The 137568-nt window shown below is 52.1% G+C and overlaps 2 protein-coding genes across 5 annotated transcripts; both read left to right on the top strand.

The window, feature by feature from the left end:
- The first annotated feature begins 12500 nt into the window (after positions 1 to 12500).
- Positions 12501 to 85938, top strand: LOC116957568 (medium-chain acyl-CoA ligase ACSF2, mitochondrial-like). 3 transcript variants are annotated; one of them, XR_012930940.1, is made up of 17 exons: positions 12501 to 12878; positions 42446 to 42683; positions 46669 to 46797; positions 49239 to 49292; positions 49854 to 49972; positions 51026 to 51194; positions 57494 to 57589; positions 60345 to 60493; positions 64655 to 64746; positions 65350 to 65426; positions 72521 to 72628; positions 74859 to 75010; positions 77981 to 78122; positions 82011 to 82124; positions 83388 to 83456; positions 83745 to 85280; positions 85336 to 85938. XR_012930940.1 is itself a non-coding variant. In XM_076056706.1 (16 exons), the coding sequence occupies exons 1-16, from the start codon at positions 12760 to 12762 to the stop codon at positions 83796 to 83798; spliced, it is 1881 nt and encodes a 626-aa protein (XP_075912821.1). In that variant the 5' UTR covers positions 12501 to 12759; the 3' UTR covers positions 83799 to 85938. The 3 variants fall into 3 exon arrangements, 1 of the variants encoding a protein (XP_075912821.1); XR_012930941.1 differs by having other exon boundaries at positions 85504 to 85938; XM_076056706.1 differs by having other exon boundaries at positions 83745 to 85938.
- Positions 85939 to 90279: 4341 nt separating this feature from the next.
- On the top strand, positions 90280 to 121631 carry RNF185 (ring finger protein 185). 2 transcript variants are annotated; one of them, XM_032979807.2, is made up of 7 exons: positions 90280 to 90617; positions 92832 to 92850; positions 95509 to 95621; positions 97420 to 97474; positions 99829 to 99946; positions 109953 to 110050; positions 116875 to 121631. In XM_032979807.2, the coding sequence occupies exons 1-6, from the start codon at positions 90415 to 90417 to the stop codon at positions 110048 to 110050; spliced, it is 606 nt and encodes a 201-aa protein (XP_032835698.2). In that variant the 5' UTR covers positions 90280 to 90414; the 3' UTR covers positions 116875 to 121631. The 2 variants fall into 2 exon arrangements, with proteins under 2 accessions (XP_032835698.2, XP_032835699.2); XM_032979808.2 differs by lacking the exon at positions 109953 to 110050.
- The last annotated feature ends 15937 nt before the right edge of the window (positions 121632 to 137568 follow it).

The following is a 137568-nucleotide window of genomic DNA, read 5'->3' on the forward strand; positions in this document are numbered from 1 at the left end:
TTGCGATAAGAGCCTAGCCGACTGCTGCCTCAGTGACCAGTCACTCACACGTCCTACCACGTGCCTCGAAGCTGTACTCACGGCGTCGCCTGGACGCAGTGAGAGTCGGAGGGAGAAGGACGAGAGAAAACTTTACCTATCACTGTCTCGTAGCAGCACTCGCTGGCATCACACGGATGCTGCGAACGGCTCGAGGAGGCAGGATGGCAGGGAGTGGGTCTTGGCGGCCCAGAGGTTGAAGAAAAGAGACCCTAAAATCGTCCCATGCTACTCTTTTTATTCCCTAAACTTCAAAAGGCTCAGGGTGGCATTTGTACCGCGCGACCAATCGTGTGCCTACCTGTGGTTACCCCCCCCCCCGTCACCATGTCCTCCGTTGATTGCCGCGGTGGCGGCGCCGGCCATCCATTGCCCCTTGTTGCCCGGTATCTGGAAGGGTGCCCGGCTGGCGAACACACACCCTGTGAGTGTGTATTCGGGATGAGGGCCGAGATGGGGGTGGCAGTGGCGCTGCGATTCTCCTGACTTCATGCTCTTGTTGCTTTATATTCCACCCTCAGTCCCCCCCCCCCCCCCAATGTCTTAAATAACTTATTGCGGTTGGCCCCGTGAACCTTTGCTTTCTGCGCTCATACAATTTTAAGCAAACTCAGGGGCACCGCAATGTGATCTGTCCTGCCGGGGTCGGCCAATCTCCTGGCATCAGGAAACCGTGGGACTTTCCTCCTAGAGGCCCGTCGGATGAAAACCCGTTGCGCTAGGCGATCCCCCGCCAGGACACTACGTGTGAGCACTGCATGTGGGTGCTCGGTGTGTGTGCTCAGCATGGGGCCAGGGGAGAGTCACGGCGCTGGCAGAGTTGCTCCACGGCCGTGGCACCACACCTAGCGCCTACAAGAACCTTAATCCGGCTCTGGTGAGAAGGCATCTGGGTGTTGTGTGTGTGTTTCCAGGGAGGAAGATACTATATGTGATTCACGCTAGTGGCGTTTGCCATCTGCGTAATGTGCCACAGTGGCTAGGAGATGTTAACTACCCCGTCTGGTATACAGGAGGTCGTGGGTTTGATCCCGACCCTGACGCCTGCTGTATAGTTCGAGTTTGCATGTATCGCGCTCTCCCCGTAGTCACGTGGATTTTTATCAAGGTCCTCCGGTTTTTCCTCTCCACATTTAGAATCAACATCACGCGTTTAGAGCATTTTCCTGCTGCTATAAATGTCCACGCGATGATGAGCCACTTTGTTGAGCTGCTATCGTTTGTGGTAGCCAGGTCGCTTCTGAAAAAGAGCTGTAACATAGCAGCTCAGTGAGGCGTTACTCCTGGCAAAAAAAATAGATCGCGCCCAGAACCCCACGGAATTGGAGATGACTCCAGGGGGCAGGCGACGATGTACCACGCACGACTGAGGCTGATATTCACCACCACCACTACCATGGCCTTGGCCTGCACTCAGCATGGTGGAGAGTGCAGGTTGTAGGGTCGCCTGGCGGTGCCACGTAGGGACCGCTACACCCCGGGAGGTTTGCGCCTCATAACGATGATGATATGAAAGTGTGGCAAGACAGTGCTTGTGTTGGATGCACAGCACTTGCATTAATGCTTTAAGATGATGCCCCAAAGTGTAACATTGATGCTTCTGTGTTATAAATGATTTGAGAAGTGACCTGGCTATCACAAATGTTAGCTCAACCAAGCGTTTTTTGTGGAAATTTACGTGAAGGGAAAACCCAGAGGACCCAGAGAAAAATCCACGCGACCACAGGGAAAGCGAGAGACACGCAACCTCCAAATATACAGTAGGCGTCAGGGTTGGGATGGATCCCACGACCTCTTGTATGCCAGGCGAGTAATATTAACATCTTGAATAGGGCTTATTCACCTAATCTCCTGTCGAGAGCAGCACAGATCACAATGCGTGGATGCGGGCGATGGAATGAATCGTGGAAAAAGTATGCGTGAATTACGGAGGGATGCATGCCTGGAATGAGCCTAAGACAGCGCCTGAGAGGACGACCCCACGTCGGAGACAAAGTGAGGACCACGTGCAGGTGCTGAGGATCCACCGTGCCAGCGGCAGTAGCAGTGGCAGCAGCGACAACGGTGCAGGGTGGAAACGGCGTGGGAAGGGCATTCATCCGACAGTGGACATACCACGGTTGATAATGACGATTTAATACGTAGTAGTGGCAGTAGGGCTTTCGCGACCAATATTATTCATTATAAAGATAGTTTTTTTTGGGTTAGCTCACGTAAATATAAATGTGCCGTTAACCGGCCGCCACCACCACCACCTGATGCAGGCAATCACTTTCTCACACTCACCGACACCCTCACGCACAACAACCGCCATTTGCCAGTGAATGACAGTGACGTCAATACAGCGCTTGTGCCAGGCTACGTTAAGACCACGTGAAGTGTCGAACGCCCACTGGCAGGAGGTCACGGGACATTCCCAAGTGCCATGGTTTGACTGACTGGCGAATTTCCCCATGATGCTGGATGTAACTACCAGCGAAACATCGTACTCAAACTGTAAATGTTGTGGATTCACTCTTCAACACACCGGTGGGCTAAAGTAGTGAACTATTTGTCTTTTCGATTTAAAGCTTTCGTGACTGCAAGGATTCATCTTCTTTGGTTCTTTCGGTAAAGTCACGTAGAATGAGAATAAAATAATAAATTGATAAAATAAAATAACACAATAATATTCTCACTCCAGCGCTGTCCTCCAGACAGTCTCGTCCCCTTCACCTGATGAAGGCTGCTTGTGTTGTGGCCGAAACGTCGTATGAAAATTATTGTGTTATTTTATTTTATCAATTTATTATTTTATTCTCATTCTATTTGTCTTTTGTCAACGTGACACTTTTTTGCTGATTGGCTGTGTCGAGTGGTCGAGGGATACGACACATTTATAAATAGCGCGATCTAACCCAAAAAACCTTTATTATGAATAATATTGGTCGCGAAAGCCTACGTGTTAAACTGACTGAGATGACTGGCTGATGCACCACCTGTGCCCCCTGCGGGCCAACTTGCTGTGCTTTAGCCATCCAGCACTGCGCTCGTTGTTGTGAGCGTCGCTCCTCCTCCCTCAGTTGTTGCTGGAGTGCAACTGCCTCCGTCTGCCCAGTAGCGTCCTTCAAGAGCCTCCTCCACAGAGTCAAATCTTGACACCATTTGTACCAGTCATCGGCAAGTCCACTCAGCTCCACATCCTCTTACACCACATTTCTAGCCCGTGTCACGCCCGTTTAGCCCCATCTATCCAGCTGAACAAAAGCTGTTTAGGCATGCGGTGGCTGGTTAGGCGGGCTACATGACACAGCCAACGCAGCCTTGCCTGCAGGAGGAGTTCACCAATGGAACTTTGTCCAGATCTTTCAAGTATTTGTGAGTTCCTCACAATACCACCTGGTTAAACCCAGGATGTATCGTAGGGAGGTCAACCTAAATGTTTCTAAACGGCGAAGATGTTCCATTAGGGGGGTCCACGTTTCACAAGCATAGAGAAGGGAGGGAATGACTGTGGCCGAGAAGACCTGAAGCTTCGTGTGGCGTGACAGACCAGGTAGCTTCCACACAGCTGATTTGAAGTGAGACTTCTGCTGTCAAACCGGAGCCGGTCATGAGCACACTGCCCAGATATGGAAATCTCTCCACTCTCTCCACAACTGCCCCATCACCAATTGGGAGTTGTTAGGGCGGAGGGTTTGAGGGCACAAAATACCCAGGCAGGTGCTTTGTTTTGGAGGGGCTGATGGTCAGGCCCCACTCCTTAGTGGCACACTCCAGGTTCAGCAGCAGCGCCTCCAACTCCTCCTCTGAGTGGGCTGCAATTACCAGATTATCGTTATACATAACATGGTTGACCAATAGGGAGCCATCCCTCAACCGCACCCGGGCATCGATCAGCCTCCCATTGTATCTGTAACAAATGGAAATTCCTCCGGTACAGCTATTGAAGGCTTCACGAACTACATGGTCAAAATATATGTTAAATAATGTTGTAGCCAGACGACATCCCTCTTGCAGTCTAAGGTGCACAGGGAATGGCTCCAACTCCCGGCCACGTAGTTTTACCCGGGCCTGCCCACCATCATGAAGGTCCTTAATGATCGTGAGCAGAGGGTCAGGGACGAAGAACAACCCAGAGCCCAGGCCTTCTGATTGTATATTAGGCCTTGACCAGGTCAATAAAGCAGAGATATAGGTCCTGTTGGAATTCCCTACACCTCTGCTGAAAATATGGCATCTGTGCAGGACCGCCCTGGCCTGAAACCACATTGGGGCTTAGCGTGCCTGGTCAGGCAATATTGAACAACCCTTGCTAGGACCTTTCCAGCACACTGAGGAAGGAGATACCCCTGTATGGAGGGGGACCACCAGGGCATCCTTCCAATCCTGTGGAACTCGTCCAGTGGTCCAGATTGTGATTATGATGTCATATAGGACAGTCTTCACACATATACCACCCTCCCTCTGCATTTTGCTTGGGAGATCATTTCTGCCCGGCGCTTTCCCTGGTCTAAGACCGATGGCACCTCAGCCAGCCACTCACAGGGGGTGACTACTTCTTACAGTATTTGAGGCACGGCCACCTGAGCAGGTTCACCCCCAGTTTGCCCCATGATGTTTTCCAGGCTGAGGGAGTTCCCCTCCCCCAGTACCTCAGAAACGCTCAGCAAATCTTCAAACCCGTTCTTGGGGGTCGGAGATCGGATCACCTTTCTTTCCCTTAATAATGGTGATAGGTGTGGTGCTGCAAGACATTCACACAATAAATCACTCTTACATAATCTCTCACACTCACTTTCACACTCACTCAGTCTGACACACTTGCACTCACTCTCACACACAACAACAACAACCGCCATTCGCCACTAAATGGCGGTGACGTCACCACGACCCTTGTGCCAGGCTATGTGCACTTTCAGGCCACGTGAAGTGTCGAACGCCCGCTGGCAGGAGGTCACGGGGCAGACCCAGGTGCCACGGGTCGACTGACTAAGATGACTGAGATGACTGGCTGATGCACCACCTGTGCCCCCTACTGTACCAACTTGCTATGCTTTAGCCACCCGGTGCTCCGCTCGTTGTGAGCGTCGCTCCTCCGCCCTCCATTGTTGTTGGAGGGCGACTGCCTCCAACAGCCCAGCAGCGTCCTTCACGAGCCTCCTCCACTGAGGCCGATCTTGACACTGCTGGTACCGGTCATCGGCAAGTCCACTCAGCTCCACGTCCTCCTGTACCACGTCACTCCATCTCTTCTCTAGCCCGTGCCGCGCCCGTTTAACCCCCTCTGTCCGGAATAACAAAAACTTATTTGGTTCTTTCGGTAAGGTCACGTAGAATGAGAATAAAATAATAAAATAACACAATAAAATTCTCACGACGTTTCGGCCACAACGCAAGCGTCCCGACAGGTCTGTACCTTTCACCTGAAGACGGCCGCTTGCGTTGTGGCCGAAACGTCGTGAGAATGTTATTGTGTTATTTTATTATTTTATTCTCATTCTACGTGACCTTACCGAAAGAACCAAAGAAGATGAATCCTTGCAGTCACGAAAGCTTTAAATCGAAATATAACAAAAGCTGTTTAGGCATGCGGAGGCTGGGCATGCGGGATACATGACCCAGCCAACGCAGCTTTGCCTGCTGGAGGAGCTCACCGATGGGACTTTGCCCAGATCTTTCAAGGATTTGTGAGCTCACACTCTCTCACACTCATTCACATACACTAACTCATACTCACTCATACTCACTCACACTCTCAGACTCATTCACACACATTCACACTTTCACTCGCACTCACTCACACTCTCACACACACTCACTTATACTCACTCACACTCTCTTACTCACTCATGCTCTCACACTCACTCATACTCACACTCCCTCACACTCTGTCACTCACTCATACTCACACACTCTCTCACACTCTGTCACTCACTCATACTCACTCATACTCACCCATACACACTCACTCACACTCACTCATACTCACTCATACTCACACACTCCCTCACACTCTGTCACTCACTCATACTCACTCATACTCACTCTCACACTCACTCACACTCTGTCACTCACTCATACTCACTCAAACTCACTCACACACTCCCTCACACTCTGTCACTCATTCATACTCACTCATACTCACTCACACACTCCCTCACACTCTGTCACTCACTCATACTCACTCAAACTCACTCACACACTCCCTCACACTCTGTCACTCACTCATACTCACTCATACTCACTCACACACTCACTCACACACTGTCACTCACTCATACTCACTCATACTGACTCACACACTCACGCACACTCTGTCACTCACTCATACTCACTCGTACTCACTCACACACTCCCTCACACTCTGTCACTCACTCATACTCACTCATACTCGCTCACACACTCCCTCACACTCTGTCACTCACTCATACTCACTCATAATCACTCACACACTCACTCACTCACACTCTGTCAATCACTCATACTCACACACTCACTCACACTCTGTCACTCACTCATACTCACTCAAACTCACTCACACACTCACTCACACTCTGTCACTCATACTCACTCATACTCACTCACACACTCACTCACTCACACTCTGTCACTCACTCATACTCACTCATACTCACTCACACACTCACTCACACTCTGTCACTCACTCAAACTCACTTAAACTCACTCACACACTCCCTCACACTCTGTCACTCACTCATACTACTCAAACTCACTCACACACTCCCTCACACTCTGTCACTCACTCATACTCACACACTCCCTCACACTCTGTCACTCACTCATACTCACTCAAACTCACTCACACACTCCCTCACACTCTGTCACTCACTCATACTCACTCACACTCTGTCACTCACTCATACTCACTCATACTCGCTCACACTCTCCCTCACACTCTGTCACTCACTCATACTCACTCATACTCACACACGCACGCACACTCTGTCACTTACTCATACTCACTCATACTCACTCACACACGCACGCACACTCTGTCACTCACTCATACTCACTCATACTCACTCACACACTCACTCACACGCTGTTACTCACTCATACTCACTCAAACTCACTCACACATTCACTTACACTCTGTCACTCACTCATACTCACTCATTCTCACTCACACACTCCCTCACACTCTGTCACTCACTCATACTCACTCACACACTCACTCACACACTAACTCATACTCTGTCACTCACTCATACTCACTCACACTCACTCACACTCTGTCACTCACTCATACTCGCACTCCCTCACACTCTGTCACTCACTCATACTCACTCATACTCACTCACACACTCACTCACACTGTCACTCACTCATACTCACTCATACTCACTCACACACTCACTCACACTCTGTCACTCACTCATACTCACTCAAACTCACTCACACACTCCCTCACACTCTGTCACTCACTCATACTCACGCATACTCACTCACACACTCACTCACACTCCTACACTCACTCATACTCACACTATGACACTCACTCACACTCTCACACACTCTCACACACTCTCAAACACACTTATACTCACTCACACTCTGTCACTCACGCATACTCACTCACACACTCACTCACACTCTCACACTCACTCATACTCACACTATGAAACTCACTCACACTCTCACACACTCTCACACACTCTCAAACACACTTATACTCACTCACACTCTGTCACTCACGCATACTCACTCACACACTCACTCACACTCTCACACTCACTCATACTCACACTATGACACTCACTCACACTCTCACACACTCTCACACACTCTCAAACACACTTATACTCACTCACACTCTGTCACTCACGCATACTCACTCACACACTCACTCACACTCTCACACTAACTCATACTCACACTATGACACTCTCTAACACTCTCACACACTCCCACCACCGGACACAGCCAATCAGCAAGGGTTTACCGCGTAAACAAAACGTGGTGCAAATTCGTAACTAGTTCAGCACTAACCGGTTGTGTGGTGGAGAGTAAACCCACAACATAGTTTGGTTAACGACACATTTATATTTACGCGACCTAACCCAGAAGAAAACCGTTCTTGTGGATGATGACGATGACTTTCTTCATCAGTGGGCTTCAGGATTAGTTTACACTGCTCAGCACAAACTCGGCGATAGACTAGACACTGCAATGACAGTTAACCTTCCCAAAATTCTAAAAACTGCAGTCACCCATCCTTACACGATTCATTCATTATTTGGCTTCCACTCATTCCCCATTCATTCGATCCATGCATCATCATTTACTGCCAAAGCATTAAATTATTCTCATAATATGCCTATCACTCATTAAACCCTACTCATTCCATCCATGCATCATCATTTACTGTCAGAATAATAATTATTCTCCTATGGATATCACTCATTAAACACCATTCATTCAATACATTTATCATCATCGTTTAATGTATCAACAATTTTAGTTTCGCCGAATGCACGCATCATGACACATGCGCCCCATTGATTCCTCTCATCTATTGTCTTCGCCTCATCACCACCGTCACGTTAATTTGTACCGTTGTTGATTACGTTTAGTTAATTACGTTAAGATAAGATTCAAACCATTTCTTTAGTTGGTTTCCCCCTTTCTTCCTGGCGCTAAAGCAGAACATTAAGGCAGCGTGATATGATCGCCTCCACTCCGAACGACGTTTAAACATTTACTGCACGAACCCTGATCTCTCTGAAAGCCACGGACGCCAGGATAAAATAAATTTCGAGTTCCAGGCATTGAGTTGCTTTGTGGCTCTGTGGGGGTTAACCGCTTGGCTTCTAAGAGTGAAGCTCCCGGGGGTTCATATCCAGGTTAACCCAAGTTGATCATTTTTTTCGAGCGTTTTATCTCATAAACCGAATGGAAAACTTTCTCGATGTCGCCAATGCCAACCTTTAAGAAGGCATCGCGGAGGGCGGTTCTGTAATGCCCTCTTCCACGGCGGCTGTGGCACCGCTCTGCGAGATTTGCACGACCGGTGCCACCGTCTCGTCAAGGCCGACATCGCAGATCACGGGCCAAGCACCCCTGCGGCGCAGGCGAAGGAGGCCACCCGGCACCTCACGTGACCTGGCGCTGACCCTCCTTGTCCATTGAGGATTGCGCAACACAGACCACGTTCTGGGCAATGCTGCTAGCTCGGAGCCGGCTGTGATTACACAACTCCCCTCTGATGGAAGACAACAAGCAGGAGCCGCCATTCACCACTACGTGGCGATGATGGCACCATGGTGTTTTTGTGCCAGGCTAGGTGAAATCTTGAGCGCGTCACGTGAAGTGTGGAAGGCTCTCTTGCTGGCAGGAGGTCACGGGAGAGTCACCGGGTGCTACGGGTTGACTGACTGAGATCACCGGCTTATGCACCGCCCGTGATACCGGGCGTTTTATCCACCTGGCACTCCGCTCGTTGTTGTGAGCATCACTCCTCTGCTCTCCATTGTTGTGGGAGGGCGACTGCCTCCAACTGCCCAGTAGCGTCCTTCACGAGTCTCCTCCTCCACTGAGGCTAATCCTGACACCGCTAGTACCAGACTTTGGCAAGTCCAATCAGCTCCACGTCCTCCTGTACCACATCACTCCATCTCTTCTCTAGCCCGTGCCACGCCCGTTTAGCCCCCTCTATCCGGCCGAACAGAAGCTGCTTGGGAATGCCGTGGCTGGGCACGTGGGATACACGACCCAGCCAACGCAGCCTTACCTGCCACAAGAGCTCACCGATGATGGGGACTGTCGAAATCTCTCAAGGATCTGTGAGCTCATCACACAATCCAGTCTGCTTAAAACCAGGACGACTGTTTCAAAATCGGCGCAGATGATCCTTCAAGGAGGTCCACATTTCGTATGCATTAACTATAGACAACACGTTCTACTTAATTAAAATAGACTTTTTGATAAATGTTTTCTCTTACAACATCAGAGTGCAGCGTAACATTAAATACGCACTACAATGACAATAGTTTAAAGCGATTTGAAGCATGTTTTATTTTATTTTATTTTGGGGGGGGAGGGGGCAGAGTTTTGTGACGTCATATTTGAGGGGGGGTCTGACTTTTTGTGACGCCGTGTGACTGGGGGGGGGTCAAAAATCGTCCAAAATCACGTGACGTCATTTATGGACGGCCCCTTTGCCGAAGTGACGACGCAACGATTAAAACGGGGGAGCACCGGCCTGGGCATTCTGTGTGCCGTCGGCCACTCCGCCACCCTCAACTCCCAATTGGTGACGGAGCGGCTGTTGGAGAGGGTGGAGAGGTTTCCCATTCCAGGGGGCGGTGTGTGCTCGTGACCGGCTCCGGTTTGACAGTAGAGGACTCACTCCGAATCAGCCGTGCACCATTATCTTTTTCACCGGCCGTGTAATGCTGCTGTGTGGAAGCTACCTGGCCTGTTGCTCTGACCTCTCTTCGCTACGCTTGTGAAACGTGGACCCTCCCTCTAATGGAACATCTGCGCCGGTTAGAAACATTAATGTTGTTTTCACTCGTGAGCAGTCGCGGGGACATTTGAAGTTTCATCACTCGCCAGATGAACACCCAATTACGTTGCGTCTATGCATGCGGCACCCAACCATTTTTTGTGCCATTATTTGGGGCACAGCGGTGGCTATGAGATGTTAACTGCCTCTCCTGGTATACAGGAGGTCGTGAGTTTGATCGCGACCCTGACACCTGCTGCTGTATATTTGGAGTTTGTGTGTCTCTTTCTCCCCGTGGTCGTGCGGATTCTTCTCCACATTTAGAAATAACGTGCGTTTAGAGTATGCGGCTGCTGCTATACATTTCCACGTGATAAGCCACTTAAGTTGGGCTATCATTTGTGATAGCCAGGCCGCTTCTGAAAAAGAGCTACTACATTGGACCTTATATTGTAGTATTTAAATCGTTCATATCGTTTTTATTGGGTTACTAATTATGCAATCCAGAGTTGAAGCTTTTGTGACTGCAGGAACCCATACTCTTTGGTTCTTTCGGTAAAGTCACGTGGGTATAAAATAAATAAATACATCTCGACGTTTCGATTGCAACACAAGCAATCATCATCAGGTGGGAAAATCACAACGTCCCTCTCCTAGCGTCCACGCACCCCCCCCCCTCTCTCTCCCCCTTTGCCCCTCCCCCCTCTCTTACCGATATAACCTCTTGCTATGGCATTTCTCTCCCACTTCAGCAAAACAAATGACTTGCTGTGGTTTTCCCACCTGATGATGATTGCTTGTGTTGCAATCGACACGTCGTGATTTATTTTATACCTACGTGACTTTACCGAAAGAACCAAAGAGTACACAAATTATGCAATTCAACAAAAATATCAACCGAACAGAGACTCAGACCCTGAATCAGAGACATAGGAGCGACTCAACACTCAGACATAGATTGAGATTAGAGACTTGGAGTCTCTATGAATCTCTCCGAGTCTCTAATTTCAGACTCAGAGAGAGCATCGGACATAGAGAGAGACTCAGAGAGACTCAGACTCAGAGAGACTCAGAGAGACTCATAGAGAAACTCATAGAGAGACTCAGACTCAAAGAGACTCAGACTCAGAGAGACTCAGAGAGAATCAGACTCAGAGAGACTAAGAGAGAGACTCAGAGAGAGACTCAGAGAGAGACTCAGAGAGACTCATCGAGAGACTCAGACTCAGACTCAGAGAGACTCAGATTTAGAAAGACAGAGAGAGACTCAGACTCAGAGAAAGACTCAGACTCAGAGAGAGAGAGACTCAGAGAGAGACTCAGACTCAGAGAGAGACTCAGATTTAGAGAGACTCAGAGAGACTCATAGAGAGAGACTCGGAGAGAGACTCAGACTCAGAAAGACTCAGACTCAGAGAGACTAAGAGAGACTCATAGAGACTCATAGAGAGAGACTCGGAGAGAGACTCAGACTCAGAAAGACTCAGACTCAGAGAGACTAAGAGAGACTCATAGAGACTCATAGAGACTCATAGAGAGAGACTCGGAGAGAGACTCAGACTCAGAGAGAGACTCATCGAGAGACTCAGACTCAGAGAGAGACTCAGGCTCACCCCGAGTTTTGGCCCCACGCCACCGCAGTTGAAACTGCCCCGCCTCACACAGCCACCCCACCCCCACCCTCACCCCCACCGTCACATTCTCTCTGTCTCACTTTCTCTCACTCTCCCTGCCTCATTCACTCTCTCTGACTCTCACTTTCTCTCACTCTCCCTGCCTCATTCACTCTCTCTGTCTCTCACTTTCTCTCACTCTCCCTGCCTCATTCACTCTCTCTGTCTCTCACTTTCTCTCACTCTCCCTGCCTCATTCACTCTCTCTGTGTCTCACTTTCTCTCACTCTCCCTGCCTCATTCACTCTCTCTGTCTCTCACTTTCTCTCACTCTCCCTGCCTCATTCACTCTCTCTCTGTCTCACTTTCTCTCACTCTCCCTGCCTCCTTCACTCTCTCTCTGTGTCTCACTCTCCCTGCCTCATTCACTCTCTCTCTCCGTGTCTCACTCTCCCTGCCTCATTCACTCTCTCTCCGTGTCTCACTCTCCCTGCCTCATTCACTCTCTCTCCGCCTCTACGCGCGCACTGAGATCGCACGGCCCCTGAAGGAACGTAGATTGGACGGGAGAGAAACTCAGAAACTCAGACTCAGAGAGACTCGAATTCGAGACTCGGAGATCGTGCCAGAGCCGTGAGCCCGGATTGCTGCCCCGCAATGCTGCCCCTGCTGAGGCCACCCCTGTTGAGGCTGCCCTACCGAGGGCTTCCCCGTGCTGCTGCCCGGTCGACCCTTCACCGTGCACTCCACGCAAGCCGGGGTCTCTGCTCAACTGGGTGAGTTCACGCTGCACACAGACCCAGTGAGTTCACGCTCCACTCAGTGAGTCCACACTGCACTCAGTGAGTCCACACTGCACTCAGTGAGATCACACTGCACTCAGTGAGTCCACGCTGCACTCAGTGAGTCCACGCTCCACTCAGTGAGATCACACTGCACTCAGTGAGTCCACACTGCACTCAGTGAGTCCACACTGCACACTATAAATTCTGATTCCCATTCTGACTTGGGTTCGAGGGGTACTGGATGGTGGGGGGTTGGGTGGGAGCCTATTCGGTAACCGATTTACAAAGATGGATTACCGGTTGCGAATGTCATGAACCGGTAGCCGTCTGTGTTAGTCTATGCGTCTCTGTGTGATGAGTCGTTGGGTGTCTGTATGAGTCGGTGGGTCTCTGTGTGGTGAATCTATGGGTCTCTGTCTGATGTGTCTATGGGTTTCTGTGTGTGAGGTTATGGGTCTCTATGTGAGTCCGTGGGTCTCTGTGTGGTGAGTCTACAGATCTCCGTGTTAGTCCATGGGTCTCTGTAGACTGCTCTCCCTTCCGATATTCGGAAGTCACTGCAGATATGCACTTTCAAATCATCATCTAGAGCGACAAACTCATTTCTTTAGAGCTCCTTGCTATTGTCGTCTGTAGTTTGTTGTCTTCCCGCATCCTGGATGAGTGCGGTTGGCTAAGTACGCTGCCTAAGAAGTTAAAAGACAAATATCCCCCGTCTAGCCCTCAACAGACTGTTGGGGCAAGTGCTGTTAGCGAGCAGCAACTACTGTATGAGAGCCGGCACTGCGTCACTCGAATGGTTCGATGGCCAGCACCACGCCCGGCCGCCTTTGTCTCCCCGGTGGCGATGTTTACTGCACACCGCGACACCAGATAACTCATTTGAGGCTGAGTCTACCTAGGGGAGACCCCAGGACCGGCTCTGATCACCGCTAAGCACCGGTGGTGTGAAAGAAGTCCGACGTACGTGCAATATGTAGGCCACCGACCATTGCATTCGAGTAAGGATTGGCGCGTGACCCATTCTCAGATTCTGATGCTGGCAAGGGAGGTCCCACAATGCATCGCGTTCACGCTTCGTACGGACTGACGGCGGCGGGTGAAAGATGTCAGCGTAGAATTGTTGCTACCCGCTCCGTTGTCCGTTTCGGGAGCAGAGCCTTCTTTAAAGGAGCGAAGGCAGCGGCGATGGCGGTGGCGGCGATGGTTTGTGAACGGCGCCACATTGTGCATCAGGTGGCACGTGTCGGCCCGGTCCTCATTCGGGGGGAGGGAGTGGGGGGAAGTATGGTAAAACAATCGGAGACATCCTTCACCCCGCGCCCTATCCCCACATGGCGGGGTGGGGTCAGGGGGGGGTCACTGAGCAGGGTGGAGTGGGGCTTAGCGAGGGGGGTACCACCACGCCCACCAGCCACCCTCTAAGCGTTACGCAACGGGGACCTTTGCCTGCGAGTCTGACTCCCACGAAGCGAGACCCTGGGAGTCAGGCGAGGTGACAGGGGACGGGTGGGAGGGGGTGGGAGGGGAGGGGTGGGAGGGGGTGAGAGGGGAGGGGTGGGAGATTAGTCCACACACGGTGTAGAAGAGAGTGAGATGGAACGGATGGAGATTTGGCCACACACACGGTTTAGAAGGGAGTGAGATGGAACAAATTGAAATAAGTCCACCACGGGTAGAAGGGAGTGAGATTGGACAGATGGAGATTAGTCCACCCACAGGTCTAAGGGAGTGAGATGGAACAGATGGAAATTAGTCCACTACGGGTAGAAGGGAGTGAGATTGGTCAGATGGAGATTAGTCCACACACGGGGTAGAAGCGAGTGAGGTGGAACAGATGGATATTAGTCCACCCACGGGTCTAAGGGAGTGAGATGGAACAGATGGAAATTAGTCCACCACGGGTAGAAGGGAGTGAGATTGGACAGATGTAGATTAGTCCACACACGGGGTAGAAGCGAATGAGGTGGAACAGATGGAGATTAGTCCACATACACGGTGCAGAAGGGAGTGAGATGGAACAGATGGAGATTAGTCCACACACACGGTGCAGAAGCGAGTGAGATGGAACCGATGGAGATTAGTCCACACACACGGTGTAGAAGGGAGTGAGATGGAACAGATGCAGATTAGTCCACACACGGGTAGAAGGGAGTGAGATGGAACAGATGGAGATTAGTCCACCCATGGATAGAAGGGAATGAGATGGAACAGAAGGAAATTAGTCCACACACGGGTTGAGGGGATTGAGATGGAACAGATGGAGATTAGTCCACACACGGTTCGAAGGGAGTGAGATGGAACAGATGGAGATTACTCCATCACGTGTAGAAGGGAGTGAGATTGGACAGATGGAGATTAGTCCACACAGGGGTAGTAGGGAGTGAGATGGAACAGATGGAGATTGGTCTATACACACGGTGTAGAAGGGAGTGAGATGGAACAGATGGAGATTAGTCCACCCATGGGTAGGAGGGAGTGAGATGGAACAGATGGAGATTAGTCCACCCACGGGTAGGAGGGAGTGAGATGGAAGAGATGGAGATTACTCCCCCACGTGTAGAAGGGAGTGAGATGAAACAGATGGAGATTAGTCTACACACGGTATAGAAGGGAGTGAGATGGACCAGATGGATATTAGTCCACACACGGTGTAGAAGGGAGTGAGATGGAACAGATGGAGATTAGTCCACCCACGGGTAGAAGGGAGTGAGATGGAACAGATGGAGATTAGTCCACACACGGGATAGAAGGGAGTGAGATGGAACAGATGGAGATTAGTCCACACACGGGGTAGAAGGGAGTGAGATTGAACAGATGGAGATTAGTCCACAAACGGTTAATAGGGAGTGAGATTGAACAGATGGAGATTAGTCCCCACACTGTATAGAAGGGAGTGAGATGGAATAAATGGAGATTAGTCCACACACGGCTAGTAAGGATTGAGATGGAACAGATGGAGATTAGTCCACACACGGGTAGAAGGGAGTGAGGTGGAACTTATGGAGATTAGTCGACACACGGGGTAGAAGGGAGTGAAATAGAACAGATGGAGATTAGTCCACACACACGGTGCAGAAGCGAGTGAGATGGAACCGATGGAGATTAGTCCACACACGGGTAGAAGCAAGTGAGATGGAAGAGATGCAGATTAGTCCACCCATGGGTAGAAGGGAATGAGATGGAACAGAAGGAAACTAGTCCACACACAGGTCGAAGGGATTGAGATGGAACAGATGGAGATTAGTCCACACACGGTTCGAAGGGAGTGAGATGGAACAGATGGAAATTAGTCCACCCACGGGTAGAAGGGAGTGAGATGGAACAGATGAAGATTACTGCATCACGTGTAGAAGGGAGTGAGATGGAACATATGGAGATTAGTCCATACACACCGTGTAGAAGTGAGTGAGATTGGACAGATGGAGATTAGTCCACCCACGGGTAGTAGGGAGTGAGGTGGAACAGATGGAGATTGGTCTACACACACGGTGTAGAAGGGAGTGAGATGGAACAGATGGAGATTAGTCCACCCACGGGTAGGAGGGAGTGAGATGGAACAGATGGAGATTAGTCCACCCACGGGTAGGAGGGAGTGAGATGGAACAGATGGAGATTAGTCCACATACGGTGTAGAAGGGACTGAGATTGGACAGATGGAGATTAGGCCACCCACGGGTAGTAGGGAGTGAGGTGGAACAGATGGAGATTGGTCTACACACACGGTGTAGAAGCGAGTGAGATGGAACAGATGGAGATTAGTCCACCCACAAGTAGAAGGAAGTGAGATGGAACAGATGGAGATTACTCCCCCACGTGTAGAAGGGAGTGAGATGGAACAGATGGAGATTAGTCTACACACGGTGTAGAAGGGAGTGAGATGGACCAGATGGATATTAGTCCGCACACGGTGCAGAAGGGAGTGAGATGGAACAGATGGAGATTAGTCCACCCACGGGTAGAAGGGAGTGAGATGGAACAGATGGAGATTAGTCCACACACGGGATAGAAGGGAGTGAGGTGGAACAGATGGAGATTAGTCCACACACACGGTGTAGAAGGCAGTGAGATGGAACAGATGGAGATTAGTCCACCCACAGGTAGGAGGGAGTGAGATGGAACAGATGGAAATTAGTCCACCCACGGGTAGAAGGGAGGGAGATGGAACAGATGGAGATTAGTCCACACACGGGGTATAAGGGAGTGAGATTGAACAGATGGAGATTAGTCCACAAACGGTTAGTAGGGAGTGAGATTGAACAGATGGAGATTAGTCCCCACACTGTATAGAAGGGAGTGAGATGGAACAAATGGAGATTAGTCCACACACGGCTAGTAAGGATTGAGATGGAACAGATGGAGATTAGTCCACACACGGGTAGAAGGGAGTGAGGTTGAACATATGGAGATTAGTCGACACACGGGGTAGAAGGGAGTTAAATGGAACAGATGGAGATTAGTCCACCACGGGTAGAAGGGAGTGAGATGGAACAGATGGAGATTAGTCCACACACGGTGTATAAGGGAGTGAGATGGAACAGATGGAGATTAGTCCACACACGGGCAGAAGGGAGTGAGATTGACCAGATGGAGATTAGTCCACACACATGGTGTAGAAGGGAGTGAGATGGAACAGATGGAGATTTGTCCACACACGGGGTAGAAGGGAGTGAGATGGAACAGATGGAGATTTGTCCACACACGGGGTAGAAGGGAGTGAGACGGAATTAATGGAGATTAGTCCACACACGGGTAGAAGGGAGTGAGATGGAACAGATGGAGATTAGTCCACACACGGGGTAGAAGCGAGTGAGGTGGAACAGATGGATATTAGTCCACCCACGGGTCTAAGGGAGTGAGATGGAACAGATGTAAATTAGTCCACCACGGGTAGAAGGGAGTGAGATTGGACAGATGGAGATTAGTCCACACACACGGTGTAGAAGGGAGTGAGATGGAACAGATGGAGATTAGTCCACCGACGGGTAGAATGGAGTGAGATGGAACAGATGGAGATTAGTCCACACACGGGATAGAAGGGAGTGAGATGGAACAGATGAAGATTAGTCCACACACACGGTGTAGAAGGCAGTGAGATGGCACAGATGGAGATTAGTCCACCCACGGGTAGGATGGAGTGAGATGGAACAGATGGAGATTAGTCCACCCACGGGTAGAAGGGAGGGAGATGGAACAGATGGAGATTAGTCCACACACGGGGTAAAAGGGAGTGAGATGGAACAGATGGAGATTTGTCCACACACGGGGTAGAAGGGAGTGAGACGGAATAAATGGAGATTAGTCCACACACGGGTAGAAGGTAGTGAGATGGAATAGATGGATATTAGTCCACCCACGGGTCTAAGGGAGTGAGATGGAACAGATGGAAATTAGTCCACCACGGGTAGAAGGGAGTGAGATTGGACAGATGGAGATTAGTCCACACACACGGTGTAGAAGGGAGTGAGATGGAACAGATGGAGCTTAGTCCACACACACGGTGCAGAAGGGAGTGAGATGGAACAGATGGAGATTAGTCCACACACACGGTGCAGAAGCGAGGAGATGGAACCGATGGAGATTAGTCCACACACGGGTCAAGGGATTGAAATGGAACACATGGAGATTAGTCCACACACACGGTGTAGAAGGGAGGAGATGGAACAGATGGAGATTAGTCCACACATACACCGTGTAGAAGGGAGTGAGATGGAACAGATGGAGATTAGTCCACACACGGGATAGAAGGGAGTGAGATGGAACAGATGGAGATTAGTCCACACACGGTGTAGAAGGCAGTGAGATGGAACAGATGGAGATTAGTCCACCCACGGATAGAATGGAGTGAGATGGAACAGATGGGGATTAGTCCACACACGGGGTAGAAGGGAGTGAGATTGAACAGATGGAGATTAGTCCACAAACGGTTAGTAGGGAGTGAGATTGAACAGATGGAGATTAGTCCTCACACTGTATAGAAGGGAGTGAGATGGAACAAATGGAGATTAGTCCACACACGGCTAGTAAGGATTGAGATGGAACAGATGGAGATTAGTCGACACACGGGGTAGAAGGGAGTGAAATGGAACAGATGGACATTAGTCCACCACGGGAAGAAGGGAGTGAGATGGAACAGATGGAGATTTGTCCACACACGGTGTATAAGGGAGTGAGTTGGAGCAGATGGAGATTAGTCCACACACGGGCAGAAGGGAGTGAGATTGAACAGATGGAGATTAGTCCACACACATGGTGTAGAAGGGAGTGAGATGGAACAGATGGAGATTCGTCCACACACGGGGTAGAAGGGAGTGAGATGGAACAGATGGGGACTAGTTCACACACGAGTATGAAGGGAGTTCCACAGCTCATCCCTGTGCGATCCATCAACCATTAACCACCACCACCATCTGGCCACATGGCTGGGCTGCGGCCACGCGAAACCTGGCACCGGGTCAGAGACCCGAGGAGCATGGAGTGGTGGAGCAGTAAACGGGGTGACCCCAGAGTGACCCCTGTGTGGTTATCAGCTCGGGTCACTCATTGACTCACTGTGGTCATTAACACGAGGGGAGGGGAGGGGAGTTGGGGGGTGTTGTATATGCCCCCCTTTCCATCTTAATATTAACAAGTATTTTTTCAATACATATAGATACATATTTCTATTGTTTCTTTTAATTTTAATAATGAATAAGAACACCAAACCAGGCCTCAGCATGGCATGTGGAGGTCATATTTACCTTGACCCACTAACACGATTTTGACGTTCAGAGCCCTCCCAGGGTCAGAGGGAGCAGATAGAGAGCAGAGCGCAGCGGATTGAAAAGGGCTGACGTAAACACACCAAGCCAGGGTCACTGGGAGGTTGCGTTAGCCTAGATATAGTTAAGTCAAAAACCTAATTGGTTCTGCATTACTATTAAAGTAACTTAAAGTCGGAATTTAACGACAGGGTAGGCTAAAGTTATTGATCTTCACACCCACTTCAATTGAACCCTGCCACAAGCTACGTCAATGTAACCATCACCCGTCTATTGTTAAACCCAGGGTCGGAGAGAAAGGAAGATCCCGGCCGTCTTTGTATCCCCGCCGCGCGGGGTAGGAGTGTGTATACGCTCGGGGAAACACGAGTCAAACACCACAACGGGAAGCTGACCCAGACCTTGGGTTAATACAGAATCATAACTGTGGAACTCTGATTAAATGAAATGTTAACTTAAAACTTTTTAACCATTTCTTTGTGCGTCGGTGAAAGTCGGAGGGAATATCGCCCCTCCCACCAGGTTGTGCACCCAGACAGAGAGGCACCTTCGAGACAATTTATAACATTTGATTGTTTTACTTGTGGGTTTTATGGTAGGAGTATGACAACGGAATATACCGTGGGTGATGCACACAATGACACACACTGACACATGTACGGACACACACACGGACGCAGATACATACGGACAAATCCTGACACAGCAAAAATCGAAGGAAACCCGGCCTTGTGGGCAGGATCCGAGTGAAGGGATTTTGGGCATAAAAAGAGGATCCTGAGCATTGAAACCTCAGTTCGACCGAGGGGGTCGGCTCACCAGAGTTCGACCGGGGGGTCGACTCTCGGGAGACAGTTCGACTCGGAGGAGGTCGGAACTCGGGGAGTTCGACTCGGAGGAGTTCAACTCGAGGGAGTTCGACCAGGGGGGTCGGAACTCGGGGAGTTCGACCAGGGGGTCGGAACTCGGGGAGTTCGACTCGGAGGAGGTCGGAACTCGGGGAGTTCGACTCGGAGGAGTTCAACTCGAGGGATTCGACCAGGGGGGTCGGAACTCGGGGAGTTCGACCAGGGGGGTCGGAACTCGGGGAGTTCGACTCGGAGGAGGTCGGAACTCGGGGAGTTCGACTCAGAGGAGTTCAACTCGAGGGAGTTCGACCAGGGGGGTCGGAACTCGGGGAGTTCGACTCGGAGGGGTCGGAACGCGGGGAGTTCGACCAGTGAGTCGGCTCAGGAGCAGTTCAAATCGGGAACGAGAGCAACAGGTCGCCAGCCGGCGAGCTGCAGAGGAGGGCGCGGCGAACAGAGGCCAAAGTGGCCCGTCGCTACCCACTGACGTTGGCAAGACTCGCAGGGTAGTGAGGCGTCACCTAGTGTGATTTCCAAGAGAGAACTCCACGATACGATGATGCGCTATGCCCCACTACACGACCAATCTGACGTTCGCTGGACCTAAAGACTCAACTCCAAACAATGACTACTCCACACAATTCATGACACACAAACACACTCAAGTCCGTGAACCATCTGGCCGTGGAAGCATCGATCGTGTGATAACAGTCCGTCGTTTATAAGTATAGTCGTAATTTTGCTGTTTAATATTTTGTTTTGGACTGTACTTCTAATCGCATAAGTTACCAACCGATCCATCAATACGAATTAGCCCTTGGCACCTTCGCCACGGAGCTACGCTCCCGGGGAGGAATCGTGCTAAACCGATTTTCTGATCATACAATCGTATTCACGAATTAATTAATCTCCCGTGAGATAACACGTTCCGCCGCATACCCTCACACTAAGCCATTTCGGTAATATTATATTCTGTCCGGTGGATCTGTTGTTACATTCATGCCTTTGGAAATAATAACTGTTTGATTGTCTTTTTATGTGAATACCGTTGCATGTTAATCAATCGCATGTGATAACGTGCTGACCATTTCAAGCATAATGATCGTTCATATTATAATGTATAAGCTTTTGTGTAACATAGCATTGGCATGTTCTGGCTCTCTCTCACTAACAGCAATCGCTTTATGCGGGGTCCATGTGTTATCAAAGTGAAATCGTACAGTCGTTGATGATACTGTTTTTATACCGTGTGGATACCGTGTTGAAGTTCCGAGATTGAGAGTCACATACATATTATAGTTAAGGTTTAATTTGAAATACATTGATTAATACAGAAGTGGTCGTGTGATTCTTTCCTGAAAATTTTGCATAAGATCTGTATCCTGCGATGAGATATGAACTCGGGAACCTAAACTATAAACACACCAATCCACACTCATTAAACTTTAAAGCGAATGATATGAACCTGGGACCTAAAATATGAACACTTGGGGAGTGTTAAAGCGAGAATCCTTGTATTATGCTGATCAATAATACGAAGTTAGACAACGAGGCCGAATTGACACTAGCGTAACTGCACACGATTGATTGCGTTATCCTGATTGATAACCCCACCTCGTCAAAGAGGCGGGGCCTGATTATCATAAAGGCTATCATTAACACAACCACACCCACTCGTATAAATTAATACGATTACCTCTCTAATTAGCATAGTTATACGCATAATTACACGAATTAACATAATTTTGGATTAATTATGCAAATTTCGAATTTCATTTAATTTTCATTACTTTTCATCAATTTTCACACACCCACATATACAACAGGGGTGACCTCAGTGGCCCCAGGAAAAAGTTTGATTTTTTTTTCAAATATCACCGAACTCTCGGTCATTCTCACTCGCAAGCTCTCAGTTAATGTGTGTGGGTGAGAGAGCGTGCGTGTGGGTGAGTGTGTGGGAGGGTAAGGGAGTGAGTGGGTGGGTGAGTGTGTGGGTGGGTCGGTGAAATAGTGAGTGCATGTGTGGGTGGGTAGGCGAGGGAGTTAGTGTGTGGGTGGTTGAGTGAGTGAATGAATGTGCAGATGAGTGCGTGCTTCAGCTCTTGATTATGTGGGTGTGTGAGGCAGTGAGTGAGTGTGGATGAGTTAGTGAGTGTGTGCGTGGGTGGCTGAGAGAGTGAGTGTGTGAGTGGGTGGGTGGAGGAGAGAGTGAGTGGTGGGTGGGTGGATGAGTGAGTGAGTGGTGGGTGAGGGAGTGAGCGTGTGGGAATTTGGGTGAGTGATTCAAGGTGTGATTTACTGTGTGGGTGAGTGAGTGGTCGGTGAGGGTGGAGGGTGAGTGAGTGATCAGTGGGTGAGTGAATGAGTGAGTGAGTGGTGAGTGTGAGTGAGTGATAATGTGAGTAAATAAGTGTGTGAGTGGGTGGATGAGTGAGTGGGTGGGTGAATGTGTGTGTGTGAGTGTGTGAGTGAGTGAGTGATTGTGTAGGTAGGTGAATGGGTGAGTGTTTGTGTGGGAAAGTAGGTGGGTGGGTGAGTTAGTGGGTGAGTGAGTGGGTGAGTGTAGGTGAATGTGAGTACGTTAGTGAGTGGTTGAGTGAGTGGATGACTGAGTGAGTGTGAGAGTGTGGAGAAGGGAGTGTATACAGTGAGGGAAAAAAAGTATTTGATCCCCTGCTGATTTTGTACCTTTGCCCACTGACCAAGAAATGATCAGTCTATAAATTTAATGGTAGGTTTATTTGAACAGTGAGAGACAGAATAACAACAACAACAACAATCTAGAAAAACGCATGTCAAAACGTTATAAATTGATTTGCATTTTAATGAGGGAAATAAGTAGTTGACCCATACTTTTTGGTTCTATTGGGTAAAGTCACGTAGGTGAAAATAAAATAACAAAAAATCACGACGTTTCGGCCACAACACAAGCGGCCTTCATCAGGTGAAGGGACGAGACTGTCTGGAGGACAGCGCTGGAGTGGAAGAAGCCACGCTTAGATCACGACCTTTAAGCTGTGTGAGAAGAAAAAGACCACGTGCCTTGACAAAGGAATTAGCATATAATTTACCATTGGAATGGCTCATTGAAATAGCTAAGTTAAAGTATACACATCCGCAGAGGTACCCCTTGACAAAGGAATTAGCGCTGCTTGACAAAGGAATTAGCATATAATTTAGCATTGAAATGGCTCATTGAAATAGCTAAGTTAAAGTATACACATCCGCAGAGGTACCCCTTGACAAAGGAATTAGCATCGACATGCTAAATTATATGATAATTCCTTTGTCAAGGCACTTGGCCTTTTCTTCTCACACAGCTTAAAGGTCGTGATCTAAGCGTGGCTTCTTCCACTCCAGCGCTAATTCCTTTGTCAAGGGGTACCTCTGCGGATGTGTATACCTTAACTTAGCTATTTCAATGAGCCATTTCAATGCTAAATTATATGCTAATTCCTTTGTCAAGCAGCGCTAATTCCTTTGTCAAGGGGTACCTCTGCGGATGTGTATACTTTAACTTAGCTATTTCAATGAGCCATTCCAATGCTAAATTATATGCTAATTCCTTTGTCAAGGCGCGTGGTCTTTTTCTTCTCACACAGCTTAAAGGTCGTGATCTAAGCGTGGCTTCTTCCACTCCAGCGCTGTCCTCCAGACAGTCTCGTCCCTTCACCTGATGAAGGCCGCTTGTGTTGTGGCCGAAACGTCGTGATTTTTTGTTATTTAATTTTCACCTACGTGACTTTACCCAATAGAACCAAAGAGTATGGATCCTAGCAGTCACGAAAGCTTTAAATCTAGAATTAAGTATTTGACCCCTCTGCAAAACATGACTTAGTACTTGGTGGCAAAACCCTTGTTGGCAATCACAGAGGTCAGACGTTTCTTGTAGTTGGCCACCAAGTTTGCACACATCTCAGAAGGGATTTTGTCCCACTCCTCTTTGCAGATCTTCTCCAAGTCATTAAGGTTTCGAGGCTGACGTTTGGCAACTCGAACCTTCAGCTCCCTCCACAGATTTGCTATGGGATTAATGTCTGGAGACTGGCTAGGCCACTCCAGGACCTTAATGTGCTTCTTCTTGAGCCACTCCTTTGTTGCCTTGGCCGTGTGTTTTGGGTCATTGTCATGCTGGAATACCCATCCACGACCCATTTTCAATGCCCTGGCTGAGGGAAGGAGGTTCTCACCCAAGATTTGACGGTACATGGCCCCGTCCATCGTCCCTTTGATGCGGTGAAGTTGTCCTGTCCCCTTAGCAGAAAAACACCCCCAAAGCATAATGTTTCCACCTCCATGTTTGACGGTGGGGATGGTGTTCTTGGAGTCATAGGCAGCATTCCTCCTCCTCCAAATACGGCGAGTTGAGTTGATGCCAAAGAGCTCCATTTTGGTCTCATCTGACAACAACACTTTCACCCAGTTGTCCTCTGAATCATTCAGATGTTCATTGGCAAACTTCAGACGGGCATGTATATGTGCTTTCTTGAGAAAGGGGACCTTGCGGGCGCTGCAGGATTTCAGTCCTTCACGGCGTAGTGTGTTTCCAATTGTTTTCTTGGTGACTATGGTCCCAGCTGCCTTGAGATCATTGACAAGATCCTCCCGTGTAGTTCTGGGCTGATTCCTCACCGTTCTCATGATCATTGCAACTCCACGAGGTGAGATCTTGCATGGAGCCCCAGGCCGAGGGAGATTGACAGTTCTTTTGTGTTTCTTCCATTTGCGAATAATCGCACCAACTGTTTTCACCTTCTCACCAAGCTGCTTGGCAATGGTCTTGTAGCCCATTCCAGCCTTGTGTAGGTCTACAATCTTGTCCCTGACATTCTTGGAGAGCTCTTTGGTCTTGGCCATGGTGTAGAGTTTGGAATCTGATTGATTGATTGCTTCTTTGGACAGGTGCCTTTTTTACAGGTAACAAGCTTAGATTAGGAGCACTCCCTTTAAGAGTGTGCTCCTAATCTCAGCTCGTTACCTGTATAAAAGACACCTGGGAGCCCGAAATCTTTCTGATTGAGAGGGGGTCAAATACTTATTTCCCTCATTAAAATGCAAATCATTTTATACATTTTTGACATGCGTTTTTCTGGATTTGTTTTGTTGTTATTCTGTCGCTCACTGTTCAAATAAACCTACCATTAAAATTATATACTGATAATTTCTTTGTCAGTGGGCAAACGTACAAAATCATCACGGGATAAAATACTTTTTTCCCTCACTGTATATCCTTCCCCACCCCTGTCCTGTGTGGGTCTCCCCCAGATTTCTCCTTCTAATCCTACAGAAACCCATAGACTCGCACACAGACCAACATATTCACACAGACACACATAGACATCACACAGAGACTCACAGACTCACACACAGACCCACAGACTCACACACAGACCCACAGACTCAAACATAAACCCATAGGCTCATCATACAGAGACCCACAGACTCACGCAGAAACCAATAGACTAATCATACAACGACTCACTGACTTTTACAGAGACCCGTAAACTCATCACACAGAGACCCAGAATGAAGATGCCAAGAGACGGAATTTCTTTGGTGGTTCCAAACACTTTTGGGGGCAGCTACGTTGAATGTGATCCATCAGACGCGCGTCACAGATTATTTTCTTTTTTTAAAGGATTTTCCGCCGGTGATGATAACGCGTCAGACAAACAAACGAAGTTCATTACTTTCCAGCGACTTTGGGAAACCGGTAACAGATTCCCCCCCAAAAAACCGGTTACGGGTTCGGTGTGGGCGGTGGGTTTTTGTCAATCGACCACAAAGTTGACGCCGTTACCCTGTTTAAACTCAGTCGGGAAAGGTCGCGTGGATTCTTAGAGATTTTTATTGTACAGGGTGTTTAAAAGCGATGGACCCAATTTCAAAGTGGTGTATTTCACGATGGCAACATGCTACAATTACACGAAAAGTTACAAACGGTTTAATGAGTTATCAAGTTTTACTAACCATATTATAAATGCTCTGTGTGTCCTCCACCTGCTGTACGGTCAACATCGAGACGATAGTTGAATTCGTCCCAAACGCCTCTCAAAGTGTCTTCTTCCACTGAAGTCACCGCTGTCGTGATTCTATTTTTGAGGTCATCCAGGTTAGTCGCTAATGGTGGCACAAAAACACCACGGGTCTTTGACGTATCTCCACAAGAAAAAGTCGCAGGGTGTGGTGATGCCTGGGGGTCATGTGGGCCAAGAGTGTAGCGTCAAGTCTTGGGGTCCCGTGCGACCTAACCAACGTTGAGGCAGCGCGTCTTGCGAATGACTGAGGCTAGGGGCTGTTTGTGTGCTGGGAGAGGCATCGAGCGGTAATCATTTGAAACTCTATGCCCCGCCCTCTCTATGCCCCGCCTTCTCTATGCCCCGCCCTTTCAAGTGGCAAGAGTTTCATTCATGGACGGTTCGTGGTTGCAGAGATATAGCGATTCAAATCGGGTCCATCTTTTTCAAACACGCTGTATTATTCGCACACAAAAGACAAGTGAAAGACAAACGGTGGACGTAAAAATAAAGTACCAGGGTGTACAGGTGAGGTTGGAACCCCAAGAGGGTTTCATATGAAAACCACACGAAAAAAAACAACGTGTATACACAAACATATTGTTCAATCAATTAAGCAAAGCATACAAATTAAAATTAAACATGCTACACCCAGTGTTAAAAAAACACGTACAGAGACCCATAGACTCATCAATGTGTGTGTGAGTTCGTAAGTGTGGAGCGGTCGTGTAGCGATTAGCACCCTGCGCTACGAACCTGGCGTCCCAGTCGATTCAGTGACGATTATTTGAACCGGTCCTGGGCCTCCCCTAGGTCGACTCAGCCTAAAATGAGTAGCTGGTGCGGTGTGTAAACATCGCCACTGGGGAGACAAAAGCGGCCGGGCGTGGTGTTGGCTACCCACCCCCTCGTGTGCCGTGCCGGCCTTCATAGGCGCTCAGTAACAGCACTTGCCCCGACATTCTGTTAAGGCTACACGGGGTATCTTTGTATTTGTGGGCGTTAGGCTACATGGAGGAAGCGACTGGGTAGTTTGGCTCATCAGGCTGACCCGTAGTTTATGCTTGAAGTTATTGAGGGACGGTGATACTTTGACAATGTTAAGATAGGGATTCCAGAGTATGGAGATTGACTGTGGCCGTGTCTCTCGGTGATTATTTAAACTATTTGTCTGCTGTAAATGTTCCACGTGATGACGATAAAGCCACTTTTGTTGAGCTATCATCTGTGATAGGCAGATCACTTCTGTAAAAGAAGCTAAACAGCTCAGTGAGCTTTACATGGTAAGATAAAAAAAAATAGGTGAGTTGTATTTGTATATATATTTTAGTGATTCACTCATCTTTCCTATACTTTGCACTCCGATCGCGTTTGGGCATATTGCCACTTTTATGGGGCTATCATTTGCGATAGCCAGATCGCTTCTGAAAAAGCGAAATACCACAGTGGGCTTTCCCTGGTAGGATGGGGTTGTATTAGTACAAGACTAAACCACCCCCATCCTAACTCTTCGGTTCTTTCGGTAAAGTCACGTAGGTATAAAATAAAATAAATAAAATCACGACGTTTCAGGCGCAACACAAGCGTCCGTCATCAGGTGGGACAACCACAGCAAGAAACAATTGCTGAAGTGGGCAAATCGGGCTGCCGTGACAAGAGGCTATATAGGTAAGAGATGGGGGAGGAGCCGGGGAGGAGAGATAGAGAGGGGGGGGGTGGGGTAGGGGGAGTGGAGAGCTGCTAGAGGGATTAGGGAACGAGCAAGGCAAAGGTGAGAGGGGGGAGGAGCCAGGGGGGAGAGATAGAGAGGGGGGTGTGGGGTAGGGGGAGTGCAGAGCCGCTCGAGAGTCACGAAAACTTCAAATCTAGATTCATCCCCATCATTAAATTTCGATTTAAAGCTTTCGTGACTGCAGGGATTCATATTGTTGGTTTTTTCGGTAAAGTCACGTAGAAGGGAAATAATACAATAATAAAGTCACGTAGAAGGGAAATAAAATAATATTTTTTCATTTTTTCCCTTCTACGTGACTTTACCGAAAGAGCCAACAATATGATTCCCCATCCTTGTTTACACATCTTGTACTTTGCACCACAGCCGTGTTGTTGCAATGCTTCTTGTTGTTGCAGCGTTCCGATCCCCGTGCCCCTACTCGGCATCTGTGTGGCAAAGAGCTTGATAGCTCATCGGATTCCTCCAGGATAGAGTCATATTCTGAGTCTGTGCGTGAGAGAGTTGCGCATGGGGAGTGGTAGTGAAGTTGTTGCAACTGCGCTGCGTCGTGAACCCGGCGAGCGATCCGAGTTCCATCCCCGCTCACGACCACCGCCAACCAACACCAGTGGCAGTGAAGATTTTCTGTACCGGTCCTGGACCTCCCCTAGGTCGACTCAGCCTCACATGAGTACCCAGCGTGTGCCGTGTTGACCTTCGTAGGTGCTGCTCACTAACAGCACTTGCCGCAAGAGTCTGTTAGAGGCTGTACGGGGGAGCTTTGCCATTTACTTGCGCATAACCGAGGAGTTATATGGGAGGGGACCTTTGTATCTTCGTCTCTGGCTGTACGAGGCTGCCTGTTTGCTCTGACTCGATGAGCTATCTTTATGTATCCATAATACAGTTTGTTTTGGGGGGGGGGGGGGGGGTTAGAGCGCCACAAATCTGGCTGTCCACCTGAAGATGTCGGTTGTAATTGTCACGTGATCGGACCATATTACTGTTTGCTAACTATCGGACGAGCTGCAGCATTTAACATCGACTGGCGTGGCCGCAGGTGGACAGCGGTGGCACAGCCGAAGATACCGCTGTTGTCGCAGTAGTCCACGCATCCCAGCAGTCTCCGCAGTCAGAGCACGACGGTAGTTGTCGAAGCTCGGTCCAGTCAGGCGCCATGATGTGCGTGGCGAATGTACATTGGTCGAAAACTGAAACCCGCAGTCTGCGACCGCCACACCCGATCCTCCCACAGATGTTCTCGCCTGAGCCTGAGTGCCAACCAGCAGAACCTCCAAACCACACACGAGCACCGCTCGCGTGCAACCTTGCAGGATGACCGAGGCTCCTGCAATTCTATCTTTCACTTCACTGCGGTGCGTTACAATTGTGTGTGCCGTCAGATTGCTGATGGAAACTTGGTGTCAAGCGCTGAGATGGCATCGGCGACTGGGAGAGTGGCGCACGTTGAATAGAGGTTAAGGGCCCAAGGGTGGACCCCCGTGGTACGCTAACTATGCACGGCATAGACGATGACTGTTCATCACCAAGCTTGACGAAACTGCGATCGACCTTTTAGGTTCGACTCAATCCACTCAGTGCCATACTCAATACACCGAACTTTGATCTTAGCCACCCGATGTGTATCTCATGGTCAATGGTGTTGAAGGCGGCTGGGAGATCAAGGCCAACCAAGGCTGCCGTGCACCGGTCATCAGTGATCTTTAGCTAGAGCCGTATCTGCGCTGTGGAATCCCTGGTATGCCGACTACAACGGGGTTGAATCTGCCCATCGTAGGGATGTGGGCAAGTGACCACTTAGAGACACAAGCGCTCTCTATGCCCTTTGAAATTGTCCTCAGGTTTGAGACCGGGGGGTGGTGGCTTGCGGGTCACTAGTTTTGTCAGGAGCGGTGTTACCTGCGCCATTTGGAAGCGGTCTGGGAAACAGCCCTCGCTGAGCAAAATATTTGCCAGGCGGACGATCGGCGGCGTCGTAAGCACTGCCCGAGCACGATGTGAGAATCGACGTGTGGGTGTAGTCGAGTGGCGATGTCTTATTTGGTTTTAAGAGGTAGTCTTTCATGACAAATATTATATATGAGAGGTTTTTTGGGTTAGATCGTGTAAATATAAATGTGTTGTTAAACCCACCACCACCCGCCTGATGATGCTAGTTGTGATCACTGGCGAACGGTCACTGTACTGTAATTGTAAATGTCGTGGGGTTACTCTTCAAGACACCGGCGTGCTGAACTATAAGGAATTGGCATGTTCTGTTTACATAACAAACCTTACTAATTGGTTGTGTAAGGTGGTGTTTGGTGGCTTTAATGCCACATTTGAATTTACGTGATCTAACCCAAAAACCTCCGTTATGGATGTCTTGTTTAACATCGACACATCTGCCATCGACGTCGGTGCCATGGCCGCGAGTTTTGCATCGGTTCCAGTTTGACGTAGCTCAGATGACACACCGGGAGAACGCGCTGCCTTCAAAGTTGAAAACTGCCTTCTTGATCGTCACTGTTTCATTGGCGAAAGAACGCATGGCAAGTAGTGTGCACAGACTCGGGTTGATTTAAGTTGCGGTAATCTTCCTTGCCTGGTATGCAGGAGGTCGGGGCTTCGATCTCGACTCTGACGCCTGCTGCTGTATATTTGGGGGGTTTTTTTGTCCCTCTCTCCCCGTGGTCGCGTGGATTTTGTCTGCGGAGTCCTCCGGGTTTTTGCCTCCACATTTAGAAAAAAATGCATTGAGAGTCTTGATTTGAAGCTTCCGTGACTACAGGAATCCATACTCTTTGGTTCTCTCAGCAAAGTCACCTGAAGACGGTCGCCGGTTGTTGCGATCGAAACGTCATGATGTATTATTGTTTTATATAACTGTACGCGACTTTACCGAAATAACCAAAGAGTATGAATTAAGATGATTTCAATGATTTCGCCGCTATACGTGTCCAAATGATGGGCCACTTTGTTGAGTTGTCATTTGTGGCCAGGTCGCTTCTGAAAAATGAGTTCACACCTCGGTGGGCTTTGTCCGGTATGATGGGGGTGGTTTCGTGTTGTATTTGTACACGTTTGGGTGGTTTGTTTACCTCTCCTGCACTGTGCATCACTTTCATGTTCTTGTATCGTCTGTTGTTGTAACGTTCTTACCCCGTGCCCCGACTGGACGTCTGTGAAAAAGAGCTTTACAGCTCATCGGATTCTGCGAGTACAGCAGAACCCCTCTTAGCGACCACCCCTGTTAACGACTAATAGCTTAACGACGGGCCTCCGTAGAGCCCGGTGTGTAGTGTATAGTGTAGTGTATAGTGTAGTATACAGTAGTGTATAGTGTATAGTGTAGTATACAGTAGTGTATAGTGTAGTGCATAGTAGTGTATAGTGTAGTGTATATTAGTGTGTAGTGTAGTGTATAGTAGTGTATCGTAGTGTAGTGTATAGTGTAGTATTTAGTAGTGTATAGTGTATAGTAGTGCATAGTGTAGTGTATAGTAGTGTATAGTAGTGTATAGTGTAGTATAGAGTAGTGTATAGTGTAGTGTATAGTAGTGTATAGTAGTATATAGTAGGATAGTGTATAGTAGTGTATCGTGGTGTAGCGCATCCATAGAGCCAGATGTGTAGTGTATAGTGTAGTGTCTTGTAGTGTATAGTAGTGTATAGTGTAGTATATAGTATTGTATAGTGTAGTATATAGTATTGTATAGTGTAGTGTATAGTGTAGTGTATAGTGGTGTATAGTGTAGTGTATAGTAGTGTGTAGTATATAGTTGTGTATAGTGTATTGTAGTGTATAGTGTAGTGTATAGTAGTGTAGTATATAGTAGTGTGTAGTATAGTGTAGTGTATAGTAGTGTATAGTGTAGTGTATAATAGTGTAGTGTATAGTAGTGTGTAGTGTAGTATATAGTTGTGTATAGTGTATAGTGTAGTGTATAGTAGTGTGTAGTGTAGTATATAGTTGTGTATAGTGTATAGTAGTGTATAGTGTAGTGTATAGTAGTGTATAGTGTAGTGTATAGTAGTGTGTAGTGTAGTATATAGTTGTGTATAGTGTACAGTGTAGTGTATAGTAGTGTGTAGTGTATTGTATAGTAGTGTGTATTGTAGTATATAGTAGTGTATAGTGTAGTGTATAGAAGTGTATCGTGGTGTAATGTATAGTAGCGCAGTGTATAGTAGGATAGTCTATAGTAGTGTAGTGTATAGTAGTGTATAGTGTAGTGTATAGTAGTGTGTAGTATATAGTTGTGTATAGTGTACAGTGTAGTGTATAGTAGTGTGTAGTGTATTGTATAGTAGTGTGTAGTGTAGTATATAGTAGTGTATAGTGTAGTGTATAGAAGTGTATCGTGGTGTAATGTATAGTATCGCAGTGTATAGTAGGATAGTCTATAGTAGTGTAGTGTATAGTAGTGTATAGTGTAGTGTATAGTAGTGTGTAGTATATAGTTGTGTATAGTGTATAGTAGTGTATAGTGTAGTGTATAGTAGTGTGTAGTGTAGTATATAGTAGTGTATAGTGTAGTGTATAGTAGTGCATCGTGATGTAATGTATAGTAGCGCAGTGTATAGTAGGATAGTGTATAGTGTAGTGTATAATAGAATAGTATATAGTAGTGTATAGTAGTGCAGTGTATAGTAGGATAGTGTATAGTAGCGTAGTGTATAGTAGTGTATAGTAGCGTAGTGTATAGTAGCATAGTGTATAGTAGCGTAGTGTACAGTAGTGTAGTGTATAGTGTAGTGTATATAGTAGTGTAGTGTATAGTAGTGTATAGTGTAGTGTATAGTACTACACTATACACTGATGATGGCAGCCTCGGCCGGTTGGTGCGCCCTGTTTTGTCCAGTTTTGTCTTGTTTTGTCTTGAGAGGGGCCTGCTGTTCAACACACTCGTGCTGGTGAGAGAGGCCTGCTGTTCATCACACCCGTGCTGGTGAGAGAGGCCTGCTGTTTTGGGGCCTGCTGTTCATCACACCCGTGCTGGTGAGAGAGGCCTGCTGTTCAGTACACCCGTGTTGAGGGGCCTGCTGTTCAGCACACCCTTGCTGGTGAGAGAGGCCTGCTGTTCAACACACCCGTGCTGGTGAGAGGGGCCTGCTTTTCAGCACACCCGTGCTGGTGAGAGGGGCCTGCTGTTCAGCACACCCGTGCTGGTGAGAGAGGCCTGCTGTTCAGCTCACACGTGTTGAGGGGCCTGCTGTTCAGCACACCCGTGCTGGTGAGAGGGGCCTGCTGTTCATCACATCCGTGTTGGTGAGAGGGGCCTGCTGTTCAGCACACCGGTGCTGGTGAGAGAGGCCTGCTGTTCAGCACACCCGTGTTGAGGGGCCTGCTGTTCAGCACACCCGTGCTGGTGAGAGGGGCCTGCTGTTGAGGGGCCTACTGTTCAGCACACCCGTGTTGGTGAGAGAGGCCTGCTGTTCAGCACACCCGTGTTGAGGGGCCTACTGTTCAGCACACCCGTGCTGGTGAGAGGGGCCTGCTGTTCAACAGACCCGTGCTGGTGAGAGGGGCCTACTGTTCAGCACACCCGTGCTGGTGAGAGGGGCCTGCTGTTCAACACACCCGTGCTGGTGAGAGGGGCCTGCTGTTCAACACACCCGTGCTGGTGAGAGGGGCCTGCTGTTCAACACACCCGTGCTGGTGAGAGGGGCCTGCTGTTCATCACACCCGTGCTGGTGAGAGAGGCCTACTATTCATCACACCCGTGCTGGTGTGAGGGGCGTGCTGTTCATCACCCCCGTGTTGGTGAGAGGGGCCTGCTGTTCACTCCCATGCTGGTGAGAGAGGCCTACTGTTCATCACACCCGTGTTGGTGAGAGGGGCCTGCTGTTCACCACTCCCATGCTGGTGAGAGGGGCCTACTGTTCAACACACCAGTGCTGGTGAGAGAGTCCTGCTGTTCAGCACACCCGTGCTGGTGCGAAGATGGCGCTGATGATGGTAGCCTCAGCCGGTCGGTGCGCCCTGTTTTGTCTTGTTTTGTCTGTCAATTCAGTGTTTTGCCAAGATTTTCGGAGTTCTCTAACAAGAGACGAACTTTTAAATATCAGGGAAACAACTCCTGTGGATTTAATTCCTACTTTTCTGCTTCCAGCGGCAGAATTAGTAGGCATTCTAGTCAATGCCGCGCTAGGCTTTGCTCAAGCAACGAAACGCCGCCCAAGGGGTAAACGGTCGGGGGCTCTAGTACGGCTACGCAGACGCGGGATCCGAACAGTGCTTCCGAGCTTTTTCCTCTCCAACGTACGTTCACTGTACAACAAAATGGATGAACTTCAGCTACTGATGGTAAAAAACAAAGACTTTCTTTCAGCTTCTGCATTGTGCTTCACGGAAACATGGCTGTGTGATTTGATTCCGGACACTTCGCTACAACTAGCAGGATTCCATCTTGTAAGATCGGATCGTGACATAGCACTCTCCGGCAAGACGAAAGGCGGTGGTATTTGTTTTTACATTAACAGTGGCTGGTGTGTAGATGTCACAGTGATTCTGCAACATTGTTCTCCACTCCTTGAATCAATTTTTATAACCTGTAAACCGTTTTACTCGCCTCGTGAGTTCGCGTCGCTCATTTTGGTCGGAGTTTATTTGCCGCCTTGTCCTCAGGTTAAAGAGGCCCAACGCATGCTCGCCGATCAGATTCTGAGTGTGGAGCGAGCAAATCCAGATTCGTTGGTTATCGTACTTGGCGACTTTAACAAAGGTAATCTCAGCCACGAACTCCCCAAATACATACAATTCATTAAATGCCCAACCAGAGAAGGGAACACTCTGGATCACTGCTACACTACAGTCAGTAGAGCCTACCACGCCGTCCCCCGAGCAGCACTAGGACACTCTGACCATGCCATGGTCCACCTGATTCCTGCATACAGGCAGAAACTAAAACTCTGTAAACCTGCTGTGAGGACATCTAAACAGTGGACCAGTGAGGCTGTGGAAGATTTGCGGGCGTGCTTAGACTGTACTGACTGGGATATGTTCACGACTGCTACCAATAGTCTGGATGAACTCACAGAGGCTGTGACGTCCTACATCAGCTTCTGTGAGGACTGCTGTATCCCAACACGTACCAGGGTGAACTTTAACAACAATAAGCCCTGGTTCTCAGCAAAGCTCAGAAGGTTGAGGTTGGAGAAGGAGGAAGCGTTTAGGAGTGGAGATAGAGACAGATTCAAGGAGTCGAAGAACAGGTTTAGCAAAGCGGTGAGAGAGGCTAAACGACTGTACTCAGAGAGACTAAAACACCAGTTCTCTACAAACGACGCTGCTTCTGTCTGGAGAGGGCTCAGGCAGATCACCAACTACAAACCCAGAGCCCCCCACACCACTAACGACTCCCGCCTAGCCAACGACCTGAACGAGTTCTACTGTAGATTTGAAAGACAATTGGACTGTCCTGAACCACCCCTTCCAACCCAAGAGGCCCCATCCCCCACCAATACTACAGAGACGACTATCTCCTTTCAGGAGGGAGAAGTTAATAGACTTTTCAAGAGGCAGAATCCACGCAAAGCAGCCGGGCCGGACTCTGTCTCTCAAGCCACCCTCAGGCACTGCGCTGACCAGCTGTCTCCGGTGTTCACCAACATCTTTAACACCTCCCTGGAGACATGCCATGTACCAGCCTGTCTCAAGTCCTCCACCATCATCCCTGTGCCCAAAAAGCTAAGGCCAACAGGACTAAATGATTACAGACCGGTCGCCCTTACATCTGTGGTAATGAAGTCTTTTGAGCGCCTGGTCCTGGCACACCTCAAAGCCATCACAGACCCTCTCCTGGACCCCCTTCAGTTTGCCTACAGAGCCAACAGGTCTGTGGAGGATGCAGTTAACATGGCCCTCCACTTCACCCTACAGCATCTGGACGCCCCAGCATCCTACGCCAGGATCCTGTTTGTGGACTTCAGCTCTGCCTTCAACACCATCATCCCTGCCCTGCTTCAGGACAAGCTCTTCCAGCTGAACGTGCCATACACCACCTGTAAATGGATCACAGACTTCCTGTCTGACAGGAAGCAGTGCGTTAAGCTGGGAACACAAGTTTCTGGCTCCAGGTCCATCAGCACCGGAACTCCTCAGGGCTGCGTCCTTTCCCCTCTGCTCTTCTCCCTGTATACCAACAGCTGCACCTCCAATCATCTGTCCGTCAAACTATTGAAGTTTGCGGATGACACCACCCTCATTGGGCTGATCTCTGGTGGGGATGAGTCTGACTATAGGTGGGAAGCTGACAATCTGGTGACCTGGTGTAGCCAGAACAACTTAGAGCTAAATGCTCTAAAGACAGTTGAGATGGTTGTGGACTTCAGGAAGAATACAGCACCACTCACCCCCATCACCCTGTTAGACTCCCCAGTAAAAATTGTAGAGTCCTTCCGCTTCCTGGGCACTATTCTCTCCCGGGACCTCAAGTGGGAATTGAACATCAGCTCCCTCACCAAGAAAGCTCAACAGAGGATGTACTTTCTACGGCAGCTGAAGAAATTCAACCTGCCAAAGACAATGATGGTGCAATTCTATACAGCGATCATTGAATCCATCCTCACCTCCTCCATAACCGTCTGGTACGCTGCTGCCACTGCCAAGGACAAGAGCAGACTGCAGCGTATCATCCACACTGCTGAGAAGGTAATTGCCTGCAATCTACCGACCCTCGAGGACCTGCACACGACAAGGTCTATGAGGCGAGCGAGGAAGATTATGGCCGATTTCTCCCACCCTGGACACTCTCTGTTTCAGCTACTCCCCTCCGGCAGAAGGCTTCGGTCCATCAGGACCAAAACCTCACGCCATAAAAACAGTTTCTTCCCATCTGCTGCTGGCCTGTTAAACAAGGCCAAGGGCTAACACTGTTTTTAACATTTGATCTACATAACGACACGTTGCTGATATTAACTATGTTTCCCTATTTGTATTTTTAAATTATATCTTAAAGCTATTTTATATTCGATATTTATTTAATTTTATATACTTCAGCCCCTTAGTGTTAGACTTTTAACCCTTATTATAGTAAGACTTGTTTAAAACTTATTTAAGATTTTAGATTCCTATATGTTGAATGTATGCACCATCCTGCCAAAGTAAATTCCGTGTCGGTGTGAACTTACATGGCGAATAAAACCCTTTCTGATTCTGATTCTGATAGTAGTGTAGTGTATAGTAGTGTATAGTGTAGTGTGTAGTAGTGTATAGTAGTGTATTGTATAGTAGCATAGTGTATAGTTGTGTATAGTGTAGTGTATAGTAGTGTAGTTTATAGTAGTGTAGTGAATAGTAGTGTAGTGTATCGTAGCGTAGTGTATAGTAGTGTATAGTGTAGTGTATAGTAGTGTATAGTGTAGTTTATAGTAGTGTATAGTGTAGTTCATAGTAGTGTATAGTGTAGTGTATAGTAGCGTAGTGTATAGTATTGTATAGTAGCGTAGTGTATAGTAGCGTAGTGTATAGTAGCGTAGTGTATAGTAGCGTAGTGTATAGTAGCGTAGTGTATAGTAGTGTATAGTGTAGTGTATAGTAATGTATAGTAGTGTACTTTCTAGTAGTGTAGTGTTGTAAATGTCGGTTATAAAAATTTGATGAAAATAATAAAAATTAACTGAAATTTGGAAAAATGCGTAGTTATCCGAAATTATGTTTATTGATGTAATTATGAGCATAAATTATGCTAATTCGAGAGATAGTCGTATTAATCTATGCGAACATGCGTGATTATGCAAATGTAAGCCTTAATAATAATTAGGCCCCGCCTCGCTGACGACGGTAGTATTATCAATTGGGATAATACAATTAAACGTATGAAGTTATGCAGGTGTGCTATGAGTATGCCAGAGTAAGCTCGGCTTTGTCATCTATGTTCGTATTATCGATCGGTATAATACTCTTATTCTCGTATTAACATTTACTGATTATGTATTAGTGTTTTATGTCAGGTCTCCAAATTGAAATCTCAACGCAGAATACAGTTCTTATCATTAAGATTATTATGCATGAACTCAGGAAAGAAACACGCAACCACTTCTGTGTTAAGCAATTTTATTCTAAACGAAACCTTAGCTCTATACTAAGTGAACTCTCAGGCTTGGAATTATCAACACAGTACCATCGGGGAATTCCCTCAGGCCGCAGCACATTTAACATCAAGGATTGCGTTATTTCACTTTGGCAACTGCACATATCATCAATTCCACCGCGTAACACGAGCTTAGTTGGTACTAGGAGAGTCTTAACCCATCATGCGCGATATTCTAAACAAAACCTTAACACTTATAATATGCGATTTATTATGCTTGAATTGTCAACACAGTACTCCAGGCGATGTTCCCCTCATTGACTATACATTCTGCCCTCAATAATCACATTGTTAATTGGGTAGCAGATCAATTGATTACTTCAGAGTACCACGAGCATACACGGCAAATACGAATAAAAAAAATCCTTAAAAATTGATCCGACGACATTCATGCGAAAGGCGATCAAAGCAATTATTATACCCTAAAGGCACAAATATACGTCAATAGATTCATCGGCGAGGTTATATAATGAACGAGATGTCTTGGAATAAGGTGTTCCGCCGTACGTGCCCTCCCACGGGATATTAATTAATTCGTGGACAAGATTGTATGATAAAGAAACCGGTTTAACACGATATTCTCCCTGTGAGCGTATGGAATCGTAGCGAAGGTTTCAAAAGTGTAATTGTATTGATGAATCTATGGGTAATCTATGCGATTGTAAGTAAAATCACAAAAATATTACTGTACTTAAAAAAAACCGACGTATTCTCATCACTCGGTGAGCCAGCTGATGGTTCAGGTACTTGATAATTAGGCTTCTTATTAATGATTCGTGTATGTGTTGAGTGTTGTGAATTGGGTTGAGTAGGGGTATGTTCTGGATCAATTCTTTGCGTCAAGAAGATGCCAGGTGATGCGGTGGCAGTGTGAGTATCATGCGAATAGCTGGATTCCTTCGTTCACGACAGCCGTAGTTCAGCCCACAACTGGTTGACGGGTTGACGCGATGGTCGCCGTTGGCGCGATGATCCGTCGGCAGATGGCGCCCGCAGCTCGTCTGCTGCTGTTGACGCTCTTGCTTGGCGTCGCTTGGTGGCGCTCTCTCTGGCGATGAATGATGGTTCCGTTCGTCGACGGCAGGTTTGGTCAACGCTCGACTCTTTCCGCCCTCTGGTGGCTGATGCTGGAATTCTCGTCAGCTTAGCTAGACTGCAGTGACCCTTGTGAGTCGAGGTTCAGAGCGGAATGCTTTTCGAGCGATACTTCTTCTGATGGTGCTGAGTTCACACAGCGTGGCATGTCGCTAAACAGCGAGCCTCGCCATTCTGGGCGAGTTGTTGAGTCTTCTTCTGCGTCGCTGGTGGCTGATATCTTCTGATGGTCGCCGTCTTCTGCCGCTGGTCGCTGATGCTTGAATGCTCACGGGCGGCTGGTCAGGCTCTTTCCCCTGCTGGGTGAGCCGAGTCGGCACCACGCTTGGCCGCTGGCAGCTGGCACCCTTGCTTGGTGGCACTGGTTGCGCTGCAGCTGGCAGCTGGCACTCGAGGAAGAATAAAAGTCTTTTAGCGATACTTCGTCTTTCAGCTCTGAACTCACACTCGGTGACACATCGCTACTCTGCATGCCTCACCATGCTCGGTTGATTGCGGGGCCCACCGGGGCCTGCCGCTCGCCGCCTTCTTCTGTAGCTCGCCGAGCTGTCCCTTGTTGAACTGAACTGTCGAAATGATGGTTGAGCTGTTATATCCGAAAAAAATCTCCGCTCTGCATTGTGGGGAGGGGTGTGGTCCGTGTCCGTGTGTGTGTGTTATTAGGTCATCACACATCCGTGGGCACAGATGGCACCCGCGATAAAGAGTAATTTCCCTCGCTCTGGCGTTAAATTCCATTCTCGTGCTGCGGTAAGACAAAGGCGGCCGGGAGGCTCCTTCCTATGGAACACAGTCTATCTTGGCTATGTAAGCCCGACCCATTCAGCCTCATCCCTTCTCGATAACCCTTGATTTAACACTGCATCATTATTGTTTGTTTATGTTTCCCAAGATTTGTGATTTAACACCGTCATCACGGCACACTTTCTAGGTTTATTAATTTTCGTCTCCCCATCTGTATGCTTGAGTTATCATTTATTTCATTTTATTTCCGATGTCCTGAGTTTAAGAGGTAAGTTTCTTGACCGTTGTAATTCATATCCCTTGGTTTATGTAAGGTCATGTAACGCCGAGATGTGATGTAATTTAAGGTGAATCACGTGAGCATTAATATTATGCATGTGATGTAATAACCCGCTGTGTGAATTGTAGTTTGGTTTTTTCTTAATGAGGGTGTGGATTCTTTATGATGTCGACTCGTTGTTGCTAAGTTCTGAATTTTAACCATTGTAGATTGCCCTATATGACATCATAACAACAGTCTGGACCACTGGACAGGTTCCGCAAGATTGGAAAGATGCCCTGGTGGTCCCCCTCTTTAAGAAGGGGGACCGCACAGACTGTAACAACTACAGGGGCATCTCACTCCTCAGTGTGCCGGGAAAGGTCCTGGCAAGGATTATTCAACATCGCCTTGCCGGGCACGCTGAGGAGTGGCTTGTGGAGCCCCAATGCGGTTTCAGGAAAGGGCGGTCCTGCACGAATGCCATATTTTCTGTCCGTCTGCTACAGCAGAGGTGTAGGAAATTCCAGCAAGACGTACATCTCTGCTTTATTGACCTGGTCAAGGCCTATGATACCATCAGTAGGCCTGGGCTCTGGGTTGTTCTTCGTGCTTTTGGAGTACCTGACCCTCTGCTCACGATCATTAAGGACCTTCATAATGGTGAGCGGACCCGGGTAAAACTACGTGGCTGGGAGTCAGAGCCATTCCCTGTACACCTTGGGGTGTGACAGGGATGTCTTCTGGCTCCCACATTATTTAACATCTATTTGACCACGTAGTTCATGAAGCCTTCAATAGTTGTACCGGGGGAATCTCCATATGGTACAGATACAATGGGAGGCTGATCGATGCCTGGGTGCGGTCAAGGGATGGCTCCCTATTGCTCAACCACGTTATGTATGCCGATGATTTGGTAATAGCTGCTCATTCAGAGGAGGAGTTGGAGATGCTGCTGTTGAGACTGGAGCGTGCTACTAAGAGATGGGGCCTTACCATCAGCCCCACCAAAACTAAGCACCTGCCTGGGTATTTTGTACCATCGGACACTCCACCCCCACAACTCCCAATCGGTGATGGGGCAGTTGTGGAGAGAGTGGAGAGTTTCCCAGACCTGGGCAGTGTGCCTATGACCGGCTCCAGTTTAACAGCAGAGGTCTCACTCCGAATCAGTCGGGCGGCAATATCTTTTCATCGGTTGCGTAACGCTGTGTGTCGCTCCGAACTAAGCTTCAGGTCTTCTCGGCCACGGTCATTCCCTCCCTTCTCTACGCTTGCGAAACATGGACCCCCTTAATGGAGCATCTTCGCCGGTTGGAAACATTTAGGTTGGCCTGCCTACGATCCATCCTGGGTTTAACCAGGCTGGAGTGTGTGAAGAGCTCACAAATCCTTGAAAAATCTGAGCAAGGTCCCATCGGTGAGCTCCTCCAGCAAGCAAGGCTGCGTTGGCTGGGTCATGTTGCCCGCATGCCCAGCCACCGCATGCCAAAACAGCTTTTGTTCGGCCGGATCGAGGGGGCTAATCAGGCGCGGTACGGGCTATAGAAGAGATGGAGTGATGTGGTACAGGAAGATGTGGAGCGTAGTGGACGTGCCGATGACCGGTACCAGCGGTGTCAGGATCGGCCTCTGTGGAGGAGGCTCGTGAAGGACGCTACTGGGCAGTTGGAGGCAGTCGCCCTCCAACAACAACAGAGGGCGGAGGAGCTACGCTCACAACAACGAGCGGAGTGCCGGGTGGCTAAAGCACAGCAGGTTGGCACAGTAGGGGGCACAGGTGGTGCATCAGCCAGTCATCTCGGTCATCTCAGTCAGTCGACCCGTGGCACCTGGGTTTGCTCCGTGACCTCCTGGCGGCGGGCGTTTGACACTTCACGTGGCGTCAAGGTGCACATGGCCCGGCACAAGCGTCGTGGTGACGTCACCGCCACTTAGTGGCGAATGGCGGTTGTTGTTGTTTATGTGTGTGTCTGTGTGTCACTGTGTGTGTGTGTCTTTACGTGTATGTGGGGCCACCCAGGCCGGTACAGGGACCCAAGAACGAGGAGGGGGCGGAGGACGCAGGATTGGGGGGTCCTGGAGGGGCAACCCCCGCTCGCCTCTCCTGGAGCTACGTGCACGGCGCCTCGCAGTGCCCCCTGCTGGGCTCCACTCTGGGCGCGAGCCTCGAGCTCGCGGCGCGCGCCCAGCCCCAGCGCGCGCTCCTCATCTGCGCCGAGCGGCGCGCCGAGTTCACCTACAGCCACCTGCTCGAGCGGGTGCGGTGGTGGGGGTTGGCGAAGGGGGGGGGGGTGGGAGGGGGTATGGTGGGAGGGCGGTGTTGGGGCCATGGGGGAGAGGATGGGGGGGGGGGGAATAGGAGTATGAAGGGAGAAGGCGGTGTGGCGTTTAGGGGGTAGGGGGAGGGGGCGAAGGGGGGAGGGGTTGAAGGGGGGAGGGGGTGAAGGGGAAGAGGGGCGTTGAGGGGGTAGTGGGGAATAGTGAGAGGGGGTAAATGGGGTGGGGCTAGGGATGCCCTGGCGGTCCCCATCTTTCAAGAAGGGAGACTGCACAGATTGTAACAACTACAGGGGCATCTCCTTCCTCAGTGTGAGGCCGGGAAAAGTCCTGGCAGGGATTATTCAACAGTTTAACACGTAGTCTTTCGCGATCAATATAATCCATAATAGAGGGGTTTTTTTAGGTTAGATATCAATATTTATATCACGCAACTATACATAATTACGCGATTTAAATAACCCAACAAAAAACCTATTGTGAATTATTCAACATCGCACCCTTGCTAGGCAGTGCACTGAGGAGAAGCTTGCAAAGCCCCAATGTGGTGTCAGACCAGGGCAGTCCTGCACAGACACCATATTCTCTGTCCGTCCGGCAGAGGTCGAGAGAATTTCAACGGTATCTACATCTCTGATATTGATTTGCTTAAGGCCTATGATACCATCAATAGGCCAGGGCTCTGGGCTGTTCTTTGTGCTTTTGAGGTAACTGAGTCTCTACCCACAATCATTAAGGACCTTCATGATGGTGGGCAGGCCCGGGTAACGCCACGTGGCCCGGAGTCGGAGCCATTCCCTGTTCACCTTTGGTTATGACAGGGATGTCCTCTGGCTCCCACATTATTTAACCTCATCTTTGACCACGTAATTCGAGAAGCTTTCCATGGCTGCACCGGAGGAATTGCCATCTAGTACAGCTACAATCGGAGGCTGAATGGTGCCCGAATGTGGTGGAGGGATGGCTTCCTATTGGTCAACCATCCGATATTTGCTGATGAACTGGTGATTGCTGCTCACTTAGAGGATGAGTTGAAGGCGCTCTTGCTGAACCTGGAACTTGCCACTAATTGGTGAGGTCTATCCATCAGCCCCACCAAAACTAAGCACCTGCCTGGGTATTTTGTGCCATCAAACAACTCCACCTTCAGCTTCCCATTAGTCATAGAGCAGTTGTAGAGAGAGAGGAGAGTTTATGTGGGGGCCGACGCCCGCCTCCCCGCTCCCTGTGAGCGGGCGGGGCGCGACGTCCACCCCCTCCACTCCCCCCTCCTCCTCGTCGGCAGCCCCTCGCCGGGCCCCCGCCGATCGAGTGATCGCCCCCCCCCCCGCGCCAGCGTCCTCTCTGAGGGACATGGCTGATTTGCTGGCTCACCACTGCCCAGGGTTATCCTGCACACGCCCACGTACACCACCACAAAAGCAAACGCGGAGGCGTGCAGGCGCGCGCCCCTACAGGCGCTTATTTCCCACAAACGCGCTCGAACGTTGGCGAGCGGTTTTAATTTTACACCTCACCCGCGTGCGTCCCTGCAGGCGCTTGCTTCACACAAAGGCGAGCGCTAACCAAAAAGAAACGGCGGCGGTATGAATATGTGCGCGTACCCCCCTCCCCACCCTCCCCCCCCCCCGGGTGGTTAGCCCTAATCCTCTGCACACCGAGGCTAGCGTTGAAGGGCTGCGCGAATTTGCGCGTGCCTCTGCCGTTAATGCCATTGCCGCTGTGTAAACGCGCGAGCGCCGTCGAGCGCGTTCATCGCACCCCGCCCCCGCCCTAATTATTCACGCGGCACACTGCAGGCGCCCGTTTTTCACTCGCGCGTGTTTACTCACGCGCGAGTGTCGGCGGCCGTGTATGTTTTAATACACGCGCGCCGCACACACACGCTCAAATTACCAACACCGCACTGAGGTTCCACCTACACACACAAATCACACTGCGCCAACACTCTGTACTAAAGTTTATTACCGAGGCAAATATACCCTACCTGGGGCGGGGGATATTTCACGAAAAGAGCTTCGCCTAACTCTGCCTACGTACCCAGTCACTCACACGTCCTACAACGTACCTCGAAGCTGGACTCACGGCGTCCCATGGACGCTGAGAGAGTCAGAGGGAGGAGGACGAGAGAAGACTTGACATATCACTGCCTCGCAGCAGCACTCGCTGGCATCACACGAATGCTGTGAGCGGCTTGAGGAGGTAGGACGGCAGGGAGTGGGTCTTGACGGCCCGGAGGTTGAAGACAAGAGACCCAAAATCGTCCCCGGCTCCTCTTTTCATTCTCTAAACTTCAAAGGCCCAGGGTGACATCATACCATGCAGCCAATTGTGCGCTTACCTGTGGTTACCTCCCCCCCGCCCCTGTTACCGGCGGGCGGGGCGGCCACCCATTGTCCCTTGCTCAGGGATCCTTCCTCCATTCTCCCCCCCCCCCCCCCGAGTTGTTCCTCATTGCGGTTGGCCCAGTGAACCTTTTTTTTCTGGGCCCATAAAATTTTAAACCAATTTTAGGGGCACCGCAATGTAACCTGCCCTGCGAGGGTCGGCCAATCTCCTGGCACCGGGAAACCATGGGACTCTCCCTCTAGGGGCCCTTCGGATGAAAACCCGATGTGCCAGGCAATCCCCTGCCAGGGCACTACGTGGGTGCGCTGTGTGCGGGTGTGTGTTTAGTGCAGGGGCCAGGAGGGAATTGCGGCGATTGCGGAGTTGCTCCACGGTCGTAGCACCACATTTCCCATACCTGGACAGGGTGCTTATGAACTGCTCTTGTTTGACAGCAGAGGTCACACTCCGAATCAGTCGGGAGGCATTATATTTTCATCGGCTGCGTAATGGTGTGTGGAAGCTACCTGGCGTGTTGCTCTGCCCTCCCTTCACTATGCTTGTGAAAAGTGGACCCCTCTAATGGAACATCTGCGCCCGTTATAAAGATTCAGGTTGGCCTGTCTACGATTCATCCTGGGTTTGACCTGCAGGCTGGATTGTATGAGGAGCTCACAAATCCGTAAACACATTCCCATCAGTGAGCTCCTCTGGGAGGCAATGCTGCATTGGCTGGGTCATGTAGCCCGCATGCCCAGCCACCGCATGCCCAAGCAGCTAAACGGGCACCACATGAGCTGGAGAAGAGATGGAGTGATGTGGTACAGGAGGACGTGGAGCTGAGTGGACTTGCCAATGACTGGTACCAGCAGTGTCAAGATTGGCCTCTATGGAGGTGGCTCGGGAAGGACGCTGCTACTGGTCAGCTGGAGGCAGTCTCCCTACAACAACAACTGAGGGCACAGGAGTGACGCTCACAACAACGAGCTGAGCACCGAGTGGCTAAAATCCAGCAAGTTGGCATAGTAGGGGGTACAGCTGATGCATCTACCAGTCATCTCCGTCAGCCAACCCATGGAACCTGGGTCTGTCCCGTAACCTCCTGTCAACGACCCTTCGACACTTCACGTGGCCTTAAAGTTCACCTGGCCTGGCACAAGCGCAGTGGTGACGTCACAGTCACTTCGTGGCAAATGGCGCGTATTGGTATTGTGGTGGTGGTGGTAGTGATGGTTGTGATGGTGGTGGTGATGGTTGTGGTGGTTGTGATGGTTGTTCTGGCGGTGATGGTTGTGATGGTGGTAGTGATGGTGGTGATGGTGATGGTTGTTCTGGCGGTGATGGTTGTGATGGTGGTGATGGTTGTGATGGTTGTGATGGTGATGGTTGTGATGGTGATGGTTGTTCTGGCGGTGATGGTTGTGATGGTGGTGATGGTTGTGATGGTTGTGATGGTGATGGTTGTGGTGGTTGTGATGGTTGTTCTGGTGGTGATGGTTGTGATGGTGGTAGTGATGGTGGTGATGGTGATGGTTGTTCTGGCGGTGATGGTTGTGATGGTGGTGATGGTTGTGATGGTTGTGATGGTGATGGTTGTGATGGTGATGGTTGTTCTGGCGGTGATGGTTGTGGTTGTAGGCGGACCGCATGGCCGCGGGGCTGCTGGCCCTGGGCGTGACGCGTGGCGACCGCCTGGGGATCTGGGGCCCCAACTCGGCCGAGTGGGCGCTCACCGCGCTGGCCGCAGCGCGCGCCGGCATCGTGCTGGTACAGCGGCCACAACCACCACTATAGCCACAACCACCACCACTATAGCCACAACTACCACCACTATAGCCACTATAGCCACAACCACCACTATAGCCACAACCACCACCACTATAGTCACAACCACCACCACTATAGCCACAACCACCACCACTATAGCCACTATACCCACCACTATAGCCACCACTGCCACCATTATAGCCACAACCACCACCACTAGAGCCACAACCACCACCACTATAGCCACAACCACCACCACTATAGCCACAACCACCACCACTATAACCACCACCACTATAGCCACAACTGCCACCACTATAGCCACTATAGCCACAACCACCACCACCACTACAGCCACAACCACCACCACTGAAGCCACAACCTCCACCACTATAGCCAAAACCACCACCACTATAGCCACTACAGCCACTACAACCACAACCACTACAGCCACAACCACCACCACTATAGCCACTACAGCCACAACCACCACCACTATAACCACCACCACTATAGCCACAACTGCCACCACTATAGCCACAATCACCACCACCACTACAGCCACAACCACCACCACTATAGCCACTATAGCCACAACCACCACCACTACAGCCACAACCACCACCACTATAGCCACTATAGCCACCACTATAGCCACCACTGCCACCACTATAGCCACAACCACCACCACTAGAGCCACAACCACCACCACTATAGCCACAACCACCACCACTATAGCCACAACCACCACCACTATAGCCACAACCACCACCACTATAGCCACTACAGCCACAACCACCACCACTATAGCCACAACCACCACCACTATATCCACAACCACCACCACTATAGCCACAACCACCATCATTATAGCCACAACCACCACCACTATAGCCACAACCACCACCACCACTATAGCCACAACCACCACCACTATAGCCACAACCACCACCACTATAGCAACAACCACCACCACTATAGCCACAACCACCACCACTATAGCCACAATCACCACCACTATAACCACAACCACCACTACTATAACCACAACCACCACCACTACTATAACCACTACAGCCACAACCACCACCACTATAGCCACAACCACCACCACCACTATAGCCACAACCACCACCACTATATCCACAACCACCACCACTATAGCCACAACTACCACCACTATAGCCACTACAGCCACAACCACCACCACTATAGCCACAACCACCACCACTATTTTAACCACAACAGCCACAACTACCACCACTATAGCCACAACCACCACCACTATAACCACAACCACCACCACTATTATAACTACTACAGCCGCAACTACCACCACTACAGCCACAACCACCACCACTATAGCCACTACAGCCACAACCACCACCACCACCACCACTATAGCCACAACCACCACCACTATAGCCACAACTACCACCACTATAGCCACTACAACCACAACCACTACAGCCACAACCACCACCACTATAACCACAACCACCACCACTATTATAACTACTACAGCCGCAACTACCACCACTACAGCCACAACCACCACCACTATAGCCACTACAGCCACAACCACCACCACCACTATAGCCACAACCACCACCACTATAGCCACAACTACCACCACTATAGCCACTACAACCACAACCACTACAGCCACAACTACCACCACTATAGCCACAACTGCCACCACTATAGCCACAACCACCACTACAGCCACAACCACCACCACTATAGCCACTATAGCCACAACCACCACCACCACTATAGCCACAACCACCACCACTATAGCCACAACTACCACCACTATAGCCACAACCACCACCACTGAAGCCACATACTCCACCACTATAGCCAAAACCACCACCACTATAGCCACAAATACCACCACTATAGCCACAACCACCACCACCACTATAGCCACAACCACCACCACTATAGCCAAAACCTCCACCACTATAGCCAAAAGCACCACCACTATAGCCACAACCACCACCACTATAGCCACTATAGCCACAACCACCACCAATATAGCCACAACCACCACCACTATAGCCACAACCACCACTACTATAACCACTACAGCCACAACCACCACCACTATAACCACTACAGCCACAACCACCACCACTATAGCCACTACAGCCACAACCACCACCACTATAGCTACAACCACCACCACTATAGACACTACTGCCACAACCACCACCACTGTAACCACCACAACAAAAGCGATAACCACCACAACCACTATAACCACAACAACCACAATCACCACAACAACAACCATCACCACTATAACCTCAACCAGCACAAAAACAACCACCACGACAACAACCACCACCACTGTAACCATCACAACAAGCACAACCACTAAGACCACCACAACCACCACCACTCTAACCACCGTGGTGCTGCTGTCCGTGCTGCAGGTGAACATCAACCCGGCATACCAACCCCAGGAGCTGGAGTTCGCCCTCAAGAAGGTGATGGTGGCGGTTGTGGTGGTGGTGATGGTGGTGGTAGTTTTGGTACGGATGTGGGTGGTAGTGTTGATGAAGGTGGTGGTGGTGGTGGTGGTGGTGGTGATAAGGTGGTGGTGATGGTGGTGGAGTTGGTGAGGGTGGTAATGGTGATGGGGTTGGTGATGGTGGTGGTGGTGATGATAGTGGTGGTGATGGTGGTAGTGGTGGTGATGGTGGTAGTGGTGATGGTGGTGATTGTGGTGGTGATTGTGGTGATGATGGTGGTGTTGATGGTGGTGTTGATGATGGTAGTGGTGATGGTGATAAGGTGGTGGTGATGGTGGTGATTGTGGTGGTGATTGTGGTGGCGATTGTGGTGGTGGTGATGGTGGTGATTGTGGTGGTGATGGTGGTGATTGTGGTGGTGGTAATGGTGGTGAATTTTGTGGTGATTGTGGTGGTGGTGGTAATGGTGGCGGTGGTGATTGTGGTGGTGGTGATTGTGGTGGCGATTGTGGTGATGGTGGTGGTGATTGTGGTGATTGTGGTGGTGATTGTGGTGGTGGTGGTGGTGATGTGCAGGTTGGCTGCAAGGGGATCGTCTCTGCGGTGGAGTTTAAAGGTCGCAACTACCTCGACCTCTTGACTCAGCTCTGCCCCGAGCTGCCCTCCAGCTGCCCTGGAGACCTCCACTCTGCCCGGTCACCCACCCACTCACCCACCCACTCACCCACGCAGGCAAACACACACTGACTCACTCACTCACCCACCCATCCACTCACCTACCCACTCACCCACACAGGCAAACGCACACTGACTCAATCACTCACCCACCCACACAGGCAAACACACACTGACTCACTCACCCACCCAAACCGGCAAACACACACTGACTCACTCACCCACCCATCCATCCACTCACTCACTCATCCACCCATCTACTCACTCACCCACACAGGCAAACACACATTGACTCACTCACCCACTCACCCACCCATTCACTCACTCACCCACTCACTCACCAATTGACTCACCCACTGACTCACCCACTCACTCATTAACTGACTCACCCACCTACTCACTCACCAACTGACTCACCCACCGACTCACTCACCCACACAATCAACCACCCACTGACTCACTCACTCACCCACTCCCCCACCCACACACCCACTCCCCCACCAACCCACCCAACCACTCACCCACTCAACCAGTCACTTACTCACGCACTCACCCACCCAACCACTCACCCACCCACTCACTCCCCCACCCCTCACTCACTCCCCCACCCACCCACCCACTCACTCCCCCACACATCCACCCACTCCCCCACCAACCATCTCACTCTACCACCCACCCACTCACTCCCCCACCCACCCACTCCCCCACTCACCCACCCACCCACTCACCCACCCACCCACTCCCCCACCCACCCACTCCCCCACCCACTCACTCACCCACTCACTCACCCACCCACTCACTCCCCCACCCACCCACTCCCCCACCCACCCACTCACTCCCCCACCCACTCACTCCCCCACCCACCCACTCACTCCCCCACCCACCCACCTCACCCACACACCCGCTCACTCCCCCACCCAACCACCCACTCCCCCACCCAACCACTCCCCCACCCACTCACTCCCCCACCCACTCACTCACCCACCCACTCACTCCCCCACCCACCCACTCCCCCACCCAATCACTCCCCCATCCACTCACTCCCCCACTCACTCACCCACCCACCCCGGCAGGCTCCCTGATCTCCGGGTGGTCATCTCGCTGGTGGAGGGGGAGCCGAATCCCGGGGCTCTGTCCTTGCGTGAGGTCGAAGGCCGCGCCACCCCGGGCCTGGAGGCAGAGCGCCACGCGATCCACTCGGCGCTGTCGTGCGACGATCCCATCAACATCCAGTACACCTCGGTACAAAGACGACGATCCCATCAACATCCAGTACACCTCGGTACAGAGATCCCCCGGGTAGCCTCAGCAGGGCTGTGGGGGCAAGTGCTGTAAGTAGGGAGTAGCAGCACCTATTATTCACGCATAGACAAAGCTCCCCCAGGTAGCCTCAGCAGGGCTGTGGGGACAAGTGAGGTGAGCAGTAGGGAGTATCAACACCTATCATGTACACACAGACAAAGATCCACCAGGTAGCCACTGGCGGGCTGTAGGGGCAAGTGCTGTGAATAGGGAGTATCAACACCTATGATATACACACAAAGCTCCCCCACGTAGCCTCAGCAGGGCTGTGGGGGCAAGTGCTGTTAGTGGTAGCGAGTATCATCACCTGTGATATACACACAGACACAGATCCACCAGGTAGCCTCTAGCAGGGCTGTCGGGGCAAGTTCTGTTAATAGGAAGTAGCAGCACCTATGATATACACACAAAGATCCACCAGGTAGCCTCAGCAGGGCTGTGGGGGCAAGTGCTGTTAGTGGTAGTGAGTAGCAGCACCTATGATATACACACGGACAAAAATCCTCCAGATAGCCTCTAGCGGTCTATAGTCCCAGCGGTAGCAACTCAACGCAGCAACACCCCTCCCGGCTTTTTGTCGTTGACATTTTTTTGTTAAATACATTTTTCACCAGAATGTCTATCAAACCTCCGACCATTATCAATGATAGACAAACAGTATTGGACATCGGGAAGAAGGAGAGCTTGCTTGCCCAATGCAGCCTGCCCTGAGATGACCCTTTATTTACCAGACAACAACGTCAGACGAGACGGGGAGGAAGAGTCGCCGTTCAGACGAGGAATATAAAACATCCTCACTGTACTGCAATGCCGAGCATATTCTCGTGCAACGCACAGTCCCTCGTTAACAAGTTGGATGATGTACGGGCCGGGATCGAATTCCAACGGGAAACACGAGAATCTAAATGTTCTGTGTTTCACGGAAAGCTGGCTGAATGGAATTATCCCGGACGCAGCCATCGGGCTAAAAGGCTTCTCTCCTTTTCACCACGATTGGACTTTGGACAGTGGGGGAACAATAGGTGTCGGATTGTGTGCGATGATCAACTCATCTTGGTGTGTTCTAGATTTGAAGCTTTCGTGACTGCAAGGATTCATACTCTTCGGTTTTTTCGGTAAAGTCACGTAGGTAAAATAAAATACAACTAAATTAAATCACGACGTTTCGGAGGCAACACAAGCTTCCGTCTTCAGGTGGAACAGATACAGCAAAATTCGCTGTATCCTCAAGTGAACAGCTCTGGAATACCCGAGATTATATACAGGTTAAGGGGGGGAGGGGAGGGCTAAGTTAAGCTGCCTTTTGTTATGCTGCAGGGGGTTCGGGGGGAGGGCGATGGCGTGCTGTACGAGCGCAGGCACCATCCTGGTATAAACGGAAACGGCTGTACAATTATAAGCCAGCTAACGTTTGACTTGGTTGATGACATCTTTCCAAAAGTTGCTCAATTTGAAACCATCCTCTCGGTTGAAGTTGAGTCTATGTTTGTATATTTGGATGGCTTCATGGACAAATCTTTGGTAATAACCGGGAGGTTTGCATAGTACTTTGGTATCAGAGAAAACAATGTCATGAGAACCCGCTGTGTTGAAACAATGATCAGCCATGGCCGAAGAATTCGTTCTACCGTGTTTCAAATCTGATTCGTGCTCGCGAATTCGGTCAGAAATATGTCGTTTCGTCTCCCCGATATAGCAGTCACCACAGATACAACTCAATTTGTAAACACCGGGGTACTGTAAGTAAGGAATGACATCCTTTACGGATGGGATCAGATCACGGTTTTGTGTACTGTATTGAACCGGACCTGGATCTTGTGTTTGTTTAGAATTTTGGAAATCTTTTTGGTAACGCCTGCTAGAGAATCCGTTCCTCTTGAGGGCCAGATGTACATGTTTTAATTCATGTACCCCTGGCCCTCAACAGGAACGGACCATACCATCCGCCAAGCTGTTTCTCCCACCATACAGAAACAACCACCTGATACTCCGATCAAAACCATCACACTGCCATACATAGCAGGCATTGCCAAAAAGATTTCCAAAATTCGAAACAAACACAAGATCCAGGTCCGGTTCAATACAGTACACAAAATCCGTGATCTGATCCCATCCGTAAAGGATGTCATTCCTTACTTACAGTACCCCGGTGTTTACAAATTGAGTTGTACCTATGGTGACTGCTATATCGGGGAGACGAAATGACATATTTCTGACCGAATTCGCGAGCACAAATCAGATTTGAAACACGGTAGAACGAATTCTTCGGCCGTGGCTGATCATTGTTTCAACACAGCAGGTTATCATGACATTGTGTTCTCTGATACCAAAGTATTATGCAAACCTCCCGGTTATTACCAAAGATTTGTCCATGAAGCCATCCAGATATACAAACATAGACACAACTTCAACCGAGAGGATGGTTTCAAATTGAGCAACTTTTGGAAAGATGTCATCAACCAAGTCAAACGTTAGCTGGCTTATAATTGTACAGCCGTTTCCGTTTATACCAGGATGGTGCCTGCTCTTGTGCAGCACGCCATCGCCCTCCCCCCGAACCCCCTGCAGCATAACAAAAGGCGGCTTAACTTAGCCCTCCCCTCCCCACCCACGTCCCTTCCTGGCTCCTCCCCCCCCCTTAACCTGTATATAATCTCGGGTATTCCAGAGCTGTTCACTTGAGGATACAGTGAATTTTGCTGTATCTGTTCCACCTGAAGACGGAAGCTTGTGTTGCCTCCAAAACGTCGTGATTTAATTTAGTTTTATTTTATTTTACCTACGTGACTTTACCGAAAAAAACAAAGAGTATCATCTTGGTGTAACATGTTCACCAGTTGTAGAGTTTGTGATCCTATCATGCCGCCCTCATCACCTCCCGAGATAATTTCACGCGATTGTTTCAGTCGCTGTGTACGTCCCTCCGAGCGCCAACTCCACGCCGGCTATGGACCTATTCCACAAAACAATCTCTGCACTGGAAACCAAACATCCGGACGCTGCTGCGATTGTAATTGGGGACTTTAACGAAGCGAACCTTAGGAGTGTACTCCCAAAGTTTTATCGAATGTGAAATGCAACTCCAGAAGAGACGCCATCTTGGATCACTGTTATTCAATGCTGAAGACGCCTACAAGGCGTTCCCCCACCCACTGCCCGTAAAATCCGACCAAAATGTCATCTTGCTGCTGCCAAAGTACTGCCATCTCTTAAAGAGGGCAGGCTCCCACTACAAGAGTAGTCCAATGCTGGTCAGAAAAAAGCAGGGACAGACTCACGGATGTCCTGGAGGATTCAGACTGGGACATATTTATGGATGCAGCCTACAACAGAGTGGAGGAATTTGCATCGACAGTGCTAGGTCATATTATGTTCTGCATGGACGTTGCTGTGCCAACCAAGACTGTCCGTTCTTACCCAAATAACAAGCCCTGGGTTAAAAACGTGGCAGTCAAAGCAACACTGAAGGACCAACACAAAGCATGCAAATCCAGATACCCCGATGAAAGCAGGAGGACCCAAAAACGCCGTCCGAAAATCCATCAAGGCGAGAAAAAGACAATTCAGGGACAGGTTGGAGGCCCTGTACCACGACTCCAACTCAAGGAGCCTGTGGCGCGGATCACAGGCCATCACAAACTACAAAGGGACAATAAGCTGCGAGGCAATCAACAACCTCCCTTCCTGACGCTATTGCTATTACATTGCATAAGGCACTGTCCCACCTGGAGGTGGAGCAGGGTAATTATGTGAGAATGCTGTTCATCAATTACAGCTCAACATTCAATACTATAGTGCCCTCCATCCTAATCTCCAAACTGGAGGCCTTAGGGGCCGTCCATAAATGACGTCACGCACCTGGGGGGGGGGGGGGTCAGACATTTGTGACGATGTGTGACAATGGGGGGGGAGGGTTGAGAAATGTGACGTCATCTCAAAATTCGCAACTTTAAATAAATATAGACAACACGTTCCACTTAATTAAATGGACTTTTTAATAAATGTTTTCTCCTACAACATCAGAGTGCAGCGCCACATTAAATACGCACTACAATGACAATAGTTTAAAGCGATTCGAAGCATGTTTTATTTTTTTGAGGGGGGGGGCAGAGCTTTGTGACGTCATATTTGAGGGGGGGTCTGACTTTTTGTGACGCCGTGTGACGAAGGGGGGGGGGGGGGTAAAAAATCGCGAAGCTGAGCAGAGCCTCACGCAATATCTGCCCAAGCCCCACCAACCCTGATTTTGCTCCCCCTACCCCCATTCACCCCCCCCCCCCCATCCACTGCACTAAACAGGAACATTTTGCATAACAAGATCATTTATAAAGCTCACCCACAGGGGACCCTATTTCTGCCATGGATATGTCACTTTTATCATGTGCACAGCGATTTTACTTAGATTTTAATACATTTTTATATATTCTAAAATAGTGTTGCTGCTGTTTACAATGTTGTTTTTCATTTTCTTAAAGCTGAGAGAGACACGGGAACAAAGAATCTCACTGCCATGTACCTCATGTATGCATGCGTATGTGATCAATAAAGCTGACTTAATGACTTACTGGGGGAAAGTGCTGTTAGTAGTAGCGAGTAGCAGCACCTATGATATACACACGGACAAAGATCCCCCAGGTAGCCTCTAGCAGGGATGTAGGGGCAAGTGCTGCTAGTAGCGAGTAGCAGCACCTATGATATACACACAGACAAATCTCCCCCATGTAGCCTTAACAGGCTGTTGGGGGAAAGTGCTGTGAGCGAGCACTGTGGCACACACAGAGGGGGTGGGTGGCCAGCACCGCGCCCGGCCGCTTTTGTCTCTCTATGGGTGCCACAGTGGTGAGATGTTAACTACCTCCCCTGGTATAAGGAGGTCGTGGGTTCGATCCTGACCCTGACGATGCCTGCTGCTGTATATTTAAAATTTGCGTGCCTCTTTCCCCCTGGATTATTCTCAGGGTCCTCCGGTTTTTACCTCCACATTTAGCATCAACATCACGCAAGTAGAGTATTTAATTTACGACACACTGCACCAGGTACTCATTTGAGGCCGAGTCGACCTAGGGGAGGCCCAGGACCAATTTAGATTTTCCTCACCGGCATTGGCCGTGAGCAGAAATCGAACTCGGGTCGGCAGGTTCATAGCGCAGCAGATGGACCACTTCACTACCACTCCTCGTGTATGACCACCACCAGCGCCACCATCATCACCACCACCACCGTCATCACCACCACCACCATCACCAACACCACCACCATCATCATTACCACCACCACCACCATCATCATCATCACCACCACCAGCACCACCATCATCACCACCACCACCGTCATCACCACCACCACCATCATCATCACCACCACCACCGTCATCACCACCACCACCATCATCATCACCACCACCATCATCACCACCAGCACCACCATCATCACCACCACCACCATCATCACCACCATCACCACCACCACCATCATCACCACCATCACCACCACCATCATCACCACCACCACCATCATCATCATCACCACCACCATTATCAACACCACCACCACCATCATCACAAACACCACCATCATCACCACCAGCACCACCATCATCACCACCACCACCATCATCATCACCATCATCATCACCACCAGCACCATCATCATCACCAGCACCACCATCATCATCACCATCACCACCACCACTAGCACCACCACCATCATCACCACCACCATCATCATCATCACCACTACCATCATCACCATTACTATCATCACCACCACCACCATCATCACCACCACCACCATCATCACCACCACCATCATCACCACCACCACCACCATGATCACCACCACCATCATCATCATCACCACCACCATCATCACCACCACCACCACCACCATCATCATCACCGCCACCACCATCATCACCACCACCACCATCACCACCACCATCATCACCAGCACCACTACCACCATCAACTCCACCACCACCATCACCACCATCAACCCCACTACCACCATCACCACTATCACCACCATCAACGCCACCACCACCATCACCACCATCAATCCCACCACCATCACCACCATCAACCCCACCACCACCACCAGTGTTGTATGAGCGCAGCAGCAGCAACGCTGACAAAGACAAAGGTGCCCACGTAGCCCACGTAGCAGGCTGTCATTGGGCCAAGTGCAGGTTAATGCCTCTCCCCTCCCACTCCCCGTATCGTCCCCCCCCCCCCCCCCAGGGAACCACGGGGCAGCCAAAGGGAGCGACGCTCACGCACCACAACATCCTCAACAACGCCCACCTCCTGGGGGAGCGCATGGGCTACCACTGGAGGGTGAGCCCGGCGTGGTGCCTGTAGTGGCGGTCGTGGTGGTTATAGTAGTGGCGGTGGTGGTGGTAGTTGTGGTGGTTCTAGTGGTGGTTCTAGTGGTGGTGGTTCTAGTGGTGGTGGTTTTAGTGGTGGTGGTAGTTATTGTCGTGGTGGTTATTGTCGTGGTGGTGGTGGTGGTGGTTCTAGTGGTGGTGGTTCTAGTGGTGGTGGTTCTTGTGGTGGTGGTTATTGTCATGGTGGTTATAGTAGTGGCGGTGGTGGTAGTTGTGGTGGTTCTAGTGGTGGTGGTTCTAGTGGTGGTGGTTCTAGTGGTGGCGGTTATTGTCGTGGTGGTTATTGTCGTGGTGGTTCTAGTGGTGGTGGTTCTAGTGGTGGTGGTGGTAGTTGTGGTGGTTCTAGTGGTGGTGGTTCTAGTGGTGGTGGTTATTGTCGTGGTGGTTATTGTCGTGGTGGTTATTGTCGTGGTGTTGGTGGTTCTAGTTGTGGTGGTTCTAGTGGTGGTGGTTCTAGTGGTGGTGGTTATAGTAGTGGCGGTGGTGGTAGTTGTGGTGGTTCTAGTGGTGGTTCTAGTGGTGGTGGTTATTGTCGTGGTGGTGGTGGTGGTGGTTCTAGTGGTGGTGGTTATTGTCGTGGTGGTTATTGTCGTGGTGGTTATTGTCGTGGTGTTGGTGGTTCTAGTGGTGGTGGTTCTAGTGGTGGTGGTTCTTGTGGTGGTGGTTCTAGTGGTGGTGGTTATTGTCGTGGTGGTTATTGTCGTGGTGTTGGTGGTTCTAGTGGTGGTGGTTCTAGTGGTGGTGGTTCTTGTGGTGGTGGTTCTAGTGGTGGTGGTTATTGTCGTGGTGGTTATTGTCGTGGTGGTTATTGTCGTGGTGTTGGTGGTTCTAGTGGTGGTGGTTCTAGTGGTGGTGGTTCTTGTGGTGGTGGTTCTTGTGGTGGTGGTTATTGTCGTGGTGGTTATAGTAGTGGCGGTGGTAGTTGTGGTGGTTCTAATGGTGGTGGTTCTAGTGGTGGTAGTTCTAGTGGTGGTGGTTATTGTCGTGGTGGTTATTGTCGTGGTGGTTATTGTTGTGGTGGTTATTGTCGTGGTGGTGGTTCTAGTGGTGGTGGTTCTAGTGGTGGTGGTTCTAGTGGTGGTGGTGGTAGTTGTGGTGGTTCTAGTGGTGGTTCTAGTGGTGGTTATTGTCGTGGTGGTTATTGTCGTGGTGGTGGTTCTAGTGGTGGTGGTTCTAGTGGTGGTGGTTCTAGTGGTGGTGGTGGTAGTTGTGGTAGTTCTAGTGGTGGTTCTTGTGGTGGTGGTTATTGTCGTGGTGGTTATTGTCGTGGTGGTGGTTCTAGTGTTGGTGGTTCTAGTGGTGGTGGTTCTAGTGGTGGTGGTGGTAGTTGTGGTGGTTCTAGTGGTGGTTCTTGTGGTGGTGGTTATTGTCGTGGTGGTTATAGTCGTGGCGGTGGTGGTGGTTCTGGTGGTGGTAACTGTGGTGGTTCTGGTGTTTAGAGTGGTTGTGGTGGTTATAGTGGTGGTGGTCCGCAGGTCTGAATTTAATATTTGTGAGGTCTTGGGGGAGGGGATTTCCTTCAGCCCAGACAACATAATGGGGTAAGGTGGGGACAATCCTGCTGGGGCTTCGGTGCCTCAAATAATTTTTGCATCGCCCCTGTGAGTGGCTGGCTGAGGTGCCATCTGTTGAGGAAGCACGAGGGGCAATCCGGAGCCTGAGACCAGGAAAAGCGCCGGGCAGAGATGATCCCCCAAGCGAAATGCTGAGGGAGGGGGCGTCTATGTGCAGACTGCCCTACGTGACCATAAGAAGGCTGGCGCACTATGTGTGCGTGCTGTATGTGTAGTGACATCGGGGATGCCACTGGGGGAGCGGGAGAGTGTCAGCCCAAGGGCTCGGTTACCCCGGGCCATGGCACTCTGGTTGACCACGTAGACACGTGACCTGGAGCGTCCACAGAGAGCGCCCCAGGTGGTGGGGGCTAGGGGGTGATCACGTGTCCGGGGAGAGCTCTGGAGAGGGATCGAGAGGGAGCTAGAACGCTCGCGAAGGTGGGCGGGGCCGAGGGCGGAGTGGCTCTGACCTGGGAGGATATAAGGTGGGTCCCTGAAAGGGACCGGGGTAGCTGCATTCTACAAGCTGGAAGCTCCACGTCTACAAGCTGGAAGCTCTACGTCCTACGAGGCATCACCACGTGGCCGGGGACCCAAGTGAGGGTCCGACCCTTCGTAGCCGTAACTTCTATGTGTAGTGTAGTTAGCTGGGTGGTCACCACCCTAGGCTGTATCTGGTAAAGGGGCAGTGACCCCTTTGTGTTAACGTGTTGATGTTAAACAAATGTGTTGCCTCTAAAGAATAATTTCTGTGACTCAGTTGGACTCACATCATATGTATACCGTGCAGTGTGTGTACCTTGCTGTGTGTACCGTGCTGTGTGTGTACCGTGGTGTGTGTGTACCGTGCTATGTGTGTACCTTGCTGTGTATGTGTACCGTGCTGTGTGTGTGTACCGTGCTGGGTGTGTGTACCGTGCTGTGTGTGTGTACCGTGCTGTGTGTGTGTACCGTGCTGTGTGTGTGTACCGTGCTATGTGTGTACCTTGCTGTGTGTGTACCGTGCTGTGTAAGTGTACCGTGCTGTGTGTGTGTACCGTGCTGTGTGTGTGTACCGTGCTATGTGTGTACCTTGCTGTGTGTGTACCGTGCTGTGTGTGTGTACCGTGCTGTGTGTACCATGCTGTGTGTGTACCGTGCTGTATGCAGGACGTGCGCGTGGCGTTGCCCGTGCCACTCTACCATTGCTTCGGCCTCGTCGCCGGCCTCCTGAGCTGCGTGGCCCACTCAGGGACCCTGGTGCTGCCATCTGCAGCCTACAGCGCCAGGGCCACGCTTACCGCTATCCAAACTCACCGGTGAGGACACCACGCACTCACCACAACGCACTCACCACACACACTCACGACCACCATGGTGGTGGTGATGGTGGTCATAGTGGTGGTCATGATGGTAGTGATGGTGGTATTGATGGTGTTTGATGGTCATTCTGGTGGTGATGGTGATGAGTTCTCCTTTTGAGGTGTCACAATATTGCAAATAGTCTGATGATCTCTTCACGTCCCAAGGTTTCTCCCTTGCAGATCTTGACCTCATGAGTTGAAAAAATGTTGCCGCATTTCCCAATCCTCGTCAATGACTATCGTAGATTCATCTGCGACCAGAGCGCGTGTGATGATCCAGTTCATCGTGTGTCTCGGCAGAGTGGCAGGTAAGGGCGAGGCGCTTCTGATTGTTGCCAATTTCAAACCGGTTGAAAGGCGACTCGTTTCGGTAGCCGATCTTAAGTTGGTCGTCCACGCCGACGTAGGCATTGTGGGCCTGCCCTGTCCATGTACGTCCAACCAAAAAATCTACCGGTTGCGCGATGTCTGGGAACGACAAGGACGGTTCTCTTTGTTCCCCTGAACGTCATCAATTTCGATTTCCAAGTCAGCCTTTCCCAGTATGGTGGTTGCAGCCGACTCTGCGTTGCAGAAGCCAAATGCCATTGTGCCTGAATCTTCAATCCTCGGCCCGACAGCATAGAGCGGCAGTTGCCCGCTTCATACACACCCCCACTTCGTGGGTCAATCGTCGCTTCCAAACTGATACTATCGACCAGGGCTGGTTTGGTAAATTTCACTACATTTGGTGTGGGTTAACTCGTGGTGTTGACTTGCATAAGTACAGTGAGGGAAAAAAGTATTTGATCCCTGCTGATTTTGTACGTTTGCCCATTGACACAGAAACGATCAGTCTATAATTTTAATTGGTGGTTTATTTGAACAGAGAGAGACAGAATAACAACAAAAAAATCCTGAAAAACGCGTATAAAAAATGTTATAAATTGATTTGCATTTTAATGAGGGAAATAAGTATTTGACCCCTCTGCAAAACATGACTTAGTACTTGGTGGCAAAACCATTGTTGGCAATCACAGAGGTCAGACGCTTCTTGTAGTTGGTCACCAGGTTTGCACACATCTCAGGAGGGATTTTGTCCCACTCCTCTTTGCAGATCTTCTCCAAGTCATTAAGGTTTCGAGGCTGACGTTTGGCAACTCGAACCTTCAGCTCCCTCCACATATTTGCTATGGGATTAAGGTCTGGAGACTGGCTAGGCCACTCCAGGACCTTAATGTGCTTCTTATTGAGCCATTCCTTTATTGCCTTGGCCGTGTGTTTTGGGTCATTGTCATTTTGGAATACCCATCCACGACCCATTTTCAATGCCCTGGCTGAGGGAAGGAGGTTCTCACCCAAGATTTGACGGTACATTGCCCCGTCCATCGTCCCTTTGATGCGGTGAAGTTGTCCTGTCCCCTTAGCAGAAAAACACCCCCAAAACATGTTTCCACCTCCATGTTTGACGGTGGGGATGATGTTCTTAGGGTCATAGGCAGCATTCCTCCCCCAAACACGGCAAGTTGAGTTGATTCCAAAGAGCTCCATTTTGGTCTCATCTGACCACAACACTTTCACCCAGTTGTCCTCTGAATCATTCAGATGTTCATTGGCAAACTTCAGACGGGCATGTATATGTGCTTTCTTGAGCAGGGGGACCTTGTGGGTGCTGCAGGATTTCAGTCCTTCACAGCGTAGTGTGTTACCAATTGTTTTCTTGGTCACTATGGTCCCAGCTACCTTGAGATCATTGACAAGATCCTCCCGTGTAGTTCTGGGCTGATTCCTCACCTTTCTCATGATCATTGAAACTCCACGAGGTGAGATCTTGCATGGAGCCCCAGGCCAAGGGAGATTGACAGTTCATTTGTGTTTCTTCCATTTGCGAATAATCACACCAACTGTTGTCACCTTCTCACCAAGCTGCTTGGCAATGGTCTTGTAGCCCATTCCAGCCTTGTGTACGTCTACAATGTTGTCCCTGACATCCTTGGAGAGCTCTTTGGTCTTTGCCATGGTGGAGAGTTTGCAATTTGATTGATTGATTGCTTCTGTGGACAGGTGTCTTTTATACAGGTAACAAGCTGAGATTAGGAGCACCTGGGAGCCAGAAATCTTTCTGATTGAGAGGGGGTCAAATACTTATTTCCCTCATTAAAATGCAAATCAATTCATAACATTTTTGACATGCGTTTTCTGGATTTTTTTGTTGTTATTCTGTCTCTCACTGTTCAAATAAACCTACCATTAAAATTATAGACTGATCATTTCTTTGTCAGTGGGCAAACGTACAAAATCAGCAGGGGATCAAATACTTTTTTCCCTCACTGTAGCTTCAGAATGTCCACTTTGGTGTGACCGTTTCGGGGAAGGCCGAAGATCCATGTCCCTCCCACTTACAGATGCCACAAATGCGAGGTCTACGTGGCAATGGGGCAGTCGGCAAAATATGTGCCCAAGTTGGTTGCAGTTATAGCATCGGCGCCCCTCTGATGTTGCAACAGGCCTCTGTTGCTGGTGCACCCAGGTGTTGCTGTAGCACTTCATCTTCCCGGTGTTAAAATATTAAAACACCAAAGAGAAACCTTTTGCAAGGAATCAAGTCTGCATTAACCACACTGCTCACGTCAAGCTATGAATGCTCTGATACGTGTGTAGTGACTGACTCAGAGACACTAATAGTAAGAGGCACTCTGTGTATTAACACTGCCTGAGAGTTCGACGGTTCCCAGTCAGGACAGCTGACAGGCTGCCTGACTGGCGACGCCGAGATGGTGAAGACGGAGACGATGGTGAAGATTCCAGCAGCAGCATGACGGGGATCCCCACTCCAAACGACAGCCTCGAGGTCCCCTCCCGGAGCCCCTCTTATGCTGTCGGCGTGGCCTGGCTCCGCCTCCGCCCACGCCGCCTAATGTATCCTATTCGTGGGTTCTCAATGTGCCCCTTCCTTGACCCTTCCCCTAGATCCCTCTCTGGTCTATCACGTGGCCTGCTCTCAGTCAGGGCTGCTGTAAGCTACAGATCCCCTTCCCTACCAGCAGCCAGCGCCATGCTGCTCCGTGACCGGTTCTATGTCACTACACGCGCATTGTCCTTGTAGTGTTCGTCTTTTGGCATTCACTGGTCTGATACTGGTGAGACAAGGCCATAAAGAAAGCTGCTGCTGTCTCCCGTGTAGGACAATCAGTTTAAAAGACAATGCAAATGTAGTGGGTTCGAATTAGGTGCACACACACACAGCTTGGAGGCAACACTATTTATTAGAACGGTAAGTAAAATAACACTGTACATAAGGTGGTGACCACCTTCCTCAACTCACTAACACTCTGGAACACTACACAGCGTGACCCAGGCAGGCAACGGGCTGCCTGGTCCCAGACGATGACCCGGGACTTGAGGATCGATGATGTCGTCTTCACTTCGGGGTTGAACAGCCCCGCTCTGCCTTCACACCCCGCTTATAACCGCTCCGGCGTGGCCGGCTCCGCCCAGGCCACGCCTCCCTTCCCCCACCTCTGGGAAGGTCCGGGTCCTCCACCACGTGACCCCCCAGGCACCCCCTTGGGCCCCTAGCCCTCGTACGGGGCCGACACAGTAGTGACGTCCTATGTCACTACACATACATTATAATCAGACCAATCACCAAGGGCGGAGCCACAGGGGGGGGGGGGGCTGGGGGGGGGCTCAACCCCCCCCTAAAATTTTGGGAAAGTCAGTAATCGGGATAACCGGATATCCGGCTGCTGCAAAATGCTGGCTGCCACCTCGTGCTGCCCTGCAGGCTGCTTGAGCGGCAGCCTTTCGAACTTATCGAACTTATTAGCCACATCAGCGGCTCCGACCTATTAATAAACTCCGCGTTCAAATCCAATAAAATTTGTTTTATACATTTGTGGCGCACATTGGAAAACATAAACACTGGGTATCTCAAAATATTGAAGTCAGCCCCCCCAAAGTCAAAATCCTGGTTCCGCCCGTGCCAATCACCAGTTGCTTTTTCTGTATCTGGGTACTCCAAATGCAAAAATGACGACAAATGGGAGTTGTCTACACGACGGGCAGCACTTGCCGCCCATAAAGCTGCCAAAGGCTACCTGCGGGGGTGATTGTCCTGTGCCTGTGTGCATGCAGCTGCACTGTGTTGTACGGCACGCCCACCATGTTCGTGGACATGCTGAACGATCCCGACTTCCACTCCTTCGACCTCTCCTCCCTGCAGACAGGTCAGTGCCAGGCTAGGTGCGGAGGAGGTCACGAGGACAGACCCGAGTGTCATGGGTTGACTGCTGTGCCAGGCTAGGTGCATGACAAGGTCACGGTAAAGACTCAGGTGCCATGGGTTGACTGCTGTGTCAGGCTAGGTGCAGGCAGTGGAGGTCATGGGACAGACCCAGCTGCCATGGGTTGTACTACTGCTGTACCAAGCTAGGTACATGAGAAGGTCACGGGACATACCCAGGTGTCATGGGTTCTGGGCCTCCTCTAGGTCGACTCAGCCTCAAATGAGTACCTGCCATGATGTGTAAACACCGCTACTGGGGAAACAAAGGCGGCTGGGCGTGGTGCTGGCCACCCACTCACTCGAGTGCCGTGCCGGCCTTCATAGGTGCTCCCTAACAGCACTTGCCCCAACATTATGTTAAGGTTATAAGGGGATCTTCGTCTTTTATACCTGTGTGTCTGTGTACCTGTGTGTGTACCAATGCGTTTGGGTATGTGTGTATAGGCGCTGCTGCTACTGCTGCTGCTCGCTAACAGCACTTGCCCCGACAGCCCTGTGTGATGCTAGCCAGAGGAGCTTTAGCTGTGCCTGTGTGTGTCCGCAGGGGTTGTGGCTGGTTCCCCGTGTCCCCCTGAGCTGTTCCGGCGGGTCGTGGACTCCATGAAGCTGCCCGACTTCGTGGTGAGTGACCAGTCGCACCACTCCGGGTGGCACAGAGGAAGATCCCTACTGCTTCAAATATCTCTGTGTGTGTTGAGTCTATGGGTCTCTGTATGAGTCTATGTCAGGGGTCGGGAACCTTTTTGACTAAGAGAGCCATGAAAGCAAAAAATTTGGAAATTTATTTCAGTGAGAGCCATATAATATATTTTAAAAGTGAATTCAACTAAATGTCAGTATAATAAGCCTCTGAATTTATTCTTTTAAATAATGTTGTTATAACACTCACCATTAATGCGACTTCTGGTGCTGCATGGATTTGCTGATGTCTTTGTAGTCGGGTTGGTACTTGGTGAGGTTAAGCTTCATGCAAGCGTTGAGGCTTTCATCCGTTAAACGTGATTGTAGGTTGGACTTGATGTTTTTAAGATGTGAGAATGACTGCTCACATGCATACGTAGATCCAAACATGGTCAATACAGCAATACTCACACGCTGCAGTGTGTGGTATGTGACAGGAAGCGCGTTCCAAGTTTTGAGAATCAGCTGGTCTTCGGGTTGGAGTTTTTTCATTTCTGTCCACATGTGCTTGCTCGCCAACTCCGCTTTCTGTCGTGTGAGTCTTTCCAAATCTTCATTCAGTGACTTGAACTTATTCACCCACATGTCTGAGGCCTTCAGGTCAGCCACTTCTGCTTCAAAATCTCTGACGGAGACACCAGGGATGTAATTCAGGTCGGCTGTGTTCAGTGAACACTCGTTTGGATGGGTGATGAACTTAAAAAGACGAGTGTGCTCACGAAATTCTCCAAAGCGTGCTTTGAAGGACTGTAGGAGACTGGATGTGCAGCCAGCTAGCTGGTGGAGATCAAGGTTTTGAATGGGCTCACTTGCTGTGCATGCATCTTTAAATTGGCTCAGTTTTTCAAAATGTAGTAAACGACCTGTTTCAAGATCCGTGATGAAAAGCTCCAGCTTGTTTTCAAAAGCAAATACAGCTTGTTGAAGGGATAACACTGTATTTCCAATGCCTTGCATTTTCACGTTGAGCTGGTTCAGATGTTCAGTCAGATCTACGAGATAGTAAAACTTGAGGAGCCACTCGGTGTCGGCTAGCTCAGGATGCCCGACGCCTTTCATTTCAAGAAAAGTCCGGATTTCGTTCAGGCAAGCCGCAAAACGGCTAAGCACCTTCCCTCTTGACAACCAACGCACATTGCTGTGCAAAAGCAGACCAGGATAGTTATTTACAACTTCATCCAGCAGTGTTTTAAACTGGCGATCATTTAAGGCTCGGGCAACAATAAAGTTGATCACACGAATGACCAGCGACATCACTTCGCCAAACTGCCTGTCACACATCTGAGCACAAAGTGCCTCCTGGTGTATAATGCAATGGAAACTTAGGATGGGTCTATTTTCATGTTCACGGAGAAGCGCCACAAATGCTTTGTTTTTCCCCACCATACACGGAGCACCATCAGTACACACTGAGAGAAGTTTATCCATAGGTAGACTTTTTTCTTGAGCAAACTCCATGAAAGACTTGAATAAATCCTCACCTCTTGTGGACCCTTTTAATGGCAGAACAGCAAGACTTTCTTCGCGCAGTGTGTCACCAACAGCATATCTTGCAATCACGCTGAACTGCGACAAATGGCTCACGTCTGTTGACTCATCCAAAGCCAGAGAAAAGAACGGCGCTGCATTTATGTCCTTCACTTGCGTTTCCTCCACTTTGTTTGCCATCACGATGGTACGATCATGAACAGTTCTTGCCGACAGAGGCATGTCTTGTATCCGTTTGATTATCTTGTCTTTGTTCGGAAGATCATCAAAAAGTTCATTGGCTACATCCAGCATGAACGTTTTAGCATACTCGCCATCTGTGAATGGTTTTCCGTTCCTCACTATTGCTAAAGAACCAGCAAAGCTAGCCGAATTATAGTCACCTTGCCGGGTCCATACGCGGAGTTGCTGCTGGCTAGCTTGCACCCTGCTCAGAAGCTCTTGGCACGCTTTCTTTCTGCTGTCTCCCGCAGGGTATTTTGATGCAAAGGTAGCGTGGCGCGTGTCGAAGTGCCGCTTTACATTCGACCGTTTCAACGATGTAATTTTGTCATTGCAAATTAGACACACCGCAGAACCCGCTCTCTCCACAAAGGCGAATTCTTCGGTCCATTCGTCCTGAAATGTACGATACTCGTCGTCTTTTTTTCTTTTCGCCATCTTCTTCGTCGAAGGGTTAGCTTTGAGCTAATGACCGAGCAGACGCAGTCTCAGACTGATTCAAAAGGGGGCGTTTACCTGTTTTACCCAGCAACGGCAAACGTAGGCCAGTATCATCCAATTAAAATAATGGACAATTGCTCCTGCAGCCCTGAACAGGACATGCGCAGTGAAAAATCGATGGATGGATTAAAACAAGTGAGAATATTTTGTTTTATCTGCGAGCCATATGCAATCATCAAAAGAGCCACATCTGGCTCGCGAGCCATAGGTTCCCGACCCCTGGTCTATGTGTCTCTGAATGGTGAGTCTATGGGTCTCTATGTGAGACTACGGGTCTCTGTGTGAGTCTGTGTGTCTCTATGTGGTGAGTCTATGGGTCTCTATGTGAGTCTATAGGTCTCTGTGTGGTGAGTCTGTGGGTCTCTATGGGTGTGAGTCTGCGGGTCTCTGTGTGAGTATACATGTCTCTGTATGGTGAGTCTATGGGTCTCTATGTGAGTCTATGGCTCTCTATGTGGGTCTATAGGTCTCTGTGTGTGATGAGTCAATGGGTCTCTGTGTGAGTCTGTGTCTCTGTGTGGTGAGTCTATGGGTCTCTATGTGAGTCTATGGCTCTCTATGTGGGTCTATGGGTCTCTATGTGGGTCTATGTGTCTCTGTATGGTGAGTCTATGGGTCTCTATGTGAGTCTATGGGTCTCTGTGTGGTGAGTCTGTGGGTCTCTGTGGGTGTGAGACTACGGGTCTCTGTGAGTATACGTGTCTCTGTATGGTGAGTCTATGGGTCTCTATGTGAGTCTAAGGCCCTCTATGTGGGTCTATGGGTCTGTGTGTGATGAGTCTATGGGTCTCTATGTGAGTCTATGTGTCTCTGTGTGGTGAGTCTATGGGTCTCTATGTGAGTCTATGTGTCTCTGTGTGGTGAGTCTATGGGTCTCTATGTGAGTCTATGGTTCTCTATGTGGGTCTATGGGTCTCTATGTGTGATGAGTCTATGGGTCTCTATGTGAGTCTATGGTTCTCTATGTGGGTCTACGGGGTCTCTGTGTGTGATGAGTCTATGGGTCTCTATGTGAGTCTAAGGGTCTCTGTATGGTGAGTCTATGGGTCTCTATGTGAGTCTATGGGTCTCTGTGTGAGTCTATGTGTCTCTGTATGGTGAGTCTATGGCTCTCTATGTAGGTCTATGTGTCTCTGTATGGTGAGTCTATGGGTCTCTATGTGAGTCTATGGGTCTCTATGTGGGTCTATGGGTCTCTGTGTGTGATGAGTCTATGGGTCTCTATGTGAGTCTATGGGTCTCTGTATGGTGAGTCTATGGGTCTCTATGTGAGTCTATGGGTCTCTGTGTGAGTCTATGTGTCTCTGTATGGTGAGTCTATGGCTCTCTATGTGGGTCTATGTGTCTCTGTATGGTGAGTCTATGGGTCTCTATGTGAGTCTATGGGTCTCTATGTGGGTCTATGGGTCTCTGTGTGTGATGAGTCTATGGGGCTCTGTGTGAGTCTATGGGTCTCTGTATGGTGAGTCTATGGGTCTCTATGTGAGTCTATGGCTCTCTATGTGGGTCTATGGGTCTCTGTGTGTGATGAGTCTATGGGTCTCTATGTGAGTCTATGTGTCTCTGTGTGGTGAGTCTATGGGTCTCTATGTGAGTCTATGTGTCTCTGTATGGTGAGTCTATGGGTCTCTATGTGAGTCTATGTGTCTCTGTGTGGTGAGTCTATGGGTCTCTATGTGAGTCTATGTGTCTCTGTGTGGTGAGTCTATGGGTCTCTATGTGAGTCTATGGTTCTCTATGTGGGTCTATGGGTCTTTGTGTGTGATGAGTCTATGGGGCTCTATGTGAGTCTATGGGTCTCTGTATGGTGAGTCTATGTGTCTCTGTATGGTGAGTCTATGGCTCTCTATGTGGGTCTATGTGTCTCTGTATGGTGAGTCTATGGGTCTCTATGTGAGTCTATGGGTCTCTATGTGGGTCTATGGGTCTCTGTATGTGATGAGTCTATGGGTCTCTGTGTGAGTCTATGGGTCTCTGTATGGTGAGTCTATGGGTCTCTATGTGAGTCTATGGCTCTCTATGTGGGTCTATGGGTCTCTGTGTGTGATGAGTCTATGGGTCTCTGTGTGAGTCTATGGGTCTCTGTATGGTGAGTCTATGGGTCTCTATGTGAGTCTATGGCTCCCTATGTGGGTTTATTGGTCTCTGTGTGTGATGAGTCTATGGGTCTCTGTGTGAGTCTATGGCTCTCTGTGTGGTGAGTCTATGGGTCTCTCTGTGTGATGAGTCTATGGGTCTCTATGTGAGTCTATGTGTCTCTGTATGATGAGTCTATGGGTCTCTATGTGAGTCTATGGCTCTCTATGTGGGTCTATGGGTCTCTGTGTGGTGAGTCTATGGGTCTCTGTGTGGTGAGTCTGTGGGTCTCTGTGGGTGTGAGACAACAGGTCTCTATGTGAGTCTATGTGTCTCTGTGTGTGATGAGTCTATGGGTCTCTATGTGAGTCTATGGCTCTCTGCGTGGTGAGTCTGTGGGTCTCTGGGTGTGAGACTACGGGTCTCTGTGTGAGTATACGTGTCTCTGTATGGTGAGTCTATGGGTCTCTATGTGAGTCTATGGCTCTCTATGTGAGTCTATGTGTCTCGGTGTGTGATGAGTCTATGGGTCTCTATGTGAATCTATGGCTCTCTGTGTGGTGAGTCTGTGGGTCTCTGTGGGTGTGAGACTACGGGTCTCTGTGTGAGTCTATGTGTGTCTCTGTATGATGAGTCTATGGGTCTCTATGTGGGTCCATGGGTCCTGTATGTGATGAGTCTATGGGTCTCTGTGTGGTGAGTCTATGGGTCTATGTGTGGTGAGTCTATGGGTCAATGTGGTGAGTCTATGCCTCTTTATGTGAGACGCTGATGACAGGGCTGAGACCATCTACTCACCAATGAATTTCCTTAGTGATTATGATGGTGGTGTATTTAATGCTTTTGATGGTGGTGATGTTGTTGATGGTGGTGAAGCAGAATGGTGGTGGATGTCGTGGCTCATGCCTACCGTAGATGAACAATCAGTGAATGGATGCAGGCAAGGCCAATGAGTCAGATGCCTTCTATTATCTCCTGTCACAGGTGCTATCTAAAGTGGCCCCTCGGGATAGAGTCATCCTGTTGGGTGACTTTAATGCCTGAGTAGGTCATGATGCTGGCACCTGGTCTGGAGTCATTTGAAGCCATGGGACAGATTCAGCTCAATAATAACAATAGCAGGCTGCTTTAATTATGTGTATCCCACGGGCTTGTAATTACCAACACACTCTTCCGGCATCGGCAGATTCACACAACACATGGATGCTCGCCGGGTCCAAGCAAGAACATCTGCTGGGCTAGAAAGTGCGGGTCCATGTCCTTGACACCAGGACCTACCGTGGAGCTAATCTGGCCACTAACCCATCGGCTTGCCATCTGTAAGATCTGCCTGCATTCTTCCACGCCTGTGGTGGGTGTCCATCTAGGACCCCATTCAAACCCACAGTGACCTGGTATCAACGAGCTGATGAAATTTGCAAGCGAGAATGTAATAATGGCTTGCAGCTGGAGTTGGCATCCCCCCCCCACCCTCCTCCTGATGCTGAGAGGAAATGGGCGAGGTTAAGTACTGTGGCACATGCAGCTGCAATAACCGCTTTGCGTACACGGTCCAAACCTCCCCAGAGACCCTGGCTGATAGAGGAGGTGTTACGGCTGGCTGAGAAATAGCGACAGGCCCAATCCCACCGTCTGCAGCTTCCCACGTCGCTCGGATGTTCGGCGAGATGTGCAGTGCTGCAAGCTGAGTGCTGGTTGCGGATTACTGGGGAGATGTATGTACGTTTAACTGTTTTTGCACTGAATGTAGTCAACCGTGCTAATCGGAGGGTTTAACCAGGCTGGATTGTGTGAGGAGCTCAAAAAACCTTGAAAGATCTGGACACAGTTCCATTGGTGAGCTCCTCCAGCAGGCAAGGCTGCGGTGGCTGGGGCACGTAGTCCGCATGCATAAACAGCTTTTGTTTGCCCGGACAGAGGGGGCTACATGCACGTGGCACGGGCTAGAGACGAGATGGAGTGATGTGATACTATAGGATGTGGAGCTGAGTGAACTTTCCGATGACTGGTACCAGCGGTGTCAATATCAGCCTCTGTAGAGGAGGCTCGTGAAGGACGCTACTGGGCACTTTGAGGCAACAACAGCGGAAGGCATACGAGCGACGCTCACAACAATGAGCGGAGTGACCGGCGGATAAAACACAGCAAGTTGACAGATTATGGAGAAACAGGTGGTGCATCTGCCAGTCATCTAAGTCCATGGCACCTGCTGGGTCCATCCCGTGACCTCCTGTTAGTGCGAGTTTGACACTTCACGTGACATCAAAGTGCACCTGGCCTGGCACCTGTGCCATGGCGACGTCACCGTCACTGAGTGATGAATGCCGGTGGTTGTTGCTGTTGTTGTCGCCTGTTGCTAATGGTGTTGGTGATGTTGCGGAATGCATATGCTGCACAGTAGCAGTCAACCCATGGGACATTGGTCTGTCCCTTGACCACCTCCTGCACCTAGCCTGGCACAGCAACAGCAGTCAACCCATGGCACCTGCTGGGTTTGTCCCGTGACCTCCTCCTGCACCTAGCCTGGCACAGCAACAGCAGTCAACCTATGGCACCTGCTGGGTCTGTCCCGTGACCTCCTCCTGCACCTAGCCTGACACAGCAGCAGCAGTCAATCCATGGCACCTGGGTCTGTGCCGTGACCTCCTCCTGTCATCGAGCCTTCGACGTCGCCATCAATTAGTGGCGAATGGCGGTAGTTGTTGTTGTTGCTGCTGACGACGACGGCGGTGCCGGTGATGTTGCAGAACGCATACGGGACGACGGAGAACAGCCCGGTGACTTTCTGCGGGTTCCCTCGCGATGGCCTCACCACCAAGATTGACACCGTGGGCAGAGTGCTGCAGCATTTGGAGGTGATGTCGTCACCACCATCAACACCGCCATCAACACCACCATCAACACCACTCATCAACCACACCCATCAACACCGCCATCAACACCACCCATGAACGCCAACCATCAACACCACCATCAACGCCAATCATCAACACCACCATCAACACCACTCATCAACACCGCCATCAACACCACACATGAACGCCAACCATCAACACCACCCATCAACACCACCATCAACACCACCCATCAACACCACCCATCAACTCCACCATCACCAACAACATCACCACCACTCATCAACACCCCCCATCAACACCACCGTCACCAAAGCCATCACCAACGTCAGCACCACCTCTATCAGCATCATCACGAACACCACGATCAAAATCACTACCGTCACCATCAACATCACGATCATCACCGCCACCATCATCACTACCTCCATCATAAGCATCACCACCATTAACACCATCACCGCCCTCACCATTATCCCCATCACCAACATCACCATGATCACCATCATCACCATCATCACCATCACTATGATTAGCATCACCATCATCACCATCACTATGATTAGCATCACCATCATCACCATCACTTTGATCGGTGAGTGGCACGGGCTGGAGCAGAGATGGACTGATGGGTCAGTAAGTGGCACGGGCTGCAGCAGAGATGGACTGATGGGTCAGTGAGTGGCACGGGCTGGAGCAGAGATGGACTGATGGGTCAGTAAGTGGCACGGGCTGGAGCAGAGATGGACTGATGGGTCAGTGAGTGGCACGGGCTGAAGCAGAGATAGATTGATGGGTCAGTGAGTGGCATGGGCTGGAGCAAAGATGGATTGATGGGTCAGTGAGTGGCACGGGCTGGAGCAGAGATGGACTGATGGGTCAGTGAGTGGCACGGGCTGGAGCAGAGATGGACTGATGGGTCAGTGAGTGGCATGGGCTTGAACAAAGATGGACTGATGGGTCAGTAAGTGGCACGGGCTGGAGCAGAGATGAACTGATGGGTCAGTGAGTGGCACGGGCTGGAGTAGAGATGGGGCTGATGGGTCAGTAAGTGGCACGGGCTGGAGCAGAAATAGACTGATGGGTCAGTGAGTGGCACGGGCTGGAGCAGAGATGGACTGATGGGTCAGTGAGTGGCACAGGCTGGAGCAGAGATGGACTGATGGGTCAGTGAGTGGCACGGGCTGGAGCAGAGATGGGACTGATGGGTCAGTGAGTGAGTGAGTGGGTGAGTGGCACGGCCTAAAGAAGAGATGGGGCTGATGCGGTACGGGAGAACGTGGAGCTGAGTGGACTTGCCAATGACCGGTACCAGCGGTGTCAAGATCGGCCTCTGTGGAGGAGGAGGCTTGTGGAGGACGCTGCTCCTGGGGAGTTGGAGGCAGTCGCCTCCCGGCAAGAGGAACGACGCTCACAACTGAGCTGTGTAGTCGCTCTTTTCTCAGAAGCGACCTGTCCTTCACAGACGAGAGCACAACGAAGTGACTCATCATCATCGCGGTGGAAATTTATAGTGATGCGGCAGGAAACGATCGGAGGTCACCGAGAAAAATGCACGCAGTGACCATCATGGGGAGAGAGACGCAAACTCCAAATATACAGCAGCAGGCTTCACCGGGGTCGAGATTGAACCCATGAACTCCTGCGTACCAGGCGAGGGAGTCAACATCTCTTGGTACAAAATATACAGCAGCAGGCGTCATCAGGGCCCGGGATCTAGCCCACGCCCTCATGCATACGGTACCAAATATATACAGCAGCAGTTGTAGGGATTCGTCAGGCTGTATGATTGAACCCACGACCCCTGCGTTCCAGGCGAGCGAGTTAACACCTCATAGCCACCGTGATGATGATGAGAGAGACACAGATTCTAAATATGCAGCAGCAGGCATCGTCAGGGTCTGGATCGAACCCACGACCTCCTGTATACCAGGCGAGCGAGTTAACATCTCACCACGAGGAGAGAGACAGAGAGACGCAGACTCCAAATATACAGCATTTGGCATCGTCCGGGTCCATGGTCGAACCCACGTCCATCCTGCGCACCAGGCGAGGTAGTCAACATCTCTTGGGACCAAATATGCAGCAGCAGCAGCAGGCATCGTCAGGGTCCGCGATGAGACCCACGACCTCCTGCGTAACCAGGGCGAGGTAGCGGTCAACATCTACCCTAACAACCACGCAGAGGCAGCATCATCTCCCTCCTCCCCGCGGCGTGGCTCCCGTGCAGGCCAAGGTGGTGGGGCCCGGCTCGAGCCCTCCGCTGCGCGTGGGCGAGCAGGGGGAGCTGTGCGTGCGGGGACACTGCGTGATGCGCGGGTACTGGGGGGACAGCGTCAAGACGCGGGAGTGCATCACGCCCGACGGGTGGTACCACACCGGGTGAGTGGCGGGGTGGGGTGCGATGGGTGGTTAGCACACACTCACCGTGTACCGCTCCCACCGTGTACCACGCCCACCGTGTACCACGCCCACCGTGTACCGTGCTCACCGTGTACCTCGCCCACCGTGTACCGCATTCATCGTGTACCACACTCACCGTGTACCACACTCACCGTGTACCGCACTCACCGTATACCGCTCCCACCGTGTACCGCTCTCACCGTGTACCGCGCCCACCATGTACCGTGCCCACCGTGTACCGTGCTCACCGTGTACCTCGCCCACCGTGTACCGTACTCACCGTGTACCGTGCTCACCGGGTCCCACTCCCACCGTGTACCGCACTCACCGTGTACCGTGCTCACCGTGTACCGCACTCACCGTGTACCACTCCCACCGTGTACTGTGCCCACCGTGTACTGCTCCCATTGTGTACCGCACTCACCGTGTGCCGCGCTCACCATGTACTGTGCCCACCGTGTACCGTGCTCACCGTGTACCGCGCCCACCGTGTACCGCTCCCACCGTGTACCGTGCCCACCGTGTACCGTGCTCACCGTGTACCACGCCCACCGTGTACCACACTCACCGTGTACCGCTCCCACCGTGTACCGTGCTCACCGTGTACCTCGCCCACCGTGTACCGTGCTCACCGTGTACCGTGCTCACCGTGTACCGCTCCCATTGTGTACCGCACTCACCGTGTACCGCGCCCACCGTGTACCGCGCCCACCGTGTACCGCTCCCACCGTGTACCGTGCTCACCGTGTACCTCGCCCACCGTGTACCGTACTCACCGTGTACCGTGCTCACCGGGTCCCACTCCCACCGTGTACCGCACTCACCGTGTACCGTGCTCACCGTGTACCGCACTCACCGTGTACCGCTCCCACCGTGTACTGTGCCCACCGTGTACTGCTCCCATTGTGTACCGCACTCACCGTGTGCCGCGCTCACCATGTACCGTGCCCACCGTGTACCGTGCTCACCGTGTACCGCTCCCACCGTGTACCGCACTCACCGTGTACCGCGCCCACCGTGTACCGTGCTCACCGTGTACCACGCCCACCGTGTACCGTGCTCACCGTGTACCGCTCCCATTGTGTACCGCACTCACCATGTACCGTGCTCACCGTGTACCGTGCTCACCGTGTACCGCTCCCATTGTGTACCGCACTCACCGTGTACCGCGCCCACCGTGTACCGCGCCCACCGTGTACCGCGCCCACCGTGTACCGCACTCACCGTGTACCGCACTCACCGTGTACCGCACTCACCGTGTACCACTCCCACCGTGTACCGCACCCACCGTGTACCGCTCCCATTGTGTACCGCACTCACCGTGTACCACGCCCACCGTGTACCGCGCCCACCGTGTACCTCGCCCACCGTGTACCGTGCTCACCGTGTACCGCACCCACCGTGTACTGTGCCCACCGTGTACCGCACCCACCGTGTACTGTGCCCACCGTGTACCGCACTCACCGTGTACCGCGCTCACCGTGTACCGCACTCACCGTGTACCGCACTCACCGTGTACCGCGCTCACCGTGTACCGTGCTCACCGTGTACCGCACCCACCGTGTACTGTGCCCACCGTGTACCGCGCTCACCGTGTACCGCACTCACCGTGTACCGCACTCACCGTGTACCGCGCTCACCGTGTACCGCACTCACCGTGTACCGCACTCACCGTGTACCGCTCCCATTGTGTACCGCGCCCACCGTGTACTGTGCTCACCGTGTACCACTCCCACCGTGTACTGTGCCCACCGTGTACTGCTCCCATTGTGTACCGCGCGCACCGTGTACCGCACTCACCGTGTACCGCTCCCACCGTGTACCGCACCCACCGTGTACTACTCCCACCGTGTACCACGCTCACCGTGTACCACGCTCACCGTGTACCACGCCCACCGTGTACCATGCCCACCGTGTACCGTGCCCACCGTGTACCACGCTCACCGCATGCAGCGTGTGTGGGGTGGATGGTATCACACTCACAAGGTGAGTAACTGGTTGCGGTGTGTAGTAAACATCGTCACTGGGGAGACAAAGGCGGTCGGGCGTGGTGCTGGCCACCCACACCCTCGTGTACCACAGTGCCGGCCTTCATAGGTGCTCGCTCAAAGCGCTTGCCCCTATAGTCTGTTAAGGCTATAGGGGGGATCTTTGTCTTTGTTGTTGTTGGTGTTGCTGTTGGGTTTAATGGTTCTGATGGTGGTGCTGGTAGTGGTGTTGATGGTGATGATGATAATGATGGTGTTGATGGTGATCGTGGTGGTTATGATGATGGTGGTGGCGATGGTGTTGATGGTGATGATGGTGTTGATGGTGTTGATGGTGTTGATGGTGATGGTGGCGGTCATAGTGATGATGATGATGATGGTGGTGGTAATGATGGTGTTGATGATGATAATGGTGATGATGATGACGGTGGTGGTCGTGGTGGTGATGATGGTGATGATAATAGTTGATGGTCGTGGTGGTGGTAATGATGTTGTTGATGGTGATGATGGTGTTGATGGTGATTATGATGATGGTGGCGGTCGTGGTGATTATAATGGTGAAGATGGTGTTGATGGTGATGATTGTGATGATGGTGATGGTCGTGGTGGTAATTATGGTGGTGATTATGGTGATGGTCGTGGTGGTAATGATGGTGATGATGTTGTTGATGGTGTTGATGATGATGTTGGTGTTGATGATGATGTTGATGATGATGTTGATGTTGGTGTTGATGATGATGTTGGTGTTTATGATGATGATGTTGGTGTTGATGATGTTGATGGTATAGATGATGATGTTGGTGTTGATGGTGTTGATGGTGTTGATGATGTTGATGTTGGTGTTGATGATGATGTTGGTGTTGATGGTGTTGATGGTGTTGATGATGTGGATGTTGGTGTTGATGATGCTGTTGGTGTTTATGATGATGATGTTGGTGTTGATGGTGTTGATGGTTGACAGCGATGTGGCCGTGATGGACGAGCTGGGTTACTGCCGCATCGTGGGGCGACTCAAGGACCTCATCATCCGCGGAGGGGAGAACGTCTACCCTGCCGAGGTGGAGGCGCTGCTGCACACTCACCCCTCGGTCCTGGAAGCACAGGTCTCGCTCACCCGCCCGCTCACCCGCCCGTTCACCCACGCACTCACTCACTCACCAACTTACCCACTCACCCACCCACTCACTCACCCACTCACTCACCCACCCGCTCACTCACCCACTCACTCACACTCACTCACACTCACCCACTCACTCACCCACTCACTCACTCACTCACCCATCCACCCACCCTCTCACTCACTCACTTACCCACTCACTCACCCACCCTCTTACTCACCCACCCACCCACTCACTCGCCAAACCTCTCACTCACCTACTCACTCACCCGCTCACTCACCAACCCTCTCAATCACCTACTCAGTCACTCAATCGCCTACTCACTCACCTGATCACTTACTCACACATCCACTCACCCACTCACTCACTTACATATTCACCCACCCACTCACACACTCATTCACTCACACATTCGTCCACTTCCTCACCCACTCGCTCACCCACCCGCTCACTCACTTACACACTCACTCACCCACTCACTCACCCACTCACTCACCCACTCACTCACCAACCCTCTCACTCACCCACTCAATCACTCAATCACCTACTCACTCATCCACTCACCCACTCACTCATTCAGCCGCTCACTCACTCACTCGCTCACTCGCTCACCCACTCGCTCACCCACCCGCTCACTCACTCACTCGCTCACCCACTCGCTCACCCACCCGCTCACTCACTCACCCACTCACTCACCCACTCACTCACCCACTCACTCACTCACTCACCCACCCACTCACTCACACACTCACTCACCCACCCACTCGCTCACTCACCCACCCGCTCACTCACCCACCCACCCACTTACTCACCCACCCACCCCCTCACTCGCAACCCTCTCACTCACCCACTCAATCACTCAATCACCTACTCACTCATCCACTCACCCACTCACTCACTTACCCACTCACTCACTCACCCTCTCACGCACCCACCCATTTACTCACCCACCCACTGACTCGACAACCCTTTCATTCACCCACTCAATCACCTACTCACCTGATCACCTACTCATCATCCACTCACTCACCTACTCACCCACGCACTCACCTACTCACGCACTCACTCACCCACTAACCCACCCACCCACCCTCACACCCACTGTAGGTGGTTGTGGTGTTGGTGTAGTGGTTACTGTATGTGGTAGTCGTGATAGTCTTTGTTGTCTATGGTTGTGGAGGTCGTTGTTGTGGTGGTTGTTTAGGTAGTTGTTCTTTTGCTAGGAGGTTCGGAGAGTCGTGTGGCACTGCAAGGATGGGTGGTGGTCGCGGGTTGCTGAGGAGGTGGAGTCTGCCTCAGTTGCCGGCGATCACAAATCACTCTTTAACTCCATCAAAAATGTAACTTGCATCGCTACATCTATCACCATTACTAAAGGAAAGAACGGTGATCCGGTATCAGACCACCATGAACAGATTTGCAGATTTTCTGAGCATTTCTGTGAGGTCTTGGGGGCGTGGAAATCCCTCAGTATGGCAAACATCGTGGGACAAAGTGGGGATGACCGTGCTGTGGCTGCCGTGCCTCAAATATTGGGAGAAGTCGTCACCCCCTGTGAGTGGCTGGCTGAGGTCCCATCTGTTGAGGAATTAAGAAGGCGATTCAAAGTAATATGAGACCAGGAAAAGCACCGGGCAGAGATGATGTACCAAACGAAATGCTGAGGGAGGGTGTCGTGTGTGCACAAACTGCTCTTCATGACATCATAACAACAGTCTGAACCACTGGACGGGTTCTGCAGGATGAGAAGTATGCCCTGGTATTCCCCCTCTTTAAGAAGGGGGACTACACAGACTGTAACAACTACAGGGGTATCTCCGTCCTCGGTTTGGCGGGAAAGGTCCTGGCAAGGATTATTCAACATCGCCTTGCCAGGCACGCTGAGGAGAGGCTTGCAGAGCCACAATGTGGTTTCAGGAAAGGGCGGTCCTGCACACATGCCATATTTTGTGTCCGTCTGCTACAGCAGAGGTTATGGCAATTCCAACAGGACCTACATCCCGGCCTATGATACCATCAGTAGCCCTAGGCTCTGGGTTGCTCTTTGTGCTTTCAGAGTCCTTGACTATCTGCTCACAATCATTAAAGACCTTCATGATGGTGAGCAGGCCCGGGTAAAACTACAGAGCCATTACCTGTTCACCTTGGGGTGCTTCAGGCATGTCCTCTGGCTACCACATTATTTTACATCTATTTCGACCACGTAGTTCGTGAAGGCTGTACCAGAGTAATTTCCATCTGGTACAGATACAATGGGAGGCTGATCAATGCCCGGGTGTGGTCAAAGGATGGCTCCCTATTGCTCAACCACGTTATCTATGCCGACGACCTGGTAATTGCTGCTCACTCAGAGGAGGAGATGGAGGCGCTGCTGCTAAACCTGGAGCTTGCCACCAAGACCTGGGGCCTTACCATCAGCCCCACCACAACTAAGCACCTGCCTCGGTATTTTGTGCCCTCAAACACTCCACCCCCACAACTCCCAATTGGTGATGGAGCAGTTGTGGAGAGAGTGGAGAGTTTTCCATACCTGGGCAGTGTGCTCATGATAGGCTCCGTATCAGTCGAGCGGCATTATCTTTTCATCAGCTGTGTAACGTGTATAAGCTACCTGGTCTGTCGCTCCACACGTCATGCTCTCCCGTCTCTATGCTTGCGAAACGTGGACCCCTTTGGTGGAACATCTTCTCTGGTGAGAAACATTTAGGCTGGCCTGCCTACTACTTATCCTGGGTTTAACCAGGCTGGATTGTGTGAGGAGCTGACAAATCCTTGAAAGATCTGGGCAAAGTCCCATCAGTGAGCTCCTCCGGCAGGCAAGGCTGCATTGGCTGGGTCATGTAGCCTGCATGCCCAGCCACCGCATGCCTAAACAGCTTTTGTTCGGCTGGATAGAGGGGGCTAAACAGGCGCGGCAAAGTCTATAAAAAAAGATGGAGTGACGTGATACTAGAGGATGTGGAGCTGAGTTGACTTTCTGATGACTGGTACCAGCGGTGTCAAGATCGGCCTCTGTGGAGGAGGAGGAGGAGGCTCGTGAAGGACGCTGCTACTGGGCAGTTGGAGGCAGTCGCCCTCCAACAACAATGGAGGGCGGAGGAGCGACGCTCACAACAACAAGCGGAGCGCCGGGTGTCTAAAGTACTGCAAGTTGCCACTAGGGGGTACAGGTGGTGCATCGGTCAGTCATCTCTGTCTGGCAACCCATGGCACCTGGGTTTGTCCCATGACCTCCTGCCAGCAGGCATTCGACACTTCAAGTGGCCTTAACGTGCACCTAGCCTGGCACAAGGACCATGGTGACGTCACCGCCACTTAGTGGCGAATGGCGGTTGTTGTTTGTAGGTGGTGGTGGTTTTAGTGGCGGTGTAGGTGGTTCTGGTGGTGTGGATGGTAGTTGTTGTAGTGGTTGTGGTAGTTGTGGTTGTATAGGTGGTTGTGGTGTAGTTTTGTGTAGTTGTTATTGTTGTTGTGGTTGTGGTGGTGTAGGTGGTTGCGGTAATTGTTGTGGTTGTTGTGGTAGTGGTTGTTGTGGTGGTGGTGGTGGTGGTGGTGGTGGTGATGGTGGTGCAGACGGTTGTGGTAGTTGTGTTGGTGGTTGTGGTAGTTGTTGTGGTTGTTGTGGTAGTAGTTGTTGTGATGGTGGTGGTGGTGCAGACGGTTGTGGTAGTTGTGTTGGTGGTTGTGGTAGTTGTTGTGGTTGTTGTGGTAGTAGTTGTTGTGGTGGTGATGGTGGTGGTGATGGTGGTGCAGACGGTTGTGGTAGTTGTGTTGGTGGTTGTGGTAGTTGTGTTGGTGGTTGTGGTAGTTGTGTTGGTGGTTGTGGTAGTTGTGTTGGTGGTTGTGGTAGTTGTTGTGGTTGTGCTTGTATAGGTGGTGGGCGTGTTCGATGAGCGCATGGGGGAGGAGGCTTGCGCCTGCCTCCGCCTCCAGCCCGGAGTGGCGGCGCTCTCCGCTCGCGACCTCCACTCCTTCTGCAACACCAAGGTGGAGACCCCCACAACCCCTCCCCCACGGCCCCTCCCCCACGGTCCCCTCACCCACGCCCCCTTCACCCACGCCCCCCTCCCCCACGGCCCCTTCCCCCACGCCCCCCTTCCCCACGGCCCCCTCCCCCACGGCCCCCTCCCCCACGCCCCCTCCCCCACGGCCCCCTCCCCCACGCTCCCCTCCCCCACGCCCCCCTTCCCCACGGCCCCCTCCCCCACGGTCCCCTCCCCCACGCCCCCCTTCCCCACGGCCCCCTCCCCCACGGCCCCCTCCCCCACGCCCCCTCCCCCACGCTCCCCTCCCCCACGCCCCCCTTCCCCACGGCCCCCTCCCCCACGGCACCCTCCCCCACGCTCCCTCCCCCACAGCCCCAATGCCCCCTCCCCCACGCCCCCTCCCCCACGCCCCCTCCCCCACGCCCCCTCCCCCACGCCCCCCTCCCCCCCGCCCCCTCCCCCACGCCCCCTCCCCCACGCCCCCTCCCCCCCCTTCCCCACGGCCCCCTCCCCCACGGCCCCTCCCCCACGGCCCCTCCCCCACGGCCCTCCCCTCCTGTATCCCCTCCACCACTGCCACCCACAAACCCCGCCCACTCTCACGTAGCCCCTCCCACTCGCCCTCTAACACTGCCTACTCTCGCACAACCCCGCCCACTCTCACATAGCCCCTCCCACTCAGCCACAAGCACTGTCTACACTCGCACAACCACGCCCACTCTCACGTAGCCCCTCCCACTCGCCAACTCGCGCAACTAGCCCCGCCCACTCGGACTGCAACTCAAAACATGTGGGACTGCTTTAACAATGGTGCGTGTGTCTGTGTGTGTCTGTGTGTCTCTGTGTTTGTCTCTGAGTGTCTTCGTCTGTGTGTGTCTTTATATGTGTGTGTTTGTCTCTGTGTGCGTGTGTCTGTCTGTTTGTGTCTGCGTACCTATATGTGTCTTTGTGTGTCTCTGTGTGTCTGTGTGTATATGTGTGTCTGTGTTCGTGTCTCTATGTTTCTGTATTTGTCTGTATGTGTGTCTTTGTCTGTTTCTGTGCGTCTGTGTCTTTGTGCGTGTGTCTTTGTGTGCGTTGTGTGTCTATGTATCTGTGTGTGTGCATGTGTCTTTGTGTGTGTCTTCGTGTGTCTGTGTGTATTTGTATGTGTGTCTGTGTGTCTCTGTGTTTGTATGCGTGTCTTTGTGTGTGTATGTCTGTGTGCGTCTGTGTGTATATTTGTGTGTCTGTGTTTGTGTCCGTGTCGGTAATAACCACTCAGATCGCTCACTTCAAGATTCCAAAATACGTAGAGATCGTGGACTCCTACCCCCTCACGGTGACTGGCAAGGTGAGTTCCCCCCCACCCCCCTTCTCAGCATGTGCGTGCATGACGTCACAATCGCCCTCGTGCGAGGCCACGTGGGAGGCCACCAGAATGCAGACCACGTGGAACCCCAGAGGGAGAGGCCTCTCTCCACTGCTGTAAACCAGCACTTGAAAGGCTTTGGGCCCAATGATCGATGGTGGATGCATCGTCGTCATCGCGTGTGCGGAATGCACGCCGGGTTTATTCCCCCCTCCCCCCCCTTCACTCTGTGGGTTTTGATTTCGGGTGCTTTTTGTTCCTCCCCTTCAGATCCAGAAGTTCAAGCTCAGGGAGCAAATGGAGAAGAAGCTGGGGCTGAAATGAGCGCACGCACGCACATACACGTGGGGATCTACACACAGACACAGAACCACATATAGACTCGCACACACACATTACGGCGATCTACACAAGGACATAGAACCACATACATACAGACAACAACAACAACCGCCATTCGCCACTAAGTGGCGGTGACGTCACCACGACGCGTGTGCCAGGCTACGTGCACCCTGAGGCCACGTGAAGTGTTGAACGCCCGCTGGCAAGAGGTCATGAGGCAGACCCAGGTGCCACGGATCAACTGACTGAGATGAGTGGCTGATGCACCACCTGTGCCCCCTACTGTGCCAACTTGCTGTGCTTTAGCCACCCAACGCTCCGCTCGTTCTTGTGAGCGTCGCTCCTCCGCCCTCCGTTGTTGTTGGAGGGGACTGCCTCCAACTGCCCAGTAGCATCCGTCACGAGCCTCCTCTACAGAGGCCGATCTTTATACCGCTGGTACCAGTCATCGGCAAGTCCACTCAGCTCCACGTCCTCCTGTACCACATCACTCCATCTCTTATCTAGCCCGTGTCGCGCCCGTTTAGCCCCCTCGATCCGGCCGAACATACAGACACACACACTCACACACACAGACATACAGAGCCATACAGAACCACATCCAGACTCACGGACACTCACACACACACTAAAAAAACTAAGACAAAGATCCCCCATATAGTCTGAACATACTGTTGGGGTAAGTGGTGATATCGAGCACCTATGAAGGCGGCACGGCACACAAGGGGGTAGTTGGCCAGCACTAAGCCCGGCCGCCTTTCTCTCCCGAGTAGCAATGTGTTTATACATCACACTCAATACTCAATTGAAGCTGCACATTCATGCGTCCACAAATGGCAATACAAAGATCCCCATGTCACCTTTAACAGACTGTCGGGGCAGGTGCTGTGAGTCAGTAGTTGCAGTGCCTATGAAGGCCGGCACTGTGGCGCACGAGGGGGTGGGTGGCCAGCAACCACCACGCCCCACCCGGGTCGCCTTTTTCTCCCCATGCACCCCTTTGTGGTGGTCTATTTCGGAATGCACAGGGGGTTCGTGCGAAAGCTCTCAGCTTTGTGCAGACCACCGGCTCGACAGAACTGGACGTGTGGCCATGGCCATGTTTGACTCGGGGGAGGGGAGGGAGCCTCCGAATGTTGGACGAGACGTTGTTAAGATGGGACTCGCAGCCATTGCGATTCCGTTGACGGAGTGAATGGCAATAAACCTCGTAAAAGTTCGCAGAAGACTTGACGAGGGGGTGATCGCGAACACCCTAACGGTGACTGTCGAGGTTATATTAAGTCGACTGATAATTAATATAATTGCATCATCGTTGACTTTGATTGTAATGACGTGTAATTATTCTCGTAACATTCACAACGAATATATGAATTGCATTAATATCGTAAAATTTACGTATCTGAGACACTCACCGGATTAGCTGCGTGGAGCGAAGATGCCGTTGGTGGCCATGTTGCACAGGTGACGTCATGGTGGCCATGTTGCCGAGGGATGCTATGGCGGCCATATTGCACAGGTGACGTCATGGTGGCCATGTTGCTCGAGGGATGCTATGGTGGCCATGTTTCACAAGTGACGTCATGGTGGCCATGTTGCTCGAGGGATGCTATGGCGGCCATGTTTCACAGGTGACGTCATGGTGGCCATGTTGCTCGAGGGATGCTATGGTGGCCATGTTGCACAGGTGACGTCATGGTGGCCATGTTGCTCGAGGGATGCTATGGCGGCCATGTTGCACAGGTGACGTCATGGTGGCCATGTTGCTCGAGGGATGCTATGGTGGCCATGTTTTACAGGTGACGTCATGGTGGCCATGTTGCTCGAGGGATGCTATGGCGGCCATGTAGGCATCCTGGCAGCTGATTGGCCGGTGCAGTGGGCGTGTTGACTCAATCCTAAGCGCGAGTTACTCTTACGAGCAAGAACTATGATCTCTTACCCACGACGTCGATATATTTGACTCTGACAATTTTTTCTCTTGTCATGTGGATCATCGTAATTCGATCGTAAGCCTACAGCAGCAGCACTTGAGATACATATGATGATTGTTTTGTGCGCCCAGGCCTAGGCTGAGATTCTCGCTGTGTCCAAAACTCAGAGAATAAACATTTCCACATGATTTGAGGTTTTTGTCACTGCAGGGATCCATACTCTTTAGTTCTTTCGGTAAAGTCACGTAGGTATAAAATAACACAAATTAAATCACGACGTTTCAGGCGCGCCATGACGGACGCTTGTGTTGCGCCCGAAACGTCGTGATTTAATTTATTTTATACCTACGTGACTTTACCGAAAGAACCAAAGAGTATTTCCACATGAGCCACTCTAGACTCGGTAGCCCCTATATTCGATTCACAATGCTGGCCTCTAGACGGAGTTTGTATGCTCTCCACCTGTTCTACAGTCTGAGTGTATGATGGATCGAGTTGAATGTGTGTGAGTGAATGCGTGGGTGAGGGAGGCTTGCGGAGCCCCAATGTGGTTTCAAACAAGGGCGGTCCTGCACTGATGCTACAGAAGAGGTGTAAGGAATTAGAACAGGACTTACATCTCTGCTATATTTACCTGGTCAACACCTATGATAAAACCAATAGACCTGCACTCTGGGTTCTTCGTGCTTTCGGAGTCCCTGACTCTGCTCGCAATCATTAAGGGCTTTCATGATGGTGGGCAGGCCCGGTAAAACTGCGTGGCCGGGAGTCAGTCACTCCCTGTTCGCCATTGGGGTGTGATAGGGATGTCCTCTGGCACCTACATTTTTTACATGTATTGATCACGTAGTGCAATGAATCTCCATCTGGTGCAGATACAATGGGAGGCTGATCAATGCCTGGGTGCGGTCAAGGGATGACTCCCTATTGGTCAACCATGTTACGTATGCTGATTATCGGGTTTTGCTACTCACTCAGTGGAGGCGTTCGAGGCGCTGCTGCTGAACCTGGAGTGTGTCACTAAGAGGTGGGGTCTTACCATAAGCCCCTCCAAAACTACTGTAAGTACCTGCCATCAAACACCACACCCCCGCAACTCCCCATTGGCGGCACAGTTGTGGAGATAGTGGGAAGGTGTCCATACGTAGGAAGTGTGCTCATGACCAGCTCCGATTTGAAAACAGAGGACTCAATCTGAATCAGTCGGCCGGCATTATCTTTTCATCGGCTGACTAACGCTGCTATGTGGAAGATACCTGGTCTGTCGCTTCACACGAAGCTTCGGGTCTTCTTGGCCACAGTCATACCCTCCTTTCTCTAGCTTGAAAACATGGTCCCCTCCAATGGAACATCTGCACCGGTTAGAAACATTCTGGCAAGCCTGCCAAAGATCTATCCTGCTTATAACTAGGCTAGATTGTGTGAGGAGCTCACAAATCCTTGAAAAATCTGGACAGAGTCCCATCAGTGAGCTGCTCCAGCAGGCAAGGCTGCATTCTACATATCCAGAGAGACCCACCAAGACCCATAAAGACTCACAGAGACTCAGAGACAAACAGATACCCATACAGACCCACAGAGACCCATACAGACCCACAGAGACCCATGGAGTACCCATACAGATTCACAGAGACTCATACAGACCCACAGAGACTCAGACAGACCGATAGAGACCCATACAGACCCACAGAGACCCAATCAGACCGACAGAGACCCATACTCATAGAGACCCACACAGACCCACAGAGACCCGTACTCATAGAGACCCATACAGACCCACAGAGACCCATACAGACCCACATAGACCCATACTCATAGAGACCCACACAGACCCACATAGACCCATACTCATAGAGACCCATACAGACCCACAGAGACCCATTCTCATAGAGACTCATACAGATCCACATAGACCCATACTCATAGAGACCCATACAGACCCACAGAGACCCATACTCATAGAGACTCATACAGACCCACATAGACCCATACTCATAGAGACCCATACAGACCCACAGAGACCCATACTCATAGAGACCCATACAGATCCACAGAGACCCATACTCATAGAGACCCATACAGACCCACAGAGACCCATACAGACCCACATAGACCCATACTCATAGAGACCCACACAGACCCACATAGACCCATACTCATAGAGACCCATACAGACCCACAGACACCCATTCTCATAGAGACTCATACAGACCCACATAGACCCATACTCATAGAGACCCATACAGACCAACAGAGACCCATACTCATAGAGACCCATACTCATAGAGACCCATACTAAAACCAAACTTTTTATTTTACCAGATCTAAGACCCCACTGAGCGATGTACTGTATGTCTGTTTCAAAGGCTACTTGGCCATCGCAAATTATAGCCCAACGGAGTGGCTGATATCGTCTTCATCACGTGCAAATGTTTAGCTGCAGCCAAGTACTCTAAACGCGTAGAGACGTCGATTTTCTACATTAACCGGAGGACCCGGATAAAGATCCACGTGACCAAGGGGAGAGAGAGAGACACCGCAGACTCCAAATAAGACAGCTGCAGGCGTCAGAGTCGGGATTGAAGCCACGACTTCCTGTATACCAGGCGAGAGATTTAACACCTCGATGGCCGGATTGCAGGAGGGTCATGCCGTATTCCCTTCACAGGCGGTGAATGAGCAGTTACCTCAGTCAGCAGTCAACCTGGGAACTATCCCGTGACCTCCTCCTGCACCTAGCATGGCACAACAGCAGTCAACCCATGTCACCTGCTGGGTCTGTCACGTGACATCCTCCTGCACCTAGCCTGGCACAGCAGCAGCAGTCAACCCATGGCACCTGCTGGGTCTGTCACGTGACCTCCTCGTGCACCTAGCCTGGCACAACAGCAGTCAACCCATGGCACTTGCTGGGTCTGTCACGTGACCTCCTCCTGCACCTAGCCTGGCACAGCAGCAGCAGTCAATCCATGGCACTTGCTGGGTATGTCACGTGACCTCCTCCTGCACCTAGCCTGGTACAGTAGCAGTCAACCCATGGCTCCCACTGAGGAGCGATTTGCACGGCGACGTTGACTCAGCGTCGATTGTAGGATGTTGGTTTGGCCGATAGCAGCTCCACAGCGATTGGAGGAGAAAACCAGAGAGCCTCTCGGTCCCCCAAAGCCCCGCCCCTCTATCTCCCACAGCCCATCCCCTCAGTCCCACTCAGCCCCTCCCCTCAAATCTCCACAGCCCCTCCCCTCGGTTCCCCACATCCGCCCCCACAGCCCCTCCCCTCAGTCCCCCACAGCCCCTCCCCTCAGTCCCCCATAGCCCCTCCCCTCAGTCCCCCATAGCCCCTCCCCTCAGTCCCTCACAGCCTCTCCTCTCACTCCCCCACAGCCCATCCCCTCAGTCCCCCATAGCCCCTCCCATCAGTCCCCCACAGCCCCACCCCTCAGTCCCCCACAGCCCCTCCCATCAGTCCCCCATAGCCCCTCCCACCAGTCCCCCACAGCCCCACCCCTCAGTCCCCCATAGCCCCTCCCATCAGTCCCCCACAGCCCCACCCCTCAGTCCCCCGCAGCCCCTCCCATCAGTTCCCCATAGCCCCTCCCACAAGTCCCCCATAGCCCCTCCCACCAGTCCCCCACAGCCCCACCCCTCAGTCCCCCACAGCCCCTCCCATCAGTTCCCCATAGCCCCTCCCACCATTCCCCCACAGCCCCACCCCTCAGTCCCCCATAGCCCCTCCCACCAGTCCCCCACAGCCCCACCCCTCAGTCCCCCATAGCCCCTCCCATCAGTCCCCAAAGCCCCTCCCCCTCAGTCCCCCACAGCCCCTCCCATCAGTCCCCCACAGCCCCTCCCATCAGTCCCCCACAGCTCCTCCCCTCAGTCCCCCCACAGCCCCTCCCCTCAGTCCCCCACAGCCCCTCCCCTCAATCACCCACAGCCCTTCCCCTCAGTCCCCCACAGCCCCTCCCCTCAGTCCCCCACAGCCCCTCCCATCAGTCCCCACAGCCCCTCCCCCTCAGTCCCCCATAGCCCCTCCCACCAGTCCCCACAGCCCCTCCCCCTCAGTCCCCCGCTTCCCTATTGGACCACGCGTATTAAACCCTCGCGTTACGTAACTAACCGCCGACGTTCGCTTTCGGGGGAGCCATCTTGGCACGGGGTGGGTGACGTCATCGTGGGGGGGGTGTGTGTGGCGAACGTGGTGCACGTGGGGGGAGGGGTGACTCCGCTTCCAATCAGCGAGCGGCTGTGGGGGCGCGCGCTCGGGGTGGGAGGGGGTGACGTCAGAGTCCCTTTCACATCACGGAGCCGGGCGGGCGCGCGGTGACCCCCCCCCACCCCCCTACGTAAGATGGCGGCTGCTTGAGCTTCGCAAACTCAGCGCAGCAGCTCAAGGAGGATCTCTAGACGAGTTGGAAAGAGGAGGTGGGGGAGTCGAGGAGGAGGTGGGGGGAGACGAGGAGGAGGTTGGGGGAGACGAGGAGGAGGTGGGGGAGACGAGGAGGAGGTGGGGGAAGGCGAGGAGGAGGTGGGGGAGACGAGGAGGAGGTGGGGAAGACGAGGAGGAGGTGGGAGGAAAGGAGACGAGGTTGAGGAGGTGGGAGACGAGGAGGAGCGGAGCTGAGTGGGTTGTGAGACGAGGTGGGAGACGAGGAGGAGAGGCGATGTCGGGCCCAGCGGAAGCGGCTGCTGGAGCAGCAGCAACGGATGAGGAGGTGGAGGCGGCGAGACGAGGTGGAGGAGGGGGTGGAGGAGGAGGTGAAGAGGGAGCGGAGGGGGGCGGAGGAGCGGACCCCACTTTCGAGTGCAACATTTGCCTGGACGTGGCCAGGGATGCGGTCATCAGCCTCTGCGGACACCTGTTCTGGTACAGAGTAACGGGGAGTGACATCCAAAGTAATCACTCACAGAGTAATCCTTCACATAGTAATCCCCTGCAGAGTAATCCCATTGCAGAGTAAACCCCCTTGCAGAGTAATCCCCTTGCAGAGTAATCCCCTACAGAGTAATCCCTTCACAGAGTAATCCCTTCACAGAGTAATCCATCACAGAGTAATCCCCTGTAGAGTAATCCCTATAGAGTAATCCCTTCACAGAGTCACCCCTCACAGAGTAATCCCCCGCAGAGTAATCCCTAACATAGTAACGGGGAGTGACATCCAAAGTAATCCCCTGGTAATCCTCCTGCACAGAGTAATCCTCTGCACAGTAATCCCCTCACAGTCATCCCTCACATAGTAGTCATCTCACAGTAATCCCTTCACAGAGTCATCCCTCACAGAGTAATCCCCTACAGAGTAATCCCTCACAATAATCCCTCATATAGTAATCCCCTGCAGAGTAATCCCCTCGGAATAATCCCATAACAAAGTAATCCCTCACATAGTAATTACCTCACATAGTAATCCCTCACAGAGTAATCCCCTGCATAGGAATCCCCTGCAGAGTAATCTCCTGCAGAGTAATCTCTCACAGAGTAATCCCCTCACATAGTTATCCCCTGCAGAGTAATCCCCTCAAAGAGTAGTCACTCACAGAGTAATCCCCTCGCAGGTAATCCCCTCACAGAGTAATCCCCGCGGAGTAATTACTTCAAAGTAATCCCGTCAGAGTAATCCCCTCACAGAGTAACCCCCTTCCGAGTAACGGGGAGTGACATCGCAGAGTAATCCCCTCAGAGTAATCCCCCAGAGTGATACATTACTATACACTGTACTACACACTACACTATACACTACAATTTATACTACTATACACTACACTATACACTACAATTTATCCTACTATACACTACACTATACACTACACTTTATACTACTATACACTACACTTTATACTACTATACACTACAAGATACACTACAAAATACACTTCGATTATATGGGCAGTGTTGAGTCTATGGGCAGTGTTGAGTCTATGGTGTAGTGTTGAGTCTATGGGTAGTGTTGAGTCTATGGTGCAGTGTTGAGTCTATGGGCAGTGTTGAGTCTATGGGTAGTGTTGAGTCTATGGTGCAGTGTTGAGTCTATGGGCACTGTTGAGTCTATGGGCAGTGTTGAGTCTATGGTGCAGTGTTGAGTCTATGGGCAGTGTTGAGTCTATGGTGCAGTGTTGAGTCTATGGTACAGTGTTGAGTATATGGTGCAGTGAGTCTATGGTGCCGTGTTGAGTCTATGGTGCAGTGTTGAGTCTATGGGCAGTGATGAGTCTATGGTGCAGTGTTGAGTCTATGCTGCAGTGTTGAGTCTATGGTGCAGTGTTGAGTCTATGGGTAGTGTTGAGTCTATGGTGCAATGTTGAGTCTATGGGCAGTGATGAGTCTATGGTGCAGTGTTGAGTCTATGGTGCAGAGTTGAGTCTATGGTGCAGTGTTGAGTCTATGGGCAGTGTTGAGTCTATGGGCAGTGTTGAGTCTATGGTGCAGTGCTGAGTCTATGGTGCAGTGTTGAGTCTATGGTGCAGTGTTGAGTCTATGGTGCAGTGTTGAGTGCATCGTGCAGTGTTGAGTCTATGTGCAGTGTTGAGTCTATGGTACAGTGTTGAGTATATGGTGCAGTGAGTCTATGGTGCCGTGTTGAGTCTATGGGTAGTGTTGCTTCTATGGGCAGTACTAATTCTATGGTGCAGTGTTGAGTCTCTGGGCAGTGTTGAGTCTATGGGCAGTGTTGAGTCAATGGGCAGTGTTGAGTCTATGGGCAGTGTTGAGTCTATGGGCAGTGTTGAGTCTACGGGCAGTGTTGAGTCTATGGGCAGCTTTGAGTCTTTGGTGCAGTGTTGAGTCTATGGGTAGTGTTGTGTCTATGGTGCAGTGTTGAATCTATGGGCAGTGTTGAGTCTATGGGTAGTGTTGCTTCTATGGGCAGTATTAATTATATGGCGCAGTGTTGAGTCTATGGGCAGTGTTGAGTCTATGGTGCAGTGTTGAGTCTATGGTGCAGTGTTGAGTCTGTGGGCAGTGTTTAGTCAAACTTAGTGTAGAAACATCACCATGTTGATCTCCATTCAGCAGTGGATACACCATGACTTGTACTATCTCTCCCCTCCCCCCCCCCTTCGGATGATGCCTGGGGGTCCATCACAGCTGGCCCTGCCTCCATCAGGTGAGGGCAGGAGAGTGAGAGTGTGAGTGAGTGGGTGAGTGAGTAGATGAGTGGGTGTGTGGGTGAGTGGGTGTGTGGGTGAGTGGGTGTGTGAGTGAGTGGGTGTGTGGATGAGTGGGTGATTGAGTGGGTGAGTGAGGAGGTGAGTGGGTGTTTAGGTCACCCGCATGCCCAGCCACCGCATGCAGCTTTTGTTCGGGTGCGGCACGGGCTGGAGAAGAGATGGTAGTGATGTGATACTAGAGGATGTGCAGCTGAGTGGACTTTCCGATGACTGGTACCAGCGGTGTCAAGATCGGCCTCTGTGGAGGAGGCTCGTGAAGGAAGCTACTGGGCAGTTGGAGGCAGTCGCCCTCCAACAACAACGGAGAGGGGAGGAGCGACGCTCACAACAACGAGCGGAGCACCGGGTGGCTAAAGCAGAGCAAGTTGGCACAGTAGGGGGCACAGGTGGTGCATCAGCCAGTCGTCTCAGTCATCTCAGTCAGCTGACCCGTGGCACTTGGGTCTGCCCCTTGGCCTCCTGCCAGCGAGTGTTCGACACTTCACGTGGCCTCAAGGTGCACATGGCCTGGCACAAGTGTCGTGGTGACATCACCGCCACTTAGTGGCGAATAGCGGTTGTTTTTGTGTGACTATATTTGAGTCTGCATGTGAGTCTATATGTAAGTTTATATGTGAGTCTGTGTGTGTAAGTCTGTATGTGAGTTTATATACGAGTGTGTAAGTCTGTATGCGCGTTTATATATGAGTGTGTGTGTGACTCTGTGTGAGTGTGTGTGAGTCTACATGTGAGTCTGTGTGTGAGTGTGTGTGAATCTCTGTGTGTGACGATGTGAGTCTATATGTGAGTCTACAGTGAGGGAAAAAAGTATTTGATCCCCTGCTGATTTTGGACGTTTGCCCACTGACAAAGAAATGATCAGTCTATAACTTTAATGGTAGGTTTATTTGAACAGTGAGACAGAATAACAACAAGAAAATCCAGAAGAACGCATGTCAAAAATGTTATAAATTAATTTGCATTTTAATGAGGGAAATAAGTATTTGACCCCCTCTCAATCAGAAATATTTCTGGCTCCCAGGTGTCTTTTATACAAGTAACAAGCTGAGATTAGGAGCACTCTCTTTAAGAGTGCGCTCTTAATCTCAGCTCGTCTCATGTATAAAAAAACACCTGTCCACAGAAGCAATCAATCAGTCAGATTCCAAACTCTCCACCATGGCCAAAACCAAAGAGCTCTCCAAGAATGTCAGGGACAAGATTGTAGACCTGCACAAGGCTGGAATGGGCTACAAAACCATTGCTAAGCAGCTTGGTGAGAAGGTGACAACAGTTGGTGTGATTATTCACAAGGTCCCCCTGCTCAAGAAAGCACATATACATGCCGGTCTGAAGTTTGCCAATGAACATCTGAATGATTCCGAGGACAACTGGGTGAAAGCGTTGTGGTCAGATGAAACCAAAATGGAGCTCTTTGGCATCAACTCAACTCGCCGTGTTTGGAGGAGGAGGAATGCTGCCTATGACCCCAAGAACACCATCCCCACAGTCAAACATGGAGGTGGAAACATTATTCTTTGGGGGTATTTTTCTGCTGAGGGGACAGGACAACTTCACCGTATCAAAGGGACGATGGACGGGGCCATGTACCGTCAAATCTCGGGTGAGAACCTCCTTCCCTCAGCCAGGGCATTGAAAATGGGTCGTGGATGGGTATTCCAGCATGACAATGACCCAAAACACATGGCCAAGGCAACAATGGAGTGGCTCAAGAAGAAGCACATTAAGGTCCTGGAGTGGCCTTGCCAGTCTCCAGACCTTAATCCCATACAAAATCTGTGGAGGGAGCTGAAGGTTCGAGTTGCCAAACGTCAGCCTCGAAACCTTAATGACTTGGAGAAGATCTGCAAAGAGGAGTGGGACAAAATCCCTCCTGAGATGTGTGCAAACCTGGTGGCCAACTACAAGAAACGTCTGACCTCTGATTGCCAACAAGGGTTTTGCCACCAAGTACTAAGTCATGTTTTGCAGAGGGGTCAAATACTTATTTCCCTCATTAAATGCAAATCAATTTTATAGCATTTTTGACATGCGTTTTTCTGGTTTTTGTTGTTGTCAGTGGACAAACGTACAAAATCAGCAAGGGATCAAATATTTTTTCCCTCACTGTACATGTAAGTCTGTATGTGAGTTTATATATGAGTCTGTGTATGTGTGTAAGTCTATATATGAGTTTATTTGTGCGTCTGTGTTTGTATATGTGAGTCTGTATGTAAGCTTATATGTGAGTCTGTGTGTGTGAGTCTAAATGTAAGTTTATATGTGAGTCTGTGTGTGTGTAAGTCTGTATGTGAGTTTATAACTGCGAGTGTGTGTGTGTCTCTGTGTGTGGGTCTACATGTGAGTCTATATGCAAATTTACTTGTGTGTGTGTCTCTATGTGTGTGTGTATGTGAGTCTATATATGAGTCTGTGTGTAAGTCTGTATGTGAGTCTATATTTGAGTGTGTGTGTGAGTCTATATGTGAGTCTCTCTGTGTGTGTCTCTGTGTGAGTCTGTGTGTGTGTGTGAGAGGCTATGCGTGAGTCTCTGTGTGTGTGTGTAAGTCTGCGTGTATGTGAGTCTCTCTGTGTGTGTCTCTGTGTGTGAGTAGTGGCTGGAGACGCGCCCCAGCAGGCAAATGTGCCCAGTGTGCAAGGCTGGCATCAGTCGAGACAAAGTGATCCCTCTCTACGGACGTGGGAGCGCCAATCAGCAGGACCCCAGGTTCACAGCCACCACCACTAAAACCACAACCACCACCACTATAACCACCACCACTATAACCACCACCACTAAAACCACCACTAAAACCACCACCATTAAAACCACCACCACTATAACCACCACCACTATAACCACCACCACTATAACCACCACCACTATAACCACCACCACTATAACCACCACCACTATAACCACTACCACTATAACCACCACCACTATAACCACCACCACTAAAACCACCACCACTATAACCACCACCACTAAAACCACCACCACTATAACCACCACCACTATAACCACCACCACTAAAACCACCACCACTATAACCACCACCACTATAACCACCACCACTATAACCACCACCACTAAAACCACCACTATAACCACCACCACTAAAACCACAACCACCATCACTATAACCACAACCACCACTATAACCACCACCACTATAACCACCACCACTATAACCACCACCACTAAAACCACCACCACTATAACCACCACCACTAAAACCACCACTATAACCACCAGTAAAACCACCACTAAAACCACCAACACTAAAACCACCACCACTATAACCACCACCACTATAACCACCACTATAACCACCACCAGTAAAACCACCACCACTATAACCACCACCACTATAACCACCACCACTAAAACCACCACTATAACCACCACCACTATAACCACCACCACTAAAACCACCACTATAACCACCACCACTAAAACCACCACCACTATAACCACCACCACTAAAACCACCACCACTATAACCACCACCACTATAACCACCACCACCACTAAAACCACCACCACTATAACCACCACCACTAAAACCACAACCACCACCACCACTATAACCACCACCACTTAAACCACAACCACCACCACTATAACCACCACCACTAAAACCACCACCACTATAACCACCACCACTATAACCACCACCACTAAAACCACAACCACCACCACTATAACCACCACCACTAAAACCACCACCACTAAAACCACCACCACTATAACCACCACCACTATAACCACCACCACTAAAACCACAACCACCACCACTATAACCACCACCACTAAAACCACCACCACTATAACCACCACCACTAAAACCACCACCACTAAAACCACCACCACTAAAACCACCACCACTATAATCACCACCACTATAATCACCACCACTATAACCACCACCACTGAGTGTGTGAGTGGGTGAGTGTGAGTGTGAGTGGTGAGTGTGAGCGGTGAGTGTGAGCGGTGAGTGCGAGCGGTGAGCGAGCGGGTGAGCGAGCGGTGAGTGTGAGCGGTGAGTGTGAGCGAGCAGGTGAGCGAGCGGTGAGTGTGAGCGAGTGGTGAGTGTGAGTGGTGAGTGTGAGCGGTGAGTGTGAGGGAGCGGGTGAGCGAGCGGTGAGTGTGAGCGATGAGTGTGAGCGGTGAGTGTGAGCGGGTGAGTGTGAGCGGGCGGTGAGCCGGCATGAGCGGTGAGCGTGAGCGGTGAGCGAGCGGGTGAGCGAGCGGTGAGCGTGAGCGGTGAGCGTGAGCGGTGAGCGAGCGGGTGAGCGTGAGAGGTGAGCGAGCGGATGAGCGTGAGTGGTGAGCGAGCGGGTGAGCGTGAGCGGTGAGCGTGAGCGGTGAGCGTGAGTGGTGAGCTGGCGGTGAGCCTTGAGCGTGAGCGGTGAGTGTGAGCGGTGAGCGAGCGGGTGAGCGAGTGGTGAGCGGTGAGCGTGAGCGGTGAGCGAGCGGTGAGCGTGAGTGGTGAGCGTGAGCGGTGTCGTTTGCTCTGCAGAGAGAAAACTCCGCCCAGACCCCAGGGGCAGCGCCCAGAACCAGAAGCACGAGGGGTGAGAGAGCCCCCCACCCCACCCTCACTCACTCACACTCACCATCACTCACACTCACTCACCATCACTCACCATCACTCACACTCACTCACACTCACTCACCATCACTCACTCACCATCACTCACTCACCCTCACTCACCCTCACTCACCTAGCCTCACCATCACTCACTCACACTCACTCACTCACCCTCACTCACTCACACTCACCATCACTCACACTCACTCACCATCACTCACCATCACTCACACTCACTCACTCACCATCACTCACTCACCATCACTCACTCACCCTCACTCACCCTCACTCACCTAGCCTCACCATCACTCACTCACACTCACTCACTCACCCTCACTCACCCTCACTCACTCACCCTCACTCACCATCACTCACCCTCACTCACCATCACCATCACACCCCAACCCCACCCTCACTCCCTCACCCTCACTCACCCTCACTCACCCTCACTCACCCTCACTCACTCACACTCACTCACTCACACTCACCCTCACTCACCCACACTCTCTCACCCTCACTCACCCTCACTCACTCACACTCACCCTCACTCACCCACACTCACTCACACTCACCCACACTCACTCACCCTCACCCACACTCACCCTCACTCACCCACGATTACCATCACTCACCCTCACTCACTCACCCTCACTCACTATTACGATCACTCACCATCACTCACCCTCACTCACCCACACTCACTCACCCTCACCCTCACTCACTCACCCACCCTCACTCAGCCTCACTAACCCCCACTCACACTCACCCTCACTCACTCACCCTCACTCACTCACACTCACTCACCCTCACTCACCCTCATTCACTCACTCACCCTCACGCACTCACCCACCCTCAGTCAGCCTCACTAACCCTTACACTCACCCTCACTCACTCCCTCACCCTCACTAACCCTCACTCACACTCACCCTCACTCACTCTCACTCACCCTCACTCACCCTCACTCACCCACACTCACCCTAACTCACTCACTCATCCACACTCACTCACCCTCACTCACTCACTAACCCTCACTCACCCTCACTCACCCTCACTCACTCACTCACCCACACTCACCCTCACTCACCCACACTCACCCTCACTCACTCACCCACACTCACCCTCACTCACTCACTCACCCACACTCACTCACCCACACTCACCCTCACCATCACTCACCCACACTCACCCTCACCGTCACTCACCCACACTCTCTGCGGGTCTCTGTGAGTATGTAGAATCCTGTGTTTTAGAGTATTTGCCTGCTGCCATGAATCTCCACGTGATGATGATAGCCACGTGGTTAAGCTGCTGCTATCATGGTCGCTTCTGAATAAATATTTTTTTTTTACTTAAAAAAACACGCTTTAATGCGATGTACCGTACGAGTAATGTTAGAACTCCACGACTCCAGGAAGTGGCCTTGAAGCTTGCCACAACGTAAGGGACCGTGGTGATTTACAGCCATCGTGAGTTGACCGTGGACAATTAGACCCCAGCCGAAACATAACATATAAAAAATAATGTTTTAAAATATGTATTTGTTATGATATAATATAGTATTGTCATCAGTATGACTTAAGTATGCCAAGTTTGCAGTCGATACCACATTGGGAAGTGGGTTACATTGAGTTACAAGATTTGAGGATACAACGACAACAACAATGACAACGACAACAACAACGACAACAACAACAGACAGAGTGAGTTAAAATAAAGCTCAGAGGGGCCTTACACCTGGCATCATACAAATAGTTGAGTTTTAGTATGGGTCTATGATATGTGGGTCTCTGTGGGTATGTAGAATGATGCTTTTAGAACTACAGTCAAACCTTGGGTTGCGAGCATAATTCGTTCCGGAAACGTGTTTGTAATCCAAAGCACTCGTATATCAAAGCACTCGTATATCAGTTGTGATCACGTGACGCTCGGCAGACAAAGCGTCTACGTACACTGCTCGTATTGCAAGACCCTCGCTCGTTTATCAAATTAATATTTAAATGTTTTGCTCGTCTTGCAAAACACTCGCAGACCAAGTTACTCGCAATCCAAGGTTTTACTGTAGTTGAGTTTTAGTATGGGTCTCTGTATGAATGTGGGTCTCTGTGGGGTATGTAGAATTCTGTGTTTTAGAGTATTTGCCTGCTGCTATGAATCTCCATGTGATGATGATAGCCACGTGGTTAAACTGCTCTGCTATCATTTATGATGGGCAGGTCACTGCTGAAAACGAACTACATAGCAGCTCAGCGGGGCCTTACACCTGGTAAAATAAAAAGTAGTTTAAAATCTCTCCCTCACCCTGTCCTCTCCAACCCCCCCCCCCCGTCTCCTTCCCAGGGGTTCCAGGGGTTCGGATTTGGGGACGGAGGGCTTCAGATGTCGTTTGGCATCGGCGCTTTCCCCTTCGGCTTCATCGCCACGGCCTTCAACATCAACGACGGACGGCCGCCCCCAGGTAACACACACACTCACACACACACTCACACACTCACACACACACTTACACACTCAGTCACACACTCACACACACACTTACACACACTCACACACAGTCACACACACACAATCACACACTCACAGACACACTCACACACACACTCACACACACACTCACACACACATTCACACTCACACATCTACAGGTAAAGATCCCCCAGGTAGCACTCACACAGCTACAGGTAAAGATCTCCCAGGTAACACACTCACTCACACAGCTACAGGTAAAGATCCCCCAGGTAGCACACTCACTCACACAGCTACAGGTAAAGATCCCCCAGGTAGCACACTCACTCACACAGCTACAGGTAAAGATCCCCCAGGTAACACACTCACTCACACAGCTACAGGTAAAGATCCCCCAGGTAGCACACTCACTCACACAGCTACAGGTAAAGATCCTCCAGGTAGCACACTCACACACACAGCTACAGGTAAAGATCCCACAGGTAACACACTCACACACACACTCACACACACACTCACACACACAGTCACACACACACACAATCACACACTCACAGACACACTCACACACTCACACACACACTCACACACAGTCACACATTCACACACTCACACACACACTCACACACACACTCACACACACACTCAGTCACACACTCACACACACACACTTACACACTCAGTCACACACTCACACACACACACTCACACACACACTCACACACACTCACACACAGCCACACACACACTCACACACTCACACACAATCACACACTCACACACACTCACACACACACTCACACACTCACAGACACACTCACACACACACATTCACACTCACACACTCACACAGCCACAGGTAAAGATCCCCCAGGTAGCACTCTCACTCACACAGCTACAGGTAAAGATCCCCCAGGTAGCACACTCACTCACACAGCTACAGGTAAAGATCCCCCAGGTAACACACTCACACACACACTCACACACACACTCACACACTCACTCACACACTCACAGACACACTCACACACACACATTCACACTCACACACTCACACAGCCACAGGTAAATATCCCCCAGGTAGCACACTCACTCGCACAGCTACAGGTAAAGATCCCCCAGGTAGCACTCTCACTCACACAGCTACAGGTAAAGATCCCCCAGGTAGCACACTCACACACACACAGCCACAGGTAAAGATCCCCAAGGTAACACACTCACACAGCTACAGGTAAAGATCCCCCAGGTAGCACACTCACTCACACAGCTACAGGTAAAGATCCCCCAGGTAACACACTCACACACACACTCACACACACACTCACACACTCACACACACACTCACAGACACACTCACACACACATTCACACACACACTCACACAGCCACAGGTAAAGATCCCCCAGGTAGCACACTCACTCACACGGCTTCAGGTAAAGATCCCCCAGGTAACACACTCACACACACAGCCACAGGTAAAGATCCCCCAGGTAGCACACTCACTCACACAGCTACAGGTAAAGATCCCCCAGGTAGCACACTCACTCACACAGCTACAGGTAAAGATCCCCCAGGTAACACACTCACACACACAGCTACAGGTAAAGATCCCCCAGGTAACACACTCACTCACACAGCTACAGGTAAAGATCCCCCAGGTAGCACTCTCACTCACACAGCTAAAGGTAAAGATCCTCCAGGTAACACACTCACACACACAGCCACAGGTAAAGATCCCCCAGGTAACACACACACTCACACAGCTACAGGTAAAGATCCCCCAGGTAACACACTCACACAGCTTCAGGTAAAGATCCCACAGGTAACACACTCACTCACACAGCTACAGGTAAAGATCCCCCAGGTAACACACTCACACACACAGCCACAGGTAAAGATCCCCCAGGTAGCACTCACTCATACAGCTACAGGTAAAGATCCCCCAGGTAGCACACTCACTCACAGCTACAGGTAAAGATCCCCCAGATAACACACTCACTCACACAGCTACAGGTAAAGATCCCACAGGTAACACACTCACTCACACAGCTACAGGTAAAGATCCCACAGGTAACACACTCACTCACACAGCTACAGGTAAAGATCCCACAGGTAACACACTCACACACACAGCCACAGGTAAAGATCCCCCAGGTAACACACTCACTCACACAGCTACAGGTAAAGATCCCCCAGGTAACACACTCACACAGCCACAGGGAAAGATCCCCCAGGTAACACACTCACTCACACAGCCACAGCTAAAGATCCCACAGGTAACACACTCACACAGCTATAGGTAAAGATCCCCCAGGTAACACACTCACTCACACAGCAACAGGTAAAGATCCCACAGGTAACACACTCACTCACACAGCTACAGGTAAAGATCCCCCAGGTAACACACTCACACACATAGCCACAGGTAAAGATCCCCCAGGCAACACACTCACACACACAGCCACAGGTAAAGATCCTCCAGGTAGCACACTCACTCACACAGCTACAGGTAAAGATCCCCCAGGCAACACACTCACACACACAGCTACAGGTAAAGATCCCCCAGGTAACACACTCACTCACACAGCTACAGGTAAAGATCCCCCAGGCAACACACTCACACACACAGCCACAGGTAAAGATCCCCCAGGTAACACACTCACTCACACAGCTACAGGTAAAGATCCCCCAGGTAACACACTCACTCACACAGCCACAGGTAAAGATCCCCCAGGTAACACACTCACTCACAGCTACAGGTAAAGATCCCCCAGGTAACACACTCACACAGCTACAGGTAAAGATCCCCCAGGTAACACACTCACTCACACAGCAACAGGTAAAGATCCCACAGGTAACACACTCACTCACACAGCTACAGGTAAAGATCCCCCAGGTAGCACACTCACTCACAGCTACAGGTAAAGATCCCCCAGGTAACACACTCACACACACAGCCACAGGTAAAGATCCCCCAGGCAACACACTCACACACACAGCCACAGGTAAAGATCCTCCAGGTAGCACACTCACTCACACAGCTACAGGTAAAGATCCCCCAGGTAACACACTCACACACACAGCCACAGGTAAAGATCCCCCAGGTAACACACTCACACACACACAGCCACAGGTAAAGATCCCCCAGGTAACACACTCACACAGCTACAGGTAAAGATCCCCCAGGTAACACACTCACTCACACAGCCACAGGTAAAGATCCCCCAGGTAACACACTCACACACACACAGCCACAGGTAAAGATCCCACAGGTAACACACTCACACACACAGCTACAGGTAAAGATCCCCCAGGTAACATACTCACACACACAGCCACAGGTAAAGATCCCCCAGGTAACACACACACACAGCCACAGGTAAAAATCCCCCAGGTAACACACTCACACAGCTATAGGTAAAGATCCCCAAGGTAACACACTCACTCACACAGCCACAGGTAAAGATCCCCCAGGTAACACACTCACACACACACAGCCACAGCTAAAGATCCCACAGGTAACACACTCACACACACAGCTACAGGTAAAGATCCCCCAGGTAACACACTCACACACACAGCCACAGGTGAAGATCCCCCACATAACCACAGGTAGACACACACACAATGGAACGCACACACACTGGTACACACATGCACATAAACTGGTACACACATGCACACTGGTACACACATGCACACTGGCACACCCACACACTGGTACACACACACTGGTAGACACTTGCACACTGGTACACACACACCCACTGGTACACACATGCACATAAACTGGTATACACACACAGGTACACACATGCACACTGGTACACACACACACACACACTGGTACACACAGGTACAAACAACAACAACAACCGCTATTCACCACTAAGTGGCGGTGACATCACCACGACGCTTGTGCCAGGCCATATGCACCTGGAGGCCACGTGAAGTGTCGAACGCCCGCTGGCAGGAGGTCACGGGGCAGACCCAGGTGCCACAAGTCGACTGACTGAGACGACTGGCTGATGCACCACCTGTACCCCCTACTGTGCCAACTTGCTGTGCTTGTGCCTCCCGGCGCTCCCTTCGTTTTTGTGAGCGTCGCTCCTCCGCCGTCCGTTGTTGTTGGAGGGCGACTGCCTCCAACTGCCCAGTAGCATCCACGAGCCTCCTCCACAGAGGCCGATCTTGACACCACTGGTACCAGTCATTGGCAAGTCCACTCAGTTCCACGTCCTCCTGTACCACATCACTCCATCTCTTCTCTAGCCAGGTGCTGTGCCCGTTTAGCCCCCTCCATCCGGCCAAACGAAAGCTGTTTAGGCATGCGGTGGCTGGGCATGCGGGCTACATGACCCAGCCAACGCAGCCTTGCCTGCCGGAGGAGCTCACCGATGGGACTTTGCCCAGATCTTTCAAGGATTTGTGAGCTCCTCACACAATCCAGCCTGGTTAAACCCAGGATGGATCGTAGGTAGGCCAGCCTAAATGTTTCTAACCGGCGAAGATGCTCCATTAGGGGGGTCCACGTTTCACAAGCGTAGAGAAGGGTGGGAATGACTGTGGCCGAGAAGACCTGAAGCTTCGTGCGGAGCGACAGACCAGGCAGCTTCCACACAGCGTTATGCAACCAATGAAAAGATATTGCCGCTCGACTGTTTCGGAGTGAGACCTCTGCTGCCAAACCGGAGCCGGTCATGAGCACACTGCCAAGGTATGGGAAACTCTCCACTCTCTCCACAACTGCCCCATCACCAATTGGGAGTTGTGGGGGTAGAGTGTCCGATGGTACAAAATACCCAGGCAGGTGCTTAGTTTTGGTGGGGCTGATGGTACACACACACACTGGTACACACACATACACTGGTGCACACACACTGGTAGACACTTGCACACTGGTACACACACTGGTACACACAAAGACAAAGATCCCCCATATAGCCTGAGCAGACTGTTGTGGCAAGTTATGTTAGCGAGCAGCGCCTTTGAAAGCCTGCGAGTTACATAGGGTGGGTAGCCAGCATCACGCCCGACCGCCTTTGTCGCCCCAGTGGCGATGTTTACACACCGCACCAGATACTCATTTGAGGCTGAGTCGACTAAGGGGAGGCCCAGGACCGGTTTAGATAATCGACTCTGGTGTTGGCCGTGAGCGGGAATCGAACTCGGGTCGTCTGGTTCGTAGCGCAGCGTAGTGCTAACCGCTATACAACCACTCCCCACACACACACACGCATACTGACACACACACTGATACACGCACACACACACACACCAATACACGCACACACGTACGATCTTTTTTTTTCTACTTAACTGAAGGAAATTGCTGAATACCCTTTTGGACCGCAGTTACAGAAATCTCTCCGGCATTGAACGTGATGCTATTGGCTGCTGCTGCTGTGGGGTCTATAGCCTCGGGGCACCCCCCAGTGGCAGCTGTCCCTGTGCGTCAGTCTGCCGCGAGAATTGGTAGTGATGATTGCTGCTGTGCGGTATGTAGCCTAGGGGCACCCCCAGTGGCAGCTGTCCCTGTGAGTGAGTCTGCTGCCAGTAGGGGTAGCAATAATCACTGCTGTGCGGTCTATAGCCTAGCGGCACCCTCCGTGGCAGCTGTCCCTGTGTGTTAGTAGGGATAGCGATGATCGCTGCTGTGTGGGTCTATAGCCTAGGGGCACCCCCAGTGGCAGCTGCCCTATGCGTTAGTCTGCTGCGAGAATGGGTAGTGATAATCGCTGCTGTGTGGGTCTATAGCCTAGGGGCAACCCCCAGTGGCAGCTGTCCCTGTGCATTAGTCTGCTGCCAGTGCAGGACGATAATAATTGTTGCTGCTGTGGAGGTCTATAGCTTAAGGGCTCCCCCAGTGGCAGGTGTCCCTGTGCGGAGTAGCTGCGTGTGTTCAACGCACACGGCTGGATTGTTAATCGGGGCGGCCCGCCGGGTTCGATCGCCCTCGTGCACGAGTGCACGAGGGCGCGTGATGGTGCTATGCACCGGGCAGAGACCTGAGTTCGATTCTGCTCTTGGGGCCACCAACAAGCACCGGTGGTGACGATTTCCTTAATAACCGGCCTTCAGGGCCCTCCCCCCTGAGGTCGCCTCAGCCTCAAATGGGTATCTGGTGCAGCGGTAGTGTAGTAGTAGTAGTAAACATCTCCACTGGGGATACAAAGGCGGCCGGGTGTGGTGCTGGCCACCCACCCCCTCGTGTGCCACAGTGCAGGCCTTCATCGGTGCAGCTCGCTGACAGCACTTGCCTCCAACAATCTATGAAGGCTATACGGGGGATCTTTGCCTTGGTCTCCATGTGTGACCAGCAACAACAACTCCCCACCTCCTCGGTGGTGGTTGGAGGTCGGTAATGCTGTGGTGGTGGTGGTGATGGTGGTTGCCAGATTGCAACGCTGTGGTGCTGGTGATGGCGGTTGTGGTAGTTTCCAGCAACAACGGAGGGCGGAGGAGCGGCACTCACAACAGCGAGCGGAGTGCCGGGTGGCTAAAGCACAGCAAGTTGGCACAATAGCGGGTACAGATGGTGCATCAGCCGGTCATCTCAGTCATCTCAGTCAGTCGACCCGTGGCACCTGGGTCTGCCCCGTGACCTCCTGCCAGCGGGCGTTCGACACTTCACGTGACCTCAAGGTGCACATGGCCTGGCACAAGCGTCGTAGTGATGTCACCGCCACTTAGTGGCGAATGGCGGTTTTTGTTGTTGGTAGTTTCCAGCCAGGAATGCTGTGGTGGCTGTGAGCAATGCCATTAGGGGATGGGGGGAGCCCGAGAGCCTGATACAATCAGCTGGTAGACTCATGTTTGCCCACAGCTTCGCCTCTGGGTGGGCTGACCTCCCCCCACCTTCAACTCAAATCACGGGAGCTAGGCGGCTTAACACCCCCATGGCCCCGCCTCGGGGCCGCGTCGAATGTTTGAACGCTCGCCGCTGAGGAGGAGAGGCTGCCACTATTCTGGTCGGGAGCTGGACCGGTTTTTCCGCCTGGATCTCTGCGGCATTCAGGAGGTCCGGTGGACTGGCTCTGGCTCCAGTCGCCATGATGGGTGAACAGTCTTCTACTTGGGGCAGGAGACTGCCAAACAACGGGTAGTGGCTCTGCTTCTGAACAAAATAATGAATGGGGCGTGGTGGTGAAGTGAGGGAAGATGCGAGTCCCAGGCTACTGTGGGTTCACTTCCCCATCAACGGGAGGCAATGAATGGTGATGGCTTACACCCCCCACCGAAGATGAACATCGGTGGAGGGACGCAGGCAAAGCTGATGTGTCAGATGATTTCTATAACCTCCTGTCCCAGGTGCTAGCTAAAGTGGCCCCCTCAGGATAGAATCATCCTGTTGGGTGTCTTTAATGCCTGAGTGGGTCATGGGCTGCAGTGATTGGAGGCATGGGCCAGATAACAATGGGAGAAAGCTGCTAGATGTCTGTGCTGCCCATGGGCCTGCAATCATCAACACACTGTTCCGGCACCGGCGCATCCACACAACAGCATGGATGCATGCCGGATCTAAGCAAGAACATCTGCTGGACTATAGAGTGTTTGTAACCGTGAATTTGGGCACATGTCCTTGATATCAGGAGCTGATCTGCCCGCTGATCCATCAGCTTGTCATCTATAAGATGCACCTGCCATTCTTCCACTCCGGTGGTGGGTTGTTCATCTAGGACCCCATTCAAACCCACAGCGGCCTGGTCTCAACTTGCTGATGAAAGTTCCCAAATGAGAATTTCAAGATCACTTGCAGCTGGGGTTGACATCCCCCTCCTGCTGATGCCGAGGGGAAATTGGTGAGGCTCAGGACTGTGGCTCATGTAGCTGTAATTGCTACATTGAGTATGCAGTCCAGACCTCCGCAGAGACCCTGACTGACCGTCGAGGTGTTCCGGCTGGCTGGGAGAAAGAGACAGGCCCACTCTCACCTTCTACAGCATCCCACGTCAGGGAATAAGGAGGCTTACCGCAGCCTTTGCTCGGAGGTTCCGAGAGCCGTGCGGTGCTGCGAGGATGGGTTTGTGGTCGAGGGTTAATGAGGAGATGGAACATGCCTCAGTAGTCGGCGATCACAGATCACTCTTTTACTCCGTCAAAATAATAACTTGCAGCACCGCCACCTATCGCCATCCTTTAGGTCTGCAGGTTTTTACCGAACATTTATGTGAGGTCTTGGGGGAGGGGAAATCCCTCAGCCCAGACGACGTCATGGGGCAAGGTGGGGAGGACCCTGATGGGACTGCTGTGGCTCAAATATTGGAGGAATTAGTCACCCCCTGCGAGTGGCTGGAATGAAGTGCCATCTGTTGAGGAAGTACGGAAGGCGATTAAAATTCTGAGACCAGGAAAGACACCGGGCAGAGATGATCTCCCAAACGAAATGCTGAGAAAGGGTGGCGTTTGTGTGTAGACTGCCCTACATGACATCAGTCTGGACCACTGGATGGGTTCCGCAGGATTGGAAGGATGACCGTACTGATTGTACCAACTTCCGGGGTATCTCCCTCCTCGGTGTGAGGCCATAAACGGTCCTGGCAAGGATTATTCAACATCGCCCCTTTGCCAAGGCACGCTGAGGAGAGACTTTCAGAGTATGTGTGTGTGTGTGCATTGTGTAGTGTAAGGGTGTATGTACTGTGTGTGTGCATTGTGTAGTCTAAGGGTGTGTGTGTACTGTGTGTGTGCCTTGTGTAGTGTAAGGGTGTGTGTACTGTGTAAGCGCAAGTGTGTGTGTACTGTATGCACTGTGTAAGGGTTAGTGGGTGTGATGTGTGCGTACTGTGTGTGCACTGTGTAGTGTAAGGGTGTGTGTGTACTGTGTGTGTGCACTGTGTAAGGGTGTGTGTGCTGTATGTGTACTGTGTTCACTGTGTCAAGGTGTGTGTGGTGTGTGTGTGTACTGTGTGTGCACTGTAAGTGTGTGTGTGCTGTGCGTGTGTGTGTACTGTGTGTGTACTGTGTGTGTGCATTGTGTAGTGTAAGGGTGTGTGTGTGTGCATTGTGTAGTGTAAGGGTGTGTGTACTGTGCGTGTGCTGTGTGTGTGTGTGTATACTGTGCAAGGGTGTGTGTCTATGCTGTATGTGCATACTGTGTGTACTGTGTAAGGGTAAGTGTGTGTGCTGTATGTGTACTGTGTGTGCACGGTGTAGTGTCAGGGTGTGTATGTGTGTACTGTGCGCGCATTGTGTAAGTGTAAGGGTGTGTGTGTCGTGTAGTGTGTGTGTGTAGTGTGTGTGTGTCCTGTGTGTGTGCTATGTTTGCACTGTGTACGGGTAAATGTGCTGTGTGTGTGCTGTGTGTACACTCTGTAAGGGTAAGTGTGAGTGTCTGTGCGTGTGCTGTGTGTAAGGGTGTGTGTGTACTGTGTGTGTGCATTGTGTAGTGTAAGGGTGTGTGTGTACTGTGTGTGTGCATTGTGTAGGGTAAGGGTGTGTGTGTACTGTGCACTGCAAGGGTTAGTGTGTGTGGTGTGTGTGTGATGTGCGTGTGTGTGTGTACTGTGTGCGCACTGTGTAATGGTAAACGTCTGTGTTATGCGTGTGTTGTGTGTGCTGTGTGTGTGTACTCTGTAGTGTCAGGGTGTGTGTGTGTACTGTGTGCGCCCTGTGTAAGGGTAAGTGTGTGTGTGCTGTGTGTGTACTGTGTGTGCATTGTGTAGTGTGAGTTGTGTGTGTCCTGTGTGTGTGCTATGTTTGCACTGTGTACGGGTAAATGTGCTGTGCGTGTGCTGTGCATGTGCGGTGTGTGTGCTGTGTGTACACTGTAAGGGTAAGTGTGTGTGCTGTGTGTGTACTGTGCATGTGCTATGCGTGTGCTGTGTGTGTGCTGTGTGTGTGTGTGTGCTATGCGTACACTGTAAGAGTAAGTGTGTGTATGCTGTGCGTGTGTTGTGCTGTGTGTGCTGCGTGTGCTGTGCGTGTGCTGTGCGTGTGCTGTGTGCTGTGCGTGTGCTGTGTGCTGTGTGTGTGCTGTGTGTGCTGTGTGTGCGTAGCTGTCCCGGGAACCCCGCAGCACACCGAAGAGCAGTTCCTGTCCCGAATCTTCCTCTACGTCGCCCTGCTCATCATGTTCTGGCTCTTTATCGCCTAGGCACGGCCCCCACCACCACCGCCACCACAACCACCATCACGGCCACCACCATCACGGCCCCCACCACCACAGCTGCCACCACCACAGCCACCACCACCACCACCATGGCCACCACGGCCGCCAGCACCACAGCCACCACCATGGCCACCACCACCAAAGCTGCCACCACCACAACCACAGCCACCACCATGGCCACCACCACCAAAGCTGCCACAACCACAGCCACCACCACCATGACCACCACCACCAAAGCTGCCACAACCACAGCCACCACCATGACCACCACCACCGAAGCTGCCACCACCACAACCACAGCCACCACCACGGCCACCACCACTACCGCTACCACCACCACCCCCACCACGGCCACCACGGCCACCACGGCCACCACCACCACTATCATGGTTTCCACCACCATCAACAACAACACCGACAACTGCTTTCACCACAAATTGGTAGTGGCATCATGTTTTTATTTAATGGCGCCTGTGCCAGGCTAGGTGCACTTGGAGTCCACCTGAAGTGTTGAATGCCCTGCTGGCAGGAGGTCATGGGTCAGATCCATCGACTGACTGAGATGACTTGCAGATGCACCTACCTGTCCTCCCTACTGTTCCAACTTTCTGCTCTTGAGCCACCCGGCGCTCCGCTCGTTGTTGTGAACGTCGCTCCTCTGCTCTCCGTTGTTGCTGGAGGGCGACTGCCTCCAACTGCCCAGTAGCAGCGTCCTTCACGAGCCTCCCCCACAGAGGCCGATCATGACACCGCTGATACGCACTCAGTTCCACATCCTCCTGCACAGCATCAGTCCATCTCTTCTCTAGCCCATGCTGTACCCGTTTAGCCCCCTCTATCCAGACAAACAAAAGCTGCTTGGGCATGCTGTGGCTGGTCATGTGGGCTACATTGCCCAGCCAATGCAGCCTTGCCTGAACGCAGTCACTGACGGGACTGCGTTCAGATTTTTCAAACAGCTGTGGACTCTTCACATAATCCAACCTGGTTAAAGTCAGGATGGATCGTAGGCAAGCCAGCCTGAATGTTTCTAACTGGCACAGAAGTTCCTTATAGAGGGCTGTACGTCTCACAAGTATAGAGAAGGGAGGGAATTGCTGTGGCCGACAAAAAACGGAGCTTTGTACAGAGCGACAGGCCAGATAGCTTCCACACAAGTAGCTTTACGCGGCCAATGACAAAACAATGCCACCAGACTGATTTAGTGAGACCTCTGCTGCTAAACAGGATCTGGTCGCCTAAGCACACTGCCCAGGTATGGAAACTTCTCCACTCTCTCCACAACTGCCTCATCACTCATCGGGGGGGGGGGTGAGGGGGGAGCATTGTTTGACAATACCCAGACAGGTGCTTTGTTTTTGTAGGGCTGATGGTAAGGCTCCTTCTCTTAGTGGCATGTTCCAGGTTGAACAGGAGCATCTCCAACTCCTCTGAGTCAGTAGCAATCACTAGATAATCCATGTACGTAACATGGTTTACCACATAGGGAGCCATCCCTTAATCACACCCAGGCATCGATCATCCTCCAATTGTATCTGTACCATATGGAGACTCCTTCAGTACAGCCATGGAAAGCTTCTTGAACTACGTGGTCGAAGATTATGTTAAATAATGTGGGAGCCAGAGGACATCCCTGTCACACCCCGAAGTTGAACAGGGAATGGCTCCAACTCCCGGCCACACAATTTCACCCCGGCCTGCCCACCTTCATGTAATGCCCTTAATAATTGTGAGCAGATGGTTTGGGGCTCCCAAAGCACGAAAAATAACCCAGAGCCCTGGCCTGTTTATGATATCATAGGCCTTGACCAGTTCGATAAAGCAGAGATTTAGGTCCTGTTGGAATTCCCTACACCTTTCCTGTCGCAGACGGACAGATAATCTGTGCAGGACCACCCTTGCCTGAAACCACATCCGGGCTCCGCAAGCCTCTCCTCGGCGCGTTGCCTAGCAAGGTGATGTTGAATAAACCTTTCCAGGACCTTTTCTGGGCCTCACATTGAGGCGAAAGATGCCCCTGTACAGAGAGTCCCCGAGTTACGATGGTCCGACTTACGATATTTCGATCTTACGATGGCGATACGACAAAATTGTTGAATATTTTAAATTTCGCGCAGCAGGCAAATACAGCAGCGTACGAGGTATCGAATGTTGGTGAGTACAGTGCAATATGATACGTTACGATATGGCCAATGCATGGATGAGACGTAGCTTTAGCGTTTTCATTTGAGGGTTACCACGGTACAATATGTTTAATGCATGTTAAAAGTTTTTTTATTGCAGATAGGATTGTTTCCTGAAAAAAACTTTCTATTAAATTGCAGTTCACATAGGTAGGCTAAGAATTTACCTTGTTTTTTACTTGAAAATTTACTGTGCAATACAGTATTGTAATTAATAAATACATACAGTATATAGTTTATACAGTACGGTACTGTAAATTGCTCTGTTTTGCTAAATTATCACCATTCTTTTAGACCCCTGGGTAGGCTAGGCCATCTTCGACTTACGATATTTTTGACTCACGATGGGGTCGTCGTAACGCATCTCCATCGTAAGTAGAGGACTACCCTGTACTTGTTACAGTCTGTGCGGTCCCCCTTCTTAAATCGGGGGACCACCAGGGCATCCTTTCAATCCTGCGGAACTCATCCGGCGGTCCAGACTGTCATAATAACGTCGCTGTAGGGCAGTGCACACAAACACCACCCTGTCTCAGCAGTCCTCTTGGGAGTCATCTCTGCCCGGCACTTTGCCTCGTCTCAGACTCCGTGTCAACTTCCATACTTCCTCAACAGATGGCGCCTCAGCCAACCACTGCAGGATCGTCCCCACATTGCCGCATGATGTCACCTGGGCTGAGGGATTCCCATGGCCCCAGTTTCTCACTGAAATGTTCAGCAAACCTGCAGACCAGTTCCTGGGAGGGGGGGTCGGAGATCAGATCACCGTTCTTTCCCTTAGGAATGGTGATAGGTGAGGTGCTGCAAGTTACCTTTTTTATGGAGTTAAAAAGTGATTTATGATCACTGCTGAGGCAGATGCCATCTCCTCAGCAACTCGCGACCATCACTCGTCCTTGCAGCGGCACACGGCTCTCCGAACCTCCGAGCGAAGGCTGCAGTTAAGCCGCTTCGTTCTCGGACGTGGGATGCTGTTGAGGGTTTGAGTGAACCTGCCGCTTGCTTTCAACCAGCCGGAAAACCTCCTCTGTCTGCGAGGGTTTCTGGCTATCCCCACCCACACACACCTGGGTCTGTCCCTTGACCTCTGGCCAGCAGCGAGCCTTCCACACTTCACATGGTCACAAAGTAAAACGTGGCCTGGCACAAGCGCCGTGGTTACTTCACCGCCACTTAGCGGCGAATGGCGGTTGTCGTTGTTGGGGTGTGAGGGTAGCGTGGGGGGCGGTAGTGTCGTGGTTGACGCTACGCTGCTGTGCTACGGATCCGGTGACCCGAGTTGGATTCCTGCTCACGGCCACCAGCACCAGTGATGGCGATTATCCGAACCGGTCCTAGGCCTTCCCCTAGGTTGACTTAGCCTCAAATGAGGTGCCTGGTGCGGTCGGCAGTAAACATCGCTACTGGGGAGACAAAGGCGGTCGGGCGTGGTGCTGGCCACCCACCCCCTGGTGTGCCGTGCCGGTCTTCATAGGTGCTTGCTAACAGCACTTGCACCAAACAGTCTGTTGAGGCTACATTGGGGGGGGGGGGGGGGGTCTTTGATGTGAGTGAGTGGATGACTGGCATTGCCTTGCAGGTTGAGCGAGTGAGTGAGCGATTGTGTGGTGAGTGAGTGAGAGAGCGTGTAGTATATCCTCTCCCCTAGGGCGCCACAAGTGGCGGGATGTTAACTATGTGAGTATGGGTCTCTGTCGGTCTTCATGAGTATAGTCCATTCTGGAAAATCGCCCGAAGATGCTGGATGTAATGTCCAGCGAAACGTCATACTCACAATGTGAATGTTGTGGATCCACTCTTCAACACACCGGTGGGCTAAAGTAGTGACCTATTTTGTCTTTTGTCAACGTGACACATTTATAAATAATGCGATCTATGAGTATATGTTTGTGTGGGTCTGTGTGGTTGTGTGGGTCTCTGTGGGTCTGTATGGATCTGTGTGGGTCTCTGAGGGTCTGTATGGGTCTCTGTGTGTTTGTGTGGGTCTCTATGGGTCTGTACGGGTCTCTGTGGGTCTCTGTGGGTCTGTATGGGTCTCTGTCGGTCTGTATGGGTCTCTGTGGGTCTTTGTGGGTCTGTATGGGTCTCTGTGGGTCTGTATGGGTCTCTATGGGTCTCTGTGGGTCTGTATGGGTCTCTGTGGGTCTCTATGGCTCTCTGTGGGTCTCTGTGAGGCTCTGAGTCTCTGTGGGTCTCTGTGGGTCTCAATGGGTCTATATGGGTCTCTATGGGTCTCTGTGGGTCTGTGTGGGTCTCTGTGGGTCTCTGTGGGTCTGTACGGGTCTTTGTGGGTCTCTATGGGTCTCTGTGGGTCTGTATGGGTCTCTATGGGTCTCTGTAGGTCTTTGTGGGTCTCAGTGGGTCTCTGTGGGTCTCTGTAGGTCTGTATGGGTTTCTGTGGGTCTGTATGGGTCTCTGTGGGTCTGTATGGGTTTCTGTGGGTCTGTATGGGTCTCTGTGTGTCTCTGTGTGTCTCTGTGGGTCTCTGTGGGTCTATATGGGTCTCTGCGGGTCTCTGTGAGTCTCTCTGCGTCTCTGTGGGTCTCTATGGGTCTCTATGGGTCTCTGTGTGTCTCTGTGGGTCTGTATGGGTCTTTGTCTCTATGGGTCTCTGTGTGTCTCTGTGGGTCTCTGTGGGTCTCTGTGGGTCTGTAAGGGTCTCTGTGGGTATCTGTGTCTCTGTGGGTTTCTGTGGGTCTCTGTGGGTCACTGGGTCTGTGTGGGTCTCTGTGGGTCTTAATGGGTCTCTGTGGGTCTCTGTGGGTCTGTATGGGTCTGTATGGGTCTCTGTGTGGCTCTGTGGGTCTCTGTGAGTCTCTATGGGTCTCTGTGTGTCTGTATGGGTCTCTGTGGGTCTCTATGGGTCTCTGTGGGTCTCTGTGGGTCTCTGTGGGTCTCTGTGTGTCTCTGTGAGTCTCTGAGTGTCTCTGTGAGTCTCTGTGGGTCTCTGTGTGTCTCTGTGAGTCTCTGTGTGTCTCTGTGGGTCTCTGTGAGTCTCTGTGTGTCTCTGTGGGTCTCTGTGTGTCTCTGTGAATCTCTGTAGGTCTCTGAGTCTCTGTGGGTCTCTGTGGGTCTCTGGGTCTCTGTGTGTCTCTGTGAGTCTCTGTGGGTCTCTGTGAGTCTCTGTGCATCTCTGTGTGTCTGTATGGCAGCAGCTGTAGCAGCATCGCCTGCCTCCCTCCCTGCAGAAGCTGGGCAAGATCCTCCTGACCACAGAGTTTGCGAAGCATCTCTCGAGTGACCGCTCTCGTTCATTGTAAACGTTGAACCGGTTTAAACCGGTTTAAACCTGTTTGTAACCTCTCCCGTGTTAGCCTGAAACAGACTGCTGAGGGCAAGAGTTGTTAGCGAGTAGCAGCCTTCACTGACCCTCACACCCTCACACCTTCACACTCACCTTCACTAACCCTGACACCTTCACAGTCACCCTCACACTCACCTTCACACTCACCTTCACACTCACCTTCACACTCACCTTCACAGTCACACTCACCTTCACACTCACCCTCACACCTTAACACTCAGCCTCACAGTCACACTCACTCACCTTCACACTCACCTTCACACTCACCCTCACACACAGTCACACTCACCTTCACACTCACAGTCACTCTCACTCACAGTCACTCTCACAATCACTCACAGTCACTCTCACAGTCACAGTCAGTCAGTCACAGTCAGTCACACTCACAGTCAGTCACTCACAGTCACTCTCACTCACAGTCACACTCACAGTCACACTCAGTCACACTCACAGTCACCCTCACTCACAGTCACACAGTCACACTCACTCACAGTCACCCTCACTCACAGTCACACTCACAGTCACACTCACTCACAGTCACACTCACTCACAGTCACACTCACGGTCAAACTCACTCACGGTCACAGTCACTCACAGTCACTCTCACTCACAGTCACACTCACTCACAGTTACTCTCACAGTCACACTCAAAGTCACACTCACTCACAGTCACTCTCACTCACAGTCACACTCACAGTCACTCTCACTCAGTCATTCTCAGTCACTCTCACAGTCACACTCACAGTCACACTCACTCACAGTCACTCTCACTCACAGTCACTCAACAGTCACAGTCACACTCACGCACAGGCACTCACAGTCACACTCACAGTCCACTCACTCACAGTCACACTCACAGTCACTCTCACTCACACTCTCACACTCTCACTCACAGTCACAATCAGTCACACTCACAGTCACACTCACTCACAGTCACTCTCACTCACAGTCACACTCACATACAGTCACACTCACTCACAGTCACACTCAATCATAGTCACTCACACTCACACACAGTCACACTCACTCATAGTCACACTCACTCACAGTCACACTCACTCATAGTCACACTCACTCACAGTCACACTCACTCAGACACACTCACAGTCACTCTCACACTCACTCACAGTCACTCTCAGTCACAGTCACACTCACAGTCACACTCACTCACAGTCACACTCACAGTCACACACTCACAGTCACTGTCTCTGTGTCTCTGTCTCTCTGTCTCTCTGTGTCTCTGTGTCTCTGTCTCTCTGTCTCTGTCTCTCTGTGTCTCTGTATCTCTGTCTCTCTGTGTCTCTGTGTCTCTGTCTCTGCAGGTGGAGCGGCCCCTCTGCTCCTCTCCCCACAAAACCTCCACGAAGTCTTCTTCATCATCGTCGCCATCGTCATCTTCCTGTGGCTCCTCACTGTGTGAGGCGCGGCCACACCCCACCACTCGCTCACCCACTCACCCACTCACCCACACCCGACCACTCACCCACACCCCACCACTCACCCACCCACTCACCCACACCCCACCACTCACCCACCCACTCACCCACACCCCACCACTCACCCACCCACACCCCACCACTCACCCACCCACTCACCCACAACCCACCACTCACCCACCCACCCACACACCTCACCACTCACCCACACCCCACCACTCACCCACCCACACCCCACCACTCAACCACCCACTCACCCACACCCCACCACTCACCCACCCACTCACCCACCCACACACCCACACCCCACCACTCACCCACCCACACACCTCACCACTCACCCACACCCCATCACTCACCCACCCAGACACTCACCCACCCACTCACCCACACCCCACCACGCACCCACACCCCTCCACTCACTCACCCACTCACCCACACCCCACCACTCACCCACCCACTCACCCACCCACTCACCCACACCCCACCACTCACCCACCCACACACCTCACCACTCACTAACACCCCACCACTCACCCACCCACACACCTCACCACTCACCCACACCCCATCACTCACCCACCCAGACACTCACCCACCCACTCACCCACACCCCACCACACACCCACACCCCTCCACTCACTCACCCACTCACCCACACCCCACCACTCACCCACCCACTCACCCACAACCCACCACTCACCCACCCACTCACCCACACCCCACCACTCACCCACCACCCACACACACCTCACCACTCACCCACTCACCCACCCACACCTTACCACTCACCCACCCAACAACTCACCCACCCGTTCACTCGCCCACTCACCCACCCGCCCACTCACCCACCCGCCCACTCACTCACCCACCCACCCACCCACTCGTCCAATCACCAACCTACTCACCCACCCTCTCGCTCATCCACCCAACAACTCATCCACCCATTCACCCGCCCACTCACCCACCCGCTCACCAACCCACTCATCCACCCTCTCGCTCATCCACCCAACAACTCACCCACCCGTTCACCCGCCCACTCACCCTCCCGTTCACCCGCCCACTCACCCACACCTCACCACTCACCCACACCTCACCACTCACCCACCCAACAACTCACCCATTCACCCGCCCACTCACCCACCCTCTCACTCACCCACCCACCTCTCACCACAAAACTCAAGGCTCGTTTCCAGAAGGGTCCTTCCCGAGTTATCGGAGCAGCGGGCGATGGTTGCTGCTGCTGTGTGGGTCTATAGCCTAGGGGCACCCCTAGTGGCAGCTGTCTCTGTGTCATCCCAACTGAGTGCTTAATTTTTTGTTGTTAAAATTTGTACAAATTTCGGATTCGTGGCGCGGCCCCCTCCCCCCCCCCCCCAATGTGATAGCGGAGAGAGGAGAGCGGAGCGGCCACACGCTCAGCACTCTCTCACACCCACAGTGTGACCACTCAATCAGCACTCACTCACACCCACAGTGTGACCACTCAATCAGCACTCACACCCAACTCACACCCACAGTGACCGCTCACTCAGCACTCACTCACACTCACAGTGACCACTCAATCAGCACTCACAGTGACCACTCACTCAGCACTCACTCACACCCACAGTGACCACTCAATCAGCACTCACTCACACTCAACTCACACCCACAGTGACCACTCACTCAGCACTCACTCACACCCACAGTGACCACTCAATCAGCACTCACACCCACAGTGACCACTCAATCAGCACTCACTCACACCCACAGTGACCACTCACTCAGCACTCACACCCAACTCACACCCACAGTGACCGCTCACTCAGCACTCACTCACACTCACAGTGACCACTCACTCAGCACTCACAGTGACCACTCACTCAGCACTCACTCACACCCACAGTGACCACTCAATCAGCACTCACACCCAACTCACACCCACAGTGACCACTCACTCAGCACTCACTCACACCCACAGTGACCACTCACTCAGCACTCACACCCAACTCACACCCACAGTGACCACTCACTCAGCACTCACTCACACTCACAGTGACCACTCACTCAGCACTCACTCACAGTGACCACTCAATCAGCACTCACACCCACAGTGACCACTCACTCAGCACTCACTCACACCCACAGTGACCACTCAATCAGCACTCACTCACACCCACAGTGACCACTCAATCAGCACTCACTCACACCCAACTCACACCCACAGTGACCACTCAATCAGCACTCACTCTCACCCACAGTGACCACTCAATCAGCACTCACTCACACCCAACTCACACCCTCAGTGTGACCACTCACTCAGCACTCACTCACACCCACAGTGTGACCACTCACTCAGCACTTACTCACACCCACAGTGACCACTCACTCAGCACTCACTCACACCCACAGTGACCACTCACTCAGCACTCACTCACACCCACAGTGACCACTCACTCAGCACTCACACCCACAGTGACCACTCACTCAGTACTCACACCCACAGTGTGACCATAGGCTCGGCACACTCACACTGACTCACACTCACACTGACTCACACTGACTCACACTCACACTGACATTCACACTGACACACACACTGACTCACACTCACACTGACTCTCACACTGACTCTCACACTGACTCACACGCTGACTCACACTGACACTGATTCACTCACACTGACACTCACACTGACTCACACTGACTCACACACACACTGACTCACACACACACTGACTCACACTCACACTGACTCACACTCACACTGACTCACACTCACACTGACTCACACACACACTGACTCACGCTCACACACTAACTCAAACTCACACTGACTCACACTCACACTGACTTACACTGACTTACACACTGACTTACACTCACACTGACTCAGACTCACACTCACACTGACTCACACTGACTCACACACACTGACTCACTCACACTGACTCTGACACTGACTCTCACACTGCCTCTCACACTGACTCACACTCACACTGACTCACAGTCACACTGACTCACACTGACTCACACTCACACTGACTCACACTGACACTCACACTGACTGACACTGACTCACACTGACACACACTCACACTGACTCACACTCACACTGACTTACACACTTACTCTCACACTGACTCACACTCACACTGACTCACAGTCACACTGACTCACACTCACACTGACTCACACTGACACTCACACTGACTCACACACACACTGACTCACACTCACACTGACTCACACTGACCCTCACACTGACTCTCACACTGACTCACACTGACTCTCACACTGACCCTCACACTGACTCACACACACACACACTGACTCACACACACACTGACTCACACTCACACTGACTCTCACACTGACTCACACTCACACTGACTCTCACACTGACTCTCACACTGACTCTCACACTGACTCACACTGACTTACACTCACACTGACTCTCACACTGACTCACACACACACTGACTCACACACACACACTGACTTACACTCACACTGACTCTCACACTGACCCTCACACTGACTCTCACACTGACTCACACTCACACTGACTCACACACACACTGACTCACACCAACACTGACTCACACTCACACTGACTCTCACACTGACTCTCACACTGACTCTCACACTGACACTCACACTGACTCACACACACACTGACTCACACTCACACTGACTCTCACACTGACTCTCACACTGACTCACACACACACTGACTCACACACACACTGACTCACACTCACACTGACTCTCACACTGACTCTCACACTGACTCTCACACTGACTCTCACACTGACTCTCACACTGACTCTCACACTGACTCACACACACACTGACTCACACTCACACTGACTCTCACACTGACTCTCACACTGACTCACACACACACTGACTCACACACACACTGACTCACACTCACACTGACTCTCACACTGACTCTCACACTGACTCTCACACTGACTCTCACACTGACTCACACACACACTGACTCACACTCACACTGACTCTCACACTGACTCTCACACTGACTCACACACACACTGACTCACACACACACTGACTCACACTCACACTGACTCTCACACTGACTCTCACACTGACTCTCACACTGACTCACACACACACACTCACACACACACTGACTCACACTCACACTGACTCTCACACTGACTCTCACACTGACTCACACACACACTGACTCACACTCACACTGACTCTCACACTGACTCACACACCGACTCTCACACTGACTCTCACACTGACTCACACACACACTGACTCACACACACACTGACTCACACACACACTGACTCACACTCACACTGACTCTCACACTGACTCACACACACACACACTGACTCACACACACACTGACTCTCACTCACACTGACTCCCACACCGGCACTCACACTGACTCACACTGTAGAAGGAGGAGGCCACAGTAGTGAACCCCACTGGGGGGAGTCCTTGTGGAGCACCGGGCAGCCGCTGGATTTTTTTTACTTTGGGTGCTCGGTGCGAATAAATTTCCCTGTACAGTTCATCGTCATCGTCGTCGTCGTCGTCATCGCACGGTCGTCGTCATTGCGTGTAAATTGCGTTCCCTGTGCCGGTCTCAATGAATAAATAATTATAAACCCCCTCGTGTTCAGAGCTTCGTGGACTTCGGTGCAAGAAGAGGGCGAAGAGGGTGAGGAGGGTTTGGGAGGGTTTGGGAGGTTGTTCGCCGGTTCGTTCGCGTGGGGGTGATCTGGGACATCGCGTCAGCGAGATCCGATCGTTCTTTGGGGACCAGCCACCGATTACCGCCGATTTGCGCGGGGATTTGAGCGAGCCCACTAACGCAACTCGCCTCTCCCAAGAATCCCTCCGGCTGGACGGGGGCTTGCCAAGCATCCTTCAACCACCCTCGAAGACCGCCTCGACCATACCACCACGCCGGCTTTCCCCGACCCCTCCGCAGATTTCTATCCTGGACGCCGATGCCTGCAGCTGCGCGCGAGCTCGGGGCGGTTCTGTCGCAGATGCAGGTGGATGCGGAGCGGGTGACCGCGAGCGCCAGCCGAACGCCGAGTGGTGTGTGGGGGGGAGCTGAACTACCGAGTGACCCTTCATAGGTGCCACTCGCGAACAACAACAACAACAACAACGTCCCATCACCCACACACACACTCACCGGCCATCACCATTACCACCACCATTATCACCACCACCATGATCATCAGCATCACCATCATGATAACCATCATCATCAGCACCATCATCACCACCACCACCATCAACACTACCAACTTCAAAGACAAAGACCTCCGTATAGCCTCAACAGACTGCTAGGGGCAAGTGCTGTTAGCGAGCAGCACCTATGAAGGCCGGCTCGGCACACGAGGGGGTGGCTGGCCAACGACAGGCCCGGCCGCCTTTGTCTCCCGAGTACTCAATTTTGAGGCTGAGTGGACCCAGGGGAGGCCCCGGGACCGTTTCTGGTCATCGCCAGAGGTGTTGGTGGCCACGAGCGGGAATCGAACTCAGGCCGTAGGGAGGTTGGTCGCGCGACGCGCTAACCGCTGCGCCACCGCTCCCCCAACACTCAACCACACCCCATTGCCTTCGTAAGGCATTGAGAGGTTATGGGATGGAAGAATGATGAGGTTACAGTGATGGGTGGCAGTGGGTGGCGGTGATGTTGATCCGGCTGTTAAGAGCTCGCCGTATTTCTCTCTTATCTCTCTCTGTCACCCATCTCCCCCTCTCTCTCCCTCCCCCACGCCCTCTCTCAGAGAGAACGGGGGAGGGGGAGATAGAGGGGGAGATGGAGCGGAGAGAGTGACTGTAAGTGCGACTGATGTACGCCGCGAGTTTCCGTCCTGATCATTAATGAGGGCGATAGTGGGAAATGGCAATTAGGGCAAGAGGGAGAGGCACCTCTCACCCAGCCACTCACCCAGCCACTCACCCAGCCACTCAACCAGCCAATCACCCAGCCACTCACTCATCCACTCACTCACCCAGCTACTCACCCAGACACTCACTCATCCACTCGCTCACGCAGCTACTCACCCAGCCACTCACCCAGCCACTCACCAAGCCACTCACCCAGCCACTCACCCAGCCACCCACTCAGCCACTCACCCAGCCACTCACCCAGCTACTCACCCAGCTACTCACCCAGCCACTCACCCAGCTACTCAACCAGCTACTCACCCAGCCACTCACCCAGCCACTCACCCAGCCACCCACTCAGCCACTCACCCAGCCACTCACCCAGCTACTCACCCAGCTACTCACCCAGCCACTCACCCAGCCACTCAACCAGCTACTCACCCAGCCACTCATCCAACCACTCACCCAGCCACTCACTCACCCAACCACTCACCCAGCTACTCACCCAACCACTCACCCAGCTACCCAACCACTCACCCAGCCGCTCACTCACCCAGCCACTCACCCAGACACTCACCCAGCCACTCACCCAGACACTCACCCAGCCACTCGCCCAGACACTCACCCAGCCACTGACCCAGCCACTCACCCAGCCACGCACCCAACCACTCACCCAACCACTCACCCAGCCACTGACTCAGCCACTCACCCAGCCACTCACCCAGCCACTCACCCAACCACTCACCCAGCCACTCACCCAGCCACTCACCCAGCCACTCACCCAGTCACTCACTCACTCAGCCACTTACCCAGCCACTCACTCACCCAGCTACTTACCCAGCCACTCACCCAGCCACTCATTCACCCAGCCACTCACCCAGCTACTCACTCACCCACCCACTCACCCAGTCACTCACCCAGCCACTCACTCACCCAGCCACTCACTCATCCACTCACTCACCCAGCTACTCACTCAGCTACTCACCCAGCTACTCACCCAGCCACTCACCCAGCCACTCACCCAGCCACTCACTCACCCAGCCAGTCACCCAGCCACTCACCCAGCCACTCACTCACCCAGCTACTCACCCAGCCACTCACCCAGACACTCACCCAGCTACTCACCCAGCCACTCACCCAGCCACTGACGCAGCTACTCACCCAGCTACTCACCCAGCCACTCAGTCACCCAGCTACTCACCCAGTCACTCACCCAGCCACTTACCCGGCCATCACCCAGATACTCACTCACCCAGCTACGCACTCAGCTACTCACCCTACGACTAACTCAACTACTAACCCACTCACTCACCCACTCACTCACCCACTCACTCATCCACTCACCCAGCCACTCACCCGGCCACTCACCTGGCCACTCACCCAGCTACGCATTCAGCTACGCAATCAGCCACTCACCCAACGACTAACTCAACTACTAACGCACTCACTCACCCACTCACTCATCCACTCACTCGCCCACTCACTCATCCACTCACCCAGCTACGCATCCAGCTACTCACCCAACGAACTAACTCAACTCCTAACCCACTCACTCATACACTCACCCACTCATTAATCCACTCCCTCATCCACTCTTCCAGCCACTCACCCGGCCACTCTCTCACCCACTCACCCAGCCACTCACCCAGCCACTCACTCAGTCACTCACCCAACCACTCACCCAGCTACGCACTCAGCTACTCACCCAACGACTAACTCAACTACTAACCCACTCACTCATCCACTCACCCACTCACTCATCCACTCACCCACTCACTTAAACACCACTACAACCGCAACCACCACAACCACCACCACAACTACCACAACCACCACAACTACCACAACTGCAATCACCACAACCACCACAACCGCAATCACCACAACCACCACCACCACAGCAACACCACATCCACAACCACCATAGCAACCACCACCAAAAAAAAACACAGATCCCCCGTATAGCCTTAACAGACTGTAGGGGCAAGTGCTGTTAGCGAGCACCTATGAAGGCCGGAACGATACACGAGGGGGTGGGTGGCCAGCACCACGCCCGGCCGCCTTTGTCTCCCCAGTGGCGATGTCTACACACCGCACCAGGTACTCATTTGAGGCTGAGTCGACCGAGGGGAGGCCCAGGATAGGTTAAGAAATCGTTAATGGTGCTGGCCGTGAATCGAACTCAGCTCACCGGGCTCATAGCGCAGCGAGTTAACCATTACACTACCCACACACACGCACACACACTCACACGCACACACACTTACCCACACACTAACTCACACGCACACACTCATCCCCACCCACTCACCCACACACTCACGCACACACTCACCCACACACCCACACACTCACACGCACTCACACACACACTCACCCACACACACTCACCCACACACTCAATCACACACACACCCACACAACAACAACGGCCATCCGCCACAAAGTGGCGGTGACGTCACCACGATGCTTGTGCCAGGCCATGTGCACCTTGAGGCCACGTGAAGTGTTGAACGCCCCCTGACAGGAGGTCACGGGGCAGACCCAGGTGCCACGAGTCGAATGACTAAGATGACTGGCTGATGCACCACCTGTGCCCCCTACTGTGCCAACCTGCTGTGCTTTAGCCACCCGGCGCTCCGCTCTTTGTTGTGAGCGTCGCTCCTCCGCCCTCCGTTGTTGTTGGAGGGCGACTGCCTCCAACTGCCCAGGAGCGTCCTTCACGAGCCTCCTCCACAGAGGCCGATCTTGACACCGCTGGTACCAGTCATTGGCAAGTCCACTCAGCTCCACGTCCTCCTGTACCACATCACTCCATCTCTTCTCTAGCCCGTGCCGCGCCCGTTTAGCCCACTCGATCCGGCCGAACAAAAGCTGTTTCGGCATGCGGTGGCTGGGCATGCGGGCTACATGACCCAGCCAACACAACCTTGCCTGCCGGAGGAGGTCACCGATGGGACCCTGCCCAGATCTTTCAAGGATTTGTGAGCTCCTCACACAATCCAGCCTGGTTAAACCCAGGATGGATCGTAGGCAGGCCAGCCTAAATGTTTCTAACCGTCGAAGATGTTCCATTAGGGGGGTCCACGTTTCGCAAGCGTAGAGAAGGGAGGGAATTACCGTGGCCTAGAAGACCTGAAGCTTAGTGCGGAGCGACATACCAGGTAGCTTCCACACAGCGTTACGCAACCGATGAAAATATATTGCCGCTCGACTGATTCGGAGTGAGACCTCTGCTGTTAAACTGGAGCCAGTCATAAGCACACTGCCCAGGTATGGGAAACTCTCCACTCTCTCCACAACTGCCCCATCACCGATTGGGAGTTGTGGGGGTGGAGTGTCCGATGGTACAAAATACCCAGACAGGTGCTTAGTTTTGGTGGGGCTGATGGTAAGGCCCAATCACACACACTCACACGCACACACTCACACACGCACACAATCACACACTCACACACACACGCTCACGCAGATCCACAAACTCACTCGCAAACTCATCCACCCAAACACTCACACACACGCCCACACACACACTCACCCACACAAACTCACTCGTAAACTCATCCACCCATACGCTCACGCACACTCACTCACACACTCACCCACACCCAAACATTTACCAACATAATGAAGCAGATCCACAAACTCACTCGCAAACTCATCCACCCAAACACTCACACACACGCCCACACTCACCCACACACACACACTCACGCACACTCACACACACTCACACACACACTCACCCACACACACACACTCACACACACTTACACACACACTCATCCACACACTCACACACACTTACACACACACTCACACACACGCCCACACTCACCCACACACACACACTCACGCACACTCACACACACTTACACACACACTCATCCACACACTCACACACACTCACACACACACTCATCCACACACTCACACACACACTCACCCACACACCCAGCCAGACACTCCACTGCCTGCCCTCAGGACTACAGTCATGATCATCAACATGACGGTGTTTGTTGTTGTAACCGCGGGTTGTAGAAGCTGCAATGCGTAACTGATGGATAATCGCTTACCGGTTGACAGATTATAAAAAAAATAAAAACGGTTCGTGACAAACGATAAAAATCCTGCAGCAGCTCTCACACCCACCCACTCACTCACCACTCACCACTCACTCACTCACCACACACTCACCACTCACTCACCACTCACTCACTCACCACTCACTCACCAGTCACTCACCACTCACTCACACCACACACTCACCCACTCACCACTCACCCACTCACCCACCCACCCACCACTCACTCACACCACTCACTCACCCACCACTCACCCACTCACCCACTCACCCACCACCCACTCACCCACGCACCCACCACTCACTCACCACTCACCACTCACTCACTCACTCACCACTCACCCACTCACTCACTCACACCACTCACTCACCACTCACCCACCACTCACCCAATCACACACCACTCACTCACTCACTCACCACTCACCACTCACTCACCAGTCACTCACCACTCACACCACACACCACTCACACCACTCACCACTCACTCACCACCCACTCACTCACCCAATCACACACCACTCACTCACTCACCACTCACCCACTCACTCACCACTCACCCACTCACCACTCACACACCACTCACACACCACTCACCCACACACTCACCACTCACTCACCACTCACCCAATCACACCACTCACTCACTCACCACTCACCACTCACTCACCACTCACCCAATCACACACCAGTCACCCACACACTCACACACCACTCACCACTCACTCACCACTCACTCACCACTCACCCACTCACTCACCACTCACCACTCACTCACCACTCACCCAATCACACACCAGTCACCCACACACTCACACACCACTCACCACTCACTCACCACTCACTCACCACTCACCCACTCACTCACCACTCACCACTCACCCACTCACTCACCCAATCACACACCAGTCACCCACACACTCACACACCACTCACCACTCACTCACCACTCACTCACCACTCACCCACTCACTCACCACTCACCACTCACCCACTCACTCACCACTCACCCACTCACCCACTCACTCACCCACTCACCCACTCACTCACTCACTCACCACTCACCCACTCACCACTCACCACCCACCACCCACTCACACACCACTCACCCACCACTCACTCACCACTCACTCACCACTCACCACTCACTCACCACTCACCCACCACTCACCCACTCACACACCACTCACTCACTCACTCACCACTCACCCACTCACCCACACACTCACCCACTCACCCACCCACTCACCCACCCACTCACTCACCCACCACTCACCCACCACTCACCCACTCACCCACACACTCACCCACTCACCCACCACTCACCCACCACTCACCCACTCACCCACCACTCACTCACCCACGCACCCACTCACCCACCACTCACCCACCACTCACCCACTCACACACCACTCACTCACTCACCCACCACTCACTCACCCACGCACCCACTCACCCACCACTCACCCACCACTCACCCACTCACACACCACTCACTCACTCACTCACCACTCACCCACTCACCCACTCACCCACTCACCCACCCACTCACTCACCCACTCACTCACCCACTCACCCCCGACTCACCCACCCACTCACCAACTCACCCACTCACTCACCCACTCACTCACCCAACACTCATCCACTCACCCACCACTCAACAACCCACTCACCCACTTACTCACTCACCCAATCACCCACACACTCACCCACTCACTCATCTACTCGCCCACTCACTCAACCACTCACTCACCCACTCACCCACCACTCACTCACCCACTCACCCACCACTCACCCACACACTCACCCACCACTCACCCACTCACCCACCCACTCACCCACTCACCCACCCACTCACTCACTCCCCCACTCACCCACTCACTCACCCACTCACTCACTGACCCGCCACCCACCCATTCACCCACCACTCACCCACCCATTCACCCACTTACCCACACACTCACCCACTCATCCACCCACCCACCCACTCACCCACCCACTCACCCACTCACCCACATACTCACCCACTCACCCACCCACTCACCCACCCACTCACTCACCCACTCACTCACTCACCCACCACTCACCCACCACTCACCCACTCACCCACATACTCACCCACTCACCCACCCACTCACCCACCCACTCACTCACCCACTCACTCACTCACCCACCACTCGTCCACTCACCCACCACTCACCCACCACTCACCCACTCACCGACCACTAATCCACTCACCCACCACTCACCCACCACTCACCCAACATTCACCCACCAACTCACTCACCCACCCACCCACCACCCACTCATTCACTCACCCACCCATTCACTCACCCACCACTCACCCACCCACTCACCCACTGACTCACCCACCCACTCACTCACCCACTCACTCACCAACTCACTCACTCATTCACCCACTCACCCAATCACCACGCACTCACCGACCACTCACCCACTCACTCACCCACTCACTCACTCACACATCACCCACTCACTCACCCACTCACTCACTCAACCACTCACCCACTCACCCACTCACCCACCACTCACAAACACACTCACCCACCACTCACCCACTCACCCACCCACTCACCCACTCACCCACCCACTCACTCACTCACCCACTCACCCACCACTCACTCACCCACCCACTCACCCCCGACTCACCCACCCACTCACCAACTCACCCACCCACTCACTCACCCACTCACTCACCCAACACTCATCCACTCAACCACCACCCACTCACCACCCACCCATTCACTCACCCACTTACTCACCCACCACTCAACATCCCACTCACCCACTTACTCACTCACCCAATCACCCACACACTCACCCACTCACTCATCTACTCGCCCACTCACTCAACCACTCACTCACCCATTCACCCACCACTCACTCACCCACTCACCCACCACTCACCCACACACTCACCCACCACTCACCCACTCACCCACCCACTCACCCACTCACCCACCCACTCACTCACTCCCCCACTCACCCACTCACTCACCCACTCACTCACTCACCCGCCACCCACCCATTCACCCACCACTCACCCACCCATTCACCCACTCACCCACCACTCACCCACTCACTCAATCAACCACAACTCACCCACTCACCCAGCCACACACCCACCCACCAACCCACCACTCACCCACTAACTCACTCTACCGCCCACACACTCACTCACCCACCACTCACTCACCCACCACTCACCCACCCACCCAATCAACCACCCACCCACTCACCCACTCACTCACCCACTCACCCACTCACTCACCCACTCACTCACCCACTCACTCACTCACTCACCCACCGACTCACCCACCACTCACCCACCCACTCACTCACCCACTCACTCACTCAACACACACTTACCCACTCACTCACCCACTCACTCACTCACCCACCCACTCACCCACCACTCACCCACCCACTCACTCACCCACTCACTCACTCACCCACTCACCCACACACTCACCCACCACTCACCCACCACTCACCCACTCACCCACTGACTCACTCACCCACACACTTACCCACTCACTCACCCGCTTACTCACCCACTCACCCACTCACTCACCCACTCACCCACTCACGCACCACTCACTCACCCACTCACCCACCACTCACCCACCCACTCACTCACTCACCCAACCACTCACTCACGCACTCACCCACCATTCAACCACTCACCCACCACTCACCCACCACTCAGCCACCCACTCACCCACCCACCAACCCACCACTCACCCACTAACTCAATCACCCACCCACTCACTCACTCACCCACCACGCACCCACTCACCCACTCACTCACCCACTCACCCGCTCAATCACCCACTCACCCACCCACTCACCCACCACTCACCCACCCACTCACTCACCCACTCACTCACTCACACACTTACCCACTCACTCACCCACTCACTCACTCACCCACCCACTCACCCACCACTCACCCACCCACTCACTCACCCACTCACTCACTCACCCACTCACCCACACACTCACCCACCACTTACCCACCACTCACCCACTCACCCACTGACTCACTCACCCACACACTTACCCACTCACTCACCCGCTTACTCACCCACTCACCCACTCACCCACTCACTCACCCACTCACCCACTCACGCACCACTCACTCACCCACTCACCCACCACTCACCCACCCACTCACTCACTCACCCAACCACTCACTCACGCACTCACCCACCATTCAACCACTCACCCACCACTCACCCACCACTCAGCCACCCACTCACCCACCCACCAACCCACCACTCACCCACTAACTCAATCACCCACCCACTCACTCACTCACCCACCACGCACCCTCACCCACTCACCTCACTCACCCACTCACCCACTCACTCACCCACTCACCCACCCACTCACCCACCACTCACCCACTCACTCACTCACCCACTCACCCACTCACCCACTCACTCACCCACTCACCCACTCACGCACCACTCACTCACCCACTCACCCACCACTCACCCACCCACTCACTCACTCACCCAACCACTCACTCACGCACTCACCCACCATTCAACCACTCACCCACCACTCACCCACCACTCAGCCACCCACTCACCCACCCACCAACCCACCACTCACCCACTAACTCAATCACCCACCCACTCACTCACTCACCCACCACGCACCCACTCACCCACTCACTCACCCACTCACCCACTCACTCACCCACTCACCCACCCACTCACCCACCACTCACCCATCCACTCACTCACCCACCCACTCACCCCCGACTCACCCACCCACTCACCAACTCACCCACCCACTCACTCACCCACTCACTCACCCAACACTCATCCACTCACCCACCACTCACCCACTCACCACCCACCCATTCACTCACCCACTTACTCACCCACCACTCAACAACCCACTCACCCACTTACTCACTCACCCAATCACCCACACACTCACCCACTCACTCATCTACTCGCCCACTCACTCAACCACTCACTCACCCACTCACCCACCACTCACCCACACACTCACCCACCACTCACCCACTCACCACCCACTCACCCACTCACCCACCCACTCACTCACTCCCCCACTCACCCACTCACTCACCACTCACTCACTCACCCGCCACCCACCCATTCACCCACCACTCACCCACCCATTCACCCACTCACCCACCACTCACCCACTCACTCAATCAACCACAACTTACCCACTCACCCAGCCACACACCCACCCACCAACCCACCACTCACCCACTAACTCACTCTACCGCCCACACACTCACTCACCCACCACTCACTCACCCACCACTCACCCACCCACCCAATCAACCACCCACCCACTCACCCACTCACTCACCCACTCACCCACTCACTCACCCACTCACTCACCCACTCACTCACTCACTCACCCACCGACTCACCCACCACTCACCCACCCACTCACTCACCCACTCACTCACTCACACACACTTACCCACTCACTCACCCACTCACTCACTCACCCACCCACTCACCCACCACTCACCCACCCACTCACTCACCCACTCACTCACTCACCCACTCACCCACACACTCACCCACCACTCACCCACCACTCACCCACTCACCCACTGACTCACTCACCCACACACTTACCCACTCACTCACCCGCTTACTCACCCACTCACCCACTCACTCACCCACTCACCCACTCACCCACCACTCACCCACCCACTCACTCACCCACTCACTCACTCACCCACTCACCCACACACTCACCCACCACTCACCCACCACTCACCCACTCACCCACTGACTCACTCACCCACACACTTACCCACTCACTCACCCGCTTACTCACCCACTCACCCACTCACTCACCCACTCACCCACTCACGCACCACTCACTCACCCACTCACCCACCACTCACCCACCCACTCACTCACTCACCCAACCACTCACTCACGCACTCACCCACCATTCAACCACTCACCCACCACTCACCCACCACTCAGCCACCCACTCACCCACCCACCAACCCACCACTCACCCACTAACTCAATCACCCACCCACTCACTCACTCACCCACCACGCACCCACTCACCCACTCACTCACCCACTCACCCGCTCAATCACTCACCCACCCACCCACTCACCCACCACTCACCCACCCACTCACTCACCCACTCACTCACTCACACACTTACCCACTCACTCACCCACTCACTCACTCACCCACCCACTCACCCACCACTCACCCACCCACTCACTCACCCACTCACTCACTCACCCACTCACCCACACACTCACCCACCACTTACCCACCACTCACCCACTCACCCACTGACTCACTCACCCACACACTTACCCACTCACTCACCCGCTTACTCACCCACTCACCCACTCACCCACTCACTCACCCACTCACCCACTCACGCACCACTCACTCACCACTCACCCACCACTCACCCACCCACTCACTCACTCACCAACCACTCACTCACGCACTCACCCACCATTCAACCACTCACCCACCACTCACCCACCACTCAGCCACCCACTCACCCACCCACCAACCCACCACTCACCCACTAACTCAATCACCCACCCACTCACTCACTCACCCACCACGCACCCACTCACCCACTCACTCACCCACTCACCCACTCACTCACCCACTCACCCACCCACTCACCCACCACTCACCCACTCACTCACTCACCCACTCACCCACTCACCCACTCACTCACCCACTCACCCACTCACGCACCACTCACTCACCCACTCACCCACCACTCACCCACCCACTCACTCACTCACCCAACCACTCACTCACGCACTCACCCACCATTCAACCACTCACCCACCACTCACCCACCACTCAGCCACCCACTCACCCACCCACCAACCCACCACTCACCCACTAACTCAATCACCCACCCACTCACTCACTCACCCACCACGCACCCACTCACCCACTCACTCACCCACTCACCCACTCACTCACCCACTCACCCACCCACTCACCCACCACTCACACCCATCCACTCACTCACCCACCCACTCACCCCCGACTCACCCACCCACTCACCAACTCACCCACCCACTCACTCACCCACTCACTCACCCAACACTCATCCACTCACCCACCACTCACCCACTCACCACCACCCATTCACTCACCCACTTACTCACCCACCACTCAACAACCCACTCACCCACTTACTCACTCACCCAATCACCCACACACTCACCCACTCACTCATCTACTCGCCCACTCACTCAAACCACTCACTCACCCACTCACCCACCACTCACCCACACACTCACCCACCACTCACCCACTCACCCACCCACTCACCCACTCACCCACCCACTCACTCACTCCCCCACTCACCCACTCACTCACCCACTCACTCACTCACCCGCCACCCACCCATTCACCCACCACTCACCCACCCATTCACCCACTCACCCACCACTCACCCACTCACTCAATCAACCACAACTTACCCACTCACCCAGCCACACACCCACCCACCAACCCACCACTCACCCACTAACTCACTCTACCGCCCACACACTCACTCACCCACCACTCACTCACCCACCACTCACCCACCCACCCAATCAACCACCCACCCACTCACCCACTCACTCACCCACTCACCCACTCACTCACCCACTCACTCACCCACTCACTCACTCACTCACCCACCGACTCACCCACCACTCACCCACCCACTCACTCACCCACTCACTCACTCACACACACTTACCCACTCACTCACCCACTCACTCACTCACCCACCCACTCACCCACCACTCACCCACCCACTCACTCACCCACTCACTCACTCACCCACTCACCCACACACTCACCCACCACTCACCCACCACTCACCCACTCACCCACTGACTCACTCACCCACACACTTACCCACTCACTCACCCGCTTACTCACCCACTCACCCACTCACTCACCCACTCACCCACTCACGCACCACTCACTCACCCACTCACCCACCACTCACCCACCCACTCACTCACTCACCCAACCACTCACTCACGCACTCACCCACCATTCAACCACTCACCCACCACTCACCCACCACTCAGCCACCCACTCACCCACCCACCAACCCACCACTCACCCACTAACTCAATCACCCACCCACTCACTCACTCACCCACCACGCACCCACTCACCCACTCACTCACCCACTCACCCGCTCAATCACCCACTCACCCACCCACTCACCCACCACTCACCCACTCACTCACTCACCCACTCACTCACTCACCCACCACTCACCCACTCACCCACCACTCACCTACCCACTCACTCACCCATTCACTCACTCACCCACTCACCCACTCACCCACACACTCACCCACCCAATCACCCACTCACCCACTTACTCACTCACCCACACGTTTACCCACTCACTCACCCACTCACTCACCCACTTACTCACCCACTCACCCACTCACTCACCCACTCACGCACCACTCACTCACCCACTCACCCACCACTCACTCACTCACTCACCCACCCACTCACTCACCCACTCACCACTCACCCACCACTCAGCCACTCACCCACTCACCCACCATTCACCCACCCACTCACCCACTCACTCACCTACTCACTCACCCACCCACTCACCCACCACTCACCCACTCACACACCACTCACCCACCACTCACCCACCCACTCCCCCACCCACCCATTCACCCACTCACCCACCCACTCACTCACCCACTCACCCACCACTCACCCAACCACCCACTCACTCACTCACCCATCCACTCACTCACCCACCACCCACCCACTCACCCCCGACTCACCCACCCACTCACCAACTCACCCACTGACTCACTCACCCACACACTTACCCACTCACTCACCCGCTTACTCACCCACTCACCCACTCACTCACCCACTCACCCACTCACGCACCACTCACTCACCCACTCACCCACCAATCACCCACCCACTCACTCACTCACCCAACCACTCACTCACGCACTCACCCACCATTCAACCACTCACCCACCACTCACCCACCACTCAGCCACCCACTCACCCACCCACCAACCCACCACTCACCCACTAACTCAATCACCCACCCACTCACTCACTCACCCACCACGCACCCACTCACCCACTCACTCACCCACTCACCCGCTCAATCACCCACTCACCCACCCACTCACCCACCACTCACCCACCCACTCACTCACCCACTCACTCACTCACACACTTACCCACTCACTCACCCACTCACTCACTCACCCACCCACTCACCCACCACTCACCCACCCACTCACTCACCCACTCACTCACTCACCCACTCACCCACACACTCACCCACCACTTACCCACCACTCACCCACTCACCCACTGACTCACTCACCCACACACTTACCCACTCACTCACCCGCTTACTCACCCACTCACCCACTCACCCACTCACTCACCCACTCACCCACTCACGCACCACTCACTCACCCACTCACCCACCACTCACCCACCCACTCACTCACTCACCCAACCACTCACTCACGCACTCACCCACCATTCAACCACTCACCCACCACTCACCCACCACTCAGCCACCCACTCACCCACCCACCAACCCACCACTCACCCACTAACTCAATCACCCACCCACTCACTCACTCACCCACCACGCACCCACTCACCCACTCACTCACCCACTCACCCACTCACTCACCCACTCACCCACCCACTCACCCACCACTCACCCACTCACTCACTCACCCACTCACCCACTCACCCACTCACTCACCCACTCACCCACTCACGCACCACTCACTCACCCACTCACCCACCACTCACCCACCCACTCACTCACTCACCCAACCACTCACTCACGCACTCACCCACCATTCAACCACTCACCCACCACTCACCCACCACTCAGCCACCCACTCACCCACCCACCAACCCACCACTCACCCACTAACTCAATCACCCACCCACTCACTCACTCACCCACCACGCACCCACTCACCCACTCACTCACCCACTCACCCACTCACTCACCCACTCACCCACCCACTCACCCACCACTCACCCATCCACTCACTCACCCACCCACTCACCCCGACTCACCCACCCACTCACCAACTCACCCACCCACTCACTCACCCACTCACTCACCCAACACTCATCCACTCACCCACCACTCACCCACTCACCACCCACCCATTCACTCACCCACTTACTCACCCACCACTCAACAACCCACTCACCCACTTACTCACTCACCCAATCACCCACACACTCACCCACTCACTCATCTACTCGCCCACTCACTCAACCACTCACTCACCACTCACCCACCACTCACCCACACACTCACCCACCACTCACCCACTCACCCACCCACTCACCCACTCACCCACCCACTCACTCACTCCCCCACTCACCCACTCACTCACCCACTCACTCACTCACCCGCCACCCACCCATTCACCCACCACTCACCCACCCATTCACCCACTCACCCACCACTCACCCACTCACTCAATCAACCACAACTTACCCACTCACCCAGCCACACACCCACCCACCAACCCA

The sequence above is a fragment of the Petromyzon marinus genome, chromosome 77, assembly GCF_048934315.1.
Source record: "Petromyzon marinus isolate PM22_M1 ecotype Great Lakes invasive population chromosome 77, UKy_Petmar_22M1.pri1.0, whole genome shotgun sequence".
Classification (NCBI taxonomy): domain Eukaryota; kingdom Metazoa; phylum Chordata; class Hyperoartia; order Petromyzontiformes; family Petromyzontidae; genus Petromyzon; species Petromyzon marinus.

Excerpts from the sequence above, each read along its gene's own strand:
- RNF185 (XM_032979807.2), top strand. The coding sequence starts at position 90,415 with ATGTCGGGCCCAGCGGAAGCGGCTGCTGGAGCAGCAGCAACGGATGAG. Across the intron at positions 95,622-97,419 it reads GCCAATCAGCAGGACCCCAG|AGAGAAAACTCCGCCCAGAC; the intron begins GTTCACAGCCAC and ends TTTGCTCTGCAG. Across the intron at positions 97,475-99,828 it reads CAGAACCAGAAGCACGAGGG|GGGTTCCAGGGGTTCGGATT; the intron begins GTGAGAGAGCCC and ends TCTCCTTCCCAG.
- LOC116957568 (XM_076056706.1), top strand. The coding sequence starts at position 12,760 with ATGCTGCCCCTGCTGAGGCCACCCCTGTTGAGGCTGCCCTACCGAGGG. Across the intron at positions 64,747-65,349 it reads CCTCTCCTCCCTGCAGACAG|GGGTTGTGGCTGGTTCCCCG; the intron begins GTCAGTGCCAGG and ends GTGTGTCCGCAG. Across the intron at positions 82,125-83,387 it reads ACTCCTTCTGCAACACCAAG|ATCGCTCACTTCAAGATTCC; the intron begins GTGGAGACCCCC and ends ATAACCACTCAG.